At 47.5% G+C, this 116,127-nt stretch overlaps 4 protein-coding genes across 5 annotated transcripts; 2 read left to right on the top strand and 2 right to left on the bottom strand.

Moving 5' to 3' along the window:
• Nucleotides 1-29,789: 29,789 nt before the first annotated feature.
• LOC104475133 (ras-like protein family member 11A-like) lies at nucleotides 29,790-38,648 on the bottom strand. Its single transcript, XM_010115546.2, has 4 exons — nucleotides 38,355-38,648; nucleotides 36,913-36,969; nucleotides 35,094-35,176; nucleotides 29,790-32,435 (listed from the first exon to the last, which is right to left on the bottom strand). Exons 1-4 carry the CDS (start codon nucleotides 38,497-38,499, stop codon nucleotides 31,968-31,970), a joined length of 753 nt encoding a protein of 250 aa, XP_010113848.1. The 5' UTR covers nucleotides 38,500-38,648; the 3' UTR covers nucleotides 29,790-31,967.
• A 5,967-nt stretch (nucleotides 38,649-44,615) lies between these two features.
• LOC104478161 (ubiquitin carboxyl-terminal hydrolase 12) lies at nucleotides 44,616-73,037 on the top strand. Its single transcript, XM_086756070.1, has 9 exons — nucleotides 44,616-44,735; nucleotides 55,194-55,274; nucleotides 59,373-59,586; nucleotides 60,554-60,780; nucleotides 62,014-62,090; nucleotides 63,024-63,107; nucleotides 63,754-63,951; nucleotides 65,867-65,945; nucleotides 70,700-73,037. The coding sequence occupies exons 1-9, from the start codon at nucleotides 44,688-44,690 to the stop codon at nucleotides 70,799-70,801; spliced, it is 1,110 nt and encodes a 369-aa protein (XP_086612196.1). The 5' UTR covers nucleotides 44,616-44,687; the 3' UTR covers nucleotides 70,802-73,037.
• Nucleotides 73,038-83,019: 9,982 nt separating this feature from the next.
• On the top strand, nucleotides 83,020-86,122 carry LOC104482044 (G protein-coupled receptor 12-like). Its single transcript, XM_086756071.1, has 2 exons — nucleotides 83,020-83,153; nucleotides 84,620-86,122. Exon 2 carries the CDS (start codon nucleotides 84,622-84,624, stop codon nucleotides 85,666-85,668), a length of 1,047 nt encoding a protein of 348 aa, XP_086612197.1. The 5' UTR covers nucleotides 83,020-83,153; nucleotides 84,620-84,621; the 3' UTR covers nucleotides 85,669-86,122.
• Nucleotides 86,123-95,986: 9,864 nt separating this feature from the next.
• On the bottom strand, nucleotides 95,987-111,729 carry LOC104476517 (actin-binding protein WASF3-like). Of its 2 annotated transcripts, none has more exons than XM_086756473.1 (9): nucleotides 111,621-111,729; nucleotides 104,272-104,430; nucleotides 103,087-103,221; nucleotides 102,824-102,977; nucleotides 102,376-102,493; nucleotides 102,120-102,235; nucleotides 101,383-101,652; nucleotides 100,557-100,939; nucleotides 95,987-99,950 (listed from the first exon to the last, which is right to left on the bottom strand). In XM_086756473.1, exons 2-9 carry the CDS (start codon nucleotides 104,402-104,404, stop codon nucleotides 99,793-99,795), a joined length of 1,467 nt encoding a protein of 488 aa, XP_086612599.1. In that variant the 5' UTR covers nucleotides 104,405-104,430; nucleotides 111,621-111,729; the 3' UTR covers nucleotides 95,987-99,792. The 2 variants fall into 2 exon arrangements, with proteins under 2 accessions (XP_086612599.1, XP_086612598.1); XM_086756472.1 differs by having other exon boundaries at nucleotides 102,060-102,235.
• Nucleotides 111,730-116,127: the final 4,398 nt, after the last annotated feature.

Consider the following 116,127-nt stretch of genomic DNA (forward strand, 5'->3'; position numbering starts at 1 on the left):
TTATAAAGAGGACATCTGGCTTTTCTTAGGAGGGAATAACCCATCTGGCTTTTTACCGTGGAGCAGATATGACGATACAAGAAAAAAATAAGTTACATGAAGCAAATCGCTTTCCTGATTTGCTGTTGTGAATAATATTGATGCCTATTTCATAATTTTTAAATGATACTGTTGAAATGTTGCAGCTGCTTTGTAACCAACACAGATTTCTTTTTATCACAATGCTTCTGTTGCAGTATTTTAAATGAGACTTTAGAAATATAACTATAAAAAAACATTTCATTAAGCCAATTTCGGGTCCCACTGAATTTTCCGTTATTATTTTACAGGATTGGATTCCATCTTTTGTGATGCTGAGCCCAACTGCCTTGACTGCCCTCCCTTACTAATTTCTCCAAGAAAAGAGATAAGGTACCATCAAGTTTCTAGCAGTTATTTTTATAAAGCAAGTATGATGTTCAATTTACTTTATAGCCTGTAATATCAACACTGTTCTCTTAGTTAAAACTGATAGGAGATACTAAGTAGACTTGATCCAAATCAGGACTATTATCTATATAATTTTGTGCATGGGGCTGCTGCTCTCTGATATAGAGTATTAACTAAATAACGTATTTCTGCAGAATTTGACCTCTAGCCACTTTTGTTTTGCTCACTGTTTGAAAACAAAAGCTGACTTTCTGCTGACCATGTTTATGAACACTGCTTCTTGGGCAGTTGGGTCAGAGGAAAAGGCTGTGTATGTCAAGGGGTATTATCCTGTCCCTAACAGGAAACTCTTCCTCTTAAAATCCCAAGTGAGACTGCGGCAGCTTGCTGCGGTCTTCCTGGAGAAGTAGGAGTCACAGGAAATCTGCAGGACTACTCCTAGTGTATGTGAACTCCTTGCCACAAGGGTTTAGTAGCAGCAGCAATGAGTATGTCTGGGTTAGGGAGTATAGAGCATAGCGCAGTATTTCTAGAGCACGTTCAGGTCTTGTTCATTAATTATTTCAAGGTAATAGAGCACCTTTATTCCTCCAGCATAAGTGTAAAATACTCAGTAGATACGAATTTGGGGATTTTAATCACCTTTCATTTTGAATTGTCTGCTAATGGGTACTCTTTGGGTAGCCATAGCGCCAGGCCCCTGATGCAACCTACACCTGGATTCAAGAAATTACTGCATCAAGTCCGACGTATCAAACTAGCCATCATCAATGGGGCAGTGTACTTTGATAGCTATGCAAAGAACGTTAAAGAATAAAAATGAAGATCCTAAAACTCATAAAAACTGGCAGGCTATGTTCATCAGTTCGCTACCAACAGCCTGCTGCAAGCTGTTCAGCACAGCAGGTGCCCAAGCAATTTAAATACGTGTGTAGAAAACATCTCCATAGGAATTACTGCATTGTTGCCTGATTTGCACCCACTTCTGGAGTGGAAGACGAGACTCAGCGTCCATCTGTTTAATAGCACCTAGCACCATCCTGCGAGAGAGTGAAGGAGCATCTCGACATCAGGATGTTAGAGAGGCAAAATGTACTGAGACACCTTGGAATTTCTTTTCTCCTTGAAGCTTTTCGTTACCAAAATTGCCCTAGAATACCTTTGGTATTTACAACGATCAATTTTCAATAACAGCAATATACACCCAAAAGGCCTGAAAAGAGGAATGTGGGATGGCTGCAAGTCTCATCAAGATCTAACACAGATCTGGACACATAGTAGTTAAAAGTACTTGTTCTTCAAAACTCTGTTCGGGCAAAGTGAGATATTTCTAGTGAGACTGTTCAGCCTACACCAAGAAAAAGACATGACCTGAGGAAAAACAAGATCCATCCAAAGTAATTGCTATGTGCTGCAGCTGGAGCTCTGTTTCCAGAAAACAGCTAAATATAAACATTCCTAACTGAACGGGTGGGAAGCCAAGACTGCCTTGCAGCAAAGATACCCACTAAATAGGATTACCTATTAACAAGCTAATCCACAAGAATTCATTCTGCCACAGCACTGAGAAAGAGATCAGAGAAATAAGGAATATTGCTGCTTAAAGTACAATTATACCATTAATCAGACTTTCCTGAAAATGCCATTGTGGCATCTGGTATGAGTTATTTCTTACATTCCGAGACCAAGCTACTCCATATCCAAATCATGAGGTTACATTTTTTTAGCTGACAGTTAGGAGCTCTGCAGACCCTCCCAGGGGACCTGGAACTCTAGCTGTTTTCTTCAGCTTGTTCCAGTGCCACTGGAGATAATGTGAGAAGGAGAGCTTATGCTCAGCACAGACAGTTTCGGTGGTTGTGTCCCAGATGCTCGCTTGGAAGGGACACCACAACCCTGACTCTAGGGCTTTCCATAAGCTTTGTACTTGTAGATCACCTCTCATGTTTTAGGTGAACTCTAGAATCTAAAGTGTCACAACAATAATACAGCTGTGAAAACAGAATAAATCTTTCCTAGGAATACTTTATTTTTCAAAATAGTTCTGCCACAACTTGGAACCGTTACCAGGCTGGTTTTTGGCAGACCTAGTTGTTAAGTCCTACGTGCTTCTTTAACATGTACTTTAGGCTCTTTTCTGGAGAAACATAATTCTGCAGTGTTGCCACCTTAAATTCTGGACCAGATGCCTCAGATTTTCCGAGAGTTTTCATGGATGTAGTACATGAGATTCTTGACCATAAATATGAATCTTTGCAGCAGTGAAAGTCCTCTGTTGTGCTTCCCCATTGAATTCTGATACAGGAGATGGTGGGAAGTTCAGTAAAAATAAGGTACCTCCATTTGACACAGAATATTCCAATACTAATTCTCTTCCAGCCATTTCTTTCTTTGAGCGCTCAAGTCATGATTTGTGGAACCTAACTTTTTTCTGTGTTTCTGTAGACAAGAATATTGAGCGGTATTTTATAGACTCATCTTGTCAAACAATGTAAGCAGCCCTGAGAGACTGTTCTGACCAGTTTTAGCAGCCTGCCTTGAATTTAAGCTATGCATGACTTAGGAAGAAGGACCTTGTTAAATACATTCCAGTGGTGAGTTAACATAAGAAAACACATCTTCTATAGCATGTTAGCAAAAGCGCTACTAAGTAATTTTTTTTTTTAACTATGAATGATTTGCTTGGCTCAAGTTATTAAGACTCTGTAGTCAGAACATAATAAAAGAGTTTTGGGTAAGGCATGACTCTGTCCAGCTCAGTCATCCATACCTGTATGAGCTTCAGTTTACTAAAAGGAGTAAAAATACTTTCACCAGAAAAATGAAGGAATCTGACTTTGATATGAAGCAATTACTTTACAAAATAGAATATGCCTGTGACTGCAGTCAGATATTTTAAATAGACGTTCACAGGAAAAGCTTTCATTTGGATTTTGACCACCATGTTCCTATGATGGACCAAACTGAAAGGAGGCTGCTGCATGCCGGTTGATTATATCAGTCCTTCTCTCCTGAATTAGTGCATACAATAAGACAAATCTTACCACCTGTACTCAAGAATTACCTTTAATAATAATTTTAATAAAAAATCAAGAGACATCAGGTTAAGCGGAATACAAATCTGTCATAATAGTCATTGAAGTACATACCTTGCACTCAAATTAAAACTGCTTTTTTGGTCATGGCCCACTTTAACATTCATTTTTGTTTGAAATCTGGAGCCCTGCTCTGAATTCATAAGAAATGTAGTAGCTACACTGTTGGTCGTCCTCAGAGAAGATGAATTTAAGAGTCAGCTGCTCTGGGAGTATCATCTGGTATATATCCTAGCGTGTTTTCTGACATGAAAGGAATTGATATTGAATCTATTCAACTATCAAGACCAGCAATCAGTGCTCACCTCTAATACTATCCTTTTTATATCTTTCACTAGATTCAATGGTCAAAGTAATGATCCTTGTATATTAGGAAAAAAAAAAAAGCCCAAAATCATAAATGCTGCATCTCTGTTTGAGTTAGGGACACCCAAATGTGTAGCGGGGTTTAGCTAGTTAAGAAGAATTTCTTCCAATATTTTCAACTGGCAGCTCCATCTCATGGATACAGCGATTTTTTCCTGTGGTTGATGATGCTTTTCAGTTTTGCAGTTCGCATGACATCTTTTGATTTCTGGTCTAACTACATTCCTCATCTTCCGTGGAAGTTCCCCTCTGTTGATATGTCCACTAGCAAGTTTGCCTTCTTTACTCGTAATACTCAGTCCTTCTTAATTTCTTTTTACCTAATCATCAAAAAGTGGTTTGCACATATTAATTTGCAGATTTACCTCCTGGCAGTCTCCCACTTTACAATTCATATTACCGATTTAGAAACTGAGGCACGTAGGAGTTTAGTCACTGTAGCACTACAAAGAAAGTCTGCATTTAATAGAAATCAAGGGGCTGCTTTTATTCTTATTTACATCAGGTTGTATATTTCTTTATTCTTTTGGTAATTGTGAAAATTGGTCCAGCAGTCGCCTTGTTTTCTTGAAAAAGGAAGGCTTCCTGAATAATTTAATTTGCTGCTTGGGGAATGGAAGGCTTACGTGTGGAATTTTTTGAAGAGTTTGCCAGATAAGGCCCCAAGTCAAAGACAGGCATGCTATATTTATCTCTGATATGACTCTAAGTTGCACTAGTGATGTTACAGTAGCAGTTAATTTGGTGCTTAGGGTTCAAAACAAGGTAAAAGGCAACTTGGTACTCAGTAATTTTGTATTATTCAATATTGGTTATGAAATTTCACTTCTTAAAAGACTAGCTTGTAAATACATCATACGGAAACTCCTTTTTCTGGGGATTCTTGGTGTCAACATATTTCTTACATGTACCTTAGCACAGAGCAGTGTGTGGCTATGTTCTTAAAATCCAAAGTAAAAAAAAAAGGTGAGGAGGAAGAATCCAAGTAGTATTGTGATTCAAATAAGATAATAATAAAATCTCAGTGCTTAATTTCCCTTTTCCATGAGGAATTGCTGTCTTTTTGGGCTGTCTTTTTGCCAAATATCCTGGCTACTCCAGGATATTTGGCAAAAAGCATCTAGCTTTGTGGTCGAAGCCCTGCTCAAAACTCAGGTTTCATAGTGGCATCGCTGCTTTCTGGGTTTTTTTTTCATACCAGTTGACACATACAAGCATGCAACACATTCTGTTGTTTGTTTTCCAGTCTTGTATTGGTATGAGCATTTACACACTGATAATATTACTTACTCTTGGACTTGTATTCTCTTAGCAGGGATATTTTAGCTACAGAAATGTAACAAATATGTTTGTGATAGATTCATCAATCTAGCTGTTTTGTAATAGTTATGACCTTCTGTTTGTCCTACAAGACTGAAGATTAAAGAATAGCTTTTTGGAAACAACCTATAAATCATTGTCTTTGGCAACATTTTCCAAGTTTGATTTGTGTTCTTTTTCTTGCTACATTATTCACAGCCGCTCCCAATGAAGTTCTTTAGTGACAGGAGAGTGGTGAGCAGCTATGGACGTTCTTGCCTTCACTTCAGTACTTTGCTGATCCTTGAAGGTCCCCTACTGTCCTCCAGTGCCATCCCTCCAGCCCTCAGGAGCCTTACAGTGCACACCGACGCTGGGATGTTCAAAGTGTGAGTACCCTCTGCTGGCGTGTTTTTGTACTGGGCTCTGTCCTACAGCTCTTCCATCTGGTTGTATTAATGCATAGTACATTGCCCAGTTACCCTTATCCCCGTATATTAATTTTGGAAGTTTATTTCAGTAACAACATTTTGTCTTTCCTTAAAGTATTCATGATGAAAAGCTGTTATCTTTCTTATTTTCTCCTCATTATTTAAAAAAAAAAGTATTTTACTGCACTAGTTGAAAAGCCTGGTGATGTCTTACTACTCAGTGTTCAGATACAGAACACTGTTAGGGACAGATGTCTCTTCAGAGGCATTTTTGTACTTTAGTAAGTTTTACTATTCTACCTATTTTTTTTTCATCATAGTGTGACACACATAGGTCATTGTAAGTAATTTCTTTCCCTGCTTGGTGTTTAGATCCTTGACATAAGTATTTTCCCCAACAATCAGCACTCGGACAAAACATATTATCATTTGTTTTTAAGCACTGATACACCTGTACAGGAGACATGCATGTTACATGCAATGCTGATAGTTTCAGGGATTGCAGATCAACAGTGAGAGTGTGGAGGAAGAATCTGGCAACAGAAATGTAAGAACTGGAGGATGAGCATTGTCCTACTTTCTACCAAGAAAGTAAATAGCAAAGAATTGCTCTTCAAGAGAAAAAAAATGGGGAGAAAAAATTGTCATGCACTAGTCGTAATATTTGACTGGTGGATCCAGGCCTTCTAAAGTCAATCTAAGCTGGAATTTTGGGAGGAGACCCCAGAATCTGAGCCCTTTGGTGAGTCTTGAATACAATGGAAAGTTAGCATAGCTGGAAGAAAGGAGTAGCTGCAAGTGAAGACTAGAAATCCCCTGCAGGGCACCAGAGAAGGAGACAGAGGTTGTGCTGACTGTAGATTGCCCTGTACCTGGTTCTGACCATTCCCTCTCATAAAGTTCGCTATGTCTTCAGGAAAGAAAAGCCCAAGTTCCCCTAGGCCCCTAATGGTCCTGCTGTGTTTAACTCGCCTGCTGTCTACGCATCTGTGGCAGATAGGAACCAACTGCCTTTTCTGGGGCCTCTCACAGATGTTTTGTAGGCTGCTTTATAACTGGACAGCTGTTGTAAGTTCATGGAAACCCAAATAAAACCATGACAGTTGCTTTTAAAGCTACTTTAGTGACAATTGTCTAAAGCAAAACCTGGTACCTCTGGTTTCTGTAAAACATCACACCCATCTAGAACAATAAAGCTATCGCTGAGCAAGCAACACAGAAGAGATTCTGAAATAACCCTTTAGGCTATACACAAAGTAGTAAATTAATGTATTTATTTTCTGTGTTCATCTCAAATAGTCCTTTGGAGGTCTGAAAAAAAAGCAAGGCAGTGCTTGAGAGGTGCTGGTCCTTTGGGTCTTATTCCATAGCTTCACCACTGCACCCATCAATTGGGTAACAGCTGAACTGAAGAGAAAAACAACACAGCTTGATTTCCTTTCCTGTCCTTGACACCTGGGGGATCTCTGATGAGTAGGATGGCCCTGTTTGGATGTGTCACCTTAGGAGAGAGCAGTTCTTGAGTACAGCACCCTCCAGAGGGACTAGCATCAAAGAAGAATTAAATTCTGAATGTCTATGTTTCTACTGGTTGCTATCAGCTACAAGCCATAGCTTTGCAACTTATCCTGCAGCCCAAAATTGCATTGTATTCCCAATTCTGACAATAATAACCATTTCAAAATGCTTTGACATCTATTTTTCTGGAGAAATGAGATCTGCTTTCTTTTCCTGATAGCTCTGTCAAACTGGGAAACGTAGCTGTGAAATACCTGGTGGTTTACAAATCCGACACAGCAGTATGAGTTTGTAAGTCTGCAGCTGTGGGATTACCGCAGAGAGAGAAGTCTGTTAAACTAACAGATTTGGATTTTCGTTTCTCTTTCTTGGAGGGGAGTTGTACTGTTTGGTTTGCTTTGCCTTGCTGCTCTGATTCATATTTGGAGCCAGACATCAAGTATAGCTTGGCTCAGCGCCTTTCTTCTTCAGGAGCGATCTTGGATTCAAAATCTCAGCCATTAAAATTGCAGGTTTCTGACTTAAGATCATCGGGGTTCTTTTCCAGGGTGTTCTGATTTGAATGGGTTGTTTTCCAGAGGCTTTATCTGTCTTTAATTGTCCTTTGTAAACTGAGTGGTCAGATCCAGCTGAGATCAAAGGGTTCCCATCAGATTAAGGGAGGTAGGTGAAGAGCTGTTCTGAGACCCCTTCCAGAATTCAGAGACGCAGACAAAGCTGTGTCATTAGCAAAGCAGACAGTCGGTGGGATTTCTCTTCCCCAGCCCTAACTATTGCCCCTTTCACACTTGCATGTGGTTATCAAACAGGGGCCTTGTACCATATTATGATGCTAATATCTGATCCAGTGTCCTGCTGTCATCTGTGTTGGACAGTTACAGACTACATGGAGTGTGTTCAGCTGAAGCACAGAAAACAGAAATGGGAAATATCTGTAAGGTATTGGTCCAATAAGGCATTTGTTAGCAGTTTGTCAGAAGAGGGTAGAAAAAAAAATCAGTGCATCTTGGCTTGACACTTCCTAAAACTGTCTTTCATCTCCCTCTTCCTTCTCATCCCCCAAAGACAACCCTCACATCAAAGTGCTTTGCCTGCAAAAAATTTGCAAACTTGAAATACGGTTCCATGATTTTCACATCTCCTTCTCCAAAAGCCTCTCCCAGGTCACCTAAGCATACACAGCCCCCCTGAAAGTAAAGGAATACTGCAGATGTTCAGCAAATTTAGAGATTTGGATCAACCTGCACTTTTCTGTTCTTGTTCACAATGTAGTGTCAACAGCGCAGTCAATATTTGTTATTCATCTTCAGCTGTCAAAAGGAAGCCACAATGTTTGCCCAACTTTTTAAAGTGATTAGAAATCTTTCAGTGCTACCTATTAAATCGCTCATTTTGCTGGGTACGTGGTCATTGAAATACATCTAACTGCACTGCATATTATTCAAGAGGCTCGCATGGTCGCCCTTACATTAAACAAGCATTCAGCTGAGGCTTCAGCCCCGAGACAGAAAGCGTGTGTGTGTCTGGGAGAGGGTGGGGTGGAATATTGATGCCACTGAAGAGACTCATGTTGTTACTTAACAACTACATTAACCTCCTGTCACAAGTCACGACCTTGTGCTGACCCTGGCTAGCAAAGCAGCGCAGCTCTGAAGTACAAAACATGAAAGTGGGAGAAGTAAGTAGCAGAGGAGGAGAAAAGATCAGCTCTTCATGGAAGAGGCTTCCAAACGCATTCAGATGGAATGGCAAACAATAGCTGCGGCGAGGCTGTGCACAGGCCATCTCCACCCAGTCGCTCACTCACTGGTGAAGTATTTTCATGGTGAGCTTTTCACAGCCAGCTGCAGACTGACACGACCTTTCAACTGCGAGATCCCTTTTCATGTAAGGCGCCCTGATAAAGCAAAGGGAAGAAGAAGCCTGAGAGCGTACAGACAGGAGCCTTTAGATCTCTTGTTTCTCTGCTTTGCTTTGCACTAGAGCCCTGTTCGCACAAGTGACTGTGTTCAGAGGTGAGCCTGGAAGCTCATCCCACCTGAATTTCAAAAATATGGGGAAGGGAAGAACTTCACTAACAAAGATGCTTTTTCTTTAGCTTTTTGGTCCCTGGAGTCTTTTTGGGAGTAGTGATGGGATTTACAAGACCTGCTCTGCAATGTCAGTATCAGGAAATGGGCAAAGTGACCCCAATTTTAAGTGAGAATGAAGGAGGTGGGATCCGATTGGAGAGCAGAGCAAGGGCAGGAGGGCAACAGGAACTTGTTCTGCAGAGCAAGAATTGTTGTGAAAGTTCTGTGGGACCTGTAAAAAAGTATTTTACAGGCAGGCTAGCAGTCTGAGTGAGGGCTGCAAAGAGAGAGTCTGTGGAATGATGAGAAATTTCTCTTGGTGAAAGGCTCTGGGGAGAAATATCAACTCACAGAAGTGCAGGCAAAGTGGTTTTTTCCTCCCTTATTTTCTAACAGAGCTGCAGCAGAAGTGATGACACCACAGGCTTCAGTGAGCCTGTTGAGGAATTATTCACAGTGTTTTGCTGACCACGTATTTTGGTTGGCAGGCACCTTACTGCTCGAGGAACTGCTAAGCCATCTGACCGGTGGCTCGTTGACTCTTGTTTGCCATCCCCAGCAGACGTCAGGACAGGGTGTTTCAGAGGAATTTCCATAAAGAGCCTTTCTAAAATAACCTGCTTCAAAAGGAAGCTCTCGGTGCAAGCAGAGATTGGCTGATGTTCTGAAGCTTGAGGTTTATGAAAATTGGTGTTTCTCTTTGATTTTCCAGTGGTAAATAATTACACGTTTGACATCCTCAAGCTTTTAAGTATAATGAGTCAGGCACCCAACTAGGAGATGTTTCGTAAAATTCTCACTAACCTAAAAATAATAAACACTGGGTTATTTTTGCTTTCTTCCTGGATTTGCATCCTTTAGGGTTAGAGTTTTTGGTTTTCCTTCTTCAGCTGTTTACAGTGTACTCCTTATTTTGAAGGCTGAGGACTGTATATGTGCAGAGCACGTTCCAGGAGTGGGGTTGTTCAGAGAAGCCCGGGCAACTCTCAAGAACTGCAACCAAATCCCAACAGCTAGCAAAGGAGGTCTGGCACGAAATCCTATACGGTAACCTTGTGCCAGGCCAGGAAGTTCTCAAACGCATAGAGTAATATCTTCTCAAAGGGGCCGTATCTTTTGTTTGATCTGCAGGGGCCAGCGCCAGATAGGCCTTCCCGTTTGACAACAGCCAGGCCAGGCCAGCTGTGCCACGGCCCCCTCCCACTTCCCTCTGCGGATCCTGCATTCAGCTCAAGGCTGCTGGCCCGGCTCTCTGTTTACATGTTTCCAAATTCAAGGAGGAAAAGGGAATATCAAACAGACCTGCGCTCTTTTGAAGTGGCTAAAAGGATGCTATCAGGTCCGGGGGGGTGTGTTGTGCCTTTGAGGCTTGTTTGTCTTTCCCTGGTCCTTCTGTGCAGGCCTTTAACTAGCCATTCACATCTTCAAAGCCGCCCTAGCCCCAACGGCGCAGCCTCCTGGGAGCTGGCACCGGCACCAGGGCCAGGGTGGTTTGTGTTGAAACCACTTTTCTGTGTGGTTTTCAGACATGGCTTTGGAAATAAATAATTGGACTGAAATTAGTTACTATCCGACAGGAAGAAAAGAAGGGATTTGGTTTGTTTTCCAAGTAGGAGGTTTCCTCCCCCAGAGGTGAGCTTCCTTCTTTTATGTCAGCTGCAGTGATTGCTGTTTGGAGAGCTTTTAGCACACTTACACATGAGTAAGTGATGGGCTTAAAGTGCATCCTACTCCTTTCCTCAGCTTTAGCACGGTAATTAACCACGGGCTCGTGGGGGATTTAGGGCTGTAGCCTCAAATTCTTGGCAGCGTCTGCCCTCTACTGGTAAATGCTTGAAATTGCTACTTGAACACAGCAAATCGTGTTGCAAGACATTCAAAGCGCCTGGGGTTTTGTGTGTTTTATTTTAGGACCATCTCATTTTGCCAAATTTCTTTTAATGTGAAAAATCTTTCCTTTTATAAGTGAAAGAAGTGCTTTTGCTAATGAGAAAGTAGCGAGGAAAATCAAATTTTGAAATTCCAAATTCTTGAAGTAGTTACAGTTTTGAATATAAATATTAGGAAAAAAACAACAATAAAAATATTTTCACTTCATTGCTAAGACCTTTTTTTATCTGGGATCTCATTCATCGAGTCTGTTTATAGATTTTCCAAGAACTGGGCTAAAAGCAGCTCACTCATAGAATCATAGGATAATTTAGTTTGGAAAAGACCCTTAAGATCACCAAGTCCAACTCTTAACCTAACACTGTGAAGTCCACCACTAAACCGTGTCCCTGCGTGCCACACCTACACGTCTTTTAAATACCTCCATGGTACGGTGACTCAGCCACTTCCCTGGGCAGCCCGTTCCAGCGCGTATAACACGGTTGTGCTCTGGCTGTCTGCAGCCAGCGAAAGGTTGAAATAACTTTGCTTTGATTCCACGTACTGCTGTGTTTTGCAAAATTAAAAAAAAAAGTTAAAATAATTTTTTAAAAAATAGTCTGAAAACTAAAATAACAAAAAAAGTCTCTTAAGCAAAAAAAAAAAGACAAAAAAATTCTGGACTTTTTTATGTTTAATTTTTCCCATTTGCTTTTCACTTTAAAAATATCAGAAATATGTATCATCTTAAGCATTTTTGTTTTCTAGACAGCTGCAGAACTGCTATTTTTGTTTGTAGGTCAATTAGTTATGCCCTAAATGGAAAGTAGCAGAAATTTTGCATTCTTTAGTATTCTAGTCAGTGACTCCAGCAGGGTTGAAGTTTTAGAAAGAGAGATTGTTTAGTATCTTATCTTTGCAACCAGCCTTTTGGTTCTTGTATCTGGTAGGCCTGGTGAAGGCAAAGCTGGCTTTCAGCTCTCTTTGTGCTCTGACTTCCAGAGCTTGCCTGATTTGTGGAGGAGCAGAAACCTGCTTTAGATGTGGCAACTCAAAATGACCCCCTGAAAGCAATTCTCAGCCCAAACGATCTATTTATCTAACTTACTGTGCCAAGACAAAAATTTTCATGCCTGACCAAATCCTTTTGCTTTGGCAGCTGCACATGAACATGGTTTCTTCACGGAAGGAGAATCATCCTCCTTGAGAAAACGCCCTTTTAAAGAATCCTCTTGCGTGTGGCTCTTTAGAGTTAGTCAGGCAGCATGTACGGCCTAGACTACAGCCCGGAACAACAGGTCTCTGCCTTCTGGAAGATCTTTCCTCTTTGCTTGCCATGTGCCTTGGACCCCTCTGCAAATTTATAGCACAGCAATAGCGGGAAAAGTATATTTCTCTCCTCTACAAAATCGGTTTCCACATCCCTTTCCTTACGGAGTAAGAGTTTCCCCTGTTGTTGAAAATCTGTGTTGGGTACCACTCAGATGGTTTTCATCTAGGGACAGTTTTGTAAAGGTTTAGAGGCCTGGTGATCTCACAAGGTGTACGTGACAGACATACTCCTCAAGATTCCAATATTAAAATGGTCAGAAACCTTCATGACATCTTTATGTCCTGGTATGCCTTGTTCGTAGATTTTGGTGCATGATGCTTAGGACGAATGGCTGGAAGCAGCCTGAGATGGCCTGGCCAATCTTCCCTGGACTGCATGGGCTGCCCTATATTGAATCCTGCAAAAATAATCTGCAGATTGCTAGATTTCATACTTGCCTAATTGTAAAGAATGGGCAGAGATTAGAGAGTGGTCTTTAACTGGATGCCTTTTAAGGGTGCAGAAATGTTGTGTGAATTTTTTTTCCTTGTAAGTGTTGTCTTATGCCAAAATATTCTCCTTCCCTATCTCCTGTAATTTGTCATAAAATTGTTATCCTAGTCTTAGGGACATGGTGATAATTTCCATGACAACACAGAAAGATTCCAGAAACAAAGATTTCTGACTAAATATATGAAGGCTGTTGAAAAGCACAACTGCAAGAATTCTGCCTACCCACTGTAAATAACAGACAGAAAAGTTAAGGTTACATGATCTCATCTTTTGAAACTGAAATTTTCTTAACACCATGTTGATTTACTTAATGTTAGATTTTTTTTTAAATCGGGTGAACAAGCATTTCTCCAAACAATAGCAATATGCTCCTGCTGTGCAGATGCACAAAGCCTAGCTATGTGTCATAATCTTAAATTGGTCCTGATTCCACGTAAAAATACACAGAGCAAATAACCCGCAGAACCGAGGCTTTATAAAAGACGGCGAGAAATCATTGAAATGCCTCTAATCCAAGTTTGATCCAAACATAAAACTCCGCTTCGATCTTACCCTACAGTTTAAATCTCTTCATTATAAGCTAAGTCCTAATGCCTCACACTTGGAAATGTTCAAAAGTAAAGAGACTTTGACCCTGCGCTGTCACTGTGCCTGTCCCAGGGGTGGCATCAGGGTCAATGACACGCAAAGCAGTTATTCTTTGCACTGTAGTTCCAGTGTTGGGTAAGGAGCTAACTTTTTAATCAATTTGTTTATGGATTTAGAAAAGCTCTCGCTGAAAGTGATCTTGATTATTCTCTCTGCCCTGCACCTACACATGGCAGTGACTAACAGTTTCTAATTCATAATAACAGCTCCTCGGAGGAAAATGGAAATGGTTGGCCCTTCCTACTGCGTTGCTCTTTTATTGTGGTTCCTCTTTACAGATCAACAAGCAATGCAATTTAACCTGCCGCGCGCTGTTCCTTGGGGAGAATCGGCTGTTCCTGCCTTTCTGCTGGCTTGATAAATGCGCCATTTGCATGGAAAATAATGCAAATCAGTCATTGAATTTTTGCCTTGCAAAGCTCGTTACTGTCCTGGGTAAACAAGCTTATAGTGTTTTGTTTGCTGACAGAAAAAAGGGATTGGGACAGTTTATATTTGGCAATGCTTAGTTTTTGTGGGTGGCTCATGGTCTAATCCTAACGGAGACATTTGGTTTCTATTATATGCTCGAAAATACCAAGGTTTTAGAAAAAAAAATCTGAATCTTCATGGTGTGAAGTGTTTGATTCAGCTCTGATCCCCTGATTCTTCTTCTTTTACATTAATAAAACCCAAAGTAGCAAATGAAAACAGATTAATTGCATATTGGCATCCAGCAGCTTTGATTCTCTGTTTTCCAAAACTTTCTGTTGCTATTTAGATTGCGAAAAGGCTGTAAAATGCCACAGTGTTGTATCGGTGACATTTCTTGTGTTTCTTTATAGAGGTATAAATGGTTATAAAAGGTGGAGGAAAGGAGACTTTTGCACGTTAGGTTTTTCTGTGTCAAGTCTTGCACCCTGCGAAAGTCCAGAAACTGCGTGTATTTGTATATGGCAGTACTTAGGGACACCATCTTTCTGCCTACAACAAAGCAAAAGAATGAACGCTCAGGTTTGGGGCTTGAGGGGAGAAAATACCTGGAAAGGGTTGGAGGCACAGGCTGCACCCTGTGAAATACTGGCCTTTGAATCAGCTCCCAGCCTTTCCTTGTTTGTTTTTGCAGTGTGCCCGAGGATGCTTTGCTGTGTTGCCTCTAATAAGACTTTGCACCGAGTTTCTTTGGAGGTGTCTGCCGCATTCCAGCGCGTTACGCCATAAGAAACATACTCATTTTCCCCGCAGCCTTTGTGTATGTGTGAGAATGTCGGTACCGCGTGGAAATTCATGAGATTAACATCTCCTGGTTATCCCAGTCATGCGCAGAGATGGTAGCTGGGCATCTCTCTACTTACGTGCTTCAGGAACTGATCCGAAGAGAAACACCCCTGCAGCGGTATTATAAAGAACTAAGTTTTTCCCTCACCCAGGTGCTTTCACTCTTTGACAGCATTTGTTCTGATGAGTTTTGTGTGAAGGATATTTGTCTCCTGAGAACACTCAGTTCACATCTAGGAGATCTCTGGATAATACTTTTCAAGATCTTCAGCTCTCGTTGAAGTGATATTAGGACTAGACCCCACTGTCTTCCCAGCCCCCTGACACAGCTAGCTCCCTGTCATACTCTGTTTTCATTCCCATTTATCCAGCGATCCCTGAAGTGACAGCAGTGGCTCGTGCAGGTACCTGAGTTGGCTGCAGTGCTAACCCACGCTGTCCCCACGTTGAGCTGTAGTCCGAATTAGTTGGTCCTTTAAGCTCGCGCCAGCTCAGCTATTGGAGAGGGGAATTCAAACTCAAGTGCTACACACAGCGGGGGTGCCGCCGCTCAAGTTGTAATAGCTCATCAGCTGCTAATTCAGTAGAGCTGCTAATCCAGTCTTTCTGTACAGCTAATCAAATCATGCTGTGTATCCTGAGTGGTTTTTTGATGGTGACTGCTCATTTTCAAGCTAACTGCTGTTGTGAAAACAAGCATTTGAAATTCTGGCAATTCATGCAGATGAGGTAACAGGTAGCATTATTCTTTCCCCCTTCAAGATGTTATCGCCTTATGTGGCTGGAGAAGTTTTAATGATAATGTGATTCTGGGGAAAAAATAAATTCGTCTTTTCTTAGGAGAGACTCTTCAATTGGATCAGCTTCTCGGATTTTCAGTGATCCAGGGGCCGTTGGCTTAGCCTCGTGACCCCTTTTTATTCCATAATAGCTTGTGGTATTTTAGTGACAGGGAACTGTGGGGAGCTACATGAGCCTTGTCATTCTAGGCCAAAAATATTTTCACAAGAAGTGACTCCTGCCAGAGAATGAGTTCTCTTAAGTCGCAGACTTTGGCCTCAAAGTGTGGTGGAATGCCATGAGCTCTAAATGCAGGAGAAAAACATATTTGCAGGCAGAGTTCTCATTTGATTCTATCAGTGGGGACGCCGAGTAGTATAAATAAATGAATTTCAAGAACAGACTGTATTTAGCTCTAATTAAAGAAAGATTTCAAAATTTGCCAAATTAAGTAACTACTATATTAGCTCTCTGTCTAACTATGGACAAACGAGTCCGTTTGGAAGCTAAATTTTTTCCAGAAGATACATAAAAATATAGGGTGTCCTACGTGTTATTTTACCATAGAAAGATTTGGATGTGCAAAATGCTACTCATGCCCAAATTAAGGGCTCAAATGATGCTCTGCAGGCTGCGATGGCTTTCTACGCTGGGCAGGAATTGCCCCTCAGCGCCTGTAGTGACATAGCTCCCAGAAGCACCGTGCTTCAGTGGTGATCCAATGCGATCATAAGATATCACGACGCAATACCTACTTTAATTGGAAATGCAATTAAAAAGTGTATACCCTTCGTAAAAGGAATTAACAAGGCCTCTCATTATGCCTTTGGAGTAGAGGTTCATGCTACGCACAGCAAAGGCTGTTGCAAATTCTCTCTTAACATGAAGGGAGAGAGTTCATCTCACCACGCTAGATATTTGCCAGGTTTTTGCCACACCGGAGTTGTCCAGGCTCTCCTTATAGGATCTTTTCTACAAGGTTTTTATACGCATTGTACAAGGTTGATATATATGGTGTCTCCATATAAGGGAAAAATAGGCTCTGCTCTGAGGCACGGTTCATCTCACCCTGGCAGAGATATTTCCAGATGTCTAGGATGAGACGAAGTGTGCCCTCCAAGTACTCGTTTCTCTTAGTTGTAGAGAGAAGTTGGAAAACTAGCCCTCAGATATTTATGTCTTCTCTGTAGATATCCAAAGTAATGAGATTAATCTAGGCTGTGTAGTCTTCAAGGATGCCAACAGATGATCCGTCTAGCCCAACTCTTTACTCATTTATAAATATAGAACATTCTCACTGTGGATTTTCTTTAATGCAAATGAATAATTTCAATCAACTGTTACAGGCTTAGAAATAATTTAGGAAACTTTCATTGTTTATGCATGGCTGTAGTGCCACCCAGAAATACGTTAGAAAAAGACAAAGGAGACAACTTAAAATTGGAGACAAATCCAAGGAATTCAGTAAGAAATCTCATGTGTGCTTCCTGAGTCTAATTACGTTGCTTGTATTTTTCCTGTAACTTGTGGCACCTTGCACAAGCGTAAATCATTCTGCGTTGTTCCAGTCGACTGATAGAATACATATTAAAACCCATCCAGCCTTCAGAACATATGCAGTTTCTCCCTCCCCACTCCTCCCTTTCTTTCCATGTTATTTCTTCAAAATTAGAAAGCCTAATGCAAACTCTGCGCTGAGGATTGAGACTTTTCACAGTTCGGTCACGTCTCCTGCCTTCCTTTGGTTTGTGCCGTGCTTAGCATACCATCAGTCGACAGATTTGGTGGCTGTATTTTGTCAAAGCCTTCATTTTAAGGTGAGGAAACAAAGGAAATGTACGATCACTGGCTCTGAAACTTTCCAGCCTTAGCTTCTAAACCAAGACTTTTATCAAATACTGTTGGTTTCCCTTGCTCTCTGCAGTGGGACTATTTTATCTGAAGTGATGCTTGCTTCATTTCACCAGTTCATTGGTGATCTTCTAGGTGTTACCGCTGACAACTGCAGATGAAGAGGGTCACCTTCCAAGGCCTTCAGAGAGCAGTTGGGTGCTGGGTGCCAAGGACTGCAGTTTAACGGCAACTCCTGTCCTGTAGGATAACGGAGCTGTCAGTGTGGAAGTGTAGGAGTGGTCCGTGAAAGGTCTGTGCCATACACACCTGACTGACCTGGCCAGAGGCGAGAGGAATAATGAGGTCTCAGTGCCCACACACATCAGACGTATTCCAGCATGGCTTGTTCAGCTCAGAAATGGTGAATGAGTGGTTTGCAAATAAGCCAGGCTAAATGGAGCCCAGCTTCCTGCACTGCAATGTACAAAACCACTGTGGAGAACCTTGATGATGGAAAGCTGGGATGTAAAAATACATCTCTCACATTCGGAAACATGCGGGCTCATGTTGTTTGTAAGCAGGAACATCTTTGATTGGTTACCAGTAGGTGTCATTGCAGGTTTGTGGACAGTGGGAGTTCACTGGGGCCTCAGCACTTGTGACGTGCACCCAGGCTACGGCCATGCTCCTTGGATAGCATACACTAAAGGAAACCTCTGCATCATCCCAACTTCATGCCGCAGCTTTAGGGTAGTGCAGAAGAAGGTGCTGGTTTATTCCTCATCTATCATTTTGAGTTGAATTTTTCTCTGTTAGGATCGGTCATCCTTATTACAATCATTTCTTTTTAGCCATAGTGACCAGCTCCTCTTTTCTGTGTATTTAAAACCCTTGGAGCCAATCTGGCTGGGATGGAAAACTTCAATATCAAAGTGAAGAATGGTGTGGGGATGAATGCTGTGCAACAGTTCAGCACGAAAGATTAGGATATGCCTTTCTCCCACTTACTGCAGGGCTTGTCCCTTCCAAGAATAAAGCCTCTCAAGCCTTGTTCTCATGTCTTGCACATTGTGTGGTTGATTGATCTTGAGATACTTGAGTGAAAAGTGCTGATAAACAATAGTGGCGAAATTTCCACTGTATTGCAAAGGTACAAAGTGGAGAGACGTGGCCAAGAATTTTTATTTGCGTAGAGAAACGTGCTGTGCTTTGCCACACATTTTACTGTCTTCTGGGACAGAGATTGTTGGAGGAGGGTACTTTTGGCTTTCTATCTGTCAGGTCACTGGAATGGACCTCCTTGGACACAGAGAACACTTTCAACTACTTTAAAGCTGTCTTGTACAGTCCCTAAGGGGCAAACCTCCTCTTAAAACCAGTTAAAGTGTTTGTTCCCCACTGGAAGGCTCTTTTAGAACTTCACCTGCTCCCATGGATAGAAACCAGCTTCTAATTCCCAGACTACTGGGAATTCACGGCCATTTTCTTCAGGAATTCCTGCTCAGTGTTGTTCCTTAACTAACAATTTTTTCTTTACGGCTCTAATGGGCGTGTAGCGAGTAGCTTTGTCTCTTCTCAGTACACTTTCTGCAAGCCCAAATAGAGCACCTTTGTGAAGGCCTGCCTGTACAACGAAAACGCAACTTCCCCAAGATTCCCAAGTCACCACTGACTGAGCAAATCTCAGATTTCAAAGAAGTCCAGGCGTATTTGACTGTCTGGAGACTTGATCTTGAAAAATGACCTTTTTATTGTTGCTGCTCTGTTGTAGATCAATTTTCTGACTCTGTTCCCAGGTTCCCAGGTGACTGCAGAAATATTTGTGTCAGCATGATGGAGAGAAGCAGCCTGAGGGGCAAGAACAAGAAAACAGAGGCTCCAGCAGGGACATAGGAACTGTGTCTGTAGCCCTACCACCAAATATCCAGTCCCATCTGAGCTAATATTTCTATGTGCAATGTGCTATGCCATGTGGACATAAAAACACATTTGTAGCCTGCTCCAGGATCTTTGGAGGTCAGAGATACAAAAATACAACCACAGCTTCAGCCGTCTCTGATGTGACAGGTTTCCTACCCTCGGTAATTCCTCTGCCTGCACCTGTCCTATAATGAATACGGGTGACCAGGGCTGCGCGCAGTGCTCAGGGGGAGGTCTCAGGCAGCCGTGTACAGTGCCACTCGTACGCCCAGCCTTTGCTGTAATTATTTTGCCCCACACATCCTCAGATCACATTTCCTGTTTCACAGCTGCAACACACTGATATCCATGCAGGCTACTTTGGCCTTTCTCTTCCTGTGTTGCTTCTGACTGATTAGAGAAGAAATTCTTGTTCTCAGTGCCTAGGCTTTTGCTCTTGCATCCTATTACTATGATTCAATTCCCCAGAGGAATGCCATTCTTCCTGTAGGGCACTCTGATCCTCCTGTATATTGATGGTGCCTCCCAACTTTACATCACCAGCAAGTTTTACTCGCATGTTCAGATGGTTTGTGCCAGGGTCATTCATGAAAATATTCAACAAGATTGATTCCAAGTCTTATTCTTCAGAAATTCTAGCATTTGGCCCATACCAGATACTTCTGTTATCAAATCGTTTTCTATCTACAGCGAAGTCCTTCTACCGAGCCTTGTTTTCTGTGGTTTAACTACTAATTTCCCAGATGATATTTTGCCAAATTCTACAGTGATGTCCATATAGCCTAGAATAATTCTATGTCCATGGACATCTGGTGAACAGCCACCCTCTCCTGAAATCCCCAGATGCTTATTCAGATGCCTGACTGGGGACAGCTAAAGCACATAGTTTGGGACTTCGGTAGTGGAAAATGTTGGCCCTGAAGTCTGGTGTAAAGCAGACAGCCCTTCCACACAGCCCTTCTGTCACTCAAAAGTGGTACAATATAAAACTGAGTTTTCAATGACACATAAATATTAACTGGCTTAGTAGAATGCAAAAATAACTTGCTGTTACCCTTCCTGTAAAACCTAAGCTAGCCTAGACTACCAGTTCCCAGACCTGTGGGGCTGCAGACTGCTGTTAGCCGTAAGGAAATGACTGCAGAGTGCCATGCACCTGCCTGGCATTTTCAGCTGAAAATCTGAAAAAGACAATGTGGTTCTGCAGGGCAACTGCAGGTCTTTTATCATGGCCTTGTAAACCATCAGTGATCTGGGAACGCAGCCATAGCACTAGGTAACGTTCAAGCTCCTTTTCCCTGCCTCTTAGAATTGAGGTTGAAGCAGCTTCGTTAAAAGAGGCTGCCATTTCGAGGCAAAAAAGTTATTCAGCAAGCTGATCCATTGAAATCAAGCGGAAAATGTCACAGATACAGAAGTACTAGTATTAGAAAAACAGGTTTACAGTGGCAAGGCTCTTTTTTCTTTTTGCTTTACATTTCCTTGAAATATGCTTGTACTAAATTTATATTTTGTTTTTAAAATTTTTGGACTTCATAAAACTCACATAATGGACGTAGGCCAAGGGGCTCCTTATAGTTATTTTTATTTCCTGCTCCTTACTTTACAGGTAGTGATGGTATCTTTATTGGGGCATCTGGACTTACTGGAACATGGAAAGGTAAATCGGGCATTGACAGAAGAGCACTCAAAGAGCTTGATGCTTATGTAGTTGCCATCATCATTAGAACAGTAAAGCACGGGGAGGGAAGCACGCTAAAGGAGGAACATAACCATAAAACTGAATTTAAATAGCATGACCTAAATTTTCCATGACTGGTTTCCTCAGTATCTCTTTAATTGCTTTTATGCCCTGCTAAATAACTGGAGTAGAGCGCCCTGTTTATTTTTAGGTGATAGCTCTTTCTCAGACCTGGATTTCTGGGCTGGCACCGCAGTGGCGTACCTGCTGCCACCGCTGATGTTACAATAAATGAACGTGCTCTGCTGAGCTGAGATGTTTACAGAACACTGTGTCTGTCACATCTCCGATTCACAGCGCAGTAAATGTGCAGCGATTGTAAAGGCTGCCCAGACCATAGAGCAGTTATTAAATACTGCTTGAACTTTAAAGGCAGGGAGACGATACTGCTGATAAATTTAGGCTTTGTTTTGCTCACTGAGTTCTTGTGGTAAGATTATTTACTTTTTTGTGCTATTCAAAAGCAGTGGGGAGGTAATTCTTTTTTCTGTGTATTTCTCCAATTATGTTGAGCAGCGCCGTATGATTATATGGGTTGTGCTTTGTTAATTATGATCACTTAGAAAAAAAAATCACGTTGCATTGTTTCTGTGCCGAGTGGGTGAGCGTATGAGCGTTTCCAGAACAAATACCCAGCTGTGTAACTCCAAGGGCATGGCCACATCACACAATAGAATGCGGGGCAGAGAGTCCGCAGTTAATGCCGACCAAACCAGCTCCAAAACTGGAAGCAGCAGGGCTGTGTTAGCACAGTGCTACGTTTTTGCAGTTAAGCAGGGATTATTAGCTAGAATGCAGCTTTGTGCTAATAGAGCTATGCCTCTTTCAGGTCTGCGTCTGGTATGGCTGCAGAGGCAGTCGCTGTGCTATCTGGATGTACCGGTACGGCTCACAACCTTCTGTACCGTGCTAGAAGGTACTAGTGCATGTATAAATAATTTATTTGGTTGTTGCTGTAATATCATATTTGTTTTGTGATAGTCCAGTAGCCCACGTGCATCATTGTCGTCTGATGCCGCACAACAGGGTAATTGATATCCCGAAGACATCAATCCTAGTCGCTAGAACTCTTGTGCTAACTGGGCTATTCCTAAAAAGTGAATAAAAATACACACAAGGAGTTTGAAGCAAATCAGAGGGCCACTAAAAGACATGCACAGCTTTTGTTTACACAACTCCCAAAACTTTTTCCGTGTGACTTAACGGAGACACCCCCGTAGAGACAAAGGCGACCTCTGCAAAGCTTTCTCTGCAATTTCAGAGGTAGCCTGGGCTTTGAAAAGATGGCTGTCCTACTTTGTTTGCATATGCGGAACTACCTTCCTAGCCTCAGAAATAATTTTTGCTGTGGGTGATTTTTAGGCTGGGCTGAATCCTCAGCTAATAAAAACTGACAGCTGGATTTCTTTTGATCCGCAAGACTCTCACGGTGCTACGGCAATTTACGCCACTTGAAAATGTGGCTTAGGCACATAGGAAAAAAATCCCAGCTGCTTGATGTGGAGCCTGCACAGAGCACTTGCAACAGGAAACCCTGTGTCAAAACAGTTACGTTCCAGATTCGTCCCCTGGAGAATATTCACAAGGTGAAGAGGAGGCAGGCTGCCAAGCCTGACCTTGTTTTAATTCAGCTCCCTGCGAGACATCAATCTGGGTTTCTACTTCTGGGATTCACTTTCCTTAGAAACAGTTGTTCATTCCTAGGTTTACCCAGAAGCTACCGAGCTCTTGTAGCTTTTGTTTGTGATCCGAGGGCAAAGTTTAATCCCCACTTCCTGCTCTATTAATAACAAACCCTCAGCTCTTCTCCAGACGAGGGTGCAGCAAGAGAATCTTGAGAACGGTATGACACCTGGCTTACATGCAGGAGTTTTAATCAATTGATCGCAAAACACTTTACAAAGGAAGGAAGTATCATTTTAATTTTTGGGAACCGAAGCATAGGGGTGGGACAACACCCTGCGGTCTTCCTGGTCCCTTAGGTTACATTATGTCTTGCGCTAGCAGGAAAATAAGCCCAAGAGGCAGGGAGGGTGAAGATACGGGACCAGAGGAACTAGAAGTGTCCCGCAAAGGACATTTGAAAATACACAGAGTAGCGTTAAAGAAGAGACTTAAATTAGGATCTTGCAGCTCAGTTCAAGGGCTGAAACTGCATGGGGAAAGCGGGTAGGTCTGACCCCGGGAATTTTTAGAAATAAAATGTTTGGAGCTGTGGGCAGGAGTTTGACCTTTTCCTAAATGATAAGAAAATTTGTTTCTTGTAGAATTCCTAAAAAGAGTTCTGGAGTCCTCCTCCTTGGAGGAGCCTGCGTCTTTATCCTGAAGACGTTAGAACTTGCGTTGGTCTGATGGCCTTAAAATAGTATTTGTACCTGTCAGCCTGCTGAAATGCTTGCTGGCCAGCTTTTCTGGCTGTGTCATTCACCAGGCAAAACCTACTGTTAGTAGCTCTGTTCTTTAAATCTTTCAGAATCCTGGCGACAAACTTGCCCGAGGATTTCCTGCCATGAAAGGAGTTTGTTTTCTTCATGCAGCCGAGGGGCGAGGGGTGTTGAGCAAGAGGATATGTCAGCTGATTCCCTTCAGACCTTTGTTATCATTTGGTGGGAAGATGCAGAATTTACTATTCTCAGCAGTAGGCCGATCTACCAAATCTCTTTGTGTTACTGCCATCATTTGGGGAGGGGGGCATCCTTAGTTTTGCTATTTGGCATCAACTGTAGGGATTACTGCGTTGATGCGTTAGTGCCCGGTGAGCGCGCACCAGGGGCTGCAGAGGTGGCCCGTGGGGAAGGTGACAGTGAGGTGCCGTGTGCCTGCCCCTACCAGCTCTGACCGCCATGCCAGACCCCGTGCCATGCCAGAGGAGCACGTGGTGCCCTTGCTCAGATGTATTTAAGAAAGAGAAGCAAGGAATTAGGGTGGACTGAGGGTGAAAACAGGGAGGCTGAGACTGTTGTGTTTGGATTAAGGGGGAGGGGTAACTAAATATGTTTACTTGTTTGTGTAATTGTTTATGTTTTCTTTTTTTTTCTCAGTCCTGTATTAGTGATTAGAAGTTTTTGTTAAGTGGCAATAAATTAGATAAATAAAAAATCCCCAAATGGAAACTTTTCCCCATGGCAGAAGAGGTGGAAGCTGCAAGGGAAACAGACGGACATGGGCAGCGCTGATCTGTAGAAATGTATTCTGACGTTGTGCTAGTAATGAATTATTTGTCCTTGTAGGAAGGCCTGTAAGTGAAATCAAACTAGGCCCATCTCCCTTTGTGTAAGAAGTGATCTGAGATGAGGTTGGTCCCAAAAATCAAAGTAATTTGAAATCTGATGAGATTTTCAATTGAAGTTTGCCACATTAGGTGTATGAACCAGATCTAGGAGCACAGGAGAAGATCCACACAAGCAGGAAGAATAAACATAGCGAGCAGCACCCCCAGAGGAGTCCCACCTCCTGAATTTGCAGGGTGCAGGAAGGGCTGAAGCTCCAGTTTGTGTCTGGGCAGCGATACTGTGAGAAAATCAAGGCGCATTTTGCAATGTAGCGTGGGAACGGTGCCCAGAGCAGAAGCACGCACACATGGGAGAAGCAGAGGCAGCCCAGAGCAGGAAGTCCTTAAAGTCACATACGCTTTGCCTGTGGCTCCACCGCAGCCCCTTCCAGCTGGGCTGAAGCTGCTTGAGAAACCATCCTTTTTCTTTCTCCGGGCGTCTGGGTGCTTCTCTGGGTTTGCTAGCTCACCGCTCCACGTTCCCCCTCATTTCTCCCCGTCTCTCCCACACTTTGACCTCACACCATGAAACTGTCAGAGTGAGGAAACATTTTGAGCTGAAACATTCATTCCGCATTACGTGATTCTAGATTCAAGGCAGGAAACGTTTAACCCTTCGTCAGCCTTCTCCCCTCGTCCTGCAAAGCCTCGTTTTTAAAGCTCCTTGCAAAGCACGTGTCAGTAGGTGGTGAACACTGATGGTTTTTGGTTGATATTCTTGTCCTACCAGTAGCCACAGCACATGGATTGAGGGGTGTCTGGGCCTTGCAAACTGAATGTTCCCTCTCAGCCCTGGTCATGATTCTTGGTTCTTCCAGGGTTGAGACGTATTTGCAGTGTGGGGAAAATGTGCATTGCCAAACATATAAAGAAATAAACCTTTGGCTCCGTTTGTTTCGCTTCATTCCCCAGTGCAAGGTTCCTAAGTGCAAATGGCTAAAATTAAAAAATACAAAAATAGATAAAACAAGGAATCTCAATGATCAGCACTCAGGATTTAGAAACAAGACTTCTTGCTTTCTTTAAAGCTGCCTAATAAATAATGCTAGCAGAATAGCACTTGCATATAAAATGTATCGTTTCGCAGTCCTGACAGAAATATGTATTCTGGGTTTTAAAAGCTATTTTTTTGGCAGATTATGGCTCTCCTGAGAGCCAGTTTCTGCTCTCCAGCACAGGCTGATGAACACTAGTCAGATATATTTGGTATTTGGTACTAGCTCTTGGACTCTGGACTTCATAGGTGGTCTTGGCAGTTAAAAGGGTGGATACGAATGGCAACTCAAACCCTCCGCTCTTTGCTGGCGCTGTACCAGTATCTGCACTGAGACCAGCAATACTACTGGAGTCCTTTAGGAGAAGAAGTGACTTTGACAGGGGGATAATGTAACCACGTGGGCTGGAATGTGACGAAGATGTGGGGTTTTCACCGCTGCTCTGAAAGGATGTAGATGGGAAATGCTAATGGGTCTCCAAGGCCTGGATTCTGGTTTCCCATTACAGCAGAGCACCTCCAGATGTGTAGTTCACAGAAACGTGATTTGCTTCTACCTCAGAGAGCCCATGGTTTCCCAGTAACCCCTTCTTGGGCACTTGGGAGGTTCTTCTCACCAATCTTGACCTCTGCCACCGTCCCCAAATGGAGGGATCAGAGCACAGACTGTTGAGCTGGAATTGCCGTCGCTGCTTCCTCTGTATTCAGCACTGCCACCAGCCTATTGCCTTTCCCGGTGCTCGAGGGAGAGTCAGTCTCTCGTACTGAAAATCAAACGCACGCAGGAGCGTAATTTAAAGATTTTATGCCTCTCTTTCATGCTCATATCCCACTGCTCTTTACTGCCAGTTACGGAGCTGCTGAGGTGTACGACAGTGTACCGTGTTCTGTTAGTTAAATAACGAAGAGTCTTGTTCATTTGAAATGACAAACGCCTTTGCTTATGGAGCATGAATATGAGTTCTACATTTCCCCAGGAAATGTAAAAACAGCTCGGACAGCCATGGTCTTCATCAAAAATAGGGAGGCAAGAGGGAAGCTGTTGCGCTTCAGTGTGATGCTCCAAAGTGATTTCTCTTTTTCATCACGGAATAGGAAAATATTGAGAGTTTTGAAGTAAAATGCAGTGCGGAACACCGTGAAGAGTGGTGGCTCCTGCAAGCATCTGGGAACCTGGATCGCAGTCAAAAAGTGACATAATTCAACTCTCTTTGTGAGAGTTCAAAGGCTGCATCAGAAAAAGCCCAACCCCTGCTTATCTGGTGAGCTTTCTAACCAGCAGAGAAGGTACAGTGTGTCTCCAGATTCAGCAAACAAAACTAATATCTTCTCAAAATGACCAGTTACTGATTGTTGGCGTTCTGCATTATTGCCCAGAAAGAAAAAAAAACGTTATCCTTAGGAACAGTCTCCACAATCATCCATAATAACAGCACAAGGCGCGCATACTTTCACCCATCATATGCAGAAAATGTGCAGCTTCCCCTTGACCTGCTGCAGAGGAGACAGTAAGTGTCTGTGTGATGAGATCCAGAGGCTGCGTCTTGAAACCCCTTTGGATAAAAAGGAAAATGTAAAAAATGCGTCTTCTAAAGAAAAGAAGATTGGTATGACAGCTCCTGAATGAATTGGGTCCTAGGGTTTACAGAGCCTATCAGCTCATCTCTCTGCTTCATGTTTGGGTTTTTTTCCATCTGTAGGAACCCGTGCTGAAATGCTGAAACACATCATTTAGGATAAACGTTGTCCACTTCGTGATGGATAAAATTATTGCCACCAAAGGAAGCTGACAGATGAAGGGACACTAGAACTGGGTTTGCTGCGTCGCTCTCCGTGCTCCTGTTTATTCCAAAATCTTCAATAATGGGCAAAAATCTGACAGAGCAGAAAATCACCAGCTGCTCTGAGCTCCTCTACCGCTTGCACAGCTGCTTAGAGAAGAGAACTTGCTTAATTAAACCAAAGATATTTCAGAGACGAGCTGCAGAACTTTACAAGAGCCAAACAGGTTTAAGTAAGCAGTGGCTACGCAACTCAAATGAGCTCAACATTGTAAGCGCAAAGCAAGGGAAGGAAATATTGGGCTAAGCCAGGGAGAGCACTTGAGGAAAAATGGCGTGGATTCAAGGGTTTGTCTAAACACAGAGTTGTACTGGCTTCATTTCGATGTGCTTTGAAATGCTTTAGGTAAATAAGGTCAAAACCATGTTTGGAGTTAAAATATTTGGAAATGAATTTTAAACTAGACAGCAAAAAAAAAAAATCTGTTTGTAAGCCTAAGGAAGAACAATTGCAGAAGGTTTTGCTTGCTAAATTAAACGAGCACAAAGGCATGAATGGAGAGGGGCAAGGAAAGGCAGAGCCAATGAGAACAGGGGTGAAAAATTATCAAAGGAAGAACCTTGCTTTGTCTCCAGAGGTGATCGATTGGATCGTCTTTTCTAGCAGCATTGTGCCTGCTTTTGAGGTTTTTAGAGTGAAACTGGAGATCTTTTAAAACTTTTAATTGCATGGCTTTCCTGTGCTAGCCCTAAAGGAGACAGGGACAGCTCATGAGAACTCTGAAAATACACGAGCAACTAAATACCAGCAAATATGTCATGATGTTCTGCTGCTGCAGGGGCGCGTGATGGCTCTGCAAACAGCTGCGGCTCTAGCAGAGCCTGCGTGATTTTGACCCAAAGTCTTCCAGCTTGCCGGTGGGCAGAGGGAAATCCAGCAGCAACAATAAGCTGGCAGCCTTCCAGTTTGCCCTGTAAAACAATTAGACAACTGTTTTCAGGTACAGACTAAGTTTCTTTTAGTGTCTCTCTTTCCTCTTCATTTGTACACCTGATATAAATTCTGTGAGTGGCCAGGTACCCTGGATACAAATATTTCTGTCTTGAAATCAGCATCTGAATTTTCCATTTTGTTCCTATGCTTCAAGTGTAAATGTGGGATCCCAACCACTCTGATTTTAAGGAGTCTGGAATCAAGGTCTGAATTCAGGTGTTAAGATTTAGGCCATCCCTACTGTGGGCAAGTCCTTCGTTTCTCATTGCTGATTCTCTCCTGTGGATGCTGAATGCATGGCAAAGATGTGCCAGTGTGCTTCCTCTTATGGACACAGTGACTTCGATGAAGAGATCTGGCCAAGATCATCAAGCAAGTCACAAGAAAAAGGAGCCTGATTTTCCCATCTCCCAGACTCACACTGTATTTCCATGGGGAACCACTGGAAACGTGTGAGAAATGCGACTGACAGAAATCCTGCAGAAAATAACCATGTACAAATATCTTCAATAACTCAGAAGCAGTCTCGGTATCACTATAACTGCGCGCGGTGCCAGCACGTCAGGAATACTTTGCTCAGTCGGTTCCTAACATAGCTTGTAATTTAAGTCACTTTTCCCAACTTTTAATTACATTCTTGTGTAATACGACTCGCTGTGCTTTGTGTATACCTTGAGGGAGGTGCTGTGGTCTGGTGGCTGTTGTGAAGAGTTGGGAATTAATTACAAAGGACACAGGTTTTGAGTTCCTCTCAAGGACTTGCTCAGCTGTGTAACCTTGGGGCAAATCACTCAACTGCTTTGTGCCCACGTAAACCCAGCTGTAAACCATCTTGAAAACCAAATGGAGCCCAAGATTGAAGCTGCTCAGGAGAATGAAGAGGGATGGGAAAAAAAAAAAAGTGAATTATACAGCTCGTTGCTATTGCTTCCAATGGAGTTAAGCTGGACTTAACCAATATAACTGAGAAAATAATTTGCCCTGATACCCAGCCCACACTCAGATCTCTTTTTTCCTTTCCTCTTGACTTTATGTCAAGTACGTTCTCTCTGGAGGCTTAATTTTGAACCTCCAGTAGAATAGATGTTTTTCCCCGGCAGCCTGAAGATTCTAATTCAGGACCAGGTTCTGCATGACTAATCTTTGATATTTTACACGATTATTTTTAGGCACTTAATTCTATAGCATTCTTTCCTCCCTGCTTTTAGGCTACCATCTCCTTCCTCAGCCTTGCTTAGCTTCAGTGGCAGCATGGTGCGTTCTGGTGCTCCGGTACCGCACCACTAATAAAAGTGCTGAGCTCTGTTGTGTCCTGTAGATGGTATGTCCTGGCTTAAAACCAGTATCAAAGCTATTATAGGATTTGTATTGCTGGTCAGTGAACAAAGGAAATACTATACTCAAGTTTCTGTAGCAGAATAAATGTTTGCCACATGTTAGTCTTTAGGAAAAGACTTAAATGTTTCAGTGTTTTTTGGCCTTAGCTAAAACGTAGACTTTTTCTTCCCCACCAGTGCCACAGGAATGTTAGAGTACTTACTTATGTAGGAATACAAATGTAGGAATACTTGTGTACACTTCCAAAGCAGGGTGTATTAGGTTATAAGAAAGGAAAAAAAAATAAATTTAAAGATCTGAGACATAAAGGAGCCGTTTTATACACTACTCAGGTAAGACCTTGCATGTTTTTATTAATCACTATTGAAAATAAAACATTGACAGGTTTGAAATTTGTTGAACTTTCTTCCCAAAGAAGAAGGGATTAGAGCTGAAAGAGGAAGTTACAAACAAATTTGACAAGCTAGAGCACCTAGTTCTCTTAGGCTCTTATGAAAACAAATATTGTCAGAAAATTAGTCTTCAGCAAATTTAGCCCTTGTTATCCAGTCCTGGGATGGCAAAATATTTAATTGGTGTTCTAAATTGGTGATCATTTTTCCAATGTAAACCAGTTTCAGTTTGTGTGTCACTCGCACACTCTTTGCTCTATTTCATGTTATTGAATCTTTAGAGTCAATGTTTAAGCTATGCTATTAGGAATTTAAAATATTGAAATTCTGGGCTAACAGGCCAAAGTGCCCACAATGACTAATGACACTGCCCAAATATCAAATTGTTAATTAACCATAAGCTAAAGTAGAAATCCTCTGATATTGTTGGAGTCCCTGGCTTTGGATGATCTAACTTGCCTTCTCCCCTCTTACTACCACTTGAAACTAATTTTTGAAAAAGGTGCAGTTCTTTTTTGTGAATAAAAGAATTTTAAATTAATCAGAACACAAGACATTCTCAGATGACCAGCTGTGGAAAACAATAAATAAAACAGAAAGTGAGCTGTAGATAGAGCAAATCCAAGTGATAAGGAAAATGGTGACTGGAGTTGTCTAATATAGGGACAAGAAAAATAGAAAATACATTTTCAAGCCCTGAGCTATATAAATACTCATCAGACTCAATTTACGTTTTTGCTGCTCATAATGAGTAAAAGGTTGATTTAGCTCAGTGTTGCCAGCTGAAACTACAGCTGGGAGTATTCTTCTATATCCAGCAAACTAGAGTTTTCCCTTCTGCGTTCCTGAGTGTAAGTCATTGAGCTTTACTTCATTTCACAGTCCCGTGCGTTGCTCAGGTGGTCCCTTTAAAGAAAACGTGGCTGCATCATGACTTTTGCATGGTCCAGCCCAGTTGCTTTCCACTCTCATGGGGACCAAAATGATGGACACTTCATGTTGGGGCCAGCTCACAGGATACAGCTTCAAAGCCCTTTGCACATGCCGAGACGCAACGCGGTGAGGTGCTGCCGGTGAAATATGTGTTGATAGACTGGTGATGCAGACGCGTTGCAAGGTACTGAGCAAAGGATGGTCTCCAGGCAAATAACAAAGCGATAAATTCCCGAAGCCAGAAATTTCAGGCATCACAAAACCTTTTCTTCTTAAAAACAAAAAATGATCTAATTAATTAAATGTACTTTATGTGAAGGCCTTGTTTCTTTAAAACACCATCTTGAACTTGAAATCTAAGTTAGATTTACAGTATATTGAAATCGTGTTAGGTCACCTCCTTGCTCTTGATCGATACAGTCCATTTTTGTGAGGGTTTTAAACCACACCGCTGTATTTGTCCCTCTCTCATTGCCTTGTAGGAAATGTACAGAAAAAAGAGAAGTACGCCGTTGAGAAACTGACTACAAAATACTGTTACGAGTATGTATTTTGCCCATATAATCACTTTCAGAAACAGTCAATATGCATTTAAAGAGAAAATAATCTGAAAAAAATTGTGATTTTTAAAAAATCTCCCTTTAAAGAGACACTGTAGGGCTAAAGCTTCTCCCGGAGTTGCTAAGAACATTTTCTAAACTGCAATTTAAAAGCTTTCAATTACTACTTTTCACTATTTATGCTCTTCAGTTACTTTTTGCCTTTATTTTCCCGTCTTGTGACTAAGCAAATCTGGTGAATTTCACTTGCTTAGTATAGCTCACGTCACTCTCCTCGTGTCTGCAACCGTCCCCAAGAGAAGCCACTTCTCTTGAAAGTAGGATTTAATTATTTTTATTAATAAAATCCACATTGTAAGCCTAAACTATTTGACTGTGTCCCTTTCAAAAAGGAAATCATTTGGGACAATCTGGTTTTTAAATCAGTTTCTAAATTCTTGCCCCAAAGAGCAAATTCTGTAAGTTCCTTTGCTGAATAAGCACGGGAGTTTTAAGGAAGATGTAAAGACAAAATGAAACACCTCACGCAACCTGACTGCTGAATTTCAGCGATGCCTCTTCTTGTCAGCTTATTTTCTTGCCTTTTTTTCAGGGCTGTGGAAAACCATTTTGTCAGCTACATCAAAGCGTGGTGGCAGATTTCCCTTTGGAAGTCAGAGCCTGCTTCAAACGTCTCTTCAAGTCCTGCATATTTGGAGACTTGGGCCGGACAAGGTGGAGGCCTCTTCGTTTCTCTCCATTGCAGCTCCCAATCATCCTGCTGACCTCCTGGCAAAGCTGCTGGAAGGCTTCATGCACTCCCTCACAGTTCTCCCGGGCTGAGACTTCATAGTAAGTACCTCCCAGTTCACTGGCCAGCTGGAGTCCTTCTTTGGAGGACACCTGCCTGGCTCGCAGGAGGTCTCCTTTGTTCGCCATCAGCAGCAGGGGAATGTTGGCATTTGGGTGAATCTTGCGGATGTGCTGGTGCAGGGGACGGATGACTCGGTAGCTCTCATAGTCTGTGATGGAGTAAACAAAAACGAAGCCATCTGCCCAGTAGATTGAACGGTTTATCTGCTCTTGGCAGCATATGCTGTCGGTGTCATCCTGCCGTCAAAACCAAGAGGTGTGAGATTAGAGAACTCAGAATAGGGAGCAGACCAAGCAAACAGACAGCACTGTTACCTACACAGAGCTTTGTTTTAATGCAGAAACCTCTGTGACTGCCAGGGAACGTACCAGAGACGGGAGAAATTTCCACTGCGTCAGCAACGTAACACGGGTAAGCAGTACAGGAGCGGAGAGGGGTCAGATCAAATTGGTTGAAAATAAGAGAACAGCCAAAATACTGCTATTGGAAGTTTGTTCTGTATTCTATTGTACTAAACCAGCGTGACAGAAACCTGTGCTTTTATTGTGGATAAAATTGTGATGGGCATGGCAAGACCAAGACAAAATTCAGCAGGCTAGTCACACTACTGCAAGGGAGCAGTTATTACTATTGCGAAATTCTATTCAAGAAATCTTCATCAATTTCAGTAAGACTATTAGAACATATGTTCCATTATCTATTTATTATTCACATTAGCTTTAACATCATTTGTATGTGCTCAGCAATCTCCCAAAACAGATTACTTTTATTTAGACACCTAAATATGAATTATAAAGCCTAACTGCATGAAGTAGAGGTGGAAAAGAATGAGTAAAACTGATATGTTCTTTTAGAGTCGATCAGATAGTAAAAAAAGGACTACCAACAATGCTCTTCTGTGAGAAGAAGGAAGCAGAACTTCTGAAGGCTCAGAGTATAAATTAGGCTTACAACTTTCAACGGGAGTTCGCTAACTAACTGCCCTTTGTAAATATTTCAGCATTGCCAATAGAGCCACCGGCTCATCATACCTAGGAGTTCTTTGCCCTCGCCAGCTCACAGTAACACTAAATCCTGTTAGCAGTGAAATTGTTTAACAGATGCTCTTACCACGTCTCTCTCTCTCCCCAAAACCCTCAAACCCCAAAACCCAACAGAGTTGCACATGGAATGAAGAGGGATCCTCGGTAGCAGCCTTGTTTAAAAGGTTAATGAGTGTGAACTCAAGGCAGGCCGGGACAGAGTGTGGGAAGAAGGGCAATTTGCACTCTTGGTGTCTGGGTTGTAGCCAAGCTGGAGATAATTAGCCACCCTTCGTGTCCTGCTAGCCTCTTTTCATCAGCAGACTCCTTTCATGGGGAAAAAGAACTAATTGGTTTGGCAAGCGTTTGAAAATGTTTCTGGAGAAGGTGCACATTCAGAGAGCCCTAATGAGCAGAAATGCTCAGTTACTCCAGTTAAGCCCACCCAGCGGTGAGATGGACGGGTAATCCCCAACGGAATGCTTTATTCAGGAGAATCAAAGGCTAATGGGTTACTTTTTAAATTGAAATCTCTGCTCCAGAATGAATTTTGAAACACACAGTCATTTGCCATGTATAGACCAAGCAGCAGTGAATCCCCTGACAAAACCAGTTATCTGTTTGCTTCTGTTTCTCTCTTAAACATTAACATTTCCGGTGTGGCCAGAGTCCTGAGTGATTCCACATGACTTCCTCCTGAAACACCGTACTCAGCCTGCAGAGTTCCTTAAGGATTTTAACAGAAAATCCAACCTGTTCTCAGGAACAGTCCCTTCAAATTATTTCAGATACATCATTTGATGCAAACAGATAAGTGTGTCTGTGGGAACTGTTGAAACAGTGCAGACCTTTGACTGGGACAAAGAAAATGAAGCTCCTTCCTAATTAAATTAAAATAGTTTCTGTCTAAGAAACCTCAGTTGTTGGTAGCACTAAATTTTGTGGAGCTCTGGCTACAGTCACAGAACTTTAGGGCACAGTCTTAATTAAAACAGGGAAACCAGAAAGTAAACATATATCTGGTGTGAAAGAGGGAATTAAATTCTTTCACTCCCTCCTTTCTCCGTGGGATAGAACAGAGAGGGGATTCCTTTTGTCAAGTGTTTATCAGTCCCAGTTGTGCCTAATCGCCACCCACAGCTTCTCTTTGCAGGTCCTCTCCAAGCAAGCTGGCCTAGGGCCTTTGTACTATTAAGTTCCACTTGAATATCTGGAGGACTTCCATAACAGCTTTTGTTTGCTTTTTAGTGTCCAGAGTAAGTGAGGGGTCCCCTCCTCTGTTCTGTACATCCCCAGCAGCAGCAGAGAGTGGGGAACTTTGTCAAAGCTTTCTGCTTAAATTTATTTCCAGACATCAGAGAAAACGGAAACGGAAACCGAAGCTGTGGGAGCTTTGCTGATCCTGACCTGTAAGCTCAGGATGGAACGGTTCTACAGCACAGAAATGAACCCACGCACGCATGGGTCTGTGCAGGCAAAGCGAGGTGTCTAAAGCTGTCCAGGGCTAACCTGAAAGAGGATGAGAGAAGGCGGTGTTCCCATCCAGACATATATTTCGCCAAGCCTGAGCTTAGACTGATGTTAAGGCCAAACCTAGAAGTTAAGGTTTGATGGTGACCAGAGGATACCTAATTTTACCATGAAATCTCAGCTATTCTATAGGAATTACTACTCTCGTGAGCTATCCACCATTCACGTAAAACCAAATTTCTTTACCTTTCCTGCTCCTTCGACACAATTTTCATCCTCTTGTTCTGCATGTGAAGCAGATTTTTTTTTAAAAAAAGCCATCTTAATCTTAGATCCTGCTTGGAAAAGTATTTCTAGAAACAGATTCCTAGTCAAATATGATGCACTGAGCAGATGTTTTACCTCCAGTGAAACAAAGGGAGTATCCTGCACCTGTAGAGAGATCTGTTCCCCATCTATGGTGAACTTTCTTGAATACAAAGCACCTGGTGGAAAAGTAAGATCATTAGAGTCAGTGACTGTAACAAAGGAGAATGAGAACATAAAGGCAAAATGGAACTGTTGAAATCCAGATTTTTGATGCCACCGTCATTTTTCTTTAGAACTTAATTCAAGTCACATGGACATGTGAAGAAATGCCCTGTCCACAGTGGCTGTGTGCAGCCTTTCAGTCTGGTCCAAATACAATTGTCACAGCTGCATCTAAAACAACGTCCTTCACCTCAAATGGAGAGAAATCCCGTCTACTGGAGAGTAAGGAATTTGGATTAGCAGGGAGGTCACTTGGTGATAATAATGCCATCACTTTTGAAAATGATCTTTGGTTTAAGGAAACAGGTGTTTTTATTCCAGTGGAAAAGAGTCTGAGCTCATAGAAACATTTACAAGATAAGGAAATTCCGTATGGCAAAGTTTGCTGCATCTGAATCCACCATTATCATATTCTGTTTTAATACTGCTCTGTGAGGTGATCTAGCCCTTCTGGGATTTTTTTTTTTAACAGATCAGATTTTAAGCTGAAAAGATGGTACTGTTTTATGGGAAGGTGCTGCACCTCTGAACCAAGACCAGACAACATATTATTCCTACTCTGTAACGCGCTGCAGAAAAAAAGAGCAGGTACTTCAGACACTGACTGCTCTGCCTTACACCCAGTGGAAGGAGAAGCATGGTTGAATGATCACAAATACACTGCCACCTGTTTCTTATTTCTGGCATATTTATTTCTTCTGCAGCATGGCTGTTGGGCTGGCAGTTTAATGAGAAAAGCATGTGGTTCTCAGCAATGTCTCTGGCAGCAATCCATCGCAAAGCTCAGAAGTCTCACTTGATGTACAGTCTCCCATGGAAGAGATGAAGGAAAAGGAAGAGAAACAGTGCAGCCAAGCATCGAGGTTACTTAGGGTCAGTGAGAGGGAGCTCTAAGGAGGAGCTTTCAGGTTGTATTTCATCAGACACGCAGAGATCAAAGGTGTCTTGTACTGCCATCTCCTTTCCTAACTCATTCTAAATTCAGCGTGCATCTCGAAAGTGAAGCAATCACTGCTTTGAATCCTGTCCTCCTTCATCCAAAAACTGAGATGGCCTACGCGTGGGATGTGCTAGAAGGTATGAGCACGGTGTACAGAGATCTTTTCTACAACATTGATCGATACAGCTGGCACTTGCTTAGAACAGAGGCTGTGAATTAAACAGTTCACATGACCACATCCTCTCAGGCGTCAGGATTAAACAAGAAATGCAGTAGAGGCAGTTTGCGTGGTCACTTTACTTGTCATATAGAAAGAAGACTTCAATTTGGAAGTCTCCCTTGTTATAAAAGCCACTGAAAAAAGGGAGCACGCAGGAAAAGTTCTGAACTGCCTTCTACGCACTTTGGAATTCCTCTGGCTTCCTTGGGGTTGAAGAGAGCGCAGCGTTGGGTTTCCGCGGTTTAGTCGATATGCAAGTTGTTCCTTGAGTCTGCATTTTAGTATAGGTGTGTCCCCAAGCAAACCTTTTACTCTGATCCTTTTCCATCCAGTTGGAAAAAGAATAGCTAAAAGGATCATAAATAATGAGCCTTTGATTTATCGCTTTCATAGCTTGAGGCTATTAACTGAAAATATGCACCTTATGGACATCTAACACTGCTTGGCTCTCCTGTAATGTGCACCAGTCACAAAATAGAGTAGATTTCTTTTCAAGCTATCTGCAGTACTGCAGCAGAAAGCAGACTCACCAGTATTGGCTTCATAGTCTCCAATAAATCTCTTCGTGAGAAAGCGTACAACCAGGGCTGTAAAACAATGAAAAAAATATGGGTCTTTAACGTGAGCCACAATCAATCTTTGCAGAACACATGTAATATCTCACTGGAAGAGTTAGCATAATATAAAACCAAGTTAATCTTTGAATTGCTCACATATTATTCTGCAAATGCTTCTCTCAACACTCACAGAAAAAGATCTGGGGCCAGGCTGTGATTCCTAATGCAGAGTTTTTTGCAGCTTATATTGGAAATTACCCCTTAGATTCAGCGTGGCTGCTCAGCGTAGGATGCAGAGGTTTGTTTGTTGTGATTGCAGATATAACAATCTGACCTTTGGTTTGAAATAATTTTCAGTAAACTGAAATAATTTTCAGTAAACTGAAACTAATCCAAATACCACATTTGAGAGCTCTGTGCCATATAAGAAGTGAAGCTGATGGATGTAATGGTTCTTCCCAGCCTTAAAAATCCTCAGTCCTCCTCCTGAGCATTCAGCAAACAAACTGCCTGTGCTCTGCACGCACGGCTCATGCTGCAGCACCCTGGGCCTTCTTACTCACCTTCACCTGCAGTGCCTTCTTACACTGCTGGATTGGAACGTTTTCCTTTTTCTTGATCACTTTATAACACTTAAAATCCCGTCATGATAACAGTAACATACCCCTGTAGTGCTTTCATCTCAGCAAAGTCCTAATCACTTGCAGAACAACTTAGTTAATAGCTAAATAAAAGGGTTTATTCTGCAAACAATTCTGCCATAGTTTTCGTTTAAAATAATCGTTTTTCTCACAGTGGATACTGGGTCACCTCTTTAGTACCCTTAACTGAAATTGACTGTGCAGCTATCTTTAACAAGCAACTTAAAAGAATATGAAAACGTGGCTGCTTCAAATAGAAAACAATTTAAAAATTTAGAGTCCTGTGGAACCTCAGATGTAGTAAAACAGATCTGGCCTTAATAATTTCTGAAATAATCGACCATATATTCAAAAGTAATAGTGCTTGCTTTACTCTCCTTTCTTCTCTCCTTTGGAGAATAATGCAGGAAGACACATCTTGTATGCTGCTATTTGTCTGCGGAGCATAAAACATTTACAGCAGGAGAATAAAACCCCCTAGTCCCATTTTTGGGGTGTGGAAATTTAGATACGGTTAAATAATTTGAACAGGACCAGGTAGAATTTGTGAGTAGACAAACACGGTGCCCTCTCCTCCTAACTCCCACCTCACACTGGCTGCTCACACAGACCTACAGGAAATCTGCCTCACAGATTGTTCAGTGCATTTAAAAAAAAAAATAAATAACTGCTGCAACAGTTAAGACTTTTCACAGCCTGGGGTCTAGCTGAGCTGCAAACGAGCTCGTAAGTACAGCAGCAAGAAAAAGCATGGAAGGACACCTGTGGACTTACCTGTCTTGCCAACGCTGCTGCCACCCAGCACCACAAGCTTGATGATTTTGTTGGGCACGCAGTCTAGTACAGGGTACTCTGGTATGGGGAGCAAGAGAAAGTTAGTAGAATACTGTGACATAGTATCCTGAGAGATGAGACGCATGCCAGAAATGAGAGCTGTTCAACTCCGGGAGGAGTTGGGGGAGAAAAGAAGGAAAACAGCTTCTCAGCGTCTGTTCTTGGCGGTATATCCTTGGACAGAGAAGCCTTCTCATTTCATTTAAGTCGCTTTCCTGAGGAATGTGAGAGAGACTGGCCTCCTCTTCCCGATGCCTCCGCTCAGACAGCAACTTTGGAAAGCAAAAGGGAACTTTTTGATCAGCCCCCGTGAAAACTGACTCCTCCATTCCCCAGCCAATCACAAGTGAAACCATGACATTCCTCCAGCCGGGCACCGAGCTGTGCCTCCATCAGCCACGCTCCCTCGCTCGCTCTCGCTTTATCTCCCCGCTGCCAGTTTTATGTGCTGTCCCTTGGCTCTTTGCTAAAACGAGATTCTTCTGTTTTACAGTCATCACGGTAGCGTTTTCCGTGAGATCCAGTCACCCCCATCCTCTGCTCTGACTCCGCTTTGAATAATCCCGTTCTGCCTGTCTCCTTTCTTTGCATTTTCAATTGCCTCCAACTCCATGCTCTGTTGTTCTCCCTGTCCTATTGTGTCCTGCAGTTGGGCCCCTTCAGAGGGCTGAAGCTGATGGGACGCTCCTCTTCAGGAAAACAAGCACATTTCCCCCCCGCCCTCCCCCTGTTTTCAGGCAGCTGTGGGTGATTCCAAAATTCTAGCTCACGTATGTATCCTCCAGGATACATTTGATCTCCTGGGTTACACACGTCGTTACTCTTAATGGCCCTCTGGAATGTGGGTTAACGTCGGGTTGAGTTACACTGCAGTTTCTCCAAACATGGGAAAATGGATTTAGGGCTGGTGACAGAGTTGGGAAGGCTGAGGAAGGACTTGGTATCCCTCAGTGGGGCAAGCCGGACAGAGGGAATGAGGGAAGAATGGCTTCTGTAGGAAAACTCAGCGTAGTTTCAAGACAGCTGGCAGCTGCGAGGTCTGTTGGGATGACAGCATGTAACCGTACACTGGCTACAATCAACTCCCAGTTATCAAGGATAATGGGGAGGGGAGAAAAAGGGAAGAGCAGTGGGGAGGGAATGACCCAGATAAAGCAAAACTGCAAATAATATAAACCAGATGTAAATTAAACTGCAGAAAGTATGGTTAGAGCATTCGTCTTTGAAAAACTTCTCAAAAGAGGTCTGCAAGGGGCAGGAGCAGCTTTAGGCGGCAGTGGCGAGAGGCGAGCCTGGGGCAGGCCGCGTACTTCTGAGACGCGCGCTCTGTCACGCCATGTGGGAGACGGGGATGCTAACGGAAAGTGGCACTGCAAGCTAATCCACCCACAGGTCACGGAGACCTGGGGATGCAGATTTTTCCTGTCTTCCGTACGCTCCTAGCAGGCAGAAAGTAGGCACGGTTCATTACATAGAGGCTGCAGCCACCGAAAAGACTTTTTCTGCCCAGCTGCTTGCACGCCACTGCTTTCCATCCCAGCATAGCACGAGTTCTCCCCAGCAGGTTTCAGAAGCCAGGGATTCGGTTGCGAGGTAGCACAAGAGGATGGGAAATGGGGCCAGGTCTGTAGACTACCACCCCTTCCCAAAGCACCGGGGGCCAGGTTGTCAAATGATCTCCATTTCCGCGCCAGCATCACACGGGACATGCTGAGCGCAAACTGGCTTTAGGCAATCCAGCTTCGGTGGACAGCAGTCCAGGGAAATAAGCACAAGATTCGGGAGATTTATGGATGTGTCACTTTTCTAAAGCTCTGTTTCCCCTCTAAAAACTCCTTCTGAAGCAGTATTTGTGCAGAGTTGCTGTGTAAGCAGCAAGTGTTATTACTTTGACCATCATGACAGTCAGCTGATGAAGAGGTGGAACAAAATGTCTGGAGGGCTCTCCAGCTCATGGTACGGGGAGGGAGCTGCCGGATCATGTGTCGTTTGGGTCATGGCTCCTATGTGAACGGTTTTCAAATCTTCCAGTGTAAATTTGCTTCCAGATTTTCGCAAACACCCAAACAGTGAAAAACCTTTTCCAGGAAATTTCATTACCAGGGTGCTTTAATCTCACACAAGTTTTGTAAGAAGAGGGAAAATGAGAGACGGAATCGGAAAATGCTCAAAATCTTGTGGTCAATTAACAGGGCACTTTGAAATGTGTTATTAAGTTGGACACATTATAAATTTTGGTATTAGCTAGCAGCAGTATGTAACTGTCTCTCTCTCTAAGTGTAGGATGTTGGAACCGTTGTTACCGTTTGCTATTAAAAGCATATGTTAGTGAGTAATATAAAAGTATTCTTCACAATAGTCCTCCTATAAAAACAAACAGTAATATATCTATCAGCTTCTAGGTGGCCAGAAGAGTTTCAGCCCAGGAAAAAAAAAAGCTGGATAAGTTAAGCAAGATCATGGAGAGTATTCTGTATGAGCAAAGACATTCCTGGGAGAATACAGATCTGCTGGCTTGCTGCAGAAACAGAAAAAAAAAAGTTAAAAGTCCTTTTGGGTAACCAAATGTTGTGCCGGTGCTGAGGAAGTCCAGAAGGATCTCACAAAAGGCAAGTGAGCTTTAGTCTAGATAAAGGTAAGGTAATGCATCTAGAGAAAAGGAGTATAAACTGTGCTTAACTGGTGCTGAACTTGGACGTGGCACTCATGAGTTAGGAGAGAGACCTTGGAGTTCTCACTGGCACTTCGCACTCGTCAGCTCAGTGTGCAACAGCAGCAAAACAAGCCAACAAAATGCTGGGTATCCTCGGGAAGGGAGTGGAGAAGGAGCCATAGGGTAGCGTTTTGCTGCTGACGTAAACCCTCGGAGCATCCCTGTCACCAGCGTGGCATGCAGTTCTCTGCATCTCAAAACCAGCGAGGGCTGCGAAGGCACAGAGCGGGGCACCGAAAACGATCCCGGCGAGGAGCAGCTGCTGTGTGAGAAGAGGCTGGAAAAGCTGTTTACCATGTGCTTGCAGGGATGCTGGTGCTGACAGAGGAGATGCGTGGGGGCAGGAATGAAAGACCAGTGGTGGAGGAAATGTTGAACTGCTTCTTTTGGCAGCTGTGATGGCTTCTGGTTGCTTAAAAAAAAAATGTGCAAGCAGTTTGAGGCTGCATCTTGGAAGCAGACCAATTGATTTCTAGTTCCTTTGCTAATATGGTTCAATCTGAATTTCTTATGCACTAGCCCAAGCTTCTTGTGCTTCTAACGGAATCTTGTTTCCACTGCGTGCAGAAATCCCTGTCCAGAGAGAATGGGTTTCAGTAATAATAAAAAAAAGCAGCATGTTCTCCAGAAGTTTATAATCTATTCTCAAGCTCCTGCCCTCCTCCCAAATCATAATTTTTAGGCTCTAATTCTGAAAGAGTTACGGTAAGATATAGAAAAAAAGCCAGAGGTTTTAATATCTGATCCTTACCTGATTTTCCAGATTGTCAGAGAAGTCTTTTCACTAAGTGAAGCCATGCAGAAGGATTCACACTCTTTGAGATTGTATAACCCCTGGCATGTAGAATAAGAATTGTTTTTAAAAGAGATTGTCATTGTTTGTGCACAATGGACTTATATTTAGCTAAGAAAACCATGTTTTAAATTCAAATGCTCTTGGAAAAACAATAGCTTAAATTAGGGGGAGAATGTTTGCAAAACTCAGAGCAACTTTGAAAATATTTGGATGGTTCTGGAGATTTCGCTAACCGCTCCTTGGGTTGCTCCGTGCAAAGATATGTGCCTTTGCATGTTGCACAGAGATTATGTTATTTCCACACCAAATCTTTTACAGATTTATTTATTGGTCTGTGTTGCTTTTGGCTATGGTTTTTATAAGATTTTCTATTTTTATTGTTCTTGGCACTCAGACATCTTTAGAGATGAAGTGTTCTAAAAATAAAAATATTTGCCATGACCATAGTGCTTTTCATATGAGGATGTCAAATTGCTTTTAAAACTGGGTATAATTATTCCTCATACATTTTACAAGAGGAGGAAGAGACGAGCAGAGCCAGAGCAATCTTGCTAAGATCCCCCCACGCTGGAGGAATGGAGATTGTTTTCACTCTTTCCCCTTCTGCCTAGCACTGGCAAAAATGATTTTTTCTTTTAAAAATCTGTTTGTAACAGTTACGTTTCCCTCCAGTACCTCTCAGATGTTTCTGAGACATTATGGCAACCTGGCTGGAGAAGTACGGCGCATTTCTGAGCAGAAATGCTGAATGTGGCGCTGGGGGAATGCCGGTTGCTTCGGCAGATGCTGTGATAAAACTCGTAACCAGCAGCTCGTGTATGCGTCCCCCACTCCTGAATGTATTCCAAACGACAACAGATTGATCTTTGCGGCTTTGGCTGCCTGTCTTTGTTCTTTGGTGCAAACTTGGGGCCCAAAGGCCAGGTCTCACAGCGTTTTAACCACCTTTTTGCTCCCAGTAACTAAATACCCTCATAGTTGGGCAAGGCAAATAAAAAGGATCTTCGCAGGAGGTAAGAAAGGAGCAGAACGGAACGCGATGTGCGTGAGGAACCAGCCTTTCTCTGTCTGCTTGGGATTTCACCTTGTGCAGAGCCTGATTGTGGGTAAAATGCCTTAAAAATTTGGCCGTGTGCTTCGGCAGTAACCTCAGAAGGTGTCGTTTGGGGACCAGACTGCCATTTTGGCACCATCGTTGTGCCCAGCACAAAGCTGTTCTGATCCGGGGGCCAGAGGGGGAAGAAGTGTCCTCAGATGCTGTTGCGACAGCTGTGATAGATCATTTTTGATTCTATTTTGGGACGTAAGGGAGGCGATCATTTAAATATATAGTTCAATTTGGTTAAACACTGTACAGATTCCACTATTTCTGTATTTCCTGTCCCTAATTTTGTGGCATTGCTGCTCATGGAAACCCTGTAAGAGGCATATGTCCTTTTTCACTTTTAGCATATTTTGTAAGGATTTTTTTTTTTTTTTTTTTTAGGTTGCTGAATACTCCCTCGGGAGCCTGTAGTAGGTGACGTGGAAAGTACAATGTGTATAAGAGAACATCTCTGCAGGCGAGCAACTCAAATAGAATGGAAACATCTTGGCCTCGTAAAAAAGTTTGTGCTTTGGAAACTGAACCGTCCTCCCTTCTCCGCAGATATTCCCACAGGGTCAGGGCTGGAGTAAGGGGCGGCGTGTGGAAGCTCCTGTCACCGCTGACGACGTGCTTTGTGCACAGCACGAGCAGAGGGCTTCCAGCCACCTTCATCAGCACTTTTCAACGGCACGCAGTTTGTCGTTAATACAAAATACGAGCCCGGTTCCTTCCAGGTTTGACAGAATTCTGTAGCTCTTAGTCAGCCAGATGACAAACATTTCTACCCACCCCTGGCTTCACGCGGGATGTTTTCCTCTGATATGTGTTTGCTTTTGGTTTGCGCTGTGTGAAGTGGTGTATGGCGACTCGGCAACGTTTTTTCACTCCTTTTCCTCGGGGTTTACAATAGACGCTATTGTCGTTCAAGGCGCTGCGCTCTGACAGAGCCCTTTTTGTGATTTTGCTGAAACGGGGACACGTGGTGCAGAACAGCAAAGGATTACTTGGTGCAAAACCACTGACTCCATCATCGCACTAAGCGTCGTCGTAAAAACCCATTTGTGGGTGCTCACAACCCCTGAAAAGCATCTCGGGGAACACCGAGTTTCAGAAAGCACCTTTGAGGAGTTTCAGTGCTCCGGCACGGCCATGCTTTCCCTCTCTGGGGGGTTTGGCAGCATCCCCCAACTCCCCAACACCATCCGTGTAGGGATGGAGCCTTATTCCAGTTTCACCAGTGACACCTGCAGCGTCCATCCCAGCAAAGCCTCCAGCCACCTCCCTGGGCCGAGGAACATGGAAGCATCCCCGCCATCCCCACAGCTGCACGGATCAGGGCATCCCGGGCAGAGCCCAGCCCTGCGGTGACCCTGAGGGAGGCACCACGTCTGCCTGCAGCGAGGGAGCCTCGCAGGGTCCGGCTGCCCGGGGACGAGGGGAGATGAGCGGGGAAGGAGGTGGGCTGCGGGGAGGGGAACGAAAAGGCAAGGGAACCCCTCGGGGCCCGTCGCGGCGCGAAGCCGGCGCCGTTTGGGCGTCGCACCGCCGGCGCCCCGGCCCCATTTGGCGGTTGCGCCACCTGCGGCTCCGGCTGCCGCTGTCAGTTGGGCGGCTGCGTCCCAACATGGCGCCGGCGGCAGCGGGGGCGGCCGCGGGGCGCGGGGCCGCGTCGGGCGGATGGAAATACTGATGACGGTCCGGAGACTCGCCTCCATCTGTACCATGGTGAGAAACGCGGCCGACGGGGCGAGGCCGTGCCGGGGGGGTCGGCCCGAGAGGGGCCCCGCCGGCGGGAGCGGCCCCGCGCTGAGGAGGGCCCCGCCGCGGCCGGCCGCAAGAATAATCAGTAAAAAACTAAAAAACAGGGGTTCTGGGCGGCAGCGCCGGCAGTCCGACCGGGGGGGTGTCTGTGGGAGGTAGCGGGGCGCCCCGCTGCCCGCACCCCCCGGGAAAGCACGGCCGGGCCGCAGCCGGCAGCGCGGCGGCCTCGCTGGGGACCGGGGTGCCGGGAGCGGCCGTGCCCGGGAAGGGGCGAGGGAAGCGGTAGGAGCTGGAGTGCCAGCCTGGCTGCTCGGCGCCGCTTGGCTTGACGGTGTTGGAGCAATTAGGCCTTAATCCCGGGTGGGGAAGGGTGGCCGGCGGAGCGCGGAGCTCTCTGCGGGAACATCTGGGGGATGTGTCAGCTGCCGGCCTGCTCCCACCTCCCTGTCTGGGGCAGGTGGATGCTTTCTGTCAGAGATGAACTAAGCTAATTACTGAACGTTAATTCCCTTTCTGGCTCGGATCACAGTCATTTGTTGTGATAACAGCTCAGTTTAAAGGTTGTTATACTAGTTTGGGAAAGCTCTGTAATCATTTCACATGAGCGCGTATAACAGGCTATCATCCGTACTGCCAATGAAAACCCAGCGTGAGGGAGACTAATAATTGCATGATTATGCAGAATTTTTAATGAAGTTACACTGCAGCGTAAATAGAGGCCGGCAAGTGGTTTGTCTAGCACTAAACCACAGCTGACGCAGAAGAAAATATTGCGTCTTGTTGACGATATGCCCTCTAAACATTTCACAAAGGTTCTTACTGGAAGGGTTTTAATCGGGATAAGCTATAACAGGAGTTTGAATTGCCGGAATCCAGGGTAGATTCAGGCTGAGGGTATTCAATTTTAGCATTTTGTTTTTCACCGTCCCGCATCTCAGGTGCTCCAAGGGGTCAGTCTTCGGTTTTAGATCTCATTTGAAACAGTAGCAAACCAGAGAGCAGGCTGCAGTGTCCAAAGGGACTCTTGCTTACCGACTTGCTGAGACTGATTTCACGCGTGTGCGAAGGGTGTGGGGTTTCTCTGTTTCTTTTCCGTGTAGGTACTGGCTGCCAGTTTTGATTAACTGGAGATCCACCTGAGCCGAACCACAGTGGTGCCGTACAGAGCTGAGTTTGGAGTTTCGCAGTAGTTCTCTTAACAAGAGAGGTTCATTTGGCTTTATTTGTTTGTTTTAAAAAAATTGTGGCAATGCGTACCTGATCTTAAAGTTTTTTATATTGCAGAAGACTTCCCAGAACTTCATACTCCACTAATCTCACTAGATTTTTTTTTTTTTTTTTTTTTTTTTTTTTTTTACATAATTTGTATTTTTTAACTGCCTGTCACAAACACAGGTGAAACTAAGGCCATGTGAGGTGACTGAATCATGGCTTCCTTGTGGAGCTCTCCACCCCAGAGGCAGGTGATTGACTCGGTTCCATACAATATTTTGGATGCGTTCCTGAGATCAGCTGACTGAGCCTCAGATTAAGAGGGCGAACGCAAGGCAATGCCTTTCCCTGTGAGTGTGCGGCCAAACCTGAATGCAGCCATTGCAGTGTTTGTGATGTGTTTTTAGAGACTTTGGCAACGCGTACTCAGTCTTGGATTCATTTTTGCTCCTGTGCTCACCTTGATTTTGGTTGGGATGCTAGAAGAAAGCTAAGCAGATACTTGTGGCCTACTAATGTCCCTTCTGAAGTACTACGTGTTTTTTCAATACTGCAGCTTTGGGGAACCACGTTCTCCTTGCTGTTTTTGAGGAGAACTTACTGTTTCTTTGCTCTGCAGAAAATGTTGAGCAGCGCTGCCACCACTAATTTATTGTGTGAGACTTGGTTCCAAATTTCTTATGTAGCTATTTAATCAAATGCTATGGAATCTTTCAGCATCAGTGGTTTAGGTGCATGTGTAGCTTAACTAAACTTACTTCAGTCTCACTATTTTTTTTTCTTCAGCTAGCCCAGGAAAATTAAGGTCTAGGTGCTGTAATTTACAACTGAACCAGTTTATTTGCATCAACTTCAGTTAATGTCCAGTAAGTGAAAATACTTTTTGCTTTGTCATAATGTGAATATGAAAAACCTACGCCTTCTTTACAAAAACATGTAATTACATATCAAAGTCCCTTTGGGAAACTGCTTTCTTCAGGATTATGCTAATATGTAGTGATTGTACAGTACTTTACATCTTTTTAGCAAAATACGCATTTTTTTTACCGGCATTTCTAGTCATCTGTGCTTCAGGCTGGAAAACTGAAACACAGGTCTGTGACGTTCTCAGACCCCTCGGTCAACCAGCGTCACAGGGACTAGTGTTTCTGACTTCTCATCTCAGACTCTCCACTCTTCTGCAATATCTCTTTAAAAATTAAATTCAATGCCCGATCTCATTAGTAAATAGTAATGTACTTGTAACTTTAATCATATCCCCCTCCCTAAAAATAACTTCCAGGTTTTTATAGTGAGGATCATCTCTCCTGTGCCTCATGATCATTGCGTTTCCTTGATGTGAGCACCGTCCCTTTTTCAGCGATTGTGTAACATTCATGTGGCAACTATAGATTGTGAAGACTGGAAACTCTTCGGAAAATACTTGTTCATTTGCGTATGATTCGTTCCTTGGTAAGGCTGCTGACAGCGTACGGCAAGACACATCCGTAGCCAAGAGCCACCGACCAGAGCTCTGGTTCTCTGCTGCGTCCCTTTGACTTAATTCTGGTTCCCAGCCCTTCTCTTTACCGTGAATTCTAGGAGTCTGTGTTTTCTTTTCCCGAGCAACTGCAAGATTAGCAGGGAGAATGAAATAGAAAGCACTATTGAGGCATTTTGTTACCCTTCATGAAAAATGCATAGCTCCTGTTTCAAAAACATTTAGAAAATATTTAGAATCTTTCTAGTTCTGTGGTGTACGCATGGGCATGGACAGAAGCGAATCCTCTCTTGACTGAGGAGAGAGAGAGCAAGAACGGCGGAATTTCCATGGGTCTGACTCCATCATCTAATCCAGAATGCCTGCTCTGCTCAGAGGGCAGAGACAATTGGTTGTAGAACTGAGGTTTTGAGTCAGGTTTTTTGTTACATTGACAACAATTTTTTTTTTTTTTTTTTTTTTTTTTTAATTGGAGAAGCAAAACAGAACACCAGAATGGAGCAAGGTGTGACACGTAGATCTGATCTTTTCCTCTCTGCTGATTTTGTGAAAAGTCTGTAGTAAGCTGTTAGCAGAACTATTGGTGTTTCTGGTAGGCTAAATGGGGACACTTCCCCTAGATTGTTTGCTAAACCAGTAAGACATGCCTGAAGAACTCCAGTCCAGTATACAAATTGGTGGAAGTCTTATTCTACTCCTCTGAATCAGTACAGCGTGGATATGGTTATTAACTTCAGTGCGAGAGAAGCGATGACTGAATCATTTGTAAGTAATACGTTTCCATTTGCCACTTGAATAATTTGCACTGTTCAGTTCAAGCAGGGCCTTCGTGTCACTCGTGTATAATGTTTACCGTACTGCTGTTTCACCTGTATCTGTAGAATTTTGGTTTAGCTTTATCAGAGAAATAGCATTTGTAGGTGGGAAGGTGTCACTGAGGAAGTGGAAAGAAGGGAGGATAAAAGTAGAGCTAGCAAAGCAGACATCCGTTTGCAGCGGTGCTCTGCTTCCTGATTGACTTGTTAAGCTGAAGGAAACAAATAGTCATCTTTGCTCTTAAACCCCAGCTTGAGAATAACTCGCTTTGTTTTAGGGGAAAAAATGTGTGTAGCCTTTTGCAAACCAGTTAGTAGGTCACTTCATGCAAGGTTTTTCCTCGTGCCGTTGGTACTCCAGTTTAATACTGCGTGTGTGATGGGAGTTACTGATGCGTTCGCTGGATTTTGGACTTGTGGCAGTTTGGGGATGTAAGCCTGTGCGAAGCAGCCAGCCAGCCTGCAGTTAACAGCCAGCTCAGGTGTGTAGCACATAGATTTCCTCTGAATGGTTCTTCGGATTTTCCTGCAGTCCTGAACTGCCACATGGAGGAATTTTTCTGGTGTCTGTTTTGATCCCATCTTTTCTAGAAACTAAGATTTCATGACTTGACTCTCCCTGGGAAAATGAGAGATCCTAACTGTTGTGCCATGGAGCACTGAGGAAACTATGGACAGTGTATGGTTCGTTAGTTGAAACTAGGTATTAATTGTACTAGAGGACCTCTGCTACAGAGCTATAACAATTTAAAAATAAGGTATGAATACCTGGGAAAAGATATGAAAATAGCAGAGTGTAGATAGTTCAAGAGGTGCTCTGTATTATTGAATCGTTCTTGCTTTGTTCTTTAATCAGGATTTAGAACAAATTATTTTAATTCATTGAATTCATCAGTATTTATATGCATCTAATTTGTTTCTATTGAAAAGTAATGGCTTTCAGTATTTGCTCTTACAGGTGTCAGTTTGGGAGATTCCTAGACTTGTTGCCAAAATAAAGGGCTGCACTGTAGATCGTTGTATTGCTTCTTATGTCTTATTTTATCTTTTCATCTCCTTTCCGAGTGATTTACCCGCTTAGCCTCTCGTGCGCCGAGTTGCGCATGTATACACATGCAGATCCACGGTGTCAGAGTTTTACTGCCGTTCCTCTGTGCCTCTTCAACCCATACGTGTGTAGTGTCTGAAGTTACAGCCTATTCATAAATCTGCGGTGTTATGTTTTGCCTTCCATCAGCTCCACTCGCTCTTTTTTACGGTGTTGTTCCTCCGCTATTTGCTGTGTGAAGGTCATGATAAAAGTAGTAAGTTACCAGCTCGCAAAGGAACAATACTGGTAAACACTGAGCCTGGAATACACTTGTAGATCTGTTTGTGGTTGTTCTTTTAGATGGCCAGAAAGCTGTGAAATGTTTGAGAGCTGTGCTAGCAAGACATCTACTCTTATGTGTGTTACTAGGTCATTTGAGAGAAACCCAAGGTCAGGAGAAATCTTGCGGAGCTCTTCTCGGGTGGATGAACTAGCTGTGGACGCTGGTGATCTCAGAGACAGTGGCTAAGAAGGGGGAAGTCGGTCGCTTACAGTTACACGTTACAAAGACCAAGATTCTTAAGCAGTAGTTTCTGTACTTCCTATCCTCAATCCAGCATCCTTTCCGGGTGTTCTTTTTGCTGGAGCCTAGCTTTACTGTCTAATTTTCAAAAGTGTAAAATTACAGAGTTTTGCCAGTGTGTATGACTTTACCTTTGTGAGGCAGAGATCCTGTGGACCTTGCAAAACCAGCTCCTAATTGAATAAACATTTATGTGAAACAGTTTACAAGGCATTCTGTATTCATTTATTTAAAAACACTCTAATTAAGGCTTCAGGTTTTAAACACTTCATAGTAGTAAACTTATTTTGAAATACAGAATTTTCTAATTTCACTGTGCTCTCCACGCTATTGGCAGCAGCCAGAGTGCTCTGTAAGCTTTACTCCCAGTTTAAGAGTGAGTAAAGCCAGCCTTTCCTCTGTGCGCTGAACGACTGCGCAGATTAAGAAGATGCTGTAGTATTTGGAAACGTGGAATCTTGGAGAGTCTGTGACACTGTTATACCTGCTCCTTTCAAGGTTATCGGTTTGTTTTGCCCGCGTAAGTATGCCAAGTGCTGGAATCTGAAGTTCGGTTTACCGTAATTTGTTATGCCTAGAACGGCAGCCTTCCTGGGTGCCCAAAAAGGGATCATTTCAAAACCTGGATCATAGTGAGTGACAGCTGAGCTCACGACTCTTCATCTGACGTCAGTGCTACACAACCAAGGAGTTTTAGAAGATGGGAACGCAGCATCTAATTCTGTGTTTAGAAAATCGTGACAGTGTGTTCTGTCAACTTTCAGAAGCGCAACCCCAGTTCTCCTGCCTTCTGCGCTTTCCCACATGGTAATTTTAATAGTCCTGAAACCAGAACTATTTTCACCGCTAATACAGCGAAGTAAGTGCAGGCAGACTTTATGAAATCTATCATCTCATTCAGATGTCTTTCCTGAAAGGTTTTAAGTAGCACTGACTTGGCCTACTTGTTCTTTTATTTCTTTTTGTTTGTTTGTTTTGTTTTTTTCACTCTTTAAAAATCACTCTTCGGTCTGGCAGTATATTTAACCAGCTTTTCTAATCTGGAGGGCTGCATGATGATGTCCCTTGGAGCCTTTCTGCCCAACTCGAAAGCTGCTTCCCAGCTTTTTCAAGTGCTAAATCTTATCAGATTCTAATTTGTTAAGAAGAGTGTGTCAAATGAATAATTAGACACGTCTGCAAGACTTGTGTACCAGATATGTTCTGGACACTTACATATCTCCTAGATATCTTTCCCTTTCTTTGCCTTTCTTTATAAGAAATGTCTTTTGCAGAGAGGTGCGTGCCATGCGCTCAGTGGGAATCAACTGATTCCAGCCCAAAAGCTGGGTTAGTGTGGTGTTGAGCCCAAGCTAGTATATTGTGAGGGATTTTTATTTCAACAGCTTCCGAGCGTGCATGCAGCTGCAATAGAAGTTTAGAGATGGCCTAAGATGCAATGTGTTAATTACTTCATTTGAACTGAGTGATATTAATTGCAATGGGAGAAGGGTAAAGGGTTGGTGTAAAAAGCATGTGTTGTGAAAATTAATATTTTGCACTGAGCTAAAAAAAAAAATAGTAATTTATCCTTCAAGAAAGGCTGTATCTTCGAATTTCCATGGTCTGTGCGGAGAGTGTTTTAAATTGACTGATTCTCTAGCTTGTTAAAAGTAATCCGGTGCTGTGATTCGTATTGTGTGTATTTTAGATAGGACTAAAGCAGCTGAAGTCTACGGGCAAGCAGGGGAAACTGCAGTTTAAACGTTACACAATGTACGGATAGGAAATTTTCTGGAACTTTGGGAGCAGTCATATGTATACATACGGATTTTAAGAATTCTCTTTTGAAAATCCCTTGCTGTCTACAAATGAACTGTAAATGGAGCACCTAAAATGGCAGGGCGCCCCAAAATAAGCACAGCAATGACTTACTCAGACGTAAACTACTCTGCTTCCCCTCACCAAATCTCAAGGCTGTTGCGAAGAGGACAGTGGGATCTTCGCACTCATAACCCTTTCCCATCGTCTGCTTTGTGGGTTTTTTCCCCTGGCTTTATAGCCTCAGTGCCTCTCTGCTCACTGTTGGCTCAAGCAGCAGTACAGCGTTGACCTGATTATTTTTGACAAGAGCTCTGAATAACAGCAAGGATACTGACCCAATGTGCTATTTTTTATCCTTTTCTTACTGCCGCTCGAGCAGCAGCTGCTTCTTGCTCGTAAGCTCTGCTTGCGTGCTGTCGAGATAGTACGACGTTGCTTTTCTAACCCTTCCCACGTCTGCAAAGGTACCTTCGTGGCAGCAACAAGTAGATAGTTAGAAGTGGAAGTGTGAATTCCCTTGAAGTGTGAAAGTGTCAGTTCAGGATTAAAAAATTTTGCCTGCTACTGTTGGTTAGTCTGTAATAATAGTCCACTTATTCTCAGCCAGGTGTTGCAGAGGATCAGGATTTCAATGAAACTTGGTAAAATTCGTGGTACTAAAGAGGGAAGAGGTTAGAACTTGAAGCAAGAACCGCGTGGATGCCGGACATGTGGATTTCTCTCATCAGCTGATGGTAGTTTGTGTTCTGAGCTGTGCAGTTGTTATTCATCGCTCCAGCTGTCCTTCCTTTCATCGCTAGCTTCAGAAGAACTCTTCAGCAAAGGACCTTAGCATTTCTACCATAAAGCTGCTAATGTGTAGTGAATAGAAAAGGGATAACTTTTCTTCATCTCCCAGCAATAATTTCTTATGATCCTTGTCCGATAAGTGAATGCAATCTATAAGGCACTTGTCTGTAAGAATAATTACAAATTCAACTAAGTTTAAGGGCATAGAAGTATTTAAGCCTCTGGAAACTGTTGATACATTTCCAGTTGCTGAAATCAATTAAATCTAGACCAGGCAAAATGCTCGTTTTCTTTGCAGGAATAGTCGCAAGCAGTTTGTAGAGCTGATAGGAGACCATCACGCCTGCGCATACTTCTTTCTTATCTCGTTTTGGTGGTGCAATGAGTTAGCGGCAGTGGAATCTGGCTAAGAAATAGAAGTCTACTACCATTTTTTTCCACTTGCATGGTGTATTGAACTGGAAATAAATCTTTGTCTTCTCTACTGAGCAAAAAGGAGTCACAGTTTACAAGCTGGAAGACATGATAGGTCTCTATTCTGGTTTTGATGGGTTATTCCCCCGCTGGGCTAAGCTTGCTCGGTCTCTAGATTCAAAGTCAGTTCTGCTAATGAGGGTGTGAACAGGATAAGGGAGCTCTTGCAAAATGCAGCCGACCTCTGAGACGGCATTTTAAGTCGCAGTAATTTCTAGAAAATTAGAAATCCTGATCACAAGTTGCTGAAACTTTAGTTGTCACCTCCTCCACCAATATGGAAGTGTTAAATTTGCGTATCTCTGAGAGTCTAATTATATAAGTAAAACAGAATTACCACTTTAGGTAAACTAGGGGGATGTTCTCCTTGTCAAGTAATTATGTGTTGACTGTATAAATTTGTGTTTAAGAAACCGAAAGGTTTATCATCTTCCTGAACCGGAGTAGCAGCGAGTTCCTTGGGAGCATTTTCCCGAACCTCCCAGAAGTCTCAAGGATGTACTTCTGGGGTTTTGGTAAAATGTATTTATTTGTCCTGTGCTAGCCATGAGAAGTCAATTCTAATCTCGTGCATTAAGCTTTATATTTATCTATATTTTAGTGTACATAATTTGCTTAGCTTTTATATGCCAAGCACACTCAATTGATATGTATTAGTGATTTTTTTCTCGTGTCATTTTTTTATTGCTCCCACAACGTGTGTCATAGTTTAGCAAAACAGTATTGATTTTCTTATGTTTTTAGAAGTATAAAGTACTGTAAGATACAGAATAGTTTGTCTGTGGCACCCCAGAAGAGATGCTTCTCTCCTGATTCACCAAATAACCAGATACAAATTTTCATACCTTGAATATTTGCGTTAGATTTTATTTCTAGATTAGAAATGCGGCTTTTATTTTTCCAAAATTATGAAGTGTGTGTTGTTTCTTATGAGCAGATGTTTATGTGATCTGAGGCAGGAGTATTCATCCAGATGGAAAAATCTTTTAGCAGGGGTGGGAAAATGTGTATAACACCTACCAGTCTGAAAACAAAGGTGCTTATTAGGCGTCATTACAGCAAGACACGGTTCGTGCTGCACTGGATTTGTCTCCGCTTGGTTGATTTGCAAATTTAGTTGCAGAGATCACGGATTGTGAGTAGCTGAACATTGACTCCAGTTACACAGCCTTTCTCACAAACGTGCCGTGGATTTCCATCCTGAAACGTGACCAAGGCCAATTTGTGTTGTCACCATAAAGCGCTTTTTTGTCCCCCAACGTGCCCGTTGCCGTGTGTAGTGTGGTTCTCCTGGGCGTTGACTCTCATGGTAAATCACTGTGCTGTTTGCAACGTAGTTGTTGAGTTATTGTATCATGGTATGCTAGGCATGTGCATTTTCTAGAGCCTCTTCAGTATGTTACCTATTATTTAATTTGAAAGCCTGTATAGATGTGTAGTGGTATTTTTCATTTGTATCTAAAATAGTAAGTTTTATCCTCATTATGTTGCTGGAGACTCCAGGATGCGTTAAAATGCCCTGTAAGCTTAATATGTCGTCCTTAAATTAACGGTAGCAAAGCCAAAGCACTTTTAGGTGATCTGAGTTTGAGGAATCTCTGATAAAATTCGTCTTTCAAATTTTTTTTGTTTATTTTTGTAGTCATGCGTCACTTGTCCATAGTACTTTCCAGAAATGAAGTTAGAAAATTATAGTATTTCTTGTGTAAATTGCTAGTGAAGGTGAGATTTTTTCAGGGATTCTTTATATGAGATGCAAATAATAAACAGCCACATCAAACCTTTTGTGCAGTCCACATCACAAAAAAAACATTTCTTCCTTCATGGAATTTGTAGCCCGTATGATTTCTGTCCTCCAGCTTTAGAAGTTCCTTGTGTTACAAGTTTCTTCAGTTTTACAGTGCATTCTTGGCTAAATTTAAATTGGTGTTTCTAGGTCACTGTGACTAACCTGAAGTCTTAAGTGAGAACATATTTCTTGTCGTTAACTTTCAAATAAATTCAAATGCAAAAGCCCCTCCCGTTAGATCAGATAGCTCTAATTCTGCCTGATGAAGCTGGGTTTTAAAGTGAAGCCATGGTACCTTTTATAATAAATAAAGCATCGTATTGATTTCATTTAGAAGAACATAGGAAACACGAGATGCTCTTTGTTTTTATAGGAGTAGTATGAATTCTGTTGGACTTTAGTAAGTTTTCTTTCCCCCCTCTGACATAAACATACTTTTCTTTGTAGGGCGCCAATGCCTCAGCTTTGGAGAAAGAGATTGGTCCTGAGCAGTTCCCCGTGAATGAGCATTATTTTGGCTTGGTCAATGTAAGTGAATTTGCTATGGTTGAAACGCTGTTTAATAGTTCATATCCTAATTTTGAATTTAACAGGGTTCTCCGTTAGAACTTACAAGCACTTGTAACTTAGTGGGACTCTGCATAGACAGCGCATCCTGCGGTATGATGCTATGCCAATTCAAATTTCATCTTAAGTACAGAAAAAGTAGTATATTTATAATAAAGTCTTTGAGAGAAACCTTCCTCTCAGGTATGTTTTAAATTATAGTATTTTAATATTTAGCTGGAATGGACATTAATGAAGTTTGTACATTGTTCATGTGCTCTTCTAGAGAAGAGAGATTTGATTTTCCACTGATGCTGCAGTGTATGGGAGCCTTCAGGTTTTAAAATAAAAATGTGTTCCTTTTCTGAAAGCATATTACTTGTGGGATTAGTGGAAGTTTTTCTATCCAAGGACATAGCTAGGAGATGAATGACACCGAGTTGGTCAATGATTTTTTATTTTTTTTTTTTTTGTAATGTAATACTCCTTTTTAATTTTTTACAGGCCTATGGATCCTTCTAAAAAGATTTATTTTTTGTATCTGTCAGTTTGTATAGCTCAGACGTCACTGGGATCGGTTGGGCAGTAATTATTGTCTACCTAAATTAACCATTGAGAGAATGGAACATCGATATTAATCTTGCAGTGCTTCTGGAGGAGAAAGGCAGCTGTTGTGCCTGCGACATCTTTTACCAATGAATGCAGGAAGTTAGTTAATAGAAAGTGTTCTGAGGCATTGTATTTATGATCTGAAAATACAATTTTGGCAAAACTCACTAGAAACATAAGTATAATTCTGTTTGCTTGTCGTCTAGGTACCTTTCATTGAAAACTGAAGGAGCATCTATCTTTTGACACACCAAATAAGGTTGACATAGCTACTGAAGTGTTACTTGTTGCAGCTCGTTAGAAACTCATGTAATTGACTTCTGTGTGGGTTTCTAGCAGTTTGCGTTCTCGGACACCAAGCTATCTAAACACACTGAGTTACAGTCCTTAAGTATGGTGTTAATGGCCATTCCAAAGCTGCTGAGGTTTGCGCCGTAATGAGAAAAATGGAAGGCATCTCCAATTGTAACACAAATAGCAGTGATGCATGGTGTGGAGGGGAAAATAGCATTCTAAAAATAACCAGAATTATTATAACTGCGTCCATTCTCTGTTTTGAAGGACGAAATGTGACTAATACTCTTGTGCTTTATTCCTTGCAACCAATTTATTTAATATGATTGTTTTCATGCTGATGTTCTGCAGAGCTTTTCCTGAGTTATTTCTAGTTCTATCACGATTTGAAGTTAATTGGAGCTCTTTAAAGAGGGCAGTTTCATGGCTTCAGCATCCATACTAGTAAATGTGGACAACGAAGGTTTAGAAAAAATTTTTACTAGTTATTTTCTCTTTGGATCAGCGAGCTGAACCAGCTTGCCAGCAGTCAAACTGTTGCTCAAGCCACCGCAGAGTATATGGGGGAAGGGTCTGACTGCTCCTTCTGACAGCCTGCTAAAATAGATTGTCTGATGTTGAACTGAAGTGCAAAGGGCTGGAACAGTGTTTTCATTTGAGAATTTAATCTCAGTTTTTATTTTAAAAAGCTTCAATCTTAAAGTAATCCTTCAAACTTTATTTTGACATTGCAAGTGTACAATTTTACAAGTTTGTATGAAGTTACATGATGATGATTCTCAGTCAGTTTTAAGCAAAAAATCCCATGTTTTGTCATCTATTTAAAATGTTTATTTATACCAGAGAAACCATGTCAAAAAGATTTTAAAACCTACGTGTTTACCTGTTTTTCCTGTATGTTTTAGGTCACATTAGTCTTTATACACTCTTTCTGTATTTGATGTGTGCATTTGGCTCCAGGTTTGGAAATATTCATCAGCCCACTGAGAACTCCCTTGCCAACCTGGTTTTGGGGGTTCTGTCGAAGATAAATGTTTAGAACCCTTTTTTTTTTTTTTTTTTTTTTTTTTTTAATGAAGAATTTCAGCAAAGTTAAGGTCATGACTAGAAAGGTCTGACTACTTTCTAAACACAAACCAGTTGCAGTTGAGCAGTGTCACACTTTTACGTGTTACTGTTTATTTGTGAAGAGCTCTCTCTAATACAGAGAAGTGTAGATTAACAGTTGAGATGTTCAGAAGTTTCCCAAGCCCCTGAATTCCTCGAAGTTGAAGGGATTTTCTTCTAAAAAGAAAAAAAAAATTGGAATTGCTGAAATAAAATGCATCGCATGATCTTTTTGTGAAGTACTTGGCATTCAGTAAAATACTGAATTCAGGAATAAAAGTTCTTCCCTGTTACTTTATGTAAAGGTGGTAGCAAACAGAGTTGAAATGCTATTTAGAAGGACATTTTAAAAACCAAAAGCATACCATGAAGTGAGTTTTTCACCGTATCACTTTGCTGCAAAGCATCCTGCATCTTACTATCAGGAATTTTTAAAGCTATTTGGATGGAATTTTAATTCTTTAACCCTTTAACTCTTCCATTTAGTTTGGTTCTAATAATTTCTCTCTGTGTGGGTAGCATCAAAGCTGGACATATATGACCAGTTGAATTAATACTTTTTGACATGATTTCTCCGTGAATACAGTTGTACTCTCATTAGCACCTTCTTTTTTTTTTTTTCTTTTTTCTTTTTTTTTTTTTTTAGATGGCTAATTTCTAGTTTCTTCTGTCTCTTAACTTTCTGGGATTATTCTGGACTTTTGGTACTTCTCTTGCCTATTTTGTCTTGTATGCAAATTTAGTTAGCATGGTGCTTACTTGTTTTCCCAGGTCAAGCATATGACTTAGGTTCTATCCCAATTCACATGTTTGTTCAGCTTGCATATATGTTTTCCTCATGTCAATTAAGTTTTAACTGTTGTTCTGTGTTGTTTGCATATGGTATAAATTAATGTTAATGCAACTATAACGCTGTAACCTTTTTGGCTGCATGAATTAAGCTTAATTTTCTCTTTCAGTCGGCAAGCTGATAATTAACTTGCAATCATTCTGCTACAGTAATCACAACAAATTTTGGTGAACAGTAGTGGCCGTATTCTCTGAGTACCACTTCACAAAATAGTCTGTGTTCTGTAGTCAGATCTGCATGCTTGTTGTGTTTATTTAAAATACTTTGCTCTCCGTGCTCTTGAGATGCAGAATCTCGTTACCAGAACACTGGGGACCGGCAAACCCAGAATTTGTTTCACTTTTTTGAAGCAGCAGCGTTGTACGATACAGTTGCACAATAAATTGCAAAGAAACAACTCAAAAAAAAACAAAACAAAAAAAAAACAAAAAACAAAAAAAAACCAAAACCCATGGTGTATTTCTTGTAGATGATATGCTAATCTCTCAGTGGTCTGAGTGTTTCTTCTTGTTAAGCAATGTGGAACACTGCCTCTGGAAGTTGTTATCGCTGGCCTCCTTTCTCTGAAATGACACTGTCTTCAGATACGGCAGATGTAAACCAGCTGCTCCTTGCATTTGCCTGCATCATCGACTTCTCATAATATTTCATTATAAACAGGAAATATTTAAAATATACCTTGCTAACTTTGCATATCTGACACAGGCAAATCTAATCTATGAATTCATGAATGGAGCTCTTGTTGCTATAATACAGCTGAGATGCAGAGATGCTGACGGATGCCGTCTCTCCCTTTTTCCCTTTTCCCGTCGCTCCGTTCGGCTGGATCGTTGGCACCCCTCCACATCAGTATCAGCAGAACCTCCCCTATCAGGATTAGTAGCATGCTGTGTCTCCAGAAGTTTTGATTTTGTGATGAGACCTCAGTTGGATTTCTTTTTTGTCTGTAGTTTCCTGCTTTTTTTTTTTTTTTTTGGTGTGTGCCCAGTATCACTGTGACTGCTGTCTCCTCTTCCTTTTCTTGCTGTGACCAGCTGTGATGATACAAGGATGCGTCTTTTCCACCGTACCCACTAGTATTTCCCCAATAAATGAACTCTGACAGACAACTTTTCCATTTTCAGTATGTGACGTTCTTAATGATCAACCTCTTCCTTTTATTACTTTTTACCAGACCTAATATGAAAACGTTTGTTTTCCTTCTGTTCTGTTTTAACCAGTTCGGCAATACCTGCTACTGCAACTCAGTCTTACAGGCACTTTATTTTTGTCGTCCATTTCGGGAAAAAGTTTTGGCATACAAAGTGCAGCCTCGAAAGAAGGAAAGCCTCCTGACATGCCTCTCTGATCTCTTCAACAGTATTGCTACGCAAAAGAAGAAGGTGGGAGTCATCCCACCCAAGAAATTTATTTCCCGATTGAGGAAAGAAAATGGTAAATGAATAGATGACATTTTTATGCAGATTTAATCATTGGAGATTTAAGCATATAGAACGTAAACACGATTTCCTTTTTAAGTGAGTCCAAATTGTCAAGTTTTAACAGATTTCTGGAAGATTTTTGAACTCTTGTTTGTGGTGTGAATTTCACCACCTCCGTAGCATAGGAACGGAGATTATATCAGAACTGTGCTGGGTCGTAAGACGATTATCCAGATATCTTTGTTTCTGTGCTTGCTTAGACTACGTACAGAGCATGTACACGAGTCTCGGTACCCCAGTTATTCCACGCTGGCATTGTGTTCTGTAGAGATCTGCTGCACGGCGGCACACTTTGGGTCGTGGCTAGAAATTGTCGTGGGCTAAATAGACCTCGTGGAGTTGGTCAGAGTTAGTCTCTGAGGAAACTTAACCATCCTTAGCCTGCTTTCTTACGTTTGCGGTAGGACGAAATCCTTATCCTGAGAACCAGTGGTTATTTCCCGGAGCTACTTTGCGAGGAGAAGTTCTGTGTGTTGACTTATCATCTCTAATTGAAGCTGAAAAGATAACAAACTTAGAGTAGGGGATTTTTGCCCCTTGATGCTGGACTTAATGAACTAATGGCCAAAGGCAACACATCTGAATTTCTTTTTCTCTCTCTCCCCAAAGTAAAAAAAAAAAGCAAAACAAAAAAACCAATCATGGTTTTCTTTAGTTCCAAGAAATGCCCAGACTAAGTTTCCTTTATGTTATTTTTCAGCTGCCTGTTTCTTGCAGCCTAGGGAATAGGTGAGGGTAACCTAATATCCATTGCGAGAACAACAAAGTGCAATTCTTCAAAGACTTAACAGTGTAACCCGCAATGGTGTAATGGGGTAGAGAAGGGGAAAGGGCACACACTGATTGCTAAAAGCATTGTAACTTGATATTATGAAATATCTGTATTTTTTTTTCATTCTCCTTGATCTCTTCCTTTCCAGAATTATTTGATAATTATATGCAGCAGGATGCACACGAATTCCTAAACTACCTACTTAACACTATTGCTGACTTGCTACAAGAAGAGAAAAAGCAGGAGAAGCAGAATGGCAAACTCCAGAATGGCAGCATTGAGAGCGAAGAAGGAGACAAGACTGATCTGACGTGGGTCCATGAAATCTTCCAAGGAACACTAACCAATGAAACCAGATGTCTTAACTGTGAGGCTGTACGTTTAAAACAAAACCAAACCTCTTAGATTTTTCACAGGTTCTGGATCATTTTCTCTAATACTAAGCACACTTTTTCATTTATTAGGATAGATGAAATTGCACTCTCTCTATTAAAATATGGAGCGTAGCCTATTTTATGACTGTATCACCTCTATGTTCAAACCAATTCTCATTAAGGTATGTTTCTCAGAAAAAGCACAGTGTTTTTTCTGTTCTTCCTCCCTGTTTCCATCGAGGCAGTCTGCACCTGGCTGATATAAGCTGCCTTTTTGTCTTCGTGTTATTTCCTGTGTCAGTGATTGATAGTTCATGTTGTGTTTCTACATGGGAGTTGCTCGCTATTTGTTTAACTCTGGGATTAACTGAATTTCTTGAACTAGAAGTCTGTGCTTCTTGGTGCTGATCCGTAGCCATTTGAGAGCAAAAGAAGTGCACAAAGTCTAGAATTTGAAGAACTACACCACCTTCAGACCAGGAATTTGTAATTAGCCATGTGCTACGTCTGATTTAAAATTTCTGGGGGAAAAAAAAAAAGAAAACCCAGATGGAGAGAGGAAAAAAAAAAGAGAAGTGATTACAACTAAAATGCCTGTTCTTGGTGTTTAAATCTAAAATTATGGTTATGTGGTGAGTAGAACCCCTAAAAACGACATTGATAAGATTCTGTCTCAAGAATTTTGAAATCAAATGTGACTGTTCCACAAATGAAAAGATGGTTTTCCTAACTGCTAACCCATTTAATTGAAAACCCATCTGCCTTTTTCTGCATTTCCTGTAAGTGTTTACTCTGAATATAAGTTAAACTCTGAAATGCAGCAGGAAGCTGTATCAGCCTACAAAGCAGAATGGAATACGGTTAAAGCTTCTCCAGCTCTGAGTGGTTAAAAACTTGTTTTTCCCAGTCAAGTAAGTAGCTGTGTCTCTTGAAGACTCAAGGAGGAGAGATGTTTTACAAGAAAGGTTTTTGAGTTTGGTTTTTGTGTTTGGTTTTTTCCTGGGTTTGGGCACTTTTTTGGGTTTGTTAATATTTCTCTCTCCACATCATATTGTTTCTTCAGTTTTAGTTTACCTCAAGAAAGGGCCTCTGTGTGTATGTATATATATACTTTTTTTTTTTTTATCATGAAGACCTCTACTTGCAGCAAGGACATTGCATCATTCCAGGGATGGTTAAAAGAAATCTGCCAGTTCTAAACTGTTATGAAGTATTTCTTCTTATTGTTTTCAAGGTTAGTAGCAAAGATGAGGACTTTCTGGATCTATCGGTTGATGTGGAACAAAATACATCAATTACACATTGTCTAAGGTAAAAGAAAATATTTGGGAATGGAAAAGACACCTGCCCTTGGTCAGAGGGAAGGAGCTTAGCTTAGTTGCTCTGTTGGTCAACAGTTAGACTTTTTGTAAAATATGTTCTCTTTAGAGTGCTGTTCATTTTATCTTTATCGTGGGTTTTTGAAGCTGTTAGTTCTTTAGTGGGTTTTAGTACTTAATGAGTACGATGATTTCTTAGTGGTATGTAAGATTGATTTTCACTTTCTTTAATGGGGATTTTAATTTGTGACATCATATAGGCAGGTGTTATCAAAGGTAAACATGGTATGTTTGGCTTCATAATAAATTCTTGTTGATTTTAATTTTTTTTTTTTTTTGCACTTCAGTTGTCTGATCCTGGTGTTTGTGGTCAGATTTTTTTTTTTTTTTTTTTTTTCCTGGTAGAAATTTGCTCCATCTATTTGACTGCTAGATCCAAGGCTTATCAGCTGCTAGGATACTGCAAGTTGCATTATAGCATCCAGGTTTTTAATAGCTGGTAATGGATATGTAATTGCTAGGAGTTGAAAGGTAACCCAGACTTGGCTAGTCAAGGGCTAATGGCTGTAGGTCTTAATATTTAGTGTCTACCACCGAAGAAAACGTGGAGTGGCTACCTCTGGAAACAAATCACAAACACCTTTTTGCTGTTTATTACCTGCTGTGTTTGACTCCTGCCCAGCAAGTATGCAGTTAATACTTCAGGGTGTAGTTTCCGGATTTTTCCAGCTAAACGTTGATACTACATCCCAAGATGGGGTCAGACACACCTAAAATGTGTGTGGGAGATGTGAGCAGCATGAATAAAGAGGCATTTCATCGTCTGTGTGTACTTTGGGTTTTTTCAGCATTATTAGTAGTGACTTTTAACTGGATGGCCTGACTGAATATCCCTGCTTATCTGGCTTTTCTTTCCTTTCCACAGAGGATTTAGTAATACTGAGACTCTATGCAGTGAATATAAGTACTATTGTGAGCAATGCCGCAGTAAACAGGAAGCACAGAAGAGGTAAGGTTCAAATACTCAGGCTGATGTAAATGCTCTCTTCAAATGGGCAGCTGTTGGAAAAGCACACCTTGTGAATTCAGTAAAAGTAAACCCTAAGATTATTTAGGTCTGTGTTTGGTGGGGAAGGGCGTAAGGAAGAGCGGAGAGACCACGTATCCTCGTGGCAACCTTATCAGAGAGAAATGAAGAGATTAATTTTGTGTTCCTCCCAGAAGAGCTTGTATCTGGTGCTTCCAGACATTTTTTCCCCGGTTAGCATTAATCAGCTTAAAGCCACGGAAAACCTCCCCATCTGCTCTCACTATGAATACAAAATCTTATTTCTCACCTCATACTTGGTTGCAGCCAGAGCAGCAAGACAGATTTATTCCATCTCTTTCTTCCCATTGATATGATGAAAAATTGATGTTTTCAACAGAGACACTTGTCTTGCATTCAGATGTCAGTTGTGTAGTTGATTTTTCAGAATAAATATTGCTATTCACACTAGAATATAGGTGAGAAAAGCAGCCTTTTGAGAATCTTCGTCAACATTTTAGATGCCTTTTAAGCAGCTTCTTCATGTTGAAACTGTTCTTGAACAAAGCTTTGTTTTAGGTGATCTGCTAATACCTTGTTCTTTGTTTAACATATGTTTGTGGCTCAGAATGAGAGTGAAAAAGTTGCCCATGATTCTAGCCCTGCACTTAAAAAGGTTCAAATACATGGACCAGCTGCATCGATACACCAAACTCTCCTACCGTGTAGTCTTTCCCTTGGAGCTCCGGCTCTTTAACACTTCAGGAGATGCTACAAACCCTGACAGAATGTATGACCTGGTGGCTGTTGTTGTTCACTGTGGCAGGTATGTTGGCTTTGTGCTTTGTGCCTTTTCTTGACATTTAAAAGGAGTCTGTCATCCAGGTGCCATTTTATAACAGTACAGTGGCTGACAATGTGAGAAGCGTGCTAAGTAGCGTCAGAGCTAGTTGTCCAAAAGTAATTTTTTTTTTTTTAAAGAAAAAATATTTCAGTCTTGGTTTTTACTATTTTATTTTACTGTTTTAAGTTTTGCTTTCTGAGTACACAGGTTAGCTCTTAGCAGCTTTCAAATACAGCAGCAGTTCAGACGAGTTTCTTTGAGCTGTAGCAAAGTAAGAGCAGCCTTTAAAAAGCAAAAACAACAAAAAAACCTCACCTCCAACCATACTTTTTAGGAAAACTAAATGAAATAAAAACAAATCTTGGAAAAACACTTACTGAAACAGAATTAATTTACAGTTCTCATGTTGCTACTTGCTAATCATTAACTTTTTTTTTGGAAGCTGGTGCCACCACGTGGAATAAGCTGTGTACTGCTGATTTTTTTCAAAATCACTTTATTTATTGTTGTAGTAGTTGTGTTTTTAAAAGCAAAGAGGAAAAATTTTTAAGCACTATTAGGAGAAAAAGCAGTCATGGAAGGCAAAAACTTCTATAACTGCCTTCTGGAAGTGTGAAGCAATAAGCTGTTACAGCACGCAAATGTTTTGAAGTGTCTTTGTGAGGAGCAAGACAATATAATCAACACACTTATTGCATACATTTAGTAAAAATAAACTATGGATGATTCTAGGTGATTTGTGTTGTGGTACAGTTGTGCTGTTACTTATGTTAATCATTTTTATCTCATTGTGTGCATTTTCTTCTGTAGACTCTTAATTTGTTATACCCGTAACTATCCTTACGTGTTTTAACAATGGCGATTAATAATTTAGATGTATTAAATGGCTTTGCTTTTTCTTCTCAAACCTGTTGTCTTACGGGGGGCTTTTAGGAGTCCTGTGACTCTTCTGGTTTCGATTCTTACTAGGAACTTACCGAAAACTTAAATATTTAAAAAATATACTTTATCTTGGGATCTCAGAACTTGTTTCAAATATTTTGCCATTACAGTTTTACTTTTGATTTAGTTGCTCTAACCAAAGAAGTTTAATCCTGTGACAGGTTGTGTATTTACGTTTATCAATAATTCTGGAAGGACTAGAGAAGTACATCCCTTTGCCTAAAGCTGGTATTTAGAGCCTTATGTAGATGCTAAGTAAAAAGTAAAGGGGAGGGGGAAATATTTTCTTTTTTGCTGTGTTTTTGGGCTGTTATCTCAGAATTTGAGGTTGGTAGGTTGATAGCTCCTAATTTTCCATCCGTATAGTTTATTATCACAAACTGCAAGCTTTTCAGGGCGATCTGCCTGCCTTTACTCTGCAGATCCATCTCCCTTTGAGTTAGGTCACGTTGTCCCTTCCCTTCAAAGTAAGCATTCAGATATAGGTGGTAAACTCATACTGGCAAACTACCATGGGCAAACTGGGAACAGCGGTTGCAGAAAGCTGTAGGCTAAACCACACTAAGAATTCAAAAATATCTCCTATGCAAATAAAGTATTTCAGACGGTTATTAAGATTTTTGAACAGTGGTTAGAATACGCTGTAGTGGTGAATGTGAGGAAACAGTGACTGAAATAACTGGCTTTTGTTTTTGAAATATATGGATGATTATCTAAAATATTTACAAATTTGTGTATTTTGAATATATTGTATTTGGCAAGGAGCAAAACCAGAAATTTTAATTCAAGCAATTTGTCAACGTCTAAGAACCTAGACAATGTTAGGAGTAGTATTGGACAACATTAAGAGCTGGGCAATCTAACTCTGCCAGGAATAGCTAGAATCACGTGGGAGAGCGGTGGTCCTGCTTTGTAGGCACCAGAGTAACAAGTCTTCAATCCTTTTTTCCGGCAGTGGTCCAAACCGTGGACATTATATCACCATTGTGAAGAGCCATGGCTTTTGGTTGCTGTTTGATGATGACATCGTAGAGGTAAGTGTGCTGTTTCCATGGTGGAAACAAGTGTAGGCGGTCTTGCTGTCCAGCTCCGTTTTTACGTCTGGGGGTAGCTTTTGCACCTGTGAAAGTATTTCAGCAAAACTTGTGCACGGAGTAATTCTGGATGTTTCGGAAGTGAACATCAGCGCTGTTGTGCGTCTTCGTTATAGAGGTAGCGCGGAGAAGAGCAAACCAACACAAGGGCTGTACGAACACCTCAAGACATGGGGTGGTCCACCTGCTCAGCCTGAAATACCACAATTGTCTTACTCAAGATCTGAAATGCTCTTATTTCAGCCCCCCTTTTAGGCTCTGTGCTAGTTGCGTTTCATCGCTGCGTTTAAGAACTTCTACGCTTTTTTCGTAGGCAGTTTTCCCCAACAAACTGAAGTGTAGAAAAACTGTAAAAAAGACTTTGGGAGACTGTGGTAAGGTCCTGAGGGTGTACAAAGGTGTTTGGGCTACTTGTAATAGTCTTTAAACAGTCTGCTCAAGCAAGAGATGCCTTCACGTTTCTACTAACATATCTGTAAAGACTAATATCCAAAATATTTATATATCTATGTATTTCACACAATTATTAAGCAAATATATAAAAAAATAGAACAAATACCACAGTAGAACTGCTTTTTGTAGAGATGAAAATGTGGTGTTTGCCTCTAAGATCTCACGGTCAAGGCTGAGGCCTGATGCTCAGTGTCCAAGCAGGTGCAGCAAAATCTTTGCTTGTCTTGATATAAAGATGATGTAGTACATTCTTCTCTTCTTTTTTTTTTTTTTTAATAAATCTTTGCTCAGCTTTGAGCATCAGGGAAGGCTTCCTGCTGATTTGGATAGTTTGTGTGACTGTGAACAGTTGCCGTTCTCCCATTATTATATTTTGAGGGTTGTTTTCCTCTGTTTCTATCACGGCTGAGGTATGTACTTCTGTCAGCTGATTTTGGAAATAGTGTTCACCTCAGGATTTTTAAATTCACTGTCTTTTCCATCCAGGAGATAAACTTTATCTTTTAGAAGTAGATACAAAGTAGCCATCTTGTTGTTCTATATTTGTTTTCTATCACTCACTTCTATGAAGTATCTCAGCTTTTAGGTCAAAACGGAATTTCTTTCTGTCTGCAAATGCTGTTGGCACTTTTATAGATGTGCCAAAACACAGCTGTTAAATATGCTCTGTCTGTTATTGGATAATAAATTCCAGGAGCTGTCACAAGTAAGGCAGAATGTAATTCCTCTCTCCTAGAGCGATGCTTTTTTTTTTTTTTCTTCCCCCCCCTTTAAGTTGCTTTTCTAAATTTAATCATGACTTTCCTTTTTTTCAGTTCATCTTTTGCAGAGTTTATCTAAAATGCTGTAAAAATAAAGCTCTTTGATCTGAAGTTTCTACTCTTTGTGTTTTCTATGGCTCTTTGAGTTTTCACTGTCTTGATCAGAATTAGCAATGTAGCCCCATCCTGTAGCACTACCTCTGCCCCAGCTGCGGGTCTAGAAGTTTAAGGTTCCTTTTCCTGCTAGAAGGCTCTGGTGTTTGCATGTGTTATTTGTTTTCTGTGAAATCGAGACTTTGTTTTTCCTGTTAATCAATGTGAGATCATTGCCCCTTTCTGATGAACCTGCTCCTTGACCTGCTTCGAGTGTAGCGTAAGGATTCCTGCTGGATTTGTCCCAGAGGATATTTTCACTGACTATCCATCCTACCTGCTCCTGCTTTCTAAGAGTGGTCAACGTGAAGCATACATCTCGCCTCCCTCTGTCTAGGAAGTACCACCCCTTCTCTTTCCTTGAACTTCTGGTGATTTCTGAATTTCTGGTGATTTGGTGATGAAGCAGAACAGGACAGTGCAGACTGTTCTTCCTCCACTGATGCTGCAGGCTGCCAGTCATCAGCTCTCGAAAGTTAGTTCCTTACTAGTGCTGTAGGCTGTTCGCTGAAAAGGTGAAGCAAAGCCACAACTGCTTTCATGAGTTCTGTCTGCTGCCTGAAGAGGTTTAAATATCTGCTCTGAACCTGACCGAGTGCTATTTTCAGGCTGCTTGTAATTGGCCATAAGGTGACACCACAGGAAATAGTTTGCTATGTATGACATTGCAGAGGCTGTCCTCAAAAATGGAGTGGCAAAAAAACCGCAAAGCCCCAAATCCCCTAGAACATGAATTCTGCATGAGTTTCTGGTTTTAGGGCTAACCACAGGAGCCTTCTGCTCTTCAGAGACTCTAAGAACATGAAAGCAGAAATTTTTATTTTTTTTTTTTTAAAGCTTTGGAGACTTAACATTCTAGGTGTGAACTGGCTGCATAACAAAACAGATACGAGTTAGCAGACTTCAGAAGATGAGTCCAAAGCCCTCATACCTGTGTACAGATATTGCAACTGAAAGAGAACACAGGAGAAAGCTTCCCCCCCCCTTTAAATACAGTTAAAAAGCTTTGTTGCATTTTTGGCAGGGGATATGAATTAATAACTCCGAACTGTCAGTAGGAAGTAGTTTATCCTTATTACCCACTGAATGTCAGAAGTGGTGAAGTCATATTTATTTATCTATTTGGATTTGGTTGGGAGGCCAACTCTCGATTAAATTGAAGACAGATGATCATCAAACATACTACAGCATATGTGAAAAGCAACTGCATCAAATCCAGGAGGCATATCGGTCCAACTGGGGTACTGCGCCAAGCAGAATTAATTGAGGAACCTGAGTAAACGATCTCTGGCTAGTCTGATGTGTTGTCATTAGAGCAGCTAAGTGATGCATCACAGTGACAGTGTTTATCTGAAAAAGAGAGGGAGAAGTGTCCATCCAGGGAGTTTTCCAAGTGGAAAAAAGGGGGAGGATGATTGTATGTCTCTGCTTAAATATTTTTCAGAGATTTGCAGCATTCGGTTGAATGCAAGAAAAGGATTTGTTTTGAGGAACCAGAATAGTTGTCTGGAAATGAGCAAAGGTTATTTAAGCTCGGTTAACAGGAAAAAAAGTCATCTTAATGCCAGGTGAGGCTGCAGAATCCTAAAAGTAGTTGTGAAACCACCGACTGGTCATTACTCTAAAGCTGTAACTGGGCAAAACTTTCCTGTCAACAATGTAAGTGGTCAGCTAAGGCTGAGAAGAATAGAGTCTATATGATCTTCTTTCAGTTCCACTGTGTTTTCTGTGGGTAGTGAAATTAAAAAAGGAAGTCAGTTTTGCCGTGCTGAAACTAAAAATATCTGCAGGATGAATTAATCTGTATCAAATGTTTGAGTTGCATTCCAAATGAGGAGTGGAAGTAGGCTTGATTGCATAGCAAGTTAGTTGGCACTTAAAAGAAAACATGTTTGAGTTGTCTGCTAAATATATTACAAGAGCTGAAGAACGTTCTTTTGCTGTTTTTCTGTTAAAATGTGTTATCTAACAGTTTGTAGTAGACATTACGTTAATAAATTGTGTGAAAATGCAAAAGCCCTTAGTCCAGTATTGCAGCTTTTCTGAAGTCCTTGAATGGAGAAGAGAGAAAGACAAAGCATCTTTTTTTTTTAACAAAACTATTCAAGGGAGAATTTCTGCAGCTCTGTCACGCAGTTGATGCATCTTCTGAAAACTTCCTGTGTCTGTTTTTCTCGTGCTTCGAGAAGGATGGCCTAACCTTGCAGGTTGTTGGGCAGCGCTGCTTGGAGCAACCAGTGCTTTGGTGTTTGCTGGTGATGCTAAGGTCTGTTCAGCGAACGGTGATTTAGCCTGCGGCCAAATGGGTTCTGTAGCCGAGGAGACTCCTTGGTGGGGTCGTAGTGTGGTCTCTTTCTTTTTGAATGTAAGCACAAGTTGGTCACTGCTGCTGCCTCTCGCAATCAAAGCAGGTGTTCAGCCCACAGCCTGGTGTATTCTCAGTGTGTCGTTGCTTCCTCGACACTGTGCCTTGGGGAATAAAGGAGAACTTCAGGCTAGTCCGCCTTTGGTCCTCCACAACAAATTCAGGCTCCTTCAGCCTCTCATCTCTGTGGATCCAGAGTCCTAAAGGTATTTTAAAATAATAAACCACAGCAGAGTGCTGAGCAACACAGGTCATTGGGAGTATTTTATTGCAGTGTTTTGGTCTCTACGCTTGCCCTCTGCTGACTGCAGAATCAAATTCAGTCACGGGAAGCCAGTCGTTCTCAGGAGCTGGGTCAAGACTGTACAGCTTGCATCTTTAAAAGCCCTTTAAAATGCCCTGAAGGTCTTGCTGGTTGGAGTATTAGAAGAAAAACTACTTTTCTGCATGTCGTTCACAACTTCAAATATAAGCGGACAATTTAATTCTGTAATACGGCAAATAATTTATTTCTCTTAAAACATACACCTTGAGATAATATTCCAGGAGACATTGTTCCAGGAAATCCTAAGGAAGGAAAGCTGTTAGAAGATCAGAACATCATAATCAGATGGGATCCGTAGATTTCATGGTATAATTACCAATAGCACTTGCAGGACTTCTCTATGTAAGATCCCTTTTTTTTTTTTTTTTGTAGTCCAGCTTAAGAGTACACCACTTCTGAGAGGTTTATTATTTCATCATTATTTCCTTTTTTTTTTTCAATAGTGAGTAAGGTAGTAAGTGGAAAAAAATGTTTTCTTGTATTTGGTTGGCTTCAATGATACTGAGACATTGTTGTGTTAATACTGCGTGGCTTTCCAGCATCATCCCCAAGAGCTGAAAATAATGCTTTGTCTGGGAAAGGGATTCTTAGGGTTATCTTTTGACTGAGGCTAATTATAACTCTCATTAATTTTCAGAAAATTGATGCCCAGGCCATTGAAGAATTCTATGGGTTAACATCAGACATTTCCAAAAACTCAGAATCTGGATATATCCTCTTCTACCAGTCAAGAGACTAAGACAAGTGTGTACAAATAAAAGAAAAAAGGGATCAAGATATGTCCAGATGGAACGTATTTGTGACAGCAGAAGCAGTTCCTCGTTGTTGCTGTAGGACCAGGACAGATCCAGCAGGGCGAATAAAGAGTTCTCCCTGCGGTTTCGTGGGGGATTAGTGCCGACTGCCGTAACAAGAAGAGCTTTTGTTCCAGTTTTCTTTCTGGGCTTTTTTTTTTTACGTGCTATCTTCCAAAATCTGTGTTACCTCTACTTGAAACCTGGCTGCTTATTTGTTCGTGGACTGAAGAAGAGATTTAAAAGTAGCATTGTAGAATTTTTACCATGTAATGTTGGCCTGAGGCTATACCTTGGTTTCTACCATCGTCGTTTTTCTGTATTTTAGCAGAATGATTTCAATATTCAGTGTCAGCTGAAGGCATATTTTCAGATATGAACAGCAGCTGGTTGCTGGATATTTTTGGTGACTCAGACTTGAGAAGTAGTACAGAGCTAAGACATATTGGAAATGTCAAGTCTGTAATTTTTATAAAAAAAAACCAGACAAAAAAACTCTCTCTGCAGCATTGTAAATTTCCCCATTATGCATTATCTTGGTTTTCGATAACACTGACAGCACTGCTTCTTTTTCTATTTTTAGTTTTACTGTTCTGTTTCTTCTTCGGAAGGTACGGAACTTGATCCATATCCAGACTGGTCTATTGTGCGTTCTTCTTTTGAAGCAGAAGTTTTGACTCGAAGCCGCATTGCTGCAGACTTCAGGGGAGCAGAGAAGCAGTTACCTTTTGAAGAGTATATCTGGCAACCAGTTGCTGTGGGAAGTTTGAAGTGACAGCGTTTCTTGGAGCTATTGCGTAAACCAAAAGTGCCCTCGTTCTGAGACAGGATCTGTTCAACATTTCACTCAGTACGTAGTAAACTGATGCAACTAGCGTTTCGAATCTATGCTAATTCACAGAAACAGCACTAATTGGGGCAGGTTAACCAAGGGAAGCGTTATTTATGTAACTAATCAAATCGTTCTTAGTCTTCAAGTAATGAACACGTAAGGAGGAAAACCAGCCAACTCAGACGTGACCTTGCTAAGTGTTCTTCTCATCTCTTGACAGTGTTTGTATTGATCTGGGAATCATAACGCCTCCCTAAAAATGCTTCTGATTGTTTTACCTCTACAGCTCTTGCTTAACAGGGGAAATCGTTAGTCTTTTGAAGACTGAAACTCAGTAATTATCCGTTACGTGTGTATATATTCTAATCTCAAGGATAACTAGAAAGAGAAGACTAAGGAAGCTTGTAAGAAATCTCAGAAAATCTTATGTAATTTTCTGTTTGAAAAGTCCTGTTGCCGTGCCAAAGCTTGTCGCAGCTGGCTCTAAACTACCAGTGGGAATGAATATTTTCCTTTCTCCGTCTTGCTGGGTCACACAAGAGCTGTCCTCTCTGTGGCTGGTCCCAGCCCCGCCGTTCGTGGTGTATACCAGTGATTGTTGTTCTTGAGGACACTTAACTTATGCAATTCTGTGGCGTGTACAGGATATAAAACATTTTACCAAAATATCGTCCTCAGGAAAACAGCATTTCACATCTTGTGGTGGCTGTATGTGTCTGTTTCTTCTTCTCATGACCAGAAACATGATGTTAGCAGTTAACTCCTGTCCTCAAAATGCAAATTAATCATTACCGTTGCGTTCCGGCTGGGTACATCTCCGCTTCCAGAAGATAACACATGGACATTGGGTTTTTAAATTATTTTTTATTATACAGAGTACTGTCATTTTAAGGGAGACATCCAATAACAGCAAACCTTCTTGTCATCTTGTCCCTATTGTGTGAAGATCCTTCCTGGCTGAGTCTTCTCCCCTCGTTCACACCCGAGTTGTGAGTCCTCTCCTGGTGCCGCCACCAGAAGCCTGTCATCATTAAGTCTTGCAAAAAAAAAAAATTTAAAAAGAGAGCACTGACTTAAAAATAATCTAAACAGTAAATACAAGAATTAATGTAGTACACTAGACATGTATTTTGTATATCTGGCGAGACATTTTTACAAATAAAATACCTGACTGAGAGAGAATATTGAAAGATATATGCTATAGATTAAAAACTGTTCAAAGTGCACTTTTGCTACAGATTTATAAGGAGACTAAAAGGAATTAAATGGGAAGAGAATGGTGTGATGTTACTTCTGTATAATAAATGACCCCGCCTGTCTCCAATAAAGGTCATGTATGATCAAACGCACAGGGCCCGCATGCTTTTCCTTCAGTTTCCACCCGTGCTGGCTGGCGGAGGGATGCTGACCGCGGTATTGTGTGCTTAGAACCTGTGCGGAAGCGGTTTAAACCAAGAGAAATGAATAATTCAGGGTCATAAATGACAACTGACGTGCTGGCGCACCGAGGAGAGGTTACGCAGGGCCCTTCCCCTGACGCCCACCCCACTGCTGGTTTCCCTTAATCTGCTCCTCATCCCCTGGAGCTCTACCTTTGCCTTTACTTGGGATTTCCTTTTTCCTTCTCTTCCTCTCCGCCTTTGCTGTCGGAGTCCGTAAGACTTTGTTGCAGGTATTATCTGACTGATCTGGAACAGAGACATTTAAAAGCAAAAATAGTACCCTATGCTTGGAGCTCTTCAGGTTCACGGCGGGACAGCCCTTCATTTCTGCGTCGTTCACTGGAGTTCGCTTCTTTACGGGGAAAGGTGATCAAAGGCTGCTCCTGTGAGTAGGAATTCACGGGACTGGGTCAGAATACAGCCGAAGCAAATGAGATTTGAAAATGACAGCTGCTCTGTGAAAAACATGTTTTAAATCCAAAATGCTGTCTGCTCCTTGTCGTGCTGGGCCACACGCTAGCAATAAATAAATGGAGTTAATTTTAGGTCTAGTGAAAGTGAGTTTGACTTTCAGTCACTTTAGAAAAAGTACTACCCAAAATTAATTTTGTTGAGGGCAAACATCTGAAAGCAATGCGGGTTTAGCTTTGAGTACCAGCAAGGCAGGGTTGATACCAGGGCTTGGGGGCTGGTCTTGTCGCTTCAGGTCTCCTCCAGACCCTCGCGCCGGAGCGAGGGTGAAGACCATCCGGTGGTGATGATGATTTGTTTCTGCTAACCAGCAGCTGAAGCGAAATGCACCCTGCGTGGTTGTTTTTCTTCTAGTTCAGCAGATCCTGCCGTTTGCTTGTGGAGAGGCTCTGCCCTAACGACTTCAGAAACAGAGGTTGTTCAGGCATTGGCGTTTGTGCTCGGCGTGTTCTGGTTACCAGCACGAGCTTTTAAAGTCACCGTGCCAGCTCGGTTTAGGATGTGTTTAAAACAAATCATAGCTGATTGGTACAAGAAAGAAAATAGACTAACAAAAGCCCCTGAGATAAGTAAAACCTTCCCGTTGTAGTCCTCTGCGCTCGTCAAAAGGAAACAATCCCCTGAAACGTAATTAATTCTCGACATGGAAAGTCCTGCTAGCATTTGCTGTTGGTGCACTAATTAACCTTCGGGCTGCTTCTGTCTGCTTCCCTCCCGCTCCTGCGAAAGCAGCCCTGTCTACAGAATGTGTTCCCACCTAGCCAGCCAGCCTTTGGTTCCGGAAGGAGCAGCTGCGTGGGGTGAGATGTCCATGAGTGATGGTTCAGCGTACAGGAGGTTAAAAGTGAAGCCATGTCAGTGGAGCAGTGCGAGGGGCATCTTGCCGTTTTCTTCTGAAGGCAATGCTTCGCAAAGGAACGCGGTTTGATCCTTTCTGCTGTCTAGGAACAAACACAAATAGGAGCCACTGTGGTGCTTATCAGCACTTCAGCAATGTTCTTAATTCTTAACTCTTTTCCCCTCTTCATCTTTATCAGAAACAGTACAATCTTCCGGATTTTTGTCCAGAAACTACTAAAAACTCTGTAAGATTATGAAAATCTGATGTTAAGGACCTTGCTGTCGGAGAATTGGTTGCCTCCTTTCTTGAAAAGAAAGTGTAACCTTGGATCAGCTGGGCCTAGAGAGGTGGATGGTGACATTCGAAGAGGTGAGAGATGGTCGGTCCCGTTCCTGCTGCAGTCCCCGAAAGGCAGAGGGTGAGGCTGCTGCGCCGCCTTGATGCGAAACGTACCAATTCTGGGTGAAAACGAAGAGTCTGCAGCAGCTGTGGTCGGTAACTTGTCCCTTCGTCGTGGCACCTCGGGCCGTGCCAGGATGTGTTTGTCAGGGGAGGTGGATCCGGGACACGGGAGGTGACGGATGCAGGAACAGATGCTCTCCGAGACCCGCGGGGTCTGTGATGGGGGCTGGACACGTGGGCCAACGTCAGCTTGGGTGGGGAGCGAAGCCCAGGGGCTTTGAAATAGAGGGTGACTTAGAAACCCCCTGAGGAGGCGTTGGATCTGAAGGGACAAACTAAGAAGGGGTTTGTGAAGGTCTTAAAATATCGGAGTCCCTGAAGCGTTGCTCTAGATAGCTTGGCCCACTTTTACTGAGGGCAGAAAGCTTTTGGTGCCACTCTGCTGAGAAGCATCCTCTGCACCGGGATCCAGCCCCAGGGAGCTGCAGCGTCTGGAAGCTTCGCTGTGCGGGGCTGTCTGCGCCCAGAGGCGGCTGGGAGCAGCGGGTTGGCATCTCGGAGGTCTCTGCGTGACAGACCCTGGGCAAAGCCAGCAGGAAAGGCGTGTTTGGCCAGGAATTTCCATTTGAAATACGCTCGATGTTTTGAAAGCATCAGGTGTGCGGCAGTGCCTTTGCAGGTCGGGGGGGGCTGTTGGAGACGGAAAGTCTTGTCTCCGCATGGCGTCTCTGCCTCACGGGTGGTCCCTGGGTGCCGAAACCCATCTGGGTGGATGGTGGGTTGAACTGGGGCACCATCAAGTCACCATGTGTTTTTCAAGTCTGAGCCACGCCTGCAGGTCTCCCCCATCGCCCGGACAAGCCGAGGTGAAATCCATCAGTGCCGAAAGATTGCTCCGTGACGGAACTCCGCCGGCTCCCTTTGCTTCCAGCCTCGCGCCCGCAAACCCTCAGCTCCTCCCCGGCAAGGAACGGCATCGCGTGGCGCTGGTGGGGAAGAAGTGTTATTCTTGGCAATCCTTTCCAAGGTTTTTTTTTTTAAATGTTAAACTGTTCATTTTCAGATTTTGAGTTACAATATTTCTCGGAGTGAAAGGCCACGAGTTTGGAAGGAATCCAGTTTATTCCTTCAAAATTCGTTGCCGTCATTTCAGCATAAAAGAGGCGGATGGAGGAGTGACAGCGACACAGAGCGGGATCGGAAAGCGAGTCCTCAGGCCAGGAAGGGGCATGAAAGGACGCGTGAAGCCGCCAGACAGAGCAAAATGGCAATATTTCCTTTAACTTCTCCCTAAGGTGCAGTAAAACAAAGAGTTGGACAGAGATGTCACCCGTATTTGCCTGGTTTCTCATGGGTGCTGTAAAACTGAAGACAAACCTAGGTTTGGATTGCTGAGGCCTCTCAGCTTCTTGAGCCTCAGACCCAGCAGAAAGGCCAAGCTTTGGTTTTGCCAAAGTTTCCCATTCATCCCCCAATGGGAGAGTGCTGGATTTAGGAAAATCAGTTTTTCCACCTTGTTTCTCCGCAGTTTGAGCCCAGTGCTTCAACAGCAGTGAATTCCTGTGAGACCTGGTGACCGTGTTATCCTCTTCCAAAAATATCTTCCCCCAAAACATAAAACCTCTCCGAAATAACCGATCTGAAACAGCGGCATCCAGTTTCCGGCTCTCCGGAGGCCGTGGCTCGGCTCTCAGCCGCAGCGCGGGCCACGGGTCGCAGCTGAAGGGCGGTAATTAGAGCGGTGCCACCTTCGCTCCCTGGGAGGGTCATCCTTCCTCCAAACGCCGTGAGCTGCGAGAAACCCGCTGCGTTGAAAGGGCTCAGCCGGGAGGGAGTGCAAATGAGAGCATCCTCCGCCGCGCCGGCTGTAGGCGCGAGCGACGGGGGGGAAACGGGAAGGGAAGAAGAGGAAATGGCAGGAAGGTGGCTTGACTTTTTGTTGCGGCCGCGTCCCTGCAGAGCAGCAGTGGTTACGAGCATCCTGGTGATTCCCACCGTGCCGGCCTGGCTCCGAGCATCCGTGTGCTGGGAAGGAGTCGCGGGCTGCCTGCCGTCACATGGGTGGCTGGCGCATCCCTCCTCAAGTGCTGTCAAAGTTCATTCCACCTTTTGGGACTGCAAAGTGGCTCCTGAAGTTGGTTTGTGGGTTTTTTTTTTTCTTCCCAAGGAGGAAAAAATAAAAAATTCACTTCCCCCTCCTCCTTCCCCGAGCGTGTTTAATCATTTGCCGGTTAGTCATATTCCTAAGAAAAGCAAACGTTGCGTGATGGTGAGTGACAGCTCCTGGAGAACGGGCGCTAATTATATCTCGGCGCTGAAAAAAAATACCACGCCGGGCTGGCGAGTCCTGCAAGGGAGCGGGCTCTCCTCTGAGCGCTCCTGCGAGCGGCTGGGATGCCCCCAAATCACCCAGCTCTCCTGGCCCCCAGGCCCCTTCCCCGCCTGGGTTATGGGGTGATGAATGCCCTCTCGCTTTGGGTTGTATCTCACCCCTTCCCGTCCTGGTTTTCCTCCAAGCCTGTTGGGAAGCGTTTGGGGAGCTCTCCCTTCCGCTTGTTTTGTCCCTTGCCGGGGCATCCGGGGTGGCCAAAACGCCCCGGACCGCGCTGTGCCCGTGGTCAGAGCCTTCACCTCCCTGTTCCCAGTTAAACAGAGACAGGTGAGCCACACGGTCTGCGCCTTGGGGTGAAATCCCCCGTATTTCTCTAAATCTGCAGTGAGCCGGGGTCGGGGGTCTGGTCCCCACCCGCAGCACGGCACCCGCGAGCGCGGGAGGATGCGGGAACTCTCCCCGAAGGGCACGGGATGCTCCCGAGGACCGGGATCGGCGCTGGGTTTGTTTTTCCATTTCCTGGATGGGGTTTTGTTTTCTTAAAAAGCCCAGGGCTAAAAATAGCCCTCGGCTTGCTCGCCCGGCGTGAAGGCGGCGCGGGCTGCGTGCGGGGCCGACCTTCAGCTCTCGCAGCGGGAGCACGGCCGCCTCCCGCTTCCACCCCCGCCAGCTGCCTCCGGCGCTGGGCTGTTTAAAGAAGCTATTTTGCCTCTTTTGTGTCTCGAGACACACCTGATGGGGAAAGCAGGGACATTTTTTATTTTTTTCTTCCTTGCTGAAATAGCCACCTGGCCATAGATCATCCTGGGCTCGGGGATTTGGGATCAGATTTCATTACGCACCGGGCTGTAATGATCATTGAATTGCATGGCCGTAGGGCATCTCCCCCTCCCCATCGGACAGAGGGGGAGGCAGGCACGGCTGTTCCCTCTGGGCTCATGGGACTTGGGGTGCAGGGACCCAACGAGACAGAATTTGAGGGTCAGGGACTCACTGAGGTGGGATCTCGGGGGGTTGGGACTCAACAAGGTGGGGTTTGGGGGGCAGAGACTCAACAAGGCAGGATTTGGGGTGCAGGGACCCAACAGGGCAGGCTATGGGGGACTCACACACCCAACGAGGCAGATTTGGGGACAGCCACCCCATGAAGCGGATGGGGAATCGCCCATCCCTTCCCAGAGGACAGAGTTTTGGGGCTCTCCGGGGCTGTTCCAGCCGCAGGAGCCCTCCCGGCCTGGGGGCCAGCGGGGTCGGAGGAGGAGGAGTGCGGGCACGGCAGCGGCACCGCAGCGGGATGGGTTAAGGGGATTCACCTGCGTCCTCCTCCCCGCAGCGCTGGAAACCCTTGCAGGGGGGTTGTGTGTGGCACATATAGCGCAGAAAACACACCAAAAAAAATGACCTTGGCACCGATTTCTGCAGTGGAGACGGGAGGAAGCTGCTCCGGCCCGTGGCCGCCCTGTGACGCCCGGTGTGGGTTTCGCGAGGACGAACCCCTCCGGCGCTGGGTGCTGTGGGGTGCCCGGCGCTGCTGCCGGCGGCTCCGCAGCTCGGCCCAGCCCTTGCTCTCTTCTCTCCTCTCCGCAGCAGCTTTCACCCGCGTCGACTGTGCCTGGAAATGAATGAATCGTGGGCTCCGGGCTGCCACGCAGGCTGAGCCTCTTCCTGCCTCCTTATTCCCTCCAGTTGTCTCTGCTGGGACACGGGCAGCACGAGTGGGAGGACTGGGACGTCACCCCAGCAAAGGGGGTGTCCCAGGTTTGGCCCTGTCGCTCGCTGTGGGTGGGACAGATGTCCCCCCCACGTTGGGTGGTCACGGCACAGCGGGCAGGGGCTCGCTGAGCTCCGGCCGAAGCGGAGCAGCGCCCGTCCCCGCTCCCAGGCGCTGGCATCCCGCCAGTAGCATCACCGCGTCCCCGAGCCGCTGAGCCACGCGTGAGTCACGCCGCAGCTCCCCGCGTCCTGCCGGCCCCGTCAGCCTGTTTGCAAACAAACCCAGAGGCTGGGAGCCGCGCTTTGGGAAGGGTGGGGGGCCCCAGCGAGCCCCCACGGCAGCAGCACGGGGTTTGGGGGTTGGAGTTTTTCCGCGTGGAGGAAAGCCGTGGGACGCACGAGGGTTGTGCCACGCGGCCGATGGAGCAGAGGGGACAACAGCCCGCTCATTCCCCCTCCACGGGAATTGCGGGCATGAGTAACTCCCAAAACGCTTGGGGACAAGGTCGCTCGCTTGGAGAGCACGGGCGTAGCGGAGTTGGCCTTCCCCGACGCAACCGTGGTGCCAAATTCTCCCGATCCAGGGGAAAAAGCGCGAGCGGGCGAGCTGCGTCCCCAGCAGGAGCGGCGGAGCTAGGTACAGCCCGTTCCCGCAAAACGCGAGCGTTGCGGCGACACGGCACCGACGGACGCTGTGGTGGTAATTAGCGGCTCCCTAACGAAGGGCTGGGAAAGGAGGGGGTGTCCCAGGGGAGAGCGGCGCCTCTGCCCAGCGTCGTGTGGGCGGCGGGGGGGTTACCGACAGCGGTGGGGGTCTGCGGGGACGGACCCGGCAGAGTTCCCCCCACCCCGTGTCCGCTGTAGAAGTGGCCAGGAGCCGGAACGATCCCGGCGTACGGAACTGGCAGAAGGTCAGGGTGGAGGGGAGTTGGGCCTGGAATTGTTCGGGATGGCGTTCCCTCGGTCACAGGCAGCGCTTAGGGTCGGGACGGGATCCCCTCCCCTCCGCTGCCATCCCTATAGCAACCGGCAGCCTCTTCCCGTTAAACAAGTGACTCATCGACACGATCGCACCGGTATCGGGGAAGGCGCTCGTGACTTCCAGCTCTGACAAGAGAGCTGACCTTTCGGGAGAAAGGAATTAAAAAAAAAATTATAAAATAAGGGAAATAGCTCAAAACTGGACGGGAAGGTGCCGTCCTGTGTGTCGTCCTCGCCAACCGTCCCACCAAACGGCAAGTAAAAGCAACTCCCACCAAGAACTCCTCAACCCCATCAAATTTGGCAGGTTTGAAGTGTTTGGAGGGTCCCTCCCCACTGTTAGCGTTCTGCCGGGTGCCTTTCCACCGTAAATTTGGCTGTGGGACTCTGGAGGGGACGCCGCTTCCCAGCCAAGTGACCTCGCAGGCCGGAACGGCATCACCCGCGTCAGGGCCGGGCCGAGGCCTTCACGCCCCTGCCCTCAGCTGGGGGAGCAGCCGAGCCCGTCGGATGCAGGGGGCTGGAATCCGCCTTTTCCGCGTCGTTTCCGTTACTGAGGATTTTAGGGGCGGGTGGGCGTTTTTAGCTCCTTTTGGGCCCCATCCTGCTGGGCTGGGCAGGGCTCCGGCTCCGAAACGCGCTCCAGCCCATGGGAGCTGCTCCCGCCGGCTCCCGGCGCTTGGCTTTACCTGGGTAGAGCTCTCCCTAACTCCAGCCGAATTTTTTCCAAGCCGAGCCCTTGCTTCGCGTCGCTGATTTCAGCAAGCAGCCGTGACCTTTTCCTGGGGAATTCCTAGCCCACCCCACGTGTCAGCCCACGGCTCTCACGTGGGCAACGCGGTCCCCAGCCGCAACTCCGCGGAACGCGCCCGTGCCGGGACCCCGGCGCCGCGACCCCGCACCGGATCCTGTTTTAATGTCAGAACCTGGAGTTTAAATCCCGCTCCAGGGCAGCCGGTGTGGCTTTTTTCAAAGAATCTTTCTTATTTTGCCCCTTTCCACAAAAAAAACACCCTTTCCCCCGTGCCACGTCAGGTAGATTAGGTTATTGTTCATTATTAATTATCACCGCCATTTGCCCTGGTATTTTTCCTCGCATCCCGCTTCCACCCCGCAGCCACAAAGATGATGCGAAGCCTTTGAACGTCGGCTTTCGCAGAGTACCGGCGTGGGAGTTGTTCCTCTGGGCGAGCTCTGAACTGCCCGTTGGGTCTTCCACATGAAATCTCCCACCCGCCACTCCGCCACGCTGCCGGCCGCTTGGGTTTTAACCAAAAAAGCCCCGTTTCCAAGTCAGGATGAGCGCTGCCGCGGGTCGGCAGCACCCAGCGTCCCCGCGGGGCAGCGCCAGGGGAGGACCCTGCGCAGCGTTTAGCACCGAGCTTCCTCCCAAGGTCCAAGAAACCAAGGAGGAAGAGGAGGGATGAAGATGGGAAGTGACAAGGGAAAGCCTTCACCCTGCCAAGCGGCGTGGCTGGTGGCGTCTCGCCGCGTCCTTGCGGCGCCAGGCTTTCGCTGGTGGCTTCGATTAGCTTTGATTTTTTATTTTTTTTTTTTAACTCCTCGCTCTTGAGCCTGCAATTGGAATTTGGGTAAAGCGCACTTTACGCCTCGGCAAAACGCGGACACCCAGGGAGCTCAGAACATCGCACGCAGCTGTAAAAGGCAGACGCTCAAATATCACCAAGACGATGCCGGACTGGGACAACTAGAGGGGTGTCTGAGGGGGAGGGATGCGCCGTGCGTCTGCGCGTGCCCGTCCTTGCCCCAGCCTCCTGGGTTGGGGGGCTCGGAGCTGCGGCAGCCCCCCCTCTGCGGGGCAGGGGACTCGCAGCCCCCAGCAGTGACAGCAGGGCCGTCCCCGCTCAGACCAGTGGCTGCTGGTGGCCCATCGGCTTGGCAGGGCTGAGGCCGCACGCACTCATCTCAGCCCAGGCAGCCCGGGTGGGCCGTGTCCCCGCGGAGCCCCTCGCGCGGCCGTCGCGTCCCCTCTGCCGCAACCGCTCGGTCCAGCCCCTCTTCTGCAGGGGAAGTCAATCACAGCTCCTCGCTCGCCTCCCCTTTCCCAGGCGCTGCGTAATTACCGGGGGAGAAAATTCATTCAGCATTTCGCTCCCATTTCCTCCGCCCCCTTTTTTCATCCCGCTCGTGTCACTCGGCGCGCACAACGGCGCGCGGTCACGCGGCCCCAGGTAGATGACGATTCACATCCCCCCCCCCACCCCGGGATGGGGCTTGGCCTGATTCAGAACCCAGATTGCTCCCAACTGGGGGCGACTGGGTTCAGCCAAAGCCACCGGTTTATTGTCACCGAAATATCTCGGCGCTTTTGGGAGCTGGAAATCCGTCTCCCGGCACCGAGCTCGCTGCGCTGCGTAGCTACAGCCTGGAGGAGAGCGGGGGGATGAAGGAGTGAAGCTGGAGTGTTATGAAACCAGTAGGAAATGGGGGAGAGGGTGCAGCCGAAAAAACCGCCGACACGGGAGCTGAGCGTCCCCGCTGTGAAGATCCTGCTCCCTCCTTGAATCACGGAGCCGTTCGCGGCGGGAAAAATCATCCTGCCCTTGGGATTTGCTCCGTCTTTTCCCAAAGAGTCGGGAAGGAAGCCTTGGGGGTGGGTGGGTGCCGCGGTGCCGGGAGGGGGACGGAGGGTCCCCCCACGCGGGAGGGTGGGTGCCCACACCACGCTCCCAGACGTTGATCCTCCTCATCCCAGCTTTTCCACCCGTGTCGGGCGAAATCCGTGGGGTGCGGTGTCTCCCGTGGAGCAGGCTCCATCGGCCCCCCAAAAGAACCCCCCCGGCCGCCACGTGCAGGGTGATCAATGTCCTTGGGCCACACTGGATGAGCATCCCCGACGGGCGGGCGGGCGCGCGCAGGGACCCCGAGGTGCGGCGGGCGAGCGGCTGAACGAACGGCGGGGCTGGGCGCAGGGGTGCGCGCGTGGGGGGCCGGCGGGCGCGGACGCGGCGGCGGCGCGGGGAGTCAGCCTTCTTGTTATTCTGATCACGGCGGCTCTGATTCACAGACTTGGATCATGAATCTCGGCGAAGACTTTGACGTCAGAGTTGAGATTTATCAGCAGATCCAATGGGGCAGGAATATTAAGCGCGAGTGGATGCCAGCTTTCTGCCAACGCTATTAGCGACGCTCGCCGAGGAATGAGGTGTAACACCAAGGACTGGGAGGACTGGGAAGGGAAAAAAGATAAAAAATAATAATAAAAAAAAAAAAAAAAAAAAAAAAGGAGAGAAGCGAGCTGATCTCAGAGCGTTAAAGCCAGGTAAAATGACGACCCTGGGCGGTGGCGGCTGCACGCGGGACGGGGCGACGGCGGGGTCCGGGGTGCGGGCAGAGCCCCCCTGACCTTCACACCTCGGGATGGGGAGGGGGAAGGATTCACCCAGCGAGGGGAACCGCGCCGAGCAGGGCAGCATCTTGCAGTTGTTTGCAGCCGGCTGCGAGCATCTTGCAGCAGTTTGGGGTTTGGTTTGTTTTTTTTTTTTTTTTTTTTGCTATTTTTTCCCAAAGGAAGGGAAGGGATGGAGAAAGGAGAAAGTTAACGCAAGCTCTCCCTTGCCGCTGCCGTCTCCTTTCATCAGCAGCTCCGCATAGAGGCGAGGGCTGGCCTATTAATAGTATTTATTTTTACTCGCCGCACGCAAAAAAAAGAAAAGGGCTGCAGGGAGCAGGGGGGGCGGGGGGGCTTTGGGCTATAAATAGGCACCAAAAGGTAGCGGTGCCCCTGGGAAGGGGGAATGGGGCGGCTGGCACCCTGCTTTCACCGGCAGCCGGGCGTGCGGGGCATGGAGGCCGGTGGCAGCATCGGGGAGCTGAGTTGTGTCCGGCCTCAGCCCGCCGGGAGGAGCAGGAGCTAGCGGCGAGGGGTGCGTGGGGGGCAAAGCGGGGGGTAACGGCACACCCCGCACCGGGGGCGGGAGGGGGTGTTAGTTCCCGGGGAAGCTGCAGTCGGGATGTGGGGAGGCAGAGGGGGATGCGGTGGGCGGGAGGGGGCTCGGTGCGGGGTATCCTGGGGCTTGGGGCGGGGCGGGGGTCCCCGGAACCCGGTGCGGGGCTCGGTGCGGGGTCCCTGTGCTTCACGGGGGGCTCACCGGGCTCGATGCGGGGCTGGACGCAGGGTCCTTGTGCCCCATGCGGGGGTCCCCGGGCTCGGTGCGGCGCTCGGCGCTCGGCTCTCCGGGATGGATGCGGGGCTCGGCGCTGGGTATCCTGGGGTTCGAGGTGGGGCGAGTGTCCCCGGAACCCGATGCGGGGCCCGGTGGGGGGTTTGGTTCGGGGTCCCCGGGCTCGATGCGGAGCTTGGTGCGGGGTCCCTGTGCTCGGTGCAGGGCTCCCCGGGCTCGATGCGGGGCTCGGTGCGGAGACCCTGGGCTCGATGCGGGGCTCGGTGCAGGGTCCATGTGCTCGATCGGGGGGCTCACCGGGCTCGATGCGGGGCTGGGTGCAGGGTCCCCGGGCTCGACGCGGGGCTGGGTGCGGGGTTTCTGTGCTCGATGTGGGGGTCCTCGGGCTCGGTGCGGGGCTCGGTGCAGGGTCTCTGTGCTCGATGCGGGGCTCCCTGTGCTCGGTGCGGGGGTCCCTGGGCTTGATGCGGGGGTCCTCGGCTTGATGCGGGGGTCCTCGGGCTCGGTGCGGGGCTCGGTGCGGGGCTCGGTGCCGGGCTGGGCGGGGGGCTGGCGGCAGCCCGCTGCCCCCCCTCACCCCCTCCCTCTCCCTCTCTCTCCCCAGCGATGCTGCAGGGCCCCGCCGCCATGGGGGAGCCGTGGCAGCCGCCTCAGCCGCATCCCCAGCAGCAGCAGCAGCAGCAGCAGCGGCTCCCGGCTCTCGGCAACGCCTCGGAGCCCAGCGCTTGGCCCCCGGAGGGCGGCGGCGGGGCCGGGGGGCCCGGGGGGGCCGTGAGCCCCTGGGACATCGCCCTCTGCGCCACGGGGACGGCGGTGGCGGGGGAGAACGCGCTGGTGCTGGCCGTGCTCTTCTACACCCCCAGCCTGCGGGCTCCCATGTTCCTGCTGATCGGTAGCCTGGCCCTGGCCGATCTGCTGGCCGGTTTGGGGCTGGTGGCCAATTTCGGCGTGCGGTACCTGCTGCGGCCTCCCAGCGAGGCGGCGGAGCTGGGGGCGGCGGGGTTGCTGGTGGCCGCCTTCTCGGCCTCCGTCTGCAGCCTCTTGGCCATCACGGTGGACCGCTACCTGTCGCTCTACAACGCGCTCACCTACCACAGCGAGCGCACGCTGGGCTTCACCTGCGCCATGGTGCTGCTGATGTGGGCGCTGTGCCTGGGCGTGGGGCTGCTGCCCCTCCTGGGGTGGAACTGCCTGCGGGACCAGAGCGCCTGCAGCGTCCTGCGGCCCGTCACCAAGGACAACGCGGCCGTGCTGGCCGTCACCTTCCTCCTCCTCTTCGCCCTCATGATGCAGCTCTACCTGCAGATCTGTAAGATCGCCTTCCGGCACGCCCAGCAGATCGCCGTGCAGCATCAGTTCATCGCCACGGCCCAGGCCACCTCCACCCGCAAAGGCCTCTCCACCCTGTCCCTCATCCTCGGCACCTTCGCCCTGTGCTGGATCCCCTTCGCCATCTACTCCTTGGTGGCCGATTCCAGCTACCCCGCCGTCTACACCTACTCGCTGGCGCTGCCCGCCACCTGCAACTCCCTCATCAACCCCATCATCTACGCCTTCCGGAACCCGGACATCCAGAAATCCCTCTGGCTGGCCTGCTGCGGATGCGTCCCTTCCACCTTCTCCTCCAGACCAAGGACATCCAGCGACGTGTGAGGACTGAGCGCGGAGCGAGACGCGCTCCCCTTGCTCTCCTCCTCCTCCTCCTCCTCCTTTTCCCCTCCGCCGTTATTGTTTCCCACTGGGAGGAAACCCCCTCCGGCCAGCACATCTTGTTCCATGAAAAGATGGCCAAAAAAGAGAAAAAAAAAAAAGGGAAAAAGAAGGGGGAAAGAAAGAGAGAGAGAGAAGAATGATAATGGTTTCCTTTAGAAATGTTATTTTCTTACACATTTTATTTTTTATTTAAAAACACAAAACACCAAAAAAAAAAAAAAAGACAAGAAAAGGAAAAAAAAAGGCTCTCCGTACGACGGCGTTTGTCTCCTCTCGGGGTAAGGAGCCAGGGGAGCAGCGGGCTTGCCCGCCCTGGCCGGGTGGCTTCCCCCCCCCCGGGGGCCACATCCCACAAGTGGCAGCCACCGGGAAGGCCACGGGGGGCGGGGGGAGGTATCGGGTCCCCACACGGAGGGGCTGGTCCCCACGTGTGGGGCGGTTGTGTGGGGTGGGTAACCTGCCCCCCCCGCCCCCAAAATCAGGTCTTGCAATGCTATGCAATAATGGGGTGGGGGGGAGCACAGGGAGTTCGGGGGGGGGTAACAGGGATGGAGGGGACCTGGGGGGGAATGGGACACGATGCCTCTGTTTCTATGGCGTTTGAGAACCTGAGGGGGCAAAAGGCACTTTAGGGTATGGGTGTCATTTTGGGCTGTCGCGGGGATGGGGGTACCTGGGGAATCCATTCACCCCCTCCAAAAAACAGGCGGCAGTGGGCAGGTTGGGGGCTGGTGGCGTGGAGGTGGCGAGGGCAGCGGGGGCTCCGGGAGGCTGAGGAAGGGCTCTCCTGCCCGGTTTGGGGTGTCGCGCTCCCCTGGCTGCGCTCCCTTCCACACCGAGCTTTCACATGGCCTGGGGTTGGGGGGGTTCATCCAAAGACAGGTCCAGGCTTGCGGGGGTCCCCTCTGTAGTCACACGCGTTATTCCGGATGCTACCGGTTTAATTTGCTTCGTTAGCAAAGCTACGGTGCCCTCACGTCCCTCTCCTGTGGCGCGTGCTGTGTGGCATTAGTGAGACTGTGGTGAAGTGTCCTTGACCTCGTGCTTTTTTTGTTTTTTGGCCGAGAAGTAGAATAGCACGTTTGCTTGAAAAAAAAACAAGCAAGAAACCGGAGCATCCTTCAGAGAGATGGCAGAGCTTGCGGGAAAACACCCAGGGCGGCTCGGGGGAAAGGTGGTGGGTGCAGGAATTCCCGGCACGGGAATTCCCGCCAGCTGAGCCTGGTGTCCCAAAGACGTTGACCTCTTTTAGAGAAAGGTGCCATGATCTCCAGCATCCAAAATGCCCTGCTTCGGCAGGTGCATACACCGTGGTTGGGTGGAAAATGGAAATTTTCTTGCTTCGTGAGGCCGTAGCGGGTAGGAAGCTACTTTGTGTGGATAAAGGCACAAGGGTATTCTCTCTCCGGAGCTGCACAATGAATTCTCCGAGCTGAGAGCACATGAGAAAGCGATGAACCTCCAAAGCGTGCCCGGGGCTTGGGCTTGGTGTCTGCCTCTGACAGGTGGCCAGTCTCTATTTTTTTAAATTTCTGTTCCTTTGAATACCTTGGGCAGTGGGCAGTAGGCACAATGCTGAATCAGCATACATTTAAAAGTAAATCTATATCTCTAAAAGAAAGAGTCTTATATGCATAGAAACACTTTGCTCATTTTATTTCTTCCGGTTTCTGTAAGCACAGCCAGGTCCCTGCAGCTCCTCATTGCAAACACTCACGACAGAGTTAGTTTAACCCGTTTTCGAAACATCGTGAGGATTTTGAACCGTTTTTCTCCGGCCCTATCTAGAAGAGAGTGTTTGTTCCTCTGGGCAGGAGGAACAGTTACATTTTGTAACTTTACATGAAATGTAGTAGCACCTAACCAGCTCTAGAGAAACTTCGACGTGGAAAAAGTTACCTTTTCTTGGCTTGTCAATCAATTGATGAAGTTTTTAACCGTGTTCTTTGTAGGGTTCGATTGTACACCTCAAACGTGTCTCAGCTGAGGGACCCGTTGATCAGCTTTGACAAAGGCGTGCATGGGTCATCGGAAAATCATTTTCCCCCGTGGCCCTTCGCAGCAGTGGGAGGTTTGGGATGCGAGGAGCTAAAGCTGAGTCCCTACCAGCCAGCTGAGTCAGAGGGGAGGTGGAGGTGCCCTCACTGAAATGCTTGGTTCTTGCCCAAAAACATTCACAGCAGCTTTGTGGAAGGCAAACTCTGCCGCCTGAGCTCCGGTCTCACGTTTAGTACAAGATGCTGATATTTTTTCAAGTGATGGTCCAGGACTGCTCTCTCGGAGGCCGTTAAAGGCAGCCATGGAAGGTGTTACAAACACTTGGTAGGCTTCAGGAAATGTCTCGAGAAATCTCCTCTGAAGAACAAGGAGCAGCTCCCATGGATGTAACGGTGTCACATCTGGATGGGGCACCAAGGGTAAGAGGAGCACAGGAAAATGGAAAGGGTTTTCCAGCACAGTGAATCCTCCGTGTGTCCAAAACATCTGGGAATGTGGTGAAAAGAGCCAAGCAGCCCCTGTCTGGCTCCTGGGCATCATGAGGACACAGAGCAAGCAGGGTACGGCCCATCGCTCTCCATTTTCTGGTATTGAATGTATTGGAAGGCCTCTCCAGCTGGGGTTCCTATGTCACAAGTCATTAGAAAAGTTGAGGTCCATAAAAGCCGTTGATTTAATTATCGTGCGTTTCAGATGAGATACAAGGGGATAGCAGGACTTCTGTGAAGCACAAGGTCTTTAGCTGGTGGAAATTTGCAGGTGTCTTTCGATTTCCACGGAGCCTCTGTGGCCGCTCCGGCTGGAAACCGGACCTGCTTGGGGAGGGCTGGTTGGCGTCTAGTTGGGAAGAGCGCCGTGTCCTCACCCTGGGGAACGGCCCAGATCTTGCCATTGTACCTTCAAAAACTGAGCTGTGTAAACAGATTTTGCTAAAAGATGAAGGGGGCAGAGCCTGGCCCCCTTTAAACTCACATCACTTCTGGACCCTGCAGGAGCTGGTCTGGATTTACAGCAGCAGGAACAAGCAGAAAATTGTCCTGAGCAGTCACACGAGGTATCTACTCGGCCCCAACCCCGTGGCAGAAATCGGTGTAGCCAGGGAAATGAATCTGCTGCCTATTTGGTTGATTTGTTTTCACATTTTTGCTTTCCTTTGGCTTTCCTACCATGAGTTGGTGGCAAGCAGAAGACAGGTATGAAATGCTCTCTGTGACGGTGGTTGGTTAGCAGAGGGGATGGGGAAAGGGCAAGGAGGAGAAAGAAAGAAAAGGTCCCTGGAAAATGCTGCGCAAAGGCCAGGGCCAGCGTTGGGCGGGACGTGGCCACCGCTGCACCAGCGCCCTGGGGTTCCTGGAGATGTGCTAGGGGTGAGCGTGAGTTGTGCCTTTACAACAAGCCCTTGTCCCTGTCCCAGCGTGTTTCAACTGAGAAATTGAAAAAAAAAAAAAGATAGTGAAATGTATAGATTCTGCCAACAATGTTGCTTAGGTTTTTTTCCTTTCCATTTTGTTCAGTTTGGGCCTTTGAGCAGGAAAAGGTCCCTTTTGAGCCAACTTCATCTCAGTAACCGGCAGTAGATATCTCCGGGATCTCAGTCCTGCTGTGGCAGCCGCAGTTTCTTCATCTCAAACACAGAGTTTTAATTGGACTTTGAATAAAAACCCGAGAAACCATTACTGTTCTCAGCGGGTGACGAAGCACCTCATCAAATTTGGGGTGGGGAGGTCTCTAAAAAGCCATTGATCTTGGCGATCACTTGTATTGGTGTGTGTTGACCGACTCACTTAACTGTTATCAATCAATTAACAGTTCGCTTTTAATTGTCAGGAATAATCGTTCAATGCACATGGTATTTCCTTGTAACTCCTTTCCTCACGTGCCAACTTTTCTCTGGGTGAGGCGGTCACGCTGATGGCATCTCCTGTACCATTCGTACCATGTTTGTGTTAACCATGCGGTTGCTTACTGCTGCCCTTCCCACTCTTCTCACAACCCCGGGAACGGAGCTTTCCCATTCCCATTGGAAAACTCCACAATACAGAGCGTTATGGAGATAAAATGGGGTTTTGGTAGAGAAAACCCAAATCAGAATGGATGGGCTAAACCTCTTTTGTCCCTGACTTTGAAGGACGCGAATAAATTGTCTCCAGCTCCAACGGTAATAATTGCCTTCACAAATTCCACATGATGTCTGGCCTAATTGTGTCTAAACCAAGGTTATTCCTCCACAATTTGAGCACAGTAAGCACCAGAATCCCAAGTGCAGGTTTACGACTTTATGGCAGGGTCTGGGAGCTGGAAAACATCTGGCACATCCCAGGAAAAGCTCTTCCTTGCCTGAGAGGGGATGAGTTTCTGGTGGCCAAGCCCAACAAGCGACTCAACTAGGTTGGGGTGGCCCAGGGCCAGATCCCACTCTGTGGTCGCCAGCGCGGCCCTGCAGCCGCCCTCCCGAGGCCCTGAAACCTGTGTCAGCCCGGCCGGCCTTCGGGCAGCGTCCGTTGGCGTCGCCGTTGGTGGCGCAGCCGGACAGAGTGGGGGTCCATCATCCCCATCCCCAAACCTGTCTCCCACCCCATCTGCTTTCCCAGGGGCGAGGCTGTTTTGAGCAATTAAAACAGCGGCTTGTTTTGGCGTAAGTGTTTTCATTAGCCGTTTAACTTGACCGGGAAAGTTGATCTCAAAGAACAATGTACAGTTATCGTCCAGCTGTGGTTAAGTCGAGCCCCTTCGATGCACTTTATGAACGAGTGAAAAAAAATCGATGCTGTTATTGCACTGTAACTCTATTGTGTAAAATATTATACATTCATCTGTAAGAGTAATTTATTTTTATTACTGTAAATACAACTGTTAAAGTGATTTGTCAAGAGGATATTAAAAAATAGGGGGGGGTAAAATTAAAATATTTGAAGATCTGGGCTCCTGTCCCAGCTATGTGCCATACGCTGCGTGTCCGTGGTTTTATTTCAGCTGAAGCGAGCCCAGCGCGGGTTTCTGCTTTCCCTCACCTGGGGTCTGTGTCTCCACTGGGATCACGATGAGAAGAACATCTCGAGCCATTGACCGTATGGGTCAGGAAGGAACGGCTCCTCAGAGCCTCCACGCGAAAGCATGGAGACTTTTCCATCAGCAAGCCATCCTCTGATGGTCAGGGATTAAATATCCATGGGGATGAGTTGATCTTGGAGGGCTGGTTTCTCCAAACGAAGGGTTGTGGAGATATCACAGCTTTCCGCTGCCGCTTCTGTGCCCTGGCCTCTGATAGGGAAGGGAGCATCACAGGGCTGATCGCTCACAGCAAAGGCACCCAGTGAGGCCAAACTGACAAAAACCCAAATGCAAATCTACTTTAACCTCTTAAAATCTTTATTATATATATTTTTTTTTTAATCAGCACATGCATAAAGTGTCAACAGTTTGGGATTAAGATGACATTTTTGGGGAACAAATGCAGTTACAAGTGGTGCTTCAGATGGTTCCAGGTTTCCTCTCCACACTGTACAGAAGAAAGCTCGCGTTGTGACCGACGCAGTCCCTACCTTTCCGTCACCGTGTCACGACAGGCAGAACCCACAACACTGGGGGGAAATACACTGGTTCACGGGTAGCAACTGGGAACGGCAGATAAGATACAAGCAGCAACATCTACTCACCTATGGACTAAGTGCACGTGGTTAAAAGACCCCGTTGGACAGTGAACATCTTCTTTTTTAACATCAACTACCTCATAATAGAAATGGAGTTATGGCCTGTAACGGGCCGTCCTCCCGTGGGAGAGACGCCCGTCTCCCGTCAGCTGCTTCTATCGAGCGGCAGGTTGAAGGAAACACGGGTAATACTTCTGCCGGTGTTAAAAAAAAATGAGCCTTTTGCATTGGGGCAGCCTCACCGACGCTGAGCACCCCAACTGCACGGTGCCCGCCAGGCTGGCACCTCCCTGTCCCCGCCGTGCCACCGCTGCAGAGCTGGAGCCCACCTCCATAAAGACCAGCCCCAGCCTTGGTTCCAGGCTCCACGGATGAACGGCCGGTGCCAAAAGGAGAGAAAACTGTTTTGAAAATGCTTGGTGCGAGCTGGCCGCCCGTGGAGGCGCTATTTTAGGAGGATCCTCTGGATTCTCACCCAGAGGCACTCGTGCTCCTACTCGTGACGGAAACCCGTTGGTGCGATGGCTCCTGTCCCGCCACAGCAGCTGGTGTTGCCCCAGCAGCCCTCAGCTGGAGCAGGAGGAGGAGGAGGAGGAGGAGGAGGAGGAGGAAGGCTCTCCAGCCTGAATGCCTGTCCCACGGCGGTGGGAGCAAACCCACCAGCACATCCCACCATTAAGTGGTGACTGGGTTTTTGTCCCCTCCGCACAGCCTTGCCATCCCTGCACAACTTTTCCTTGGGTTGGCCAAGGTGGGAGTGAAAGATGCTCCCAAAACTACCCCTGCACGGCCAGGGGTGTAAAACCCCCTGCACAGGGAAGGAGGAATCCCAGCGGGTTCCTGGGGGTCTGGGCAGGTCCGGGTTTCCACCCAGGTGAGGACAGGCTGAGCACCAGAAACGCTCGGAAACGCCCTGCCCTTCCCCAGCTCGGTGAGACCACTCGCTCCTCGGATGCTCAGCGGAGACGACCCGAAAAGGCACTTGTGTTGGTGAGGAGCTGCAACGCTGCTGCCGAATGCAGAAGGCGGGCGAGGAAAGTGCCAGCAATGCTCCAGCGTCAACCCAGCCTCACACCGAAGAGGTCCCGTCTCAGATTCCCCTGGGCAAGTAAAGCAGCCCCAAAATGAAGGACATCTTTTAAGATGAGGAGCTATCAATCCCGAAACACTCCTAAAAATGCATTTTGGAGAAAAAGGTTTCTTTCTGGCAGGGATTTTCTCTCTTTTTCCTAATCCGCTTTGATCTGAGATGAAAGGCACCACAAAGAGAGGTCCCATTTTTGGAAAACCAGCCAGAACTAAAGGCAGACCCGAAACATCTCAGGATAAAAATAACTAGTGGTGGGGGTGGTGAGGGGGGGTGCCGATGCTCCTAGCAGTGTGATTTTTGGGGATCTGGCAGGACTGCGCCAAAGACGCGCCTGCTGCCAACAACTCCTCAACGTGCATCACAGCAACGTCATGAAGCTCCAAATCTACTTCGCTTCTAACGCAATATTTTTACGGTTGGTTTTTTCATGGCGAGAAGTGACTTTCTGTGGAGTGAGTGTTCCCAGCTGAGGCACCTGGCGTAGGCAGCACCAGTCACAGCTGAAAATCAATGGGATTTGAAACACTTGAGCTGGGGTGGGGCCTTCAGGGACAAAAGCACCTTCTATGGTGGGAGGAGACTCATCTCCTTCTTGCACTGTGGGCTGATGTGCTGCTTGCTCTGTTCTTAAACCCTAGTTTCTTAGAAACTGATTTTTGAAAGTGGCTCTGGTGACAACTGCTCCAATTTTTGGTGGCTGACTGGGAAGCAATGCTGGGTCTGACTTTCTCTTGAGGTCCAGGGAAGGAGGTAGAATGGATTTTCCTTCTGGAAATCACATGTAAGTTGTTTGTTTGTTTGTTTTTCTGGAGGGGAGGGTGTTTGTCTTTAGATTAATCAACTGAGCTACCCCAAGTCAAAGGGTAACTTCCAAATTGTTCACCTGTTCTGCAGCCTGTGGACCATGAATGGTCTGGAGGAACAGGATGCTGGAGCTGCTGCCTTCTAACTACTGAAATACAGTAGTAACAGCTGCATATGCTGGTTTTAAAATAGTTTTGGGTGGGAAGGGACCTTTAAAGCCCATCCAGTCCAACCCCCCTGCAAGGAGCAGGGACATCTCCAACCAGATCAGGTTTTCTGCATCTCCAGCTAGATCAGGTTGCATCTCCAGCTAGATCAGGGTTTCTGCAGTCAGTTTGCATCCTTCCCTCTCAGGTGTTCATTCTTGCAGTACGGCTTGTTTATGGCATTTGAGATTCAAAACCAAAGGGGCAATAAAGCTAAGAGAGAACGTGAGCAGGTACAGAGTGGTGGTTGCACAACCAACCTAAAACGCCAGGTGATTTTTCTTTCCTCCTTTTTTTGCACTCTCCAGACTTTCTACACAGCTAAGAGCTAGAGCCACCATTGGGCTGCAAATCCCCCAGGGCCAGCCCAGTCCCGTGGCATTGCCACCGCAGGAGAGGTGCGCGGGGAAAGGCTCATCTCACACACGCTTGGGCTCACAAGCTCCCAAACACAATGACGGAGAGTGGACTTATGTCTCTGCTCTTGCTGAGAACGGAGGGACCTCTGGGTGCTGCTCTGAAGGTGGCACCTGTGGGAGGACATCTATTAGGAGAGACACCCGTGGGAGGGCGAAGCATCGGTGATCTACCATCACGTAGTGCTATGGAGACGGCTGTGGCCTCAGGGCACCGTACCGGTGGCAGACAGACGTTAATATTGATAATGTCCCATCGACGCTGCCTGCAGGGGACACTGTGGCCAAGCATGGCCCACCCAGGGCTTGCCTGGGGATTTCCTGCAGCACGAGCCCATCCCTTGCTGCAGGCTCTGCCTCAGCCTAGTGATAATGTCAGGATGGTGTCCTCCTTTGGGAACATCCTGGTGTCCTCCTCCCACTCTGCCTGTGGGCATGGTACTGAAGGCTTTGGGGCAAGCTCCCCTCCACTGAAGTCCATGACTATTGGGGTTTTTTTGGTTTGTTTGGGTTTTTTTTATCTCCCAGCAAAATGTGGGTGCAATTCTCCCTCACTCAGGCTTTGCTTTCTCCAGGTGATCCTAGAAAACTTGGGGTTTGTTAAAGAAAGATTAGAGTCACAAAAAAAAAACCCCAAAACAAAACCTTTAGACTCTCAAAAAGACTGAAATACTTCAAAAATGTAGGCTGGGGTACAAGTGCCCAAAGGAGGACCTTTTCTATGAGCTCAGAGGGCATTGCATGAACTGCATGGGCAGCTCCAAGAGCCAACGTGTAGCTGGAATGATGCTCCTGGGTGAGTTTCTGCACGCGTGCAGCCATCCTGGAGCAGCGCAGGGATGTGGGGACGGGGAAAGGCCCATCCTGAGGGCACGGCGACCCATTCAGAGAGAAAATCGGCACATCTTGGTGCTCCTGTACTTTGCTCAGGCACTTTTGCGTGGGGGCGGTGGAGGGGCAGGATAGCCTCACCGTCGCCATCAGCGGCGGGGGATGCGGTCGTGGCGCTGGTTGCGGGGTCACCGAAGGAAGGGGCAGCAGTCCTCAAGGTGTTGCTGCCCAGTTGAGGGTAAATTCATGGGTGAGTGAGCGTTTGAGGCTTCTAAAGTGCAGTGCAGGTTATATGGTCTGTGCTGTAAACTCCTCAGGGCAGAGTCCTTGCCCTTACTTTTATTTTTTTTTTTATCTATAACGTGACACACCAGCTGAGAAAACCTTACCCCTAAATAACAACTACCACTACAGGAAAATGGGAATTGTGGTGAAAGGAACAGCCTATGCTCCCCCAGCCAGCATCCCATGATGGGGAGCACTCTCCGTGGCCCTCCGTGGTCCATCCGCAAGGAAATGGCACGGTGCTCCTGCCTGCCACGTGCCTCTGGAGAGCACCCTCCAAAATATCTCCTGTGGTGCTACAACCTCCAAGTGAAACTTCCATTTATCATTAAAGCTGAGGTGTTAATTCAGGCTCTGCTCTCAGGGGAGTCTGCAAAGCTTCTGTTCAGGCTATTGGGTGTCTCGAGACGGAAAAGTTGCTGGGAGGAAATTTGAGGGCACTTACGTGAAGGGAGCTCTCTGGAGAAGCTGTGTTCAGCCTGACATTTGTCACCGGAATAAAACCTTCCTGGGGTTAAAAGAGCTGCCAAAGCAGGAGCTCTTGTAAGACGTGATGCTCACTCCTCCCTAGGTCACAGCCCAGGGTGGAAATTTAGAAACTACCCAATCCCTTCTTCCTCCAGGACACTGATCCTCCAAGAGCCACCAGCATCAACAACCAGCTCCAATGCTCACTCAAAACCAAGGAGAAGCTGAAGGTGCAACACCAGAACGTGAACACTACTAGACTTCCACCAACCTTTGTGAAACTTGAACAAGACCAGACCTCACCCCTGATGTGGCCCTCACAGGCCATGGGTGCAGTGGTCCCCATAATATCCCTTTTCAGACAAACTGGAAACGTCCAAGAGGTTCCTGATGGACCTCAAGGACTGTAGCTTCCTGTTAATACCTTGAAGCAGAACCAAACTGGCTTATTTATTCTTCCACTGCCTCCAGCCCGACTCTTTGTATGCACACAGAATATGCTTCCCCCTGTTGGCAGCCTTATTTTTTATTTCTCAGTGGATGCCCGTAACCTGGCAAGTAGGAGAAAGCAGACAAAATGGAAAGACAACTGCTGAGGAGATTGGCTGGGCTCATTAAATTTTTGGCACTCTGATTATCTGTTGGCAACGAAATGCCGCTGCTATATTTTAACACAGAATATGATGCCTTAATGTGCAGGAGAACCTCCTCAGCCCACTTCTGGTACACTTGAGAGAGGAGAAATCCAATCATCCTGTGACCCGAATTGTATTTTTAATGTCTGCCAAGCTAGATAAAATATTTAAATATTCACTTTTATATCAGCCCACAGGAGGATTGGAGCATTTCGGGTTGTGTAATGCAGCATGGCCTACTTTTGGAAGAGTCTACGGAAATAGGCAGGCATGATCAAAATATTGAGTGCGCAGCATATGGGTCAGCCAGCCGGTGTTAATTAGTACGGCACAACCAATGCCAGCAGAGCTAGCCCAGCCCGACCAAGGAGCTGGTGTCACTTGTGTTGGATTTTCACCTAAAATAGAGATGGTCATTCTCAAAGGTGGCTGAGTCCATCAAGCAAAGCCATGGGGGATGTTGACCCTCCAGGAGAGCTGGCCTTGCAGGAATGGCTTTGTCATGGGATTGCGGCTCTCGGTGCCACCACGTGCTCGCCCGCTTTGTGGTGCGGCCAGGAGAGAGTTGTGAAGAGCAAGGTGCACCATGATTCAGACCAAAAATGGGTGTCTACAGCCCACACTGACTACACAGGTTACTTCTCCTCCAGACACACAAGAAACGTGAGCAGCGAGCTCTGATGTAGACGTCTCACTGGGGAGACGCTACCTGAGGATCAGCCCCATCCCTGATACCAGGACAGCTTCAGTGGAGCTGAGCCAGTTCAGACCCCTGGAAGAGCTGGGTCGTGATGTCTTCAAGCAACAGGCGATGCCAGGAGGTTACAGTCCTGCTGACTTGCCTCGGGGTTCAGCATGTGAAATGGGCTTGTGACATCAGGGTCTGGGAGTTTCCTTAAGCAGAACACAAAGAGTGAGGACGCGCTGGGATGCCTGAAGAGGATAGGATGGTGGAGGAATGTAAAAGCATGAGGAAACAAGGGTGAGCCTTGCTCCCTGCGCCCCTCAGGCTCCCAGCCATACATCACCTCTGCAGAGGTGACCTGTGCTTGGGGCAAGCAAGGCTTGAATTACATGATTGTCGAGCGCTTTGCCGTGCAATGGCGTTGACCCTGGTAGCAGCACGGGTTGGCTGATTGCTGCCGATCCCAACCATAGCAAAGTCGGTGTGAGGTGACAGAGAAGTGGGAGGCTACAGGGACAATCCTGACCCATCACATGCCAACGGAGTCCTACCAGAATCATCGCCCGTTCATGTGACGCGCATAAAGCAACTAGTGCATGAAAAGAAGGGACCCAGTCTTTTAGGGGCACCCAGCTCCTCTCCCGTTCCCACCAGAATCAGCTCAGCTTCCCAGAACTGGGGCAGTCATGGACCCGAGGGACACTGCAGCCTTGCATGTCCCTGCCTTCACGTGCATCCCGCTTCGGTGGGACTCCCGGGTTTCTGCAGCCCCTCGACCACCGTAACAGGTAACAGCAGCTCCGACAGCCCTCTGCTACGCTCTTTCTCTCAAAGGGTTGTTGCTTTTTCTAAATTATCCACTTAAACCCAACGTCCCTTCGCATACAAACAGCATCGTGATGGCATCTATATTAACGACACTCCACAATAAATACTACCAGATGACTCTTAAATGGTCCTCTGAAGTTTTACAAGACTTTCTGCTGAACTTCCTCCAGGTCAAACCCCAGCCCCTGGTCCAGGAAAGCCCACCACAGACATCGCAGAGGCTCTCTGCTTGGGTGAAGATGCCAGGCTTTGGCCAAAAAGCCCAAAGCTTTTGCAGACGATTCCCTGCATCTCAGAGGGTGAACATCAGAAGCGAAAGCTCCTGGTGAACACGGAGCATCAGGAATTTCCTGTTCAGCTGCAGGACACCATGTCTCCCAAGGTAAGGCACCCTTCCACCAGGCCCTTCCCCAACCACTCTTGTCCTCTCCCACATCCTCGCTGCTCCTCCATTTGAGCCCCCCGCTCAACACCAGAGCGTGCAGCCCGGATGCGGAGATGTGGGAGGCGTCATATCCAAGGGACAAGGGACCGTTTTGTGCCACTCAAGAGAAGGGAGGGCTCCTGGGGGTATTTCTCAGTAGCTGAACAGGGGGTTCATCGCATCCCACCACAACGGATTTCTCACCAGGGGAAAAATGAGCAGATACTCGGGGCATGGTTCAAGGTCAGCATTTCTCAGGGTGAATTCAAGCATCAGCCTTCGAGTATTTTGGGTCCCAGCCATGTCCTCCCATCTCCTTTACAGATCTGGTTGCTCCTAGATAGTCAAAATACTACTTTGGTAGCCATCATGTAGGCAGCTACTGGGGGAGCTGGGGAGGTGGGCTCAGAGCCCAGCTTCTCCCCAGAAAAGATGCAACGTGGGGACTCAGTTTTCTCACGTTCAAGGACTCATGGTACATGGGAACACAAGAGAGGACCTTAGGACAATGCCAGGGAAGTCCATGCCTGGTCCTGGCCCATTTTCTGCTGGTGGAGAACCTCTCCAACTCTCCGCACGCTCTTCCTCCCAGCTGTGATATTTTCAGTGTTCCCCGCCCCTTCGCTCTGCCTTCCCATGTCTCCTCCCTTCATAACTGCGTGAAAAGCCTTCAAAGAACCACGTTCCAGTCTGACGAGCAAACTGGTATTTTCAGTGCCGTGGTGGGGGCCCCCAGCTCTCCGGGCTTCCCCATCAATGCCAGCTCGTGGGGCGAGGGATGGGGCAGGATTGGGCCGGGGGGATCAGTGCCTGGGTCCAAGTTGATCTCAGTGGTACGGGGCTGCAAAGTGCAAGTTGAGAGTTTACCTAAAAGCATCATTTTGTCTAATTATTTTTTTTTTTTCCAAAATAACACTGAAACAGTGTAGCCATTGGTATAGAATGGTGGCCAAGGAGAGATGGGCTTGGGGAAGCTCCCTGGATGCTCTGCTCCCTTGCCAGCAGCTCCTTTCCCCCCAAGGACAGCACCCATTGCACCGTTCAAAGCCCGGCCAAGCGCCGTGTCTCCTTGGCAGCTGCACAAGCCTTGCCTTCACGCTTTTCTCCCGGAAAACTGGTCCTAAGGGTGGAAACGGGCTCATGTCACCAACACCTTGGCTTTCTCCCAAGGAGCAACAGCACGATGGCGACCATCCCTACGCAACAGCCGCAAAACATCGAGCATCGCTCTACGGGGATGGAGCCTCCTGCCCACACGCAGCCCGATCCTACCAACGCGGGCAGCGGAGCATCCCCAAACCCGGTGCACGGCCATCCCCGTATGCCTGCGGTGACACCAGCTGGGCAATCCGGCTTCTTCTCCAGGAGCTTCTCATGAACACACTTAACATCTTGCCAAAAAAGCCCTGCTGCCTCTGGGTTTCCCTTCTCTAGCAAAGCATGCTCAGGGCCGGTCTCTGGTCTTGCTCCAGGTGTAAATCTGGAGTAATCTTATCAACCTGCCTTCAGAGCATTTTTTTTAAGTCGTTAAATGTGAAGGTGGTGCTAATTTCTGGTCTCACTGCCTCCGAGGTGTGTCCTACCAATGCTGCTGCTGCCCGAAGGGTTTACGACGTGGTGTAAAAGCAAAACTCCTGAACGAGCGGGGCCGCCCGCGCTTGTTGGCATCGACGTTGGGGGAAGGCGCCTATACACACCTGGTACGGAGCCGGGCAGCTCCGCGCCAGCCCAGCCCCGGGGCCCCTCAGTCCGACCACTCGTTATCGTCCAGCTCGGAGTCGTCGTCGGATTCGCTGTACTCCACCGCGATCCGGCGGGACAGGATGGTCGCCACGTCGTTGCCCACGGGCTCTTTTTTGGCCTCTTGTTCCCATTGCTCCTGGACTTTCCGGAGTTGGATTCCTGCAGTAGGGAAGGAGAAAGGCTTTAGGGACAATGTGCCCAGCACCCAACGTTGCAGCTAATTAACCCCCAGTTAACAGTATTGGCTGAAACGAGATGGCTGCAGCCCCTGTGCGAGAAGATGCACGCAATTATAAAGCTATATGAGCTAATAATGTGCTGCGTGTGATCATAAAGCTACATCATAGAATAAAGCTCCTCCTCTTCTTCCACTCAACCTGAAGACGAAGAACCTTCTTGAACATTAAATCTACCCTTCGACCTGAAGATTTGCAGGAAGAGGAAATGGGAGAAGCCTTGGAGCACATCATCCATTACAGCCTGGAAGGAGGCCACATGTACGAGAGCTGCCGGTCATCCGTGCGGAGCTCTGTCCCACCTCCAGCCATGGGTTTCTTCCACCTCCATCCAACCCCCTACATTGCATTTCTTTCCCTCCCCAGGGCCCACCTGAGTGCCACCACCTTCACACATCACCAGGGCTCGTCTTCTGCTCAATAAAGCCAACGCCACCCAACTCTACACCAAGAGGTATTTTGCCATGGTGGTGGCAGTGTTGAGGACCTGTCCCCTCCCCTTTCCGCTGCCATCATCCCCGCCGCTCACCCCTGCGGATGGCTGCCAGCAGGTCGCTCCGGGCATCGCTCATGGGCATCAGTGGGATCTGTGGCTTCCGGGGCTCCACGACGGGGGCTGGTGGTGATGCCGAGTGTGCTGGTGAGGCAGCGATGGCGGGAGGCCCCGGCGGCGGTGGTGGGGGTGCCACCGGGGGTCCCATGGGGCCGGCCTGCGGCGGGGAAGTGGAGTAAGGGCCGGGGGGCGCGGGGGGTGGTGAGGGTGCGTAGGAGGGGGGTGCGGCCGAGCCGGGGGCCAGCACGGGGGCAGCTGAGATGGGACTGTCGAAGGCGGTCTGCGCGGAGGGGATGACGGGTGGTGGGGGTGGCGGGGCGGGCGGCACGAAGTACTCTGCCATCGGCACCGGCTGTGGGCTGCAACGGGAGTACAAAGCCATGTCAGTGGCACGAGGAATGACGGCACCCAACACCCATCCCAGGTACCCACCACCCATCCTGGGCAATGATCGGCTGAGCTGTGGCTTGGTTTGCCCTGGACCCCCACGTAAGCTCTGTCCCCATGGAGGTGGGGGACTCTGCCGGCGGGATAGGCTATGGGGCACGCAGTGGTGGGAAGGCAACCAACATCCCAAGGGAAAATGGTCCCACCCATCCGCCTTGTCCCCTTGTCTGGGGTGACATTACCCCAAAAGTGCTCTTGACCGATTTGGCCTTGGATCTCACCAGCAGTTTCAGACCACAGTGGCTGTAGAGGAGGGCTCTCCTCGCTACATCAGCCCAGAAATTGAGGAGATCAGCCCCCCACCAAGCCCCCCTTCCCCTGGGCATCCCTCAGAAGAGGCAGGCTGAAGCCGTACCCATAATCCTTGACCAAGTGAGGCCTTGGCCCATTGAGGATAGCCTCGGGGGGCTGCTGCGGTGCGTGGGGCTGCTGAAGGCGGTTGAGGCTGTTCTGTCGGCTGCCTGCCGCTGGCACCGGGCGGTAGACATGCTCCTGTTGGGGGGCAGCTGCCAGCACCCCTTCCTTGTGCTCCGCCGGGGCCAGGTGGGACGCTGGGGCCAGCAGCTGCGCGGGGTGGTTGGGGCTCGCCGGGTACGAGTGGTCGGCCGCGTCCGACGCGTAAGATCTACGGCACAGGAAAACCCAAATGTCGTACTCCTGGGAGGGTGCTTGGCTGGGCAGGGGGTTTGGGGAGGACGTGAGTTTGGGAATATTTTGGGGTTGAGACAACAAAACAAAAAATGGCCACAAAAATACAGATGTGCAAGCAAGCAGGGAGAGAGCGGAGGGGAGGAGGACACCAACACAGATGAACCAATCTTTTCCCTTTGCTGTACCCAGACTTTATCCCAAAACCAAGGCTGCTCCTGAGGTTCAGGATGCGACCCTGGGGGCACCAGCTGCCCATGAAGCTACCATGGGTTTACGGCTCACCACCCCGACCCTGCTGCAGGCAGCGCGTCGCCCAAAGACGGAGAAGAAGAGGAAACCAAAGGAGAGCCGGTGAGCTAACGCGTAGTAGGTAAAACCTGCCTATTATCTGGGGACAGTGATCCTTCCGATGACGCCATGTGATAGGGGGATGGTGAGAACCTGTTATCGGGTCGAAACTCTTTATCATACGCCATCATGTTCCACTCCAGGCGCCGGTTGCGGGCTTTCCTCACTTTCTTCACCTCCCGGGTGGAGTCCTCCACCAGCCGCTGCTCCTGGGGGCACACACAAGCCGTGGCTCCATCTCCAGCCTTGCTCGGGACCACAAGCGGTACCCTGGGAGCATCACCCAGCCCCGAGAGATGCACCCACCGCAATGAGGGGGAGCACCCAGGGTCACCCGCCTGTCCGTTACCTTTTGCCGGCGCTTCTCCTTCCTCTTATCTTCTGTGGCCTGCAACATTTTCTCCTTCCATAGGTTGAAGAAGTAGGAGGGGTCGGTGTAGAACTTCAGGCCATCCTTTTTGTCGTCCCTAAGGGGTTGGGGAGGGAAGAGAGGGGGTTATCAGCCACAGGAGAAGACCTCTCTTCCCCTGAGCAGGGGTGGTTGGTACAATCATGGTCATAAGCTGTTGCCCCACCATGAACATCTTCAACACATCCGTCACTACCTGCAGCGCCGCTGGATGGGGTCACTGGTCCCAAGCACCCTACGCAATGGGGACGGTGGCACAGCAACTGGAGAAAACAGCCCCTGCGCCCTTGCCAAGCAGCAAATGGGGTGCACCCCCGATGCCTCTCCTGGAAAAGGCCCCCCGGCACCCCCTCGGTCCCCCCTTGGAGCGATGTGGCGGCTACCTTACCTGTAGGGCGTGAGGATGTTGAGCGGCGGGGGCTTGTCGCAGCGCTGGTACATCTCCATCACCGGATTGGGGATGGAGTTGCGAGACACGACCTGCTGGTTCTGCACCGTGGAGCTCTTGAAGGCTTTCCGCATGTTGATGTCCTGCAGCGAAACTGGAAGAAACAGGAAGAAGGTGGGATGTAGGGGTGACCTCAGCCCCCTGAACGGGGCATGGCACATCCCTGGCCTGGCCATCGCCCCAAAATAGCCCCAGTCCCTCACCTTCCTCCACGGTGGAGTCCAGCTGCGTCACCTTGATGACCAACAGGTCCACCCTCTCCTGCAGCGAGTTCATCCGCATGTAGAAACTGTTGGCTTCATTGAAGAGCTCGCCGAAGATGTCCTCCGCGTGCCTGCCTGCCAGAGGGCAACAGGCACCCTTGGGTTTTTTTTCCTTGGTTTTTGGGGAGCTGAGCTTCATTCTCGCCCGGACCTGGCCAAGCGCTGCATGGAGGGAGGGGACCAGAAGCCACCTGCCCTCCTCCGCGCACGAGCATCCTTTTCAGCGCAAGCGGTACCCGCGGGAGGCGCCAAACCACGGTGGTGCTCATCCTAAAAACCCTTGGGATCTTCCAGGGCAGATGCAACCAAACAAAAACCTCCCAGCACCTCCTGGCCGTGCAGCGTCACCCGCAGAAACCCAGCCCTGAAGGTGGAAAACGGAGAGCAGGGCAGCGGGGAGAGCGCTACAGCAGGGAGAAGCCATTAATTTTTTCACTTCAGCAGGTTTTTGGTTTATTTTTTTCCTGCATCACTACGATAGCTCATTATCAGGGTTATAATTATCCCAGGTCTGAGCGGGGCATTGCTGACACCTGCAGGCTACAGCACCCATCCCGTCCCAGCACCCAGCCCAGCACCTCGGGGTTTCCTCCGAAAGCATGCACCGAACGCCTCCCGAGACCACGGCGCTTTCGATATCCGCTCCACTCGGCCGTTTGTATTTAATTTCCTTTTCCCCTGGATGAGGCAGCCACAGCCGGAGCACCCGTGGGTGCCGCTCACGCGGGCTGCCACGCGTCCAGCAGCAGGGTTTATTTTTCCAGGAGTGTTCTAGAGAAGAATCTAATTCTGGATTGGGGGAAAAATAAAAAGAGGGAGATCCCTGAAGAGCCTGCGCTTCCGAGGCGAGAAGCACGGGGCTCGCGAAGGCTTTCTGTCCCCCACGGCGCAGACCGGCTACGGGAGGAAACCAGGTCTTAAAGACGTCCCCAAGTCCCCACGCTGGCCTTGGCCCTGGGCATCCCCCTTTTTTTATTAGCTAGGTAATTCCCACAGAATGAGGGGTGGCTGCAGCCTGCACGGCTGTTTCTCTGTGACTGGAACCGGACCAAACGACCGCGGCATCCCACCGGAATCCCGCCGGAATCCCGTCGCCCCGTCCCCCCCTCCCGCGCCGTGACTTACTGAGGCTGCCCAGCTGCTTGATGATGGCAGCCAGCGTGCTGTTGGTGACACACTCCAGCTCACTCGTCACCCCCTCGGGGAGAGCCCCCCGGCACAGGTGCCGGGGCTCGATATTCCTCTTCACCAGCGGCATGCTGCCGGCGAGCCCTCACGCCTCTCCTGGGCGAAGGAGAAAAAGAGAAAATTAAAATAAAGAAAATTCGGCTGCCCTCAGCAGCCTCACCTGGGACCCACGCCCCCACCCGTGGGCCCAGGAGGTTATTTAAGCTCAGCTTTATAAAATAAAATAATAAAATACCACAGCTTTTGCCATTTGCCTGGATTTTTCTCCCCATTCCCTCCACTCCCTGCCCAGGGGACTCGTCCTTCCCACACCGGGATACGGAGGACGCAGGGGATGCTCGGCGGGTGCAAACCTCCGGGTGCCGGCTCGCCCGACCCAAAGGGTGGCCAGAAGCGAGCAAGCGCTTGTAATGTCATTATTTCCAGCTCAGCTCTCCAGGGTTTTATTCGTGCGTGTGCTACACCGCTGCGGCGGCCGGCTCACCCCCGGCTCTCCGCAGCGTCCCTGTGCCCCCCACTCCGGGGCTCACGGAGATGGAGGGGGATGCTCCCACCCAACGGCCTCATCTCCAGCGAGAGCACCCACAGGAGCTGGCGAGGAAGGACGGGCACCATGGGGTGGTGGGTGCTGGGCGCCAGTTACCCCGCTGACGTCAAGGCTGAGTGGTGCAAAACTGGCTGAGAAAGGAGGAGAAAATTAAAAAAAAAGGGCTGTTTATGAACCACAGTGGTGTCCCCTGAGGTTCTGGAGCTGGGGACTGGGACGCAGACAGGCAGAAAGCAGGCGGTGACCCCGCAGGCTTGCACAAGGGGGATCTTACGTGACATGAGTGCATTGGGTCTCAGCTCCGCCCTTCCCAGTGCCGAGGCAAATCGGTGGCACCACAAACTGGATCCCAGGCTCAAAAGGACCAGAGAGCACGGACAGCCTTCCCAGGTCCCAAAGGCAGTGAGCTGGATCCCCATCATTTCACATCCCGAGCACTCCCCATCCACTCCATCTTTCCCAAAACTCCACTCGGCTTCGGCAGAGAAGGAAAAACCAGCTTCCGAGCAGAGCCATTAATAGCTGGGAGCAGAGCAGCCGGACGCCGGCAACAGAGCCAGCAATCCTGACCACGGACGGAGCCAGAAATCTGCAGAGTTCACATTTTTTGGCCCCGGGAGCGTTAGACAGAACAGTTTCCCATTGACAGCACCCGGCCAGCGCTCCCGTCCCCCCCGCCAGCTCCTCCGCAGTTTTCAAATGCAAATCCAAGCTCCCTCCATGAAAGAGTCCAAAAAAAAATTATTCCTAAATCATTCATATCGAGCTTCCTAAAGGGCTGATTGTGCTCCCAGCTCTGTACGAACCGGGGGTGAGTGGCTGGGTCCCGCTTTGCCCCGGGGGCAATCGGGGCGCCGCAGGAAGGACCCCCAGCTCCGGACCCTCCGTAGGGTCGTGCGATGCTTCGGGCGGGGAGCAAAGCGCGTCTCCTTCCCAAAGCCACCGCACAGGGATGGCGGGGCTGGCGCTGTCCCTGGCTCCCAAAAAACCCAAGAGGCTTCTGCCAGCTGGTTGTTTTTCAGTGGAGGAAACTGCGACGGCGTTTTTGGGGGAGGCTCTGGGTACCTGCTGATGGGCATCTGCTCTGGCCGCGTCCAACCCCCCTTTTCTGGGCACCCCCTGAGCCCCACCTCCTCCGGGCTGCGTAAAGAGAAGAGCAGCACCAGCGGATTCACCCCAAGCTGGTTTTGAGCCCATTTTATGTGTCACCCCAAAATTCAGAAGCTGAGCCCCAGCACGTCCCCCGCGGGGGGGGGGGGGGCTCCCCCCGAAACGGCGGCTGCAGGGACGGGAGGGCAGAGCCGTTAATGAGCGGCTTGGGCCCAGCAATTAGAAAGAGGGAACAAAGAGCCATTCTCAGCATCCGCCTGGGACGCGGCCACCACCGGCACCCGGGGCTTTTTGTCCCCGCGCAGGAGGCCCGGGAGGAATCGGGGCCACCCGCGCCTCCGTCCCCCGTGGGGATCCCAGGGGGAATGAAGAAAAAAAGGGATCTGAGGTCTGAAAGGACGGGCAGAAGGTCTGAAAACAGCGTCTGAGACCATCCCATGGGAGAGCATCCCTGGGGAAGACAGACCCCCTTTAATCTCCCCCCCAAAAAGCCTTAACAAGACTCAGAGCTCGCAGCAGAAGCAGCCAAGGAGGAGTCAGGCACACATTTTTAGGCAAGGACAAGCAAATTTGGCTGAGCCATGGGAGAAGCCACTTTGCCATAGGAGAAGCCGCTTTTTAACCTCCCCAATTAACGGCTGCGAACGGGACCATTGGAAACCCCTGCCGTCCCCCTGAGCCCCAGCAAAGGGATGCTCAGTTATGCCCAGCTCCTGCTCCTGTGGATATTTCGGGTAATTCCCAAGCTTTCCAGGGTGTGATTTTGGTGGCAGGTCCTCAGACCCACAGGCGCAGCGACCGCCACGGCACCCCCAGCACAGCCCAGCTGGGCACGACCATCCAACCAGTAAAGCTGCATCTGGGCAGCTGCAGGGCCAAATTGCCACCTTCCATGGGTGCTAGTAGCCCTTGATGGCCCTGAGCAGCCTCACCTGGGACCCACGCCCCCACCCATGGGCCCAGGAGGTTATTTAAGCTCAGCTGGGGGGTGCTAGCCCTGCTCTGAAGGATGCTGCTGGCCCCCAGTCTGGTTGCTTGATTTTGGGTCCATGGCGAGGTTTGCCTCTCTCATTGATTTCTCATGGGATGGTCCCAGTTTCTTTAGGTATCCACCACTCCGTGAGTGTGGGACTGGAAGGTACAACCTCAACCAGCCTGACCTTCTCGCGATGACCTGAGCCTTCCCAGTTTCTCTGTGCATCCACGGGGCGTTGTTGTGGGGTGAGTGTCTCTTCTGGTGGGTCCGGGAAAGTCAGCCAGGTCCTAGTGCTTATGTGGACTAAAATCTATGCGGGTTTTGTTTTCTCCTGAATGGAAGTGAGGAACCCTCTGTGGGGTAGCCACATAGGGCTGCTCAGCCCAGTTCCCCACCATTGCTCCATCTCGCAAGGGGCAGCTCGTGGCCTGCAGTGGTCCTTGGCGTTCTCCAGGGCCACAAATCCACCCTGACGTCTGCCGTACCCTACCCAAGCTGGGCGTCGGCTGGCAGCATCCCACCTGCTTTGCAGACCAAGCCAAGGAGCTTGGAAGGGAACCGTGTCCAGCTCACTGTGGCCCAAGCGAAGATCAACTGAGCTGCCCGGGTGCTGAGACCAGAAATGAGCTTTATCTTCTGCCCCAAGAAGCCGATTTCTCCTAAGGAACCATTGGCAAATTGACGGCAGCATCCCAAACTCTGGATGCTGCCAGGAACCCAAGCACTTTGCAAGGGAGCAAAAGCTTTGGTCGGGGGCCAGGAGCCAGAGTAATGCAAAAAAAAAAAAAAACCCGGGGTGGCATATTGAAAAATCTGTTATCCTTGAGCAAAAGACAAAAAAAAAAGTTTAGAAATTAATATCAAAAGTGCCAGATGTCCAGTTCAGGACAGCAACTCGTGTTTTGGCGCAGGCACCCTGGGAACGAGGAGGTGGGGAAGGGCCAGGGGGGCGGGAGGGAGAAGGAGACACAAGGCGGTCCTGAAATATCGAAAGGAGGGGGGAAAAAAGAGCTGCACCGCAAGGACTCATCGCTCTAATTTACGAAACGCATCTGTGGCCACTTTTTAATTTGTTGCTAGCCCAAATCACTGTGAACACTGCCAGCGTGACAAACGTCACTGCCTGGCGCGAAGCTGATAATCGCTCCGGAGCTGTTGTCCAAAGGTTAATTAAATATATTAAAACCGGCTGGATCTCAAGCATTCCCCTCGCTTCGAATAAACCAGAGGGCAGATCGTTAGTGAGAGCCGATTCTCAGCGAGGGCACTCGCTGCTCCCACAGCACATGTGAAACGAGTTGAGAGGTCTCAGCCCTGATCCCGGGTGGCACGGAGGAATATTTGCTGTCGGCCAAGAAGGGATTTGGGCTGAGCTGCAACTGCAGGGAAAGGGTCAGGAGGAGGGAGCTGGACGTCTGGCCAGCGCTGGGGCAGAGCTGTGTTGTTCCCGGGGTTGGGGCCGATTCCGCGACCTGCGTCCCACCGGGAAGGCGCAGGCTGGGAGCGCTGCCCGCGCCTCTCCTCCAGTCCATCTGCGCCTCTCCCCCTCTGCTAACGCAGCCAAAGGCAGCTCCGCCGCCGCAAACAACTGCCAGGAGGCTTCAGCGAACCAACGCTTCACAGCAAAGTGCAACAGAACGTTAAATCACAGCTAAAAATACCCCTGAAGTGTTTTATTAGTAAATGCCACAGTATTTTTTTTCCCCCCCCCTCCTCTTCTACTGCAAAATGTTTCAGCTCTAGGAACAGCACTTGACTAAATTGCCCCTAAATCACAAAGGCCTCTGAAGGCTGGGCGCCGCAGCACCGACCTTTGCCAAAAAGCCTGCCGAGGATGCCGAAACGCAACCCGGGGTTCGTATAAAAAGCTGCGTGTCTGGTTTAAAACAAACAGGGTGCTCAACGGGTTGTGTCTCAGTGACGCTGCTTCACCGGTACGCAACGGGCAAACACTGTCAGCTGGTGAGTGGGTCTGCAGGTGGTTGTTTTCCTTGGGCTTTAGTTGATTTTCCTTGGGATTTAGTTGGGTGTTGGGTTCCATCATTAGATTTCTCAGAAATGGGGAGCCCTCGGTGCCCCCTGGCGCTGGTCAGGGAGCTGAGGGCCCATTTCATCGGGGCCTGCCCATCCCACAGAAGATGCTGCCAGTCCTTGACGGACCTGGCACCACCACCTTTTGGCTTCACCTCCGCTTCGGGTGCAAACTGAATCCACGCAAACTCAGCATCCTGGTACCCTAATGCTGAAGGAAGAAAGGGGTGGGGGAAAAAAAAGGCGTGGATGAAACTACACGTGTGACCCTCCTCCGTCATCCCTCATCCACTCGGCACGTGCCTCCTGTGCCAGGACCACCCGGGAGCCACGACGCCGAGCCTTCATCCTCAGAGGAGGAGTGGGAACGGCAGCGCAGATCCCGGCTCTGTTTGGGCTGGAAAAGATCCCCGCTGGCCCGGGAATCATGTGGCGTTTTTAATGACTCTTTATCACCAAAGGAAAATCTCCAGTGACGTTTTTCTTCCCTTCTGTGCTCAGCTCATTAACAGAGGGATCTCTCGCGCTCGCCGGTGGTTCGTGTGAGTAGGACGCTGCCGAACAAACTGGCCTTATTCTCCCCAAGATAGAAGGCGCTTTGATAAACCCAGAAAACCCTCGGCGAGCAGCAAGGGCCCTTCTGGAAACGCGGCGCTGGCTGCCTTTGGGAACGGCCGTGGGATCAGCATCTCTAGCCACAAATGCCTTTCCCTGCCTGGGCTGTGTCCTGTGCCCGGGGGGGTCCCTTCCCAGGCTTCACCCCCTGGCACTGTACACACAGCCCCACAAAAATCCCAGCGGGACCTGGGGGAGCGGAGCCAGTGCCTGCCTGGGAACCGGTTGCATCCCCTCTGCTCAGAAGCACACGAAACGCCGCGGGTCTCGCCCGCGGGGTGCAGCTCAGAGGGCGGCTTTTTGGATGAGCAGCTCCGCAGAAAACCATTCTTGCTCGCTTTTTAAAAATATAATTTTAACACTTTTGGCTTCAGGGCTGTTGTTCGTAACTTGTCAAGATCTTGGCATCCGCAGCTGATTTGTCATCCTCCATAAAATGGAGGATGAGCATCTTTGGTTCAGAACTGGGCCAAGGGAGATGACAGCTGAAAGTAAAATATGCTTCATCTCGAGTTTTCTCTGTGGGCTTCAGCTCCTCAGGAAAGGAGCGGACATTTGGGGACTGAGCTGCATCACAGGCGTGATGTGTAGGAGCCCACAGCCTGCTCTGCCTTTGCGACGGAAGAGCACAGGGCGCGTTAACCTGCTAGCTGCCAGATGAAGCTGTGCTGGCCCCGCGCATCTTCAGCCTCCCCTAATCACCGAGCTGTTCACGCTGTCGTAGGGGATGCTGCTGAGATATGGAGATGCCCTCAAACTCCACTTTTAAATTATTTTTTAAAAATAATTAAACTAGCAAGGTCTCTAAAACCCAGGCAAGGAGATGCAGGAGATGAGGGGTGTGCCTTGGCATGCTGAAGTTTGGAAGATGAATTATTAATTCTGCCATTGCCAACCTGCCCGTACATCCCGGCCCTGCGCTCCCCGCGTCCGGCAGCGTATCCGGCAGCCGCAGACAAAGCAGCCACAAACTACGCTAAAAAAGCATCTTAATCCATAGGTATTTGATCGCGCTGACACCACCACGAGGCAGCAAGAAGCTGAGTTTGAAGCCAAAAAAAAAAAAAAAATTAAAGCTCCTTACAAGTAGCTGAATCACGGAGCGGGGAGGCCCAGGCTCTGCACCCTCGGAGCAGGGGGGTGCCCCAGGGTGGGGGGGCTGCTGGGGGGGATCCAAACCCTAGGGAGGGCCCTGGGCTGGGGGGGGTGGGAGGCCACGCATGGCAGGTGCCACCAGGCATCAGCCCCGTCCCCCCTGCCTCCCCAGCCTCACAGCTCATCCTCCCCAGCGATGGAAAAACCAGCGGCAGCGCTGGATCCTCCCTCCCCGAGATGCAGGGATGTAAAGCGATGCGTGTGTCCCCCCCACAAAACCCAGTGCCAGAGTGCAAAGCAGCCAGGTACCCCCCTCTCCACGCACGAATGCAAAGCGACAGCACCCCTACCCCCCACCATGCAAAGGTGCAGAGACCTGACACCCCCCCTCCCTTCCAAGGCTGAAAAGCTGCTAGGATTCCCCAAAACGAGATCCAACGCAATGCCCCCCACCCCTACCCCCCCGCCCCCGCAAGGATGCAAAGAGGCCCAGAGCACCGCGATGCGAAGGTGCTGAGTGATTTGGGGATCCCCCCCCCCACCATGGAAAGGTGCAAAGTGAGGAGGGACCCCCACCACGAAAGGATGCAAAGCAAATCGGACACCCCCCTCCCAACACAAGGCTGCAGAGACACGCACCCCCCCCAAAAAATGCAGGGATGGGGGCACCCCTGCAATCTCGGGGTGCAATCCGGGAGAGAGCTCCCCCCTCCACGCAAGGATGCAAAGGGATCTGCCCCCCGCCCCCCCAACCGTGCAAGGATGCAGAGCGGTGGGGGGGTCCCCTCCATGATGCCCCCCTAAAGGATGCAAAGCCATGGGGGACCCCAATAAAAAGATCTCCCCCCCCCCCATGCAGAGCGAGACTCCCACCCTCCCCGCACCGCATCATTCCCGCATCCCCGCGCTCACCTCCGCCGGTTTGAGTGGGGGTTTTTTTCGGGGGGGGGGGGTCTCTCGGCAGCAGCCCCGCCGGGGAAGGGGGTCGCAGGGCTGCGGCCACCGCCACCCCCCCCCCCTCCCCGCTCCGCGCCTCTCCGCGCCGCTCCGCAGTGCGCGCACGGCGCATGTGCCCCCCCCCCTCCTCCCAACCCCCGCACCGCCGCCTCCGCCCCGCTCCGCCCCGCTCCGCACGATCGGCCCCGGTGCGCGGGGCCGGAACGGCACCGCGCACCGGGGGCGATCGTGTGGACCCCAGCTCCATCCCTTAATTTTCCCATCGCCACCAGTGCCGCTCGCTCCCAGACCAGCTCAAAGCCTTCCACTGGAGCTGATGGGAACCCACCAAGCCGCTCCAGCCCACGCAAAACCCTTGTCCACGCTCCAGTCCCGGTGACCAGCGGAGATTTTTTTTTTCCAAACTGGCCTGGGATGGACACGAATGGGTCGTTCAGGTGCTGGGAAAAGGCACTGGGGAGACCTTGTAGCGGTTTCCAGTACCTAACTGGGGCTGATGAGAAAGATGGGGAGAAACTTTTTAGCAGGACCTGTGTTGATAGGATGAGGGGTACTGGTTTTGAGCTAAAAGGAGGGAGATTCAGACTGGACACAAGGAAAAAATTTTTTACGCTGAGGGTGGTGGGACACTGGCCCAGGTTGCCCAGAGAGGTGGTGGATGCCCCATCCCTGGAAACATTCCAGGCCAGGTTGGCCGGGGCTCTGAGCAACCTGATCCGGTTGGAGATGTCCCTGCTCCTCGCAGGGGGCTTGGACTGGGTGGGCTTTAACGGTCCCTTCCCACCCAAGCCATCCTAATATTCCATGCAAAACGCACAGCTCCAGCCGTGCCGGCTGTGTCTCCATGCCCAGGATGCCAGCAGAGCCAGGGCAGGTGCTGGTGCCCCCCTACACCTCCCCAAACCCCCGGCCATGCCCCTGCCCAACCAGTGCTTCCCCTTTGCCCTTCCACTGAGGTGTGTGAGGAGCGGGAAGAGAGATCTGTGACATGGTTTGAGGTTTAGAGTGGGATGACTCACGCTTTGATTTTTTTTTTTTTATTTTTTTTTTTCCCCACGGACCGCTCCAGGGCTGGATTAAGCCATGTTTGTAAGGAAGGCACGGCAGCGAGCACAGAGGAGGCAGTGGGGCCAAGCTCCCTGCTCCCCAGCCCGTCAGGCATCCCCAGCCCCTGGTCCTCCTCGAGAAGAGAAAACAAGAACGGATGCACAGCGAGCGCATCCCGAAAGGGTCGGCCACTAACTGGCTAGGCCGGACCTAGGCCTCTGGCGTGGGGCTGCGTCCCGTCCCCGCGCCCGGCTCTTTTGCCGGCAGTGGTGTGAGGGCAGCTTTGCCGCGCCCGGAGATGCCCTGCGCCAGCCCCGGCTGCACCAAACCCACTCACGAGTGTCCCCAGGGACCTTCCTCCAGTGGCCGCGGCGGCTCGGCCGCTCAAGCCGGCTGCTTCGGATTCAGCATGGACTTCCTCAGCTGGCTGTGCTACTGCGTGACTGGTGCCATCAGAGATGTTTCCAGCTCCAAGAAGACTTTTTCCCAGACCCCAACAGGGCCAGAAGCGCAGACGGTTGGGATGCAGCCGCCCCCCAGCCTCCAAACCAAGGAGCTGATGGGGAATTCACTCTGTCCCCAGATAAACGGCGCAATTATCCTTTACTACCGCTAATTAATGAATCATGGGAACAACTTAACCTGTTTATTTATTATTATCCAACATCGCCCTGAACACCTCGGGGGGTTTTAAGCTACTTGGAGTCAACGCGTCAGTGGCACTGGGGACAGATGTGTAGGCGCCCAGCCCAAAAACGCGTGGCTCCAACCCTCCATCCCCCCACCAGACATCTGGAGTCGGATGCCAGGAGGCCGCCAAGGCCCATCCACTCTTCGGTTCAGGTGGCAGACCCCCAGCCGGCGCAGGAAGAGGTGCTGGGTGCCTCCGCCGCCGCACGCGCTCGCCGCCCGCGCAGGCTGCTGCAAGGGGTGAGGTAATCCTGGGTAATTCCTGACTTCCATGGAAATGCCTCCGGGCCGCGATGATTATCGCTGTAATTAGCCTCTCTGATTTTTCTTGGTGTTCTATAAAATATTAATTTACAGCTGGATCCTTGCCTCCTTTGTGCGCCGGCCCGAGCTCTTCCCGTCAGCGGAGCATCTCTGGCACCTCTCGCCGGGGTCCCGTGGGGTTACGCGGCAGAGCCGGGGCGGCCGCTGGCAACTGGATGGTGGCGGTTGGGGGTCCATCCCGCTGCTCTGTTTGGGCCGGAAAGAGCGTTTTCGCTCAGCTGCGTGGTAAATTGGACAGGGTAGCAGCGGAGGACCACATTCCCCACCACTGGAGCGAACACGGTGCTGCCATTTCCACCACCAGCACGACGCCAAACGCAGAGCTCGATGTCACGTCGTGCCCTGAAAACCCGCTGGTCGTACGGCCGCTTCGAAGCTGCCTCGTTTTTCAGGCAAACCAAGGAGAATTGACTTTAATCTCAAAAATGTATCGAAGAGAAAGGCGTCGCTAGCGACGGAGAGGGGTTGCGTCCGGCGTGTGAATGTCTCTGCCGACACCACATCCCTCTGCGACGCTTCCCAAGGTGTTTGCGTGGGATGCTTCTGTCCGGTCCCTTTTCCCCTTCCCGCAGAACCAAACCCGCACGTTTTGGGGCTGCCGGCTCCTTTCAGCGGAGGCCCTGGCACCGCGTTTCCGAGAGGCAGGCCACCGACAGCCACGCTTTGCCCGGGCGACAGGCGGCCGTGACACCAGGGACATTGGAAATGGGTGCCGTCCCCCACACCTCTTAACGAGCCAGCAGCCTGTAATTACTGCCCACAGTAATATCAACCCCCACCCCCGACCCTGCTTCCCGCTCCGCGAGAGCCTCCTGCAGCTCCGGAGAGGAGAGGTCTCCTTGCTACGGCCAAGGGCTCTCGTTGTTCTGTCTCTGCTGGTTTCAACTCAGCCCCAGCGCTGTTGCTGTGAGAAATCAGAATTTTTGGGGGGGCACCAGCTCCCCTGTGCACAGCCCGGGGTCTCAACCCCCTTCCCTCTCAGATCGCTGGGGTTTTAACAAAATAAAACCAGCAGGCCAGCAACCTCGGCCGGCCGTATGGCGAAATGGTTATTAATATTCAGCGCTGCGGCTGCTCGCCTGGTGTCGGCAGAGGGCAGTGGAAGATGCTCCCAAACCTCCCAAGCCTCTCCCAGCCGGCTTCGGAGATGGGGATCCGGGGAGGAGACTCCAGCAGAGAGGAAGGGAAATAAAAAAAAAAATCCGGTTCCTCCAGCAGCGAGGCTGACCCCAGCGCGGCGTGACTGCCGGGCCAGGGGGATTCGGGCTCGCCCGTCGGCATGGCGGCAAAGCGGGAAGGCGATGGGAGGAGGCCGCGTCTCCCATCACCGTGTCCCTTCATCTCAGGTCTCGCCAACACACAGGCGAGGCGCTGGGAGCTGAGGAGAACCACAGCTCATCCCTTGGGCGGGAGGAAGCGGATGGCGACGCAGCAACCCCGCAGCCGGCAGCGATTCTCCGTCGGGAGCGGGCGGGCAGGCCGAGGAGAGGTTTTGCTGGCCGCGGCCACCTCCCAGAGGGGCTTTGCCAAGCCCGGCGAGCCCCAGCACGTAGGCGAACACCTTCCCGGCCCGCTTGCCCGTAGCCAGGTGCCGCTCGCCCCGAAGCGGGGAGCGGGCGCTGGCGGTGCGGCCTCGCCGGGAGGTTGGGATTCGCACCGCTGGAGGTGGAGAAGGAGCAGCGTGAGGTTGGGATGTATTATTTTCCTCCGATAGGAATCTGACACTGACACAGCCATTAGGGTAAAGAAAGAATAATCGCTCAGACTTGGCATATATTAAAGGGTAAATACCTCCAGCGCGTGAAAAGAGGCTTTCATACGTCGCTGGGTTTGTAATTATTTATTGAAAGAAGAGAAAAGGTGGAGCTTGCTGCAAAACGAGGCAGAGGGCAGCTCCCCGCCCGGTTCGCGTCGCCAGCGCCAGCCCACCCGTGCCGCTCGGCGAAGCCCAGCGCTGGGGCGATGTGGGGTGACCCACAGCCCTGGGGAACGTCCCACAGCTGGGACCTTGTAGCATCCTTCCAGTAGCTGAAGGGGGGCCGCAAGGAAGTTGGAGGGGGACAGGTAGCGATAGGACAAGGGGGAATGGTTTAACCTGGAAGAGGGTGGGTTGAGATCAGATATTAGCATGAAAATATTTACTGGGAGGGTGAAACTGGTTGCCCAGAGCAGCTGTGGGTGCCCCATCCCTGGCAGTGTCCCAGGCCGGGTTGGACTGGGCTCTGAGCGACCCGGTCTGGTGGAAGGTGCCCCTGCCCCCGGCTTGGAACGGGATGATTTTTAAGGTCCCTTCCCACCCAAACCGTTCTGTGATTAAATCCAGGCAAGAAGCCAGCCCGGCTCCGGGCCGCTGTTACGAAAACGCTCTCCAAAACTTTTCGGGGAGCCAAAAAAAATCCCG

The sequence above is a fragment of the Chlamydotis macqueenii genome, chromosome 11, assembly GCF_036417535.1.
Source record: "Chlamydotis macqueenii isolate bChlMac1 chromosome 11, bChlMac1.mat, whole genome shotgun sequence".
In the NCBI taxonomy this organism is placed as follows: Eukaryota; Metazoa; Chordata; class Aves; order Otidiformes; family Otididae; genus Chlamydotis; species Chlamydotis macqueenii.

Coding starts and splice junctions, on each gene's coding strand:
- LOC104475133 (XM_010115546.2), bottom strand. CDS start 38,499: ATGCGTCTCATCTCTCAGGATACTATGTCACAGTATTCTACTAACTTT. Junction 36,970..38,354: donor CAGCAGCGTTGGCAAGACAG/GTAAGTCCACAG, acceptor ATTGTTTTACAG/CCCTGGTTGTACGCTTTCTC. Junction 35,177..36,912: donor AGACTATGAAGCCAATACTG/GTGAGTCTGCTT, acceptor CTTTTCCACCAG/GTGCTTTGTATTCAAGAAAG.
- LOC104478161 (XM_086756070.1), top strand. CDS start 44,688: ATGGAAATACTGATGACGGTCCGGAGACTCGCCTCCATCTGTACCATG. Junction 60,781..62,013: donor GATGTCTTAACTGTGAGGCT/GTACGTTTAAAA, acceptor ATTGTTTTCAAG/GTTAGTAGCAAAGATGAGGA. Junction 65,946..70,699: donor TTGATGATGACATCGTAGAG/GTAAGTGTGCTG, acceptor ATTAATTTTCAG/AAAATTGATGCCCAGGCCAT.
- LOC104482044 (XM_086756071.1), top strand. CDS start 84,622: ATGCTGCAGGGCCCCGCCGCCATGGGGGAGCCGTGGCAGCCGCCTCAG.
- LOC104476517 (XM_086756472.1), bottom strand. CDS start 104,404: ATGCCGCTGGTGAAGAGGAATATCGAGCCCCGGCACCTGTGCCGGGGG. Junction 102,978..103,086: donor GGACTCCACCGTGGAGGAAG/GTGAGGGACTGG, acceptor TGTTTCTTCCAG/TTTCGCTGCAGGACATCAAC. Junction 100,940..101,382: donor CACTTGGTCAAGGATTATGG/GTACGGCTTCAG, acceptor CTCCCGTTGCAG/CCCACAGCCGGTGCCGATGG.